Genomic DNA, 114,447 nt, shown 5'->3' with positions numbered 1-114,447 from the left:
ACCTGGATTTCTGCATAAATTGGTCATAAAATTTGATCTGATCTTCATCTAAGTCAAAACAATAGACAAACACATTCTGCTTAAACTAATAACACACACAATTATACATGTTCATGTCTTTATTGAACACACTGTGTAAATATTCACAGTGCAGGGTGGAAAAGTATGCGAACCCTTGGATTTAATAACAGGTTGACCCTCCTTTGGCAGTAATAACCTCAACCAAATGTTTTCTGTGGTTGCGGATCAGACCTGCACAGCGGTCAGGAGGAATTTTGGACCATTCCTCTTTACAAAACTGTTTCAGTTCAGCAATATTCTTGGAATGTCTGGTGTGAACTGCTCTCGAGGTCATGTTATAACATCTCAATCGGATTGAGGTCAGGACTCTTGACTGGGCAGCTCTAACCAACACCTCCAATCTCGTGTCATTGATTGGACTCCAGGTTAGCTGACTCCTGACTCCAATTAGCTTTTGGAGAAGTCATTAGCCTAGGGGTTCACATACTTTTTCCAACCTACATTGTGAATGTTTAAATTATGTATTCAATATAGACAAGAAAAATACAATAATTTGTGTGTTATTAGTTCAAGCAGACTGTTTGTCTATTGCTGTGACTTTGTTGAAGATCAGATCACATTTTATTACTCTCGCTGTCAACTGCATTTATTTTCAAACGTGTAAATATTTGTATGAACGTAACAAGATTCAACAACTGAGACAAACTGAACAAGTTCCACAGACATAACAGAAATGGAATAATGTGTCCCTGAACAAAGGGGGGGGGGGGGTCAAAATCAAAAGCAACAGTCAGTATCTGGTGTGGCCACCAGCTGCATCTCCTCCTCATGGACTGGAATAGAGATCCGGGCTCTTCGCTGGCCATGGCAGAACACTGACATTCCTGGCTTGCAGGAAATCACGCATAGAACGAGCAGTATGGCTGGTGGCATTGTCACGCTGGAGGGTCATGTCAGGATGAGCCTGCAGGAAGGGTATCACATGAGGGAGGAGGATGTTTTCCCTGTAACGCACAGCGTTGAGATTGCCTGCAATGATAACAAGCTCAGTCTGATGATGTTGTGACACACCCCCCACCTCCAAATCAATCCCGCTCCAGAGTACAGGCCTCAGTGTAACGCTCATTCCTTCGACGATAAACGCGAATCCGACCATCACCCCTGGTGAGACAAAACCGCGACTCGTCAGTGAAGAGCACCTTTTGCCAGTCCTGTCTGGTCCAGCGACGGTGGGTTTGTGCCCATAGGCGACGTGGTTGCCGGTGATGTCTGGTAGGGACCTACCTTACTACAACAGGTCTACAAGCCCTCAGTCCAGCCTCTCTCAGCCTATTGCGGACAGTCTGAGCACTGATTGAGGGATTGTGCGTTCCTGGTGTAACTCGGGCAGTTGTTGTTGCCATCCTGTACCTGTCCCTCAGGTGTGATGTTCGGATGTACCGATCTTGTGCAGGTGTTGTTACACATTGTCTGCCACTGTGAGGACAATCAGCTGTCCATCCTGTCTCCCTGTAGCGCTGCCTTAGGCGTCTCCCAGTACGGACATTGCAATTTATTGCCCTGGCCACATCTGCAGTCCTCATGCCTCCTTGCAGCATGCCTAAGGCACATTCACGCAGATGAGCAGGGACCCTGGGCATCTTTCTTTTGGTGTTTTTCAGAGTCAGAAGAAAGGCCTCTGTGTCCTAAGTTGTCATAACTTAGGACACAGGTGCATGTTCATCAATGAACATGCACCTGTAGAACAGTTAAGTCACTAACAGCTTACAGACGGTAGGCAATTAAGGTCACAGTTATGACAACTTAGGACACAGAAGCCTTTCTTCTGACTCTGAAAAACACCAAAAGAAAGATGCCCAGGGTCCTTGCTCATCTGCGTGAATGTGCCTTAGGCATGCTGCAAGGAGGCATGAGGACTACAGATGTGGCCACTGATGATCGTCCTCGCAGTGGCAGACAATGTTCATTGAACAAGCATGGGAAAGTGTTTTAAACCCTTTACAATGAAGATCTGTGAAGTTATATGGATTTTTACAAATATCTTTGAAAGACAGGGTCCTGAAAAGGGACGTTTAGATAAATAAATATATATATATATATATATAAATAATATATATACTGCTCAAAAAAATAAAGGGAACACTAAAATAACACATCCTAGATCTGAATGAATGAAATGATCTTTACATAGTTGAATGTGCTGACAACAAAATCACACAAAAATAAATCAATGGAAATCCAATTTATCAACCCATGGAGGTCTGGATTTGGAGTCACACTCAAAATTAAAGTGGAAAACCACACTACAGGCTGATCCAACTTTGATGTAATGTCCTTAAAACAAGTCAGAATGAGGCTCAGTAGTGTGTGTGGCCTCCACGTGCCTGTATGACCTCCCTACAACGCCTGGGCATGCTCCTGATGAGGTGGCGGATGGTCTCCTGAGGGATCTCCTCCCAGACCTGGACTAAAGCATCCACTAACTCCTGGACAGTCTGTAGTGCAACGTGGTGTTGGTGGATGGAGCGAGACATGATGTCCCAGATGTGCTCAATTGGATTCAGGTCTGGGGAACGGGCGGGCCAGTCCATAGCATCAATGCCTTCCTCTTGCAGGAACTGCTGACACACCCCAGCCACATGAGGTCTAGCATTGTCTTGCATTAGGAGGAACCCAGGGCCAACCGCACCAGCATATGGTCTCACAAGGGGTCTGAGGATCTCATCTCGGTACCTAATGGCAGTCAGGCTACCTCTGGCGAGCACATGGAGGGCTGTGCAGCCCCCCAAAGAAATGCCACCCCACACCATGACTGACCCACCGCCAAACCGGTCATGCTGGAGGATGTTGCAGGCAGCAGAACGTTCTCCACGGCGTCTCCAGACTCTGTCACGTGCTCAGTGTGAACCTGCTTTCATCTGTGAAGAGCACAGGGCGCCAGTGGCGAATTTGCCAATCTTGGTGTTCTCTGGCAAATGCCAAACGTCCTGCACGGTGTTGGGCTGTAAGCACAACCCCCACCTGTGGACGTCGGGCCCTCATACCACCCTCATGGAGTCTGTTTCTGACCGTTTGAGCAGACACATGCACATTTGTGGCCTGCTGGAGGTCATTTTGCAGGGATCTGGCAGTGCTCCGCCTGCTCCTCCTTGCACAAAGGCGGAGGTAGCGGTCCTGCTGCTGGGTTGTTGCCCTCCTACGGCCTCCTCCACATCTCCTGATGTACTGGCCTGTCTCCTGGTAGCGCCTCCATGCTCTGGACACTACGCTGACAGACACAGCAAACCTTCTTGCCCCAGCTCGCATTGATGTGCCATCCTGGATGAGCTGCACTACCTGAGCCACTTGTGTGGGTTGTAGACTCCGTCTCATGCTACCACTAGAGTGAAAGCACCGCCAGCATTCAAAAGTGACCAAAACATCAGCCAGGAAGCATAGGAACTGAGAAGTGGTCTTTGGTCCCCACCTGCAGAACCACTCCTTTATTGGGGGTGTCTTGCTAATTGCCTATAATTTCCACCTGTTGTCTATTCCATTTGCACAACAGCATGTGAAATGTATTTGTCAATCAGTGTTGCTTCCTAAGTGGACAGTTTGATTTCACAGAAGTGTGATTGACTTGGAGTTACATTGTGTTGTTTAAGTGTTCCCTTTATTTTTTTGAGCAGTATATAACATTATATTGGTTGCAATAATTTTGTATAATAATTAAATTGTATAATAATAAATAGAAAAATTCTGTCTTTTGAATACAGTGTTGTTTTGTGTATCAGATCATAAACCATCTGCCATGGAATCGGTACAATTGTCTTTAACCAATTGGTCTTTACAGTTTTTGCCGATTGCTTACACACCGGAAGTGAATGCTTTGACAAAGGCACCAAAAGTACACACACATTTTCTGCTTTCCACTTTGTTTGCAATTAAGCAACACCCTGTTTCTTACATTAGACACTTCGTTCAAGAATGAAATCTCTTGCAATCATTGGGAAAACATGAAAAACATACCTGAAATAGGCAATACCCACACACAAAAACACTTATACTGTAATTGAACACCAATTAGTCTGAGCCTTAGCACTACAAATAGACCTCAGGTAAGATCACCTGTTTGGTGAGAACTTTGCAAACATGGAGGCAATGAGAGCGAGAGGAAGAGGTAGAGAGAGGAGTAGGATGAGGACAAGAACAAAAGAAGGGGACCAGGCAATAGACGGAGACATATTTCCGACGACATTAGGGCCACTTTGGTGGACCATGTCATAAATCATGGCCTGACGATGAGGGAGCCTGAGTCGCTACGCGGTAGCATCCATAATACAGACATTTAAACTGGAGAACAGGTATGTCTTCAACTTTCTACACTAGACTGTACATATGTAATTGTTGCACATCATTCTGCATCACAGCACAATACAATGTAGTCCTACAATATTAGGTCTATGATCCTCAGTGAACAAAAAAAAAAAAAGTAGTGCTGTGAAGTACATGTAATACAGTTTTGATGTTACTGTGTACAGTATGTAAAAACAACCTAACCAATGACGACATATTCTTGTATTTTCTACACAACTGCCAGACGACCTCCTGAGGGTGGAAGGCAACGGCTGTTCACCCATCAACAGGAACTGGCCATTGTCAATCTAGTGTTGGCAAACAACACCATCCGCCTACATCAACTACGAGGGTAAATCATTGCCGATCCCACAACATTCCATATTATCATCCATCTCAGTATGTCGACACACTGCCGCATCTTGCGTCAACACCAACTTACGACGAAGCAGCTGTACAGGGTTCCATTTGAGAGGAACAGTTTCATTTTGACATAGAAGTGAGATGTTTATCTCCAAGTGTTGTGTCTTATTTGACTTGTGTGTAGAGTTAACACAATGAGACAAATTCCGCAACAAGTGTGTAAGCAATCGCAAAAAACTAATGCAGGGCCAACAGACAAGTTCCTTACTTTTTCCCCCTTCCACTTGCCTCTTCCATTTCTGCGGTAATGCTGCCCATTAGTTGTGTGTGTTTGTAGAAATACAAATGACAGCTAATAAAACATCAGTTTCACAATATTATTTAATTACAGTCCCTGCCAGTAAAGAATCACTGTTGCACATAAGTTACATTTACTTCAAACTTCCAGTTAGTTTTCCCCCTAGTACTCCCCCCCACCCCCAAAAGCAATTGTATTATACAAAAATGCAATCCAATTTTCACACAGTGAATTCTTTAACAAAAGAAAAATGGTATAACAGCTACATCCACATTGGAAAAATATTCTAAAACATTCCTTAAGGGAGTATAATATAAAAACAAACATTTTCTTCATCATGTTGAAGTTAAACATGTACCTTAATTTAATTAAGCAAATTCTTACAAGAAAACTTGGGTAGTAGTAATCAAAAGCAATTACATATCCCAAAGCAATTACATGTCCCAATTACAGTTCCCAAACCAATGAGTGTGTTCAGCGTGAACAAGAGAAAGAGAAAAAGAAAGGAAGCGGTCTCTCCCATTGGGACACGGCCGCTCACATGGGAATCAACTCCCAATAATACCCGTTGCCTGTCACTGTGTGAGGTGTTACAATGTGGGTTAATGTTCCGTTTCATATTCACTTAAAAAGTTAAGTGATCCTGTGCTACTTGCTTGCAGCGGTGGCAACAATTAAGCAGAGGTGGGCCACCGCTTTGTAATGAATATAGGGGGAACACTGATAGGATTGCTAACAAGGACAACTAAGTCCAAAATAAGTAATTCATTCCGCAGTATTTAGTAAAAACTCAATGAATAACTGAAGATATTTCCTGGACAAGAAAGTAACATTCTTGGAAAATAATGAAGTTACTCGTGTTGTCTTGGTGTATGGCTATCCTACTATCAAATGTTTCTGCGTTTACCCAATACGAGTCAATCATCACACACACACACTTCATTTAAATTAGGAAGCATAAAACAAGACTACCGGGATCTTCTCTCCACAACTTCAAAAAAAGCGGACAACCTTCTAGAAGGGTTGGAAAAATAAAAGCCCATTGGAAACGGCGGATGTCTTTCCTCTAATCAAACACAGACCAGACGATGCTACGACAGCCCAAACTATTTTCTTGGTTTGTATGAAAGACACAAAATGGCTATGTAAACAAACAGGTGAGTTTCCCGGTATCAATGGATCTTTAATATTAACTTGCGTTGCAGTTTTACAAAGTGTAGATTCTGGCACTGAACTCCTTTGTCTCAAAGGATAAGCGGTTCCTCGGCTCTGCATTGGCAATCAGCTGATTGACTCATCTTTGCACAGCTGATTTTTGTAGAGACCATTTAATATAAATGCTGACTCTTGAAGGAGTTTAATTAACAGCTGCAAGTTGATGGATGTACTGTATAGACAAGCCTGTAGATATGCTTCTTAAACTTTGAAATAGTCATCCTGCTGGAAAGCTCGTCACATTTCTTTAGCCTCAATCAGTGCGCTCAACAATAGAACGACTGAGAACAGACAGTATTCAAAATATAGCAGTGAAGGTACGGAGTGAAGAGAATTCCCATGCAGACACATTAAAAAGGATACATTTTCCCACCAATTTTTTTCTAAAGAAGTGAATACTTCAAAATGAAAACGTACATTTATAAGGACATATTTAAACATACATGTTTAAGTTTTAATATTATATTAATTTGCACTGGCGCAAAATGTTCACCTTTTTTCAAACACTTAAATATGAAAAAAATTTTAGCAACAGACAGGGCTTTGAACCACAGTAGTTAACTTAAGAGGTAATTCACTTTCCCAGTGCGGGCAATGGCAGTTTCTTCTGGTTAATACCTCTGATCGAAAGCAGTTCTTAGAAACCACAGCATGTTAAAATGGACAACTCCACCACTTTTCAACCTCATTTTCATTATCTCCAGCACGATACCATTGTCAACATATGTGTAAACGATGCATTTCTACGTTTTGTTGAAAAAATAATACATTTAAAAAAGTTACATTCTACCCGATGACATCAAAAGCTACATTTTTAAAAACAGTGATTTTCAAACACTATGCGATTCGCGGTGACACGGGGACCATGGGCTATAAACTCATTGCAGGTTTTGAAAATCAATGTTTATTTTTGACTTTTAATCCTACTCTGTGATGTCCCAGAGAATAATTTTTTTAGGACCTTTCTTGTCATTTTAAACACAGGTCATAGAAACGTGCTGTTTTCACATATGTAGACACTGGTTTGGTGATGATCAATGAGGTTGAAAAGTGGTGGAATTGCCCTTTAAGAAGTAGCCTAACCCATGAAGCATGGCAATATAACAAACCATTTCAAAGTGTTACATTCTTTTGAACCTTCCCCAAATTCTGTCTCTACAATGCATTACAGCAAGGCTTTTGTATCCAATCTTTACGATTGTTCAAATGTCAACAGCGCTTTCCCAAGCAATAGTAACACCAAAAACAACAATAGTATAATAATGTTACATAGCGATTATACATAAAAATAAAAAAAAGAGGTCCCACCAAAATTGGTGCTTTTAAGATGTCTCGAGAGACCAGTTTATATTGGTCTACAAAATAGTAACAAACACATCAAATAAAAGAGGTGAATAACTGAATAAATGTACAAAGAACGTACATTATTAGTCCAATTCCTCAATACGGAGTCAAGTCATGGTAAAGCTGTACGTTGACCCACGTTCAGAGTGATCCCACAAGTTGGTAAATTAGCATCCCCTAGCGGCTAACCCACCGACAACTCTCAACCAGGTCCTCAGAGGACTTTGACGTTCTCTGTAAAAAGGTGTCTGCACACCTTCAAAGACAAAAGTGTGCATTATTAATCCACGTTCAGAGAGCAATGACTCAGCCTTTTATGAGGAGACATGTTGTCTTGATGATGACGCTGATGGAGGAACATACACTGTGTCCAAATACATCAAGCCGTCTGATACAGCCGTAAGTCCAAATGCAATTGGAAGGATTGTTGGAGTTGATTTTTACTGAATGGTTTGGCAGATATTTGTAAGCACTGCTCTTCAGATAACAGAAGTGACGCTCCTGGCATTTATTCAGGCTTAGTAGTACCAGTGTATTCTTGGTACGTCTCAGCGCTGTCAAAGCCACAGAGGTCAAACAGGTCAGTATGATTTAGACCTCATGAATCACATACATGATCAGTGTTTGCCCTATGATTTTTTTTTAGCAGTTTTGCCAAAGTTGGGGACAATGGTATGGGACGGTCTCCGACCAAATGTTTCAGGCCGTCCTCTTGGTCACAGAGATAACATTTTTATGTTTTAACGCAAATTTCCTGCAATTTTACACATTTTACCAAGGGCAGAGGGGGGGGGGGGGGAGAAAAATCATACTATTTTAAAGCTAGTTGCCTGCAATTCTACCCATTTTGCCATGGCTTATGCTGTGTTAAATGAATATAGGGGAAACACTGCATGATACATATATAATAATCTTGTGATTACACCAATGGTTGTCACTGACCACAATTTCCCCAGACATTAAAATATTTCTGTCTGTGTATGCACACAGCATAGTTGACTGCAGTTCTGTTCAGCCCCCAAACTACAGGTGCACATTTTGCACAATGATACATACTTTCTCTTTTCCTATGAACTTCTATAACTACTACAACAACCACCATAATTTAGCCACCACAATGGCTCTACACTACAACGCAATTCATTTCCCACTATGACAATAGTTTGAAGTCACATTCGTGCCAAAACCCCGATGACGCAGAGGTGACTAAAGCGAGATAACGTAGTTATTAATAACAAACATGCACGATGCCATGCCAATTTATCATAACGATTCACAAAGGGATTGTGTCACCATATCCTTGAAAATCTGTTTTAATTAATACGATGAGGTATGAAGGGACCATTGGTTATGGTTAGCATGAACGGTAACGCAAACCGCATTATGGTCTGATTAACAGTCATTTTCCATAATATTGCTAGCTAGAATGCTAACAAACAAATCTAATGCTCTGAAATGAGTACAGAAAACGGTTAAACGAGTGAATGCTCAAAAAGACAGCAACCTTTGAGGTCCAATGAATATTTCAATGTCATGTGCACAGAACTTCGATGGGAGAAAAATGGCCTTATGTCAATGTCATTGTCTGGCTTTGCAAAAAACCAATGCCGTATAGGTTATGCACATACAGTGTAAGCTGTTTCACATCTCAAATAAAAATCTCAAAAGTGAGATGTAACTAAAAACATGTATAACATACTTAAACATTTCCATGAAGACAAAGACTTGATTAAAACAAGTGTGACTATTCCAGGCGTTGGATATCTTGTGAATTCAAAATGGAATATCCCAGCCATCATTTCACAATGAAACTTAAATACATTTCGGGTGAATTCATTTGACCTAGAAGGTAAGCAAACTTGTTGTTCTTAATTTCATAGTCTGCGTGTATCTGATAGTAACATTATCCGTGTGACTATTGTTAGTTAAGTTTTTTTTGGGGGGGGGGTGGGATACATTAGCGGTGAATACCATTCAGTACCAAGTAGTTATCTAAAGATGTTGAATTACTTGAAATAAATGCAATAACTGGTTAGCACTATTTAATATATTTCTACTGCCGAAATAGGATTAAAAGAGAAGTGTAACCGACAACACAAAAAGGTGACGCTAGTGTCAAACGTGACTGCACTATTCCAAATACAGAAATATTTAGAAATATCAATTCAAATTGCAACATCAATGCAAGGGGTGCAACATAATGCACATTATCCAACTGCAAAACTGCTGCACTTTGAATTTGTTCATATTTTGGAAAAAAAACACTTATTTGGCAGCGTCAAAATGTCACTGTCTCCTCCCACCCTTTTGAGGTGGTTCTGCGGTTGTTTATCCAGTGATACTAACTGCTTAGCTAACTCTAGCTCTGCCATAGCCCAGTTCAGTGGCCTGTCCCTACCTACGCACTGACCCCCATCCAGAAATCATTAACCCCTCCAGGAAAACAACAGAAACCCTTTTACTAGAGCAACTTCTTGGAAGTTAAAATATAAAACGACACAAACGTTCGCTGCGGTTGGTGAAAAAGGTGATCAGAGTGGAGATGAGGAGGAACTGAAATAGGAATTTCACCTTTCCTGTCATTCACCGTGTTATGGGTATGTGAGATAGCATACCATGTCACAATGGTGGAAGTGAACCTCCACCCAATTATTATTATTTAACTAGGAAGTATACAGTAGATTGTTTTTATTCATCAGAGTGGCTGTTTTAACCCTGCTCTGTACATGGTCAACTCTATTATGGCCTTAGGGAGCAGCCATGGCCATCTTCGACTACACATTCTTAAAACAGAATGCGGGTTGTAAGTTTTACCTTTCAATGTTATATCCATCCTCAGGATGAAAATACATATGAATAAATACATATCCTCAGTACAAACAATCCTTAAAGCTATGAAAGTGCAAAATATACACTTTGTAGATCAAGGTCTCAAATTCTAGCCATGGTTAACGTCTGGCTTCGTTCCTATGTTTCTTTTTACTCCATCTTCCCATCTCTGGCCACCCAATCAACAGCAGACGAATGCTTGACACGTGACTCCCTCCCACCCAATCCCTCGCCGCATTTAAATTACCCCCCAAAAAGAATAGAAAAACCGCTTGAATGCCAAGTCTAAATGTACACTGAGTATACCAAACATTTGGAACACCTTCCTGATACTGAGTTGCACTCGGTTAAGCCCTCAGAACAGCCTCAATTCGTCGGGACATAGACTCTTCAAGGTGTCGAACGCGTTCCACGGGGATGCTGGCCCATGTTGACTCCAATGCTACCCACAGTTATTTCAAGTTGGCTGGATGTCCTTTGGGTGTTGGACCATTCTTGATACACACGGGAAAATGTTGAGTGTGAAAAACCCAGCAGCGGTGCAGTTTTTTGACACAAACCGGTGCGCCTGGCACCTACTACCATACCCTGTTCAAAGGCACATATTTTGTCTTGACCATTCACCCTCTGAATGGTACACATACACAATCCATGTCTCAATTGTCTCAAGGCTTAAAAATCCTTCTTTAACCCGCCTCCTCCCCTTCAGCTAAACTGATTGAAGTGGATTTAAGAAGTGACATCAATAAGGGATCATGGCTTGTCATGATCATGTCATGGAAAGAGCAGGTGTTCTTAATGTTTGTGTACTCAGTGCATATCCTTTTCACATCAGCCCCATCCCAAAGCATGGGTGGCAGAGGCTGTAGTAAATCTCCTTTTCCAGAGTCTGAAGGCGGTTGTGGTGGTGGTGAGGGGGATACCAAAAGAGGTCCAGGCCACTGAACTAACAACTGGACGCAGGGGACGCCTTTGCCTCGTCTAGTTTGTTACAGTTTCAACAACATCTCAATACTTCCCAGTTGAAAAGTGATAACTCTACGCCTTCAAGAGGCCAAAGTCATCTTCAATTTGTAGTGTCTTGGCTTTATAAAACTTATTCACAGCCAGTTGCCAACAAGTATTGTTCCTATGAAATGGAGAGCTTTTGACCAGATGTAAAAGTGCTCCTTCAACAGAGCACCAAGTATGAAATCCTCAAGTGGCAAGAGTGAAACTTAACGAAACGCTCTACAAAACTCGGTCTGCGAATAACATTGCAACTCAGCTACAAGAACTTACAATTAATTCCAAATACAAAGTCTGCATTTTAGAACGTGTATGTATGCTAAGCACGAAGATTGTTGTAGGGATGCTACTAAAAATGTAGCACATTGTGAAGCTAACGACAGATGTTATGTCAATGCGATTATGGGGGCCTTGTCTATTTGAAACCAAGGAACTGGCCTCGTCTTTATATTCTTCTTCTAATCAGTATTGGGTTCACCTCGGCGTTCATGGAGCATAAATCTCAAAACCCTTGGTTTCCAAGGCAGTGAGAGATTGTATATGACAAAACAACATTCATCCACAGAATAACAAAAATGAAAAAAATGAGAAAAAAAAGATATGAAATTCACGGCAGATACTGCTTAGTTGTAGACAAACTAAAGTTGCGAGTGTGCAATTTGTGTTGTATCAAATGAAGCGCCGTTGTCTATGCGGGCACTACGTCCACATTTGCATATCAGTGGCTTTTTCAGTTACTTAAGTTATTAATAGCCCTTATATCCCAAATCCCTGTAAGAAGCCTAGAACGGTCTCTCACCATTGTAAGCGAGGAGAGAGACTGCGCCTCTTTGCACATGTATCATGATGGGAGTTAAAATGCTCTTAGTGGCTTCAACCAGATCTTGCAAATGTGGATTTAGGTAGGGCATACCAGACAGTTTGGAGGACCTGGATGTGTGTTCCACTCAAAAATGGTGGAAATGTTTAAGCGTTCAGAGGATGAGGGGTTCCCCCAAGGCTCTGTGTGGTTAACTGACTGGTTGGTTGTAGCAGTGGTTGTAGTACCAGACTCCAGTGGTGTGGCTAGGAACACGGGTGGACCGCGATGTTCTCCTGTTAGTCAGTTCCCCCGGTGGTGGGGCGATCTGATGACAGGCTGAGGGACGAGGTCTTGCTGGTCAGGCAGGACAAAACGCTGCTGGCCGCACTGCCGTCCAGCAGCACACAACTGGAACCGTTACAGCCCTCACTGCAGGGAATAAAAGGTCAGAGAGAGAGAGAGAAAGAAACAGAACATTATGAGCCAAACATTTTGTATTATTGTACGGTACCAGTCAAAGGTTTGGACACACCTACTCACTCAAAAGGTTTTTCTTTATTTTTTACTATTTTCTACATTGTAGAATAATAGTGAAGACATCAAAACTATGAAATAACACACATGGAATCATGTAGTAACCAAAAAAATGTGTTAAATCTAAATATTTTATATTTGAGATTCTTCAAAGTAGCCACCCTTTAGCTTGATGACAGCTTTGCACACTCTTGGCGTTCTCTCAACCAGCTTCATGAACGGAATGCATTTCAATTAACAGGTGTGCCTTGTTAAAGTTAATTTGTGGGATTTCTTTCCTTAAAGTGTTTGAGACAATCAGTTGTGTTGTGACAAGGTAGGGGTGGTATACAGAAGATAGCCCTATTTGGTAAAATACCATATAGCAAGAACAGCTCAAATAAGCAAAGAGAAACGACATCACTTGAAGACATGAAGGTCAGTCAATCTGGAAAATGTCAATAACTTTGAACGTTTCTTCAAGTGAAGTCGCAAAAACCATCAAGCACTATGATGAAACTGGCTCTCATGAGGACCGCCACAGGAAAGGAAGAACCAGAGTAACCTCTGCTGCAGAGGATAATTTCATTAGAGTTAACTGCACCTACGATTGCAGCCCAAATAAATGCTTCACAGAGTTCAAGTAACAGACATCTCAACATCAACTGTTCAGAGGAGACTGTGTGAATCAGGTCGAATTGCTGCAAAGAAACCACTACTAAAGGACAACAATAAGAAGAAGAGACTTGCTTGTGCCAAGAAACTCGAGCAATGGACATTGCTCGAGTTAGGTTAGGTGGAAAATTAGGTGGAAAATCTGTCCTTTGGTCTGACGAGTGATCCCTGCATGTGTGGTTCCCACCGTGAAGCATGGAGGAGGAGGTGTGATAGTGTGGGGGTGCTTTGCTGGTGACACTGTCACTGATTTATTTAGAATTCAAGGCACACTCAACCAGCATGGCTACCACAGCATTCTGCAGCAATACGCCATCCCATCTGGTTTGGGCTTAGTGGGACTATCATTTGTTTTTTCACAGGACAATGACCCAAAACACACCTCCAGGCTGTGTAAGGGCTATTTTACCAAGGAGAGTGATGAGTGCTGCATCAGTTGACCTGGCCTCCACAATCACCCGACCTCAACCAAATTGAGAGGGTTTTGGATGAGTTGGACCACAGAGAGCAGCCAACAAGTGCTCAGCATATGTGGTTACTCCTTCAAGACTGTTGGAAAAGCATTCCAGGTGAAGCTGGGTGAGAGAATGCCAAGAGTGTGCAAAGATGTCATCAAGGCAAAGGGTGGCTACTTTGAAGAAATTAAAACATATTTTGATTTGTTTAACACTTTTTTGGTTACTACATGATTCCATGTGTTATTTCATAGTTTTGATGTCTTCACTATTATTCTACAATGTAGAAAATAGCCAAAATAAAGAAAAACCCTTGAATGAGTAGGCTAAAACTTTTGACTGGTAGTGTTTGTGCAGCAAAGCTCCCCAACCTGACAGAGCTTGAGAGGATCTGCAGAGAAGAATCTCCCCAAATACAGGTGTGCCAAACTTGTCATACCCCAAATAAAAAAAATAAAAACAGTTTTTGCCTTGTCATTATGGGGTATTGTGTGTAGATTGATGAGGGGGGAAAAAAACTATTTAAACCATTTTAGAATAAGGCTGTAACCTAACAAAATGAGCGGGGAAAAAATCAAGGGGTCTGAATACTTTCTGAATGCACTGTATACTTCCATTCATTTTTGGTAACAGGGACCTTCAGACGAGTCTTGTGGGAGTCCTAGAGCAAAACAACCGACATGTACTGTACGTGTTTGTGAGAGACTCACTTTTCCACAGAGGGGTCATATATTCGTGTGTAGCCCAAATTGTTCCGACGCTACAGACAGAAGTTGGCAGACCGGCAGAGAACACCATTGTGTTTGTGAGTCTCACCTTTCCACAGATTGGTCATAATAGTTTCTAGGCCAAACCGTTCAGATGCTACAGACGTTTTTTGTGAGAATAACGGACTTTTGGAATGTCTCATGGTCCGACAGACACCGCTCTAGCTCTGCCACCTTTCCACTGCAGATGCGGAAGTGCGACATTGGCGGATGCGATGGGTTGAGACACATCCGATGCAAAAAACTGGTTCTAGCTTAAACTGACGGATTTCGATGAGAATTTTTTATTATTATGCTAATTACATTTAAGTGGGGCCCTGGAAATCCACTCTAGCGGGTTAAGGGAGATTTATGGGGCAAACTAAACGGTTCCTTACGGCACAGCAGTTGAAATAAACTACTACTAGTCTCCCAATGTGCGGTTTTACCTGAGAACCAACGAGTGCTCCTCTCTCTGCATTTTGTTCTCAGTGGGCTTCAGCTTGTATGCCCCGCTCCCATCATGAGACACATGGTTCTCCTGCAAGGGGACAATGGCACCACTGTCAGTTCACCACAATAGTGACTGAGGGACTGAAAGCTTGTACGTTTTGGAGTCTACATCAATATCGTCTTGGTAGAAAAGCTTTCAGGCTGCACCTGTTCGGCTCGCTTGTGTTTCACCCTTTGTCTTATAAGTGGGATAGCAGTAGGTGACATTAGCCCTGCTCCTGTTCGCAAACCCTTTTTAGAGATCAAAGCAGGCTGTGTGTCTCCGTCTTCTGCTTCAGTCTGTCGCTCTTTCTATCTATATTTGGCCATCTCTGTGCCCCCTACTCTCTCTCACCAGGGCTATCTGGCGGGTCCTCTTGCCGATCTCCCTCTCCACATGGTGGAGCTCCAGGCTCAGCTGTTGGCTGGAGACGCTCCCCGAAGACCACTCCCCCGGGCTGGGTTGGGCCGCCTGGGCAGTCTGCTTGTTGATCTGCCGATTGACCTGCTGGAGCTCCATTGTCAGCTGCTCCCTCTCCTGGACTGGCCTTTCACTGAGGTGGGCCTGAGGGGGCTGGGTGTACGGGGCAACACCCCATCCTGCACCGTTCCCATAGGGGTAGTCCGCTGTGGTGGATAACAAGAGCAGGTCAGACTCTGACGAAATGGAGTAAACAGAGCAAAAACCCTAAAAGGCGTGTATGTGTTCTCCCTGTACCTGTTGCGGCGGTGTGTTTGGGGCTGTTGGTCCCCTGTGAGGGGGTCACGGCATGCCCTGGCCCGGCCATCTGGTAACCCGTCTTGGGGGTGCGGGAGATCACCCCGAAGCGCGACACAGTGGGCAGGGAGCCGAAGGGGATGATAGGGTCGTCGTCTCTGGCCTCGGCCGACCTGCGCTGGCCCTCTGCACCTTTCCCCTCAGTGTTCTACAACACCCAGAGAGTTATTAGGAACGAAGAGTGCAGGCAGACCCACTCCACTGAAACTGGAAAAGCTGTAGTTGAAAGACTTTTGTGAGCTTAACCGTATTCTGAAAAAGTCACAGCACTATTTCTATAAGTGACCTTTGATCAGTCAACGAGGACAACCAATAGAATAGTAAACGCAAGATAACCATCTGTCCAACAACAAAAATGAAACAGACATTTTGGCCCCATTACAAGAGATGAGCTTTTGGAAACTGTTTTGAGCTTGGTCGATCTTAAGATATTCAGATTTGGATCTTTAAAAAGTGGTCAAGCTTTACACCACAACAAACAGAAAATAGAATGAGATTAGATATTGATTGATGACTCACCATCCTCTCCATGCTGTCTTTAGACTTCCCCTCCTTGCTGCCAATGTAGGAGCCAATGGTGTCACATGACCAAGGAGAGTACTGGCTAGCGTAGTCTGGCTCACGGTACTTTGCAAACACTTGGGAGTTCTCCATGTACTGCTGTTGCTGACACACACAAACGCACAATATTATTATCTCTTCCTTTAAGTGACTAACTGCTGCGGTAGTACGCGGGGCGAGATGCCACTGCGTTCTACCATAGAAACACTAGACGAGTGTAGCCTCTTACCTCCTGTGTGTAGTTGGACTCGTAGGTGTGTGGCTGCGTGGGCGAGGGGGCAAAGGGTGGGGGAGTGACCTGCTTCCTGTCCTCCAACTGGGCCATGATCTCCTGGCGTCGGCGGTGCAGGTAGTCCAGAGTGGGAGTGGGCTGGGGCCGACTGTAATCCTCCTGTACAACAGTACATGTGGACACCTTTACTGTAGTGCACTTTTTGCAGCGTTGGAAATACATTTTTTGCAGTGGATTTATCCTGGACTCGTATGATACATTCTTGACACTCCCGATATGTAAAATATATAAATATGTGTTTTTATTACGCACGCAAGACTGTGTGCTAAATGGCATATCTTGTGATAATCGGCTGAGTAATGTCACTACTCAATCTGGATAACGCTGATGACTAAACTCCTGAAGATTAATAGGTGTTTAGAGTTATGGATATTGTGATTTATAAAGAGCCTAGTACTCCAGACGTGTGCTTACCCGTGTGGCGTAGGGCCTCATGTGGCCGGGGTGGGGGCCAGCGGGCTGGTAACCCTCGGGAGGGTATCTTTCTCTGGAAGCCTCGTCCGCAGGCATGGAGGAGGGTTCCTCCCGGTGGGGATAGGTTTGTGGTGGTGGCGGCGGATAGGAGGGATGTCGACGGCCGTCGTAATGAGGGGGAGGTGGGTACCCATGGGGGTTGGCGTTGGAGAAGTGGGGACCTGAGGGCTGGGGACACTCGTGCTCCTGTGGGTAGGTGCCGGGGTAGGGGGACTCCGGGTAGGTGGGCGTGGCCGGGTCGTTAGGGGGAGGGAGGTTCCGAACGTAGCGGGGCTGGGGTAGGTACTGGGAGGACTGGTAGGGGTAGGGGGGGTTACCTGAGAGGACACGGAAGAGCGTGACAACAGGATTGGTATTAGATAAGCACAATAGAACCACACTGGGAGATTTACAAGTCTAATTGATCCCAGAGAGAAACACTTTCTTTCATCAGCAGACGCATCCATAAGCTTGAGATACATAGGAAATCACAGGAAAAAGAGTGGTCTGTTCTGCCTTACCTGGGGGGTACTGGGTGGACTCGTACTGCATGGTTGATGGTGGTGCCCTGGGCTCAGGGGGGTAGAAATGTTCACCCTGCTGTGAGGGGTACATGGGGGGCCCCCTGGGCACTGGCTTGTGCATGGCCAGGTGGTCCACCGCCATCCTGGGGTGGGTCATGGGCCGATTGGGCACGGGATCCAGTCTGGAAAAGACAGAGGATTTCAGTGTGAGTGTGAGTATGTATGTGTAACAGATGCTATGTGTGTCCATCTACTCACAAGTCAGGGGGAGAGCCGGGGGCACTGTGGCTTCCCTGGGACTGGGGCTTCCGCATAATGGGCTCGTAGGAGGGGTCGGCACCGCGGGAGATGAGCTGGGGCAGGGCGGAGCTTGTGACTGATGCCACCATGCCATTGGTCAGGCCCTTGTGGGCCAGCCCCTCCATCATCCCCACCTCCTCGGGCAATAGGCCCACCTCGTTGAGCTGCGTCAAGGACAGGCTGAGGGGCCGTCGGGCGGCCAGACGCTTGTTCATCTTACGATACCTTCAGAAAGAAGGAGAAATATGTGGTTAGTGAAAGAGGTTGACACCTGTGTGTGGCCTAATGATCGTTGTCACACTATCAGAGCGGATCTGTGCAATGAACAGTCAACGTCCCATTGACATCAATACACAATTCACTGTTAAGCAAAGTTGGGAATGTGCCCAACGATCCCCATTGGGTGTGGCTCACTGTGGAATACTCACTTCTCTAGCTCGTCCTGAGAGTGGGCGAAGGTGCAGCTGGCTCCTCGAGGACAGCCTCCCTTCTGCTTCATGTCCCGACACATGTACGTCTTGTATTTACTGTGCTGGGGAGGCTGGGGAGGAGCCACCACAAGGGCATGTTAATAATGGAAAATACAAAAGGTGTTATTACTGTTAAGATCACCAACCAGCAGACAGTCATTGACTGCTATTATCAGCTTTAACAAGTATCAATCAAGATTCAAACATTGGTCATATGCATTAGGCACCAAACAAAAGAAAACTGACAAACAGGAAGGGACTACCTGGACTTGTCTAATAAGAAAAACACTCCTTACGTTTTATGTCGCAAAACATTTCCCGTTGCGTGCCCTAATGAACGACCCTGGTATTATCAATCATTTCCGCCCTATTCTACTGATATGCTTTGGGGGATTGAGCATCTAGATTCAGACCTGTTGCGTGTCGCTCCCCTTCTTGCTGTGGTTCTGGATGAAGTCCACCAGGCCGTGCACAACCGTTTTCACCGCCACCAAGCCTGTGTCCAGCAGCTCCCACGTGGGGGGAGGGGAGTCTAAGATGGAGGACAAGACGGGGTATTTTTTGGGGTCAAATGCATTATACTTGGAAGAGCACTGGGGACCTTGTCTAATAGGCCCTGTGAAAGTGATGACGACTTGCTTGCACGGCAAAGTCGCTTACATTTTAAAAAACGCATACAATTTGGATTCCTTTTACTGATACATAACTTTTAAAGTGAGCGCGTTGAGGGCTTTTCACACTGCCGAACCAAGCCAAACAAAACTGTACTGAGCGGACAGTGTGTACAGAAAATATCCGGGCCACCACAGTTTGGTACGGGGTCGGAACGATAGTTTGAAAAGGGTATTGATGTACTGTGAATGGACCAACCTGGGCTGGGGTCGATGTTGGCAAGCAGCTCCAGGTGTGGTCGCAGACGGTTCAGGTTGGCCGGGTCGCCTGTCCTCTGCAGGGCGATGGTCAGCTCCTGAACGCTCTGAGCAAACGACGCTGGCGTCTGCAACTGACACACACACACACAAAATCTCTGTTCAAATACACAGCAACACCACTAGGGCTCACATTTAAGTTACATCAAAATACACATACACGCACACACACACCCTACGTACCTTGTCGATGATGGACTGCATGTGGGACTTGTGCGACTGGTCCCCGTAGAGCAGAGAGGACCACTGGTCAGGGGCGATGCGGAGGCCACCCTCCATGGCGATCTGGACAATCTGGGAGTCATGTTCGCGCCGCAGTGCCTCGTATGTCCGGAACTCCTCCTTCAGCTGCATCAGGGACGAGTCCTCGTCTCGCTTGGTCACCTGAAGACACAGGGTGACAGACAGGACGGTTTCAGTCGTGTGCCCTAAAGCAGTAGGCCCTGTAGAGGAGCTGCACCACGTGGCCTATGTTGGTCTTAGAACCGTGTTTAGGTGTATGTTTGTAGGTAGTCGGACCTACCTTAAAGCAGGAGGCCCTGTAGAGGAGCTGCACCACGTGGCCTATGCTGGTTTTGGAGGCCTGGGGGAAGCGTGGCTCTAACCTTTGGACCACAAACAGCACCAAGACCTTCCTGGACAGAGCGGAGCCGTCCTCTAGAGCCAGCAGCACCAGCTTCAGAGCCTCCTCCTGCATCGCTACAACAACACATGGAAAATATTTTCACATGCTTCCGATAGCATTCATTTTCTCAGTCGTTCAGGGCGGATGCAATTGAAACATTTGTCATTTGGGCCATGTGTGTATGTATATGTGAATGAGTGGCTTGCTCGCTATTTTGCACGCCTGTGCTTGCGTTTGTCCGTTTGTATGTTACCTGGGCCGAGAAACTGGCAGCCCCTTGCCCTGACTGCAGCCCACAGGTTGGAAGAGAGCTGCTGGGGGTTCTGGTGCTGCAGAATGAGCTCAGTGACTGTGCGCTCCCCCAGGGACCTGGCCGCCCGCGTGGCCCTCACCCGGCCCTCCTCTTCCACCAGCTGACAGTGCACCAGGGTCACCAGCTTCCTCTGCATGGGCCGACTCAGAGAGCTTTGTGCACCGCTGGTGCTCAACCCTACACCCGGAGAGAGAAGAAGAGGGGTGGAGTGTGAGAGAGAGGCTGGGGTTGTATCCATAGCAACTTACAACCAGTGCAACAGTAAGGGAGGAATTGTGAAACAACTAAATACACGAGGATCAAAGCAAATGGATAAGGATGAGAGGAAAGTGTGAGGCTGTGAGGAGGGGGAGAGAGAAGCACCACCATTCAATAGACTGTTTATACCGTATGCCAAGCTATTCCGAAATACAGTGCTGTGAAAAATTATTCTCTAGTTTTGCATATTTTTTTATACTGAATGCTATCAGATCTTCAACCAAAACCTAATATTAGATAAAGGGAACAAATAACAACAATTATATACTATATATTTATTTCATAAACAAAAGTAACGCAACACCCAATTCCCCTGTGTGAAAAAGTAACTGCCCCCTTACACTCAATAACTGGCTGTGCCACCTTTAGCTGCAATGACCGCAACCAAACGCTTCCTGTAGTTGTTAATCAGGCTCTCACGTCTCTTCCATGCAGAACTGCTTTAACTCAGCGACATTTGTGGGTTTTCAAGCATGAACTGCTCGTTTCAAGTCCTGCCACAACATCTCAACTGGGATTAGGTCTGGGCTTTGACTAGGCGGTTCTGCATGCAAGAGTGGGCCTTAATTTCTCCACAGCGATGTGAGAGACTGATCAACAACTACCGGAAATATTTTGTTGCAGTCATTGTAGATACATGTGGCACAACCAGTTAGAGTGTAACGGGGAAATTACTTTTTCCACACAGGGGGATTGGGTGTTGCATAACTTTGTTAATGAAATAAATAAAATAAGTATCCATTTTTCTGTTATTTGTAAACTCAGGTTCCCTTTATCTAAATGTTAGGTTTTAGTTGAAGATCTGATAGTATCAAAAACATGCAAAAATAGAGAACCAGAAAGGAGGCAAATACTTCTTCACGGCACTGAACACTAGTGCACTAGAATAAAATGTGGATTGTCATGAGTGGATACAAAGGGAGAGTGGGTGAATCTGATGCTATTAAATATGATATCTTGAGAAATTAATGCAGGGTGAATAGAAACTTTTCCCATAATTAATGAGCCATGGTTGTGACGGTGAGGTGGTGTCTGACTGACCTCTGCTGTTGCTCAGTGGTTTCAGGTACAGAGCCAGCTCCTCCACACAATCACTGGCTTCCTCATAGTGGGCTATGTCCTCTGGCCCCGTCAGCAAGGTGGTAGGCTGCCGTTTGGACACCTGGGGAGACAAAACAGACACACCATGGTCACAACACACACGTTTAAATATAGTTTCCATTTCCATTGTGTGTGTGTGTGTGTGTGCGACACTGCATATAAACGGACTGAATTTAAGGGACAAAAAAATGATACGCTATATTAATGTTTTGATTAATAATAGGGTAAAGTGTACAACCATTTCAATGTGTGTATCCTAGTAGGCAGTAAGAACAAATCATCTGATCAACCACTTGGTAGATGCAAGGAGGAGCATGTCTTGTCACAGGGCAAACCACACCAGTAATGGTGGTGCAGGGGTCAGACGTGATGAAAAAAAATCTAAATGGAGGATAGATGGTGTGACGGTGCCAAACCCTCCTTCAGACCATTAAACAATCCGGAAGAGAAGCACTATCCTGCATACTTGCCTTCACAAACATCTGACACATGATCGAAAGAACAGTCTCTTTCAACTTGACACACAAGTGCAAATTACCACTGTCAAAAGAGTGGAGAGATGGAGGAATAGGGAGACTTTCAACTAGAGGTCGACCGATTAATCGGCATTTTTGGATGCCGATTATGGCCGATTACATTGCACTCCACGAGGAGACTGCGTGGCAGGATGACCACCTGTTACGCGAGTGCAGCAAGGAGCCAAGTTAAGTTGCTAGCTAGCATTAAACTTATCTTATAAAAACAATCAATCTTAACATAATCACCATTTAGCTACACATGGTTGATGATATTATTAGGTTAACTAGCTTGTCCTGCGTTGCATATTATCAATGCGGTGCCTGTTAATTTATCATCGAATCACAGCCTACTTCGCCAAACGGGGGATGATTTAACAAAAGCGCATTCGCGAAGAAAGCACAATTGTTTCACGAATGTACCTAACCATAAACATCAATGCCTTTCTTAAAATCAATACACAGAAGTATCTTTTTTATCAACGTGCATATTTAGTTAAAAGAAATTCATGTTAGCGGGAAATATTAACTAGGGAAATTGTGTCACTTCTCTTGCGTTCATTGCATGCAGAGTCAGGGTCTATGCAACAGTTTGAGCCACCTGGCTCGTTGTGAACTAATTTGCCAGAATTGTACATAATTATGACATAACATTGAAGGTTGTGCAAAGTAACAGCAATATTTAGACTTAGGGTTGCCACCCGTTCGATAAAATACGGAACGGTTCCGTATTTCACTGAAATAAACATTTTGTTTTCGAAATGATAGTTTCTGGATTTGACCATATTAATGACCAAAGGCTCGTATTTCTTTTTTTATTATATTATAATTACCTCTAGTTTCAACCTGGTCTCAGAGTATTTTGTAATATTCTGTACGAAAATCTGATACATTCCATTTAGTATGATGTTACATTTCGTATAGTATGTATTCATTTGTGTATGCCCATCACCAATTTCAAATATGTTAAATTACAAATCATATTATATGTTACAAATTTGCAAAACGTATGATATGTTATGAATTCTAGCTAGTCGAATAGCATTAGCTTGCTTGTTAACGTTAGCTAGGGTAGGGGTTAGGGTTAAGTTTAGGAGTTTGGTTAAAGGATTAAGGTTAGGGTTCGGTGAAGGGTAAGCTAAAAGGGTTAAGGTTAGGGGAAGGGTTAGCTAAAAGGGTTAAGGTTAGGGAAAGGGTTAGCTAAAAGGGTTAAGGTTAGGGAAAGGGTTAGCTAAATGGGTTAGGGGAAGGGTTAGCTAAACGGGTTAAGATTAGGGGAAGGGTTAGCTAAAAGGGTTAAGATTAGGGGAAGGGTTAGCTAACATGCTAAGTAGTTGCAAAGTACCTAAAAAGTAGTAAGTAGTTAAAAAGTTGATAACTAGGTAATAGATCTCTCGCCAGAGAGTGAAGTGCGCTCCTCCTTGACCCTAGTGCCGGTGGAGAGATGGGTTCATGCCAGAGTATGACAGCGGTTGGAAATCCTGCTCGTCACTTGTGGCGTGGTGCTTGTGCACCGCTCCACATCCTTTCCAACCGCTCTGCTAAGAACCGCTCCATGCACACAGGACAAGAAATGCCGCTCCGAATTCGCTCCATTCATTAAAATCACAATTTAACCAACACCCATCTATTTTTGTGACTATCTGGACCTAACTTTTGGTTTTGAAGTATTGAAACCAATCACATGATTTGAATGAAACGTATTTGAATAAACATGGAAAGGTAAATGTAAGAACTGCACATAATTTAAAACAAGTTAAATGTCATTATAACAGCATATAAACACAAAATAGGTCAGGAGCCAGACAGGGAGCCTAAGAAAATTATTTTGGCTATATTATTTCAAGGCTATAGCCTACTAAGAAATGCATTGTGAAGCATTTGCGGGTGAAACACTAGGCTGGTACAACATTTCGCTGTATTAAATCATTAGTCTAAATTGCGCATATAGGCTGTGACTTACTTAAAATGAAATACAAATTAAACGAAAGACGCCTTATTAGGCTCAGTGACTTTGAATTCATCTTTAGAAACCTGAGTAAGACCAGAGTCTGTGGCTTCATGTGATGGAGAGAATATCCTCTCAGCACTTACAGAGCCACTGGGGATGCTAAACACCCTTCGGGCCACTCTTGCCAGGATGAGATAAATAACATTTTTTATATTAGGTAGGTTTTTAAGCAAAATAACCCAATCCAAGCTCCTTGAAAGTGAGGAATATTCCAAGCCTATTGGGCCAAAGTCTATTATATACGGTTGAAGTCAGAAGTTTACATACAGTTAGGTTGGAGTCATTAAAACTTGTTTTTCAACCACTACACAAATTTCTTGTTAACAAACTATAGCGTTGACAAGTCGGTTAGGACATCTACTTTGTGCATGACACAATACATTTTTCCAACAATTGTTAAGAGACATTATTTCACTTACAATTCACTGTATCACAATTCCAGTGGGTCAGAAGTTTACATACACTAAGTTGACTGAGCCTTTAAAGAGCTTGGGAAATTCCAGAAACTGATGTCATGGCTTTAAAAGGTTCAGAGAGACTAATTGACATCATTTCAGTCAATTGAGGGTGTACCTGTGGATGTATTTCAAGGCCTACCTTCAAACTCAGTGCCTCTTTGCTTGACATCATGGGAAAATCAAAAGAAATCAGCCAAGACCTCAGAAAATAAATTGCAGACTTCCACAAGTCTGGTTCATCCTTGGGAGCAATTTCCAAATGCCTGAAGGTACCACGTTCATCTGTACAAACAATAGTACGCAAGTATAAACACCATGGGACCACGGAGCCGTCATACCGCTCAGGAAGGAGACGCGTTCTGTTCCCTAGAGATAAACGTACTTTGGTGCAAAAAGTGCAAATCAATCCCAGAACAACAGCAAAGGACCTTGTGAAGATGCTGGAGGAAACAGGTACAAAAGTATCTATATCCACAGTAAAACAAGTCCTATATCGACATAACCTGAAAGGCCACTCAGCAAGGAAGAAGCCACTGCTTCAAAACCGCCATAAAAAAAGCCAGACTACGGTTTGCAACTGCACATGGCGACAAAGATCGTACTTTTTGGAGAAATGTCCTCTGGTCTGATGAAACAAAAATAGAACTTTCTGGCCATAATGGCCATCATTATGTTTGGAGAAAAAGGGGGGAGGCTTGCAAGCCGAAGAACACCATCCCAACCGTGAAGCACGGGGGTGGCAGCATCATGTTGTGGAGGTGCTTTGCTGCAGAAGGAACTGGTGCACTTCACACAATAAATGGCATCACGAGGGAGGAAAATTAGGTGGATATATTGAAGCAACATCTAAAGACATCAGTCAGGAAGTTAAAGCTTGGTCGCAAATGGGTCTTCCAAATGGACAATGACCCCAAGCATACTTCCAAAGTTGTGGCAAAATGACTTAAGGACAACAAAGTCAAGGTATTGGAGTGGCCATCGCAAAGCCCTGACCTCAATCCCATAGAACATTTGTGGGCAGAACTGAAAAAGTGTGTGCGAGCATGGAGGCCTACAAACCTGACTCAGTTACACCAGCTCTGTCAGGAGGAATGAGCCAAAATTCACCCAACGTATTGTGGGAAGCTTGTGGAAGGCTATCTGAAATGTTTGACCCAAGTTAAACAATTTAAAAGCAATGCTACCAAATGCTAATTGAGTGTATGTAAACATCTGACCAACTGGGAATGTGATGAAAGAAATAAAAGCTGAAATAAATCATTCTCTCTACTATTATTCTGACATTTCACATTCTTAAAATAATGTGGTGATCCTAACTGACCTAAGACAGGGAATTTTTACTAGCATTAAATGTCAGGAATTGTGAAAAACTGAGTTTAACTTCACTAGGGTAGGGGGCAGCATTCGGAATTCTAGATGAAAAGCGTGCCCAAATTAAACTGCCTGGTACTCGGGCCCAGAAGGTAGGATATGCATATTATTAGTAGATTTGGATAGAAAACACTCTGAAGTTTCTAAAACTGTTTGAATGATGTCTGTGAGTATAACAGAACTCATATGGCAGGCAAAAACCTGAGAAAAATCCAACCAGGAAGTGGGAAATCTGAGGCTTGTAGTTTTTTCAAGTGATTGCCTTTACAGTATACAGTGACTTAGGGTTCATTTTGCACTTCCTAAGGCTTCCACTAGATGTCAACAGTCTTTAGAACGTTGTTTCAGGCTTCTACAGTTAACAGAGTGTGAACGAGAAGGGCGGGAAGTTGGTGACTCAGAAAATAATATGACTTCAGTGGCGCACATTCACGTGAGAGGTAGATGTGTTCCATTACATTATTGAAGACATTGGAATCGTCCGGTTGGAATATTATTGAAGATTTATGTTAAAAAGGCCCTAAAGATTGATGCTATACATCGTTTGACATGTTTCTTCGAACGTAAATAGAATTCTTTTGACTTTGTCGTGAAATCTTCGGCTCGCTTCCTACATTTGGAGTAGCTTACTGAACACGCTAATAAAAAGGAGGTATTTGGACATAAATGATGGACTTTATCGAACAAAACAACATTTATTGTGGACCTGGGATTCCTGGGAGTGCATTCTGATGAAGATCATCAAAAGGTAAGTGAATATTTATAATGCTATTTATGATTTTAGATGACTCCAAAATGGAGGGTATCTGTATTGCCTGATGTTTTCTGAGCGCCGTACTCAGATTATTGCAAAGTGTGCTTTCCCCATGAAGCTTTTTGAAATCTGTCACAGCGGTTGCATTAAGGAGATGTTTATCTATAATTCTTTGAATAACAGTTTAATATTTTATAAACGTTTATGATGAGTATTTCTATAAATTGATGTGCTCATTCACCGGAAGTTTTTGAAGGAAAAACATTTCTGAACATTACGGGCCAATGTAAAATGGGGTTTTTGGATATAAATATGAACTTTATCAAGCAAAACATACATGTATTGTGTAACATGAAGTCCTATGAGTGCCATCTGATGAAGATCAAAGGTTAGTGCTTCATTTTAGCTGTATTTCTGGTTTTTGTGACGCCTCTCCTTGCTTGGAAAATGGCTGTGTGGTTTTTCTTGTCAAGGTGATGTGCTAACAATCTAATGCTATGCTTTCTCCATAAAGCCTTTTTGCAATCAGACAATGTGGTTGGATTAACGAGAATCTTATCTTTAAAATGGGATATAATAGTTCTATGTTTGAGAAATTTGAATTATGAGATTTTTGTCGTTTTGAATTTGGCGCCCTGCTATTTCACTGGCTGTTGAATAGTGTGTCCCGCAGGTGGGACGGTCACGTCCCACATACCCAAGAGAGGTTAAATGTATTTGGCTAAGGTGTATGTAAACCTCCCACTTCAACTGTATGTGTGGAATTATTTGTTGATTCAGAATGTCCCTCCCAAAAAACAACATCCGTAGCTTGCTCTCAAATAGCAAATAGAGGTTACGTGCGGTTATATTTATAAATATGCCTGGTAGGCTACACCGGTTGTAAAGCGGATTAATGTGCTTAAATTTAACAACTGAGCAATCAATAGCTGCACGAGACCTCTTTTTAAACTGTGGCCAGTCAAACTGTTTCCTCACGCGATGGTGCAATGACTGGGCTTATAAGAACACGTTTCACTAGGCTCTGTAGGCGTTGGGCTCTCCAACTCTGTTCTAGGAGCTCTAGGCCTTTAGGCTATGCTTAGAGTTATTTGGCCACTTTAGTTGTGATACAAACCTTATGAAAACACCTAGGCGTATGGGCTAGGCTACGTGATGCATTCCATTATTTAAACAGCATGCGCTGTTTCTTACCACACACTGGGCATCATTGATAATATTCTCACCCATCAGACTATTCTCAATTTAATCTTGTCAATAAATATACTAAATATTATGAGTGAAATTAATTTGGATTTAGAATGGGCCATTATCATGCACCTGTCAGAACAGGGGCAAAAAAAGACATGTAATCCGTATGCACTTGAATAGCGAATGGAGGACGCTTTCCCCGCGGGGAGTTTTCATGCCAGCTAGGTAGGCTACTCCAGTTGTAAGCAATGTGCTTAGTATTAGGAAAGTTTGGAAATAAATATAGTAGGCGTAGCCAATAGAATCTTCTTTTTAATAGAGGCCATCAACTCTGTTTTATCACACAATCGCATCGCTTAGCCTATAGAAATGTTGTGCAACATGGGCTTAGAGGAACACATTTCATTCCATGCATCAACCAGCTATGACGAGTTGGCTCTCGTTTTACAACAGGTGATCCTATCCCGCTCAAACTCAATGCTAGGGCTCTCATGAAGTGTTTGATTTGATTGCATTTGCATTGCCGTCAGAGTGATAAGAGGGACGATAGAGTGCTGAGTACCAGGCCATTAGTGACCGTCCGTTGGCAAGTTTGGTAGGCTACTAATGATGGTCATGACACGGGACTTGCCAGTGTGGCACACACCCGCCCTTTCCCTCTCCCTTTCTCCTTCCCCTCAATCCATCAGACCTCTGATGTTTGGCAGCTGTAAGAGGAGTCGTGCCGAGGGAGCAAATGAGTATCAGTGTTTGCTGAGTCATTGGGTTGGCCAAGGAAGAGGAGCTCTGACACACACACACGTACGTCATCCCTCCCAACATGACATGCAGGTCTCCACCAAGCACTCCCAGCTGCAGGAAAGTTCTAGATCATCATTTCAGCAAACCCTTAACCAGCCGCAGTTGCTGGCTGCGCCTGTAGCTGCTCCCATTTGAAATCCAAAAGCCCCCCCTTCTATTTATAGATATCTGTTAATGTGTACACATTGTGTAGGCCTACTTTTAGTGAATTCATTCATATCCCATGAGTACAAAGAGCAGGATCTGGACTGAGCATTGTGGAGAGTAGCAAAGGCAAGGAGTTGGCAGTAAGGCAGTGTTTTCTGTGTTACATAACATCTGTCACATACTACCTCTGCCAAAGCTATTTAGGCCATAATAACACGGTACTATACCTTCTCACATGGAGATGGTATGCTGAGTGCCTTCAACACAGGTCAAACCAGCACTTCACTTAAACACCCTATGGGAACTATTATCAACCGATGAGGAAGTGAGACCAACTAGCATGGTGGTTGATTTATGAAACATGGTGGCACACCCATTTACAGAGGTGAAGTTTTTTTTTTTTGTTGCTACATCTCTTTTTGAAAAGTAATTGGAGCCCAAACAAACAGCCTTCGAACTGGAGCTCAAAGGTTTGCTTTCAGTTTCTCTGCAAACTAGTGCAGTTTCATCCACACACACACACACTCCCATTCTAAAAGGCAAAATTTGCGTTAAAAGGGGAAGGGGGTAAAAAAAAAAATCCAGTTTACTGCTGAGGGTGTAAGACTGCCTGTGTATTTGTTTTAGTTGAAGGGTAATACTTTTTAGCGTGTGTGTCTGGGTCAGTGTGTGTGCGCGCACGACATGTACAAGTGTCATTTAGTTCTCTTTCAGTCGACATCTCACTATTGGATACGCCCCTTGTGTCCTATTTGCAGAAACCTTATTCAATCACTCCTAATAGGCCAATCAGAACTTTGTAGGCGTGAACCCCGCATATCTATATAGTATCCGCAATGCTCACGCAACCCGACTTCAACTGTATATTAGTAAGCTATGTGTAAAGACAAGATTAAATTAATAACATAATATCAAGTGCTTGTCAAATTGTGAATGAGAGACTGATGAACTGTGTGCAGCATGCGCAAGAAACAGAGCATGCCTTTCATGGAACTTTTTTCAAATCATCATTAGTCGCATCATGCAGCCTTAGAATATATTAGAAATACAAACCTTAGGCTCTATGTTTCTATCACAACTAAAGTTGAATGAATAACTCTAAATTAAGCATATGTGAGGACCTGTTTCAAATAATCACTTCGTTAACTGCTCAACACAGAATAGCCGCATGTGCGCACTACTTTGGAAATCGTTTGGGGAAAATATACTTTCTATTTTATTCAGCTATGTTCAATTGTATTCTGCTTACTATAAAAAAAGCTAATATTGTCTGTTAAATGAACTAGTGCAGCCCAAAGCCATATGGCATAACCAGATCAGGGCCTAACATAAGGACGACTCAGACTTTGCTATTCAGTTCTTCTGAAATAGGCTACATTTTCTTTATATCATAATGTTTCTTTAGACCTGCCTAACATAAATAATGGATTTATTGTGATGGTGTAGACTATATTAAATGGATTCATTAGACTTTTTAGAATGTAGATGTTCCAAAAGGTCCGCATCAGTGGCTTGTAGGCTATGCTTGGAAGCACTTAATTAAGATAAACACGTTTAGCATTTAACGGTCAATTACCATGAGCCTGGCAGTTTTTTTGCATGACAATTACCGGATGATCAAAAGTCATGACAGCTATAGCCATAAAGTACCACAACTGAAACCTAGAGGAACCTTTGACCACAACATCGGTGGGCTGATATCTAAAAATCAGAATGGCTGCCTCACAGTGTGCCGAGTCCCAGCCACGCGCTACATTATCCTGCTTCAGGATCCATGCCAACCTCCCACCTTTCATGTGTGCACTTCTCTCCTTGCCCTTCCTTCTCGGTTGTGGTCTCTCGGGCCATCTCTCCTTCTCAGAGGTTAATCTTTGTGACATTGTGACTAACAGTAGTCCTTCCTGTATCCTTTCGAATGCGTCACAGTAGCTAAATAAAACAACCGCTGGGGACAGTAAACATCTCATGACGGTTATTGTCCCTCATGTGCAACATCGGTTGAGTTATGAAAACACAGCCACGTGTTTTTTTTTTGCCTAACCCAGCAGCAAGCTAGTATCATGTTTCTGATAAAATCTCACAAATATGAAAACAGTGGTATTGTAATGAGCAGTGGGGATTCACTGACTGTTTGATGTATCAATAGCTGTCACGCACAAACCGATATCATCTTGCAGAAACTGATAGATAGCATGTGACAGATACTTCCTTTTTGTGGCCCTGAAAGGCAAACTGATAAACGGTTTTGACAATGTTCGGCTTCAATTTGTACAGGAAAAAAACTGACACAGTGCATCCGGAAAGTATTCAGACCCCTTGACTTTTTCCCCATTTTGTTACGTTACAGCCTTATTCTGAAATTGATATATATTTTTTTTTAAATCCTCAAATCTACACACCATAGCCCATAATGGAAACTTTGGCCAAAAACCCCCAGAAATACCTAATTTACATAAGTATTCAGATCCTTTGCTATGAGAATCGAAATTGAGCTCACGTGCATCCTGGTACCATTGATCATTCTTGAGCTGTTTCTACAAGTTGATTGGAGACTACCTGTGGTAAATACAATTGATTGGACATGATTTGGAAAGGCACACACGTCTATACAAAAGGGCCCACAGCTGACAGTGCATGGCAGAGCAAAAACCAAGCCATGAGGTCGAAGGAATTGTCCGTAGAGCTCAGAGACAGGATTGTGACGAGGCACAGATCTGGGAAGGGTAACAAAACATTTCTCCAGCATCGAAGGTCCCCAAGAACACAGTGGCCTCCATCTTTCTTAAATGGAAGAAGTTTGGAACCACCAAGACTCTTCCTAGAGCTGGCGGCCCGGCCAAACTGAGCAATCGGGGGAGAAGGGCCTTGGTCAGGGAGGTAACCAAAAACCAGATGGTCACTAACCGAGCTCCAGAGTTCCTCTGTGGGGATGGGAGGACCTTCCAGAAGGACAACCATCTCTGCAACACTCCATCAATCTGGCCTTTATGGTAGAACGGGCAGACGGAAGCCACTCCTCAGTAAAAAGGCATATGACAACCCGCTACGAGTTTACCAAAAGGCACCAAAAGGACTATCAGACCATGAGAAACAATATTCTCTGGTCTGATGAAACCAAGATTGAAATCTTTGGCCTGAATGCCATGCGTCACGTCTGGAGGAAACCTGGCACCATCCCTACGGGGAAGCATGGTGGTGGCAGCATCATGCTGTGGGGATGTTTTTCAGAGGCAGGGACTGGGAGTCTAGTCAGGATCGATGGAAAGATGAAAGGAGCGAAGTACAGAGAAATCCTTGACGAAAACCTGCTCCAGAGCGCTCAGGACCTGACTGGGGCGAAGGTTCACCTTCCAACAGGACAACAACCCTAAGCACACAGCCAAGACAACACAGGAGTGGCTTCAGGACAAGTCTCTAAATGTCCTTGAATGGCCCAGAGACCTGAAACTAGCTGTGCAGCGATGCTCCCCATCCAACCTGACAGAGCTTGAGAGGATCTGCAGAGAAGAATGGGAGAAACTCTCCAAATACAGGTTTGCCAACCTTGTAGCGTCATACTCAAGAAGACTCAAGTCTGTAATCGCTGCCAAAGCTGCTTCAAAGTGCTGAGTAAAGGGTCTGAATACTTAAGTAAATGTTATATCAGTTCAGTTTTTGCAAAAAAATCTGAAAACCTGTTTTTGCTTTGTCATTATGGGGTATTGTGTGTAGATTGATGAGGGGGAAAAAAATATTTCATCAATTTTAGAATAAGGCTGTAATGTAACAACATGTGGAAAAAGTCGAGGTCTGAATACTTTCCGAATGCACTGTAGCTCTCTCACAAGAAGACTCAAAATATGAATCCTTTAAGACTTCGGTACAACAGCCAGAATAAGATAAAGACAAGTGAAAGTTATTTTGTCTCTAAATGTAATGGGAAAATCACATTGACTGGCAGAATAAATCTGTCCCAATCCAGATTTGGGTAAACTGCTCCTACACAACACTGCTATACCTGACGCAAGACAAATGAAAGACACCAAATTCCCAAAGCAGATATTTTGTTTGTCAGTCATCACCAGTCCACGTATGAGCATAAACAATTGAGTTCCGTTCCCATGCTACATTAACATAACCTACATTCACCTCACCAAGTGATACACAAACTGGCATTAGGAGAATAGGGGAGAGAATAAGGGGAGCAATTGTCCAATGCAAATGTGGGGTACTGTCCCAACAATAACAATATTCATAATCTTATGAATGTGAACGTCACATTGATGAGTACCTAGCCTAGCATCTCACCCGAGTAGCACCTACCTAGCCTGTCTCACCTGATTAGTACCCGAGTAGTACCTACCTAGCCTAGCATCTCATCTAAGTAGCACATACCTAGCCTAGACTATGTCTCACCTGTCCTCCCACCAGCTGCAGTAGGGCAGTGTTGACAGGCAGCAGCTCAATGTCGGAAGCGATGGCCGTCTGGTCGAAGGGGCAGGCCTTGCGGTGCAGCTTGTTCAGGCACATCTTGCAGACGGTGTGTCCACAGCCCAGGCTGATGGGCTTGCGGACGCTCTCCTCGAACAGCTGGGTGCAGATGGGACACAGCAGGAATTCCGTCCATTGCGGCGCTTGTACAGGCATTGTAACCCTAAGAGGTCACTAGGGGAAGCACGATGGCTTCGACAAACGCCTTCCCTTTCAAATAAAAAGGTAGATCCTTCGGTATGTTGGTGCGTTGCCACGTAGGGTGCGTTCTCTTTTCGAAAACAAAGTGACGCAAAAGACCAGGACAAATTCCACTGGAATCAAAAACTCTTCTGAACATCAATTTTCTTCTAAATGTTCAGACATCATGAACATTCAGTACGTGGTATGACCTGAAAAGACAAACGAGAAAAAACAGTCAACTGCATACACCAAACCCAAAGAGTGAACAGATTAATCCTGTGGGAAGAAAAAAAAACATCCAAATTTGCTTAACTACCTAACTATGCTATGACCAGCTGAAAGCAGCAATGGTGCAGCAGATTCACCTGTCTGCCCTTTCAGTGAAGGACAAAAGCAGCAGGACGTCAATGAGACTCCCCTGTTGTCTTCACTGAGGTCTGGAAGCGTTGGGGTATCCCCCAGCAGCAGTCGTGTTCACTAAATGCCAGCAGGCTGATGAGTTACTTACAGTGGCTATTTTAAGACCCTTCCTATGTCCAATAAAAAGCGCTCATCTGTAAACAGGACGTTTGGGGCTTCAATGGGGAGAGACTGCTTCTTGTTGCTGTATACGAACAGTTTACCGTAAGTGAATAGCCACATTTCAGCAGCAAAAGTGAAACCCTAGGCTAGATGTTATACCATTATTGATGCATAACGAGTGGAAAGAAACATAATTTCGACTGTCTCATCACATACCAAAGGGAGTTTCACATGATTAATATTAGGCAAACCTTATGCAACGTGAGCATGACTATCAGGAAACAACCAAACGGTTCACTCCAATAAATCATTGTCTTCATGTAATCACGTGCAGAACTATGATTCACTTCACAAGCATGTCTGAGCCTGTAGACAAAAACAAACTTCTGCTGCTATGTTGCTGTGACCCATTAGTGCGTATAAACTCCCCTTTTCCACTAGAAATGATTTGAATATCAAGATGGATGCCAATACAAAAGTCTGCTCTCTTATACAAGCAGTGCTCTCAAACGCACCGAAACAAGACAACCCAACCAACAACAAAAAAAGACTCACCACAAGAAGGTATGGATGATATGACGAAGAAGCATCTGTTGCAACATGAGTGGACAGACACAGAGGCTAATCACTTCTTAGTTTGTTGCGGATTTCCAGAGTATAAGATAGTCTGCTCCATGATGCTGGTACTGGTTAGCTAGTCTGCAGAGATAGAAACACTACACGCCTAGTGTTGCCACTTTCTCACCTGACATGTGACTACAACGAGGAAGAGGTTCTCAGTTGATTTATGCTCCCGGAAGCAAAAACCAACCTAACAAAATAGTCATTAGAATTTGCCTAAATCCTGCACTTATCCTTGTATCTGATTCAAGATGGACGTGTGTAACATTCAAATGATCTCTTTTGTTCACATACGTGCCCGTGCCACCGCCGGCCCGTCACTAAGGCATAATTTGGTCTTGTGGCCCGTGTCAAAAAAAGTCACAACCGATGTCTTCGACCTGAACAAGGATTTCACAGGATGAAAATAGCCAGAGGGGTGTACTCAGTGGGTGAGTTACCAATCAGAGTAGGGCTGTGGCGAATGCAGCAACATACGCCACATGAAATAGGAGCAGGAAACACCCTCACAGCGATGCTGAGGTGAGTGGCCCAGGATGTGAGAGTGTGTTAAGCCTGGGAATTGGCTGTAACAGGTGACAACGGAACAGGGGCTTTTCCTCAGTCAGTGTTTGACAGACAGCGGGAAAATACCCTTTTAGAAATTTAACTATATACTAACCTACACCGAGAAGAGAAATATTCCTATGTGTTTCTGGGAAGGCTGATAGACATTGAGGTCACTGCCTGGGACTGCTCTGGTTCCACTCAAAATGCAGTAGCAAAAGGCCATCTTATTTCCTTTAATACTTCTGGACAAAACAAAATGGTGAAATAGGTAGCTATGTCTGCATGTGATCTAACAACACAAGACCTAATAGATAAGTGAATGCAGTGCAGCCGTGTCCATAAACTACAACTACTTGAAATAGGGCAATTGAGGGAAAGGGGATGCCTAGTCAGTTGCACAACCGAATCCATTCAACCGAAATGTGTCTTCTGCATTTAACCCAACCTGAATCAGAGAGGTGTGGGGGGGCTGCCTTAATATATACGTCCTCGGCGCACAGGGAGCAGTTGTTGTTGGGGGGTTAACTGCCTTGCTCAAGTGCAGAACGGCAGATTTGTCCACCTTTTCTTAACCGCAAGGCTACCTGCCGCCCTTTGAGGCCAACTTCCACACAAATCTTCCATTGACATCAATAGTTAGGTTTCCATTCTATATGCAACAGATTATCATGCAAATATTATAAAGTCCACTTTAATTTTTAATATGCACATTTTCCCACTAGAGGTTTGTTTCCACCAAGCTGACTTGCTGCGGATACAAGGCTGTGTGTGATGACGTAAGGTTAGAACACCTAAAAAACACTTCTGAGCTGAAGTTCTTATGTACCGAATAAAAAACAAATTCAATGCGATTCTATAGCATTTTTCACTATATCGCTGGTTTTGTCACACAAACTATTGCAATAAATGGCAAACTTGTCCAATCTGATTTTCACGTATGCACTCTAGACAACAGTTCGCTGATAAAGTGGACACTGGATAGGTTAGGTTATATGATGAGTTGGATAAGAGCAAGATCATGTGTATTTGTTAACTGGCAGCTAAGCACTGATCATCATGTTACTAGCATACAAATTAACACCCTTGATATTTATTGGAAAAGAGCATCAAGCTCATCACTGTGCACTTTCACCACCCTGTGAAGTTCATTATTATTTGTTGCATCTGTAGCCTAATAAACTGGGCATGCTTTTTCAAGTCGTAGTGGGAGGACCACACAACATTGCACCGCGTGACTGCAAATTTACCTCAACATGGTTATTCTATCAGCAATTGCGCAGGAAATCGCTTCCACCGCAATTTGTCACATAATTCAGTTTACCCACACAAAAAGATCCCACCATGTCGAACGAACAAATTGTCTGTCAACATTAATAAAATTGTATCGACACTTCCTGATTCCATCACCGTGGGCATGATTTTTTGTTGTTGGAATGACTTTACTCCCATAAAAACTGGACATTGGAAACGTTGTTACTGTAAGATCAGGCACAATAGTTTGAATTACGTGGACCTCAAATCAAGTCTACGTTTTCATCTTTCACCCTCATCGCAGACTGATGCGACACATCCTGCAGTGACTTTTAGCCTAGACAAAATACAGCCTCTGTCTTAGCTATGACTCCTTTACCAAAGTGAGGTTACAATTACATGACTAAATTTACAGCCAACTCCCCCTGACCGTCTGGCTGTTATAGCCTGGCCTACATACTGTGTGGTTACATTTCCCACAGTATTTAGGCCAGACCCTTTTACTCACATCTAAGTTACGCAATTGTCCATATTCAAAATGCCATGTAAATCATGATGTGACACTGACAGATTAATGTTGACTTGACTAGCTATCCTAATTGCCGGTCCCTTTATAACGTTCCCTTTATAGCCAATTTCAACTAGACAGGCTACCGGTGTAGAACTCTGATTTGTTATCCGGCTGACTGTATTCTATCAGTCCCAAACAAAGTCAAGTAAGGCCTAAATCATAGTGGAAACTGTGGCCACAGCAAACATACAGTCATGATGAGGATGCAGATGCAAACACTCACAGCTAGCAAACCATTTTTTTGCCATGACTCATAATAGCTAACACTAAGGAACTGCATATACAGTCTTACACAACCACTACTCACAGGCCTATTAATTACCCTACACTAAACCAATTCAATCCAGACCAGTATCTGTGATGCATTTTACAATTTTATCATCAAAGCGACAATTTTTCCTGAATATTTAAAAAGCACTATAAGTAACAAGTAGTTGCATTCTTGTTTTGTTTCACTGTTCACTGGTTATGCTGTTGGATATATGAATACAACAACCTGGGAACTCAGTTTGAATAACACGGGCACTTCCTCTGTTTTCCACTATCACAGCAGTGAGATCAAATGTTGTTAAGCCTCTGAAAAGGTATTAGTTAAAAGCATTTAAACATAGCATGCAAATATATCACTACGGTGCAATGGAAACAATGCACGAGTAGCTAGCTACTAAGTTACTTCAAAGTACGCTAGTTAACGTTAATAGCTAGCTAAAAAGGTCCCCACCGCAACATTTGGCAAAAGCCCATATGACCTAACTATTTGACTAGTTATAACGGTGTTTCGATCTAGCTAGTTACTGGTGATTTAGTTAGCTTTAGCAGGAATACTAGCTTCAGAGAGCTTGCTAAGGGTAGGTAGTAATGCAAATTAAGTGGACACATGTAAACGTTAGCTAGGATAGCTAACTAACGTAGCTAAGTTACGAGCAAGCTAACGTTAACGTATTGACACAGCCAACCAGTTAGGTAGCTAGCTAGTAATCACAAATACACATTTAATTTTTCTTTCATGTACTTCATGCAACTAAGGTCCTCAATTAACCATGAAAAATATCTAGCTCGACAGCTAGATTGGACGGCTAGTCCGGTTAATTAGCTAACGTTAGCTTAGCTGCTAGCATAGCTAGACGTAAATTTGCCGCAAAAATAAACATGTCGAAAATAAACCTTAGTTAGCTGTTTATAGCTAATGTAGTCCCACCGGCAGAGTATACTTACAGTTTCCAATAAAATGCCATCAATCTTCAGCTGTTTCTATGATAATATTGTTGTATTTCCTCGGTGTAGCCGGAGCCTGGCGGTAACGAGCAAGCTAGTTACTATCTTTTAGGTAGGGTGTGTGTCAGACAGCGCACAGAACAGTAAGGAAAGGTGCAAGACCTGAGAAAAAAAATTGTAACACATAGGCAGGTTACTATAACACAATTTCTAAAAGGAAAAGGTTGCAAATTTGCTTTACTTTAATTTACGTAATTAAAAAAATAGCACATGCATATCACTTTTGTTGTACAGAATATTTTGCTGTAAGTTGCACTGATTGGTTATTGGAAGAGCCATGTATATAGTCCATCCCAGCCTCCACAAAGCATATCACTTGTTGAACAGGATATTTTGCTGGAAGGTGCACTGATTGGTTATTGGAAGAGCCATGTATAGTTCATCCCAGCCTCCACAAAGCATAGGCATATGTTGGCATATGACTGTTAGACTGCACTGTTACATGCTCAACGTTATTAAAATGTATCAAATCCAATGATTTGACTGTTTAACCAATTGGAGAGAACATGCTTTGTGCATAGGCCTACCCTGTTCACAATGTTTATGTTGACCATCTGCAGCACATACAACAGCTACTGCTTTTTTATTGTTGCTCCTTAATTACTTGTTATTTTTCAATTTTTCTTATTTATTTTAGTAAATACTTTAACACGTATTTTTCTTAACTGCGTTGTTGGTTAAGGGCGTGTAAGTAAGCGTTTCACTGTAAGTTGTTTTCAGCACATGTGACAAATACAATTTTATCTGATTTGACAACTGAGAGGAATGTCATTCAAGACATCAAACAACTGCCTCTAGACTATTGCAGTGTTGACCATAGAGATAGATAGAGGACTCATCTTTATATCTGTGCCATATAGCACCTGTGACAGCATGGGCAGCACCATTGAGGCTACAACCCATAGGAGCCCCAACTAGTGGACTACATTGAATACTTTAAAATCCGGGTTAGGGAGGGTTTGGCAAGGGTAGGCCGTCATTGTAAATAAGAATTTGTTCTTAATTAACTGACTTTCCTAGTTAAAATATTTGTTTTCAATATACACAGTGCATTCGGAACGTATTCAGACCCCTTGACTTTTTCCACATTGTTACGTTAACCTTATTCTTAAAATGGATGAAATTTTTTTTTTTCCCTCAATCTACACACAATAAACCGTAACGACAAAGCAAAAACAGTTTTTTATTTATTTTCGCAACAAAAAAAAGAAGAAAAGAAAAAACACATTTACATAAGTATTTAGACGCTTTACTCAGTAATTTTTTGAAGCACCTTTTTGCGAGTCATTACAGCCTCGAGTCTTTCTTGGGTATGACGCTCCAGTGTTGGCACACTCCCATTCTTCTCTGCAGATCCTGTCAAGCTCTGTCAGGTTGGATGGGGAGCATCACTGCACAGCTATTTTCTCCAGAGATGTTAGATTGGGTTCAAGTCCGGGCTCTGGCTGGGTCACTGAAGGGACATTCAGAGACTTGTCCCGAAGCCACTTCTGTGTGGTCTTGGCTGTGTGCTTAGCGTCGTTGTCCTGTTTGGAGGTGAATTCTCCCAGCCCCTGCCGCTGAAAAACATTGATTTGACCATGCCTCACTGTAGGGATGGTGCCAGGTTTCGTCCAGACGTGACGCTTTGCATTCAGGCCAAAGAGTTCAATCTTGGTTTCATCAGACCAGTGAATCTTGTTGCTCATGGTCTGAGAGTCCTTTAGGTGCCTTTTGGCAAACTCCAAGCGGGGTGTCATGTGCCTTTTACTGATGGGTGGCTTCCGTCTAGCCAGTCTACCATAAAGGCCTGATTGGTGGAATGCTGCAGAGATGGTTGTCCTTCTGGAAGGTCCTCCCATCTCCACAGAGGAACTCTGGAGCTCTGTCAGTGACCATCTGGTTTTTGGTAACCTCCCTGACCAAGGCCCTTCTCCCCCGATTGCTCAGTTTGGCCGGGCCGCCAGCTCTAGGAAGAGTCTTGGTGGTTCCAAACTTCTTCCATTTAAGAAAGATGGAGGCCACTGTGTTCTTGGGCACCTTCAATGCTGCAGAAATGTTTTGTTACCCTTCCCCAGATCTATGCCTCGACACAATCCTGTGGGACCTTATATAGACATGCGTGTGCCTTTCCAAATAATGTCCAATCAATCGAATTTACCACAGGTGGACTCCAATCAAGTTGTAGAAACATCTCAAGGATGATCAATGGAACCATGCACCTGAGCTCAATTTCGATTCTCATAGCAAAAGGTCTGAATACTTCTGTAAACTAGGCCTTTATTTTCATGTTCGAATTGCTGCAAAGAAACCATTACTAAAGGACAACAATAAGAAGAAGAGACTTGTGTGGGCCAAGAAGCACGAGCAATGGACATTAGACAAATGGAAATCTGTCCTTTGGTCTGATGAGTCCAAATTAGAGATTTTTGGTTGTAACCGCCGTGTCTTTGTGAGACACAGAGTAGGTAAACGGATGATCTCCGCATGTGTGGTTCCCACCGTGAAGCATGGAGGAGGAGGTGTGATGGTGTGAGGGTGCTTTGCTGGTGATACTGTCTGTGATTTATTTAGAATTCAAGGCACACTTAACCAGCATGGCTACCACAGCATTCTGCAGCAATACGCCATCCCATCTGGTTTGAGCTTAGTGGGACTATCATTTGTTTTTTAAACAGGACAATGACCCAACACACCTCCAGGCTGTGTAAGGGCTATTTTACCAAGAAGGACAGTGATGGAGTGCTGCATCAGATGACCTGGCCTTCACGATCACCCGACATTAACCCAATTGAGATGGTTTGGGATGACTTGGACCACAGAATGAAGGAAAAGCAGCCAACGAGTTCTCAGCATATGTGGGAACTACTTCAAGACTGTTGGAAAAGCAACACACTAACGCTTCTTCTAAAAACAAAAGGTGATGCAGTCAGTCTCTCCTTTACTTTAGCCAAGAGAGACTGGCATACATATATTGATATTAGCACTCTGATTACAGTGAAGAGCAACACCGCTCAAACCAAATAACTGCATAAAATGAAATACATTTTCATTTGTCACATGAGCCGAAAACAATTGGTGTAGACTGAAATGCTTGCTTACGAGCCCTTCCCAACGACGTAGAGTTTAAAAAAATACACAAGAATGGAGCTATATACAGGGAGTACCATACAGCCTAGGCCTGTTTTTGCAACCATTTTGATCAGTTATGGGTCTATTCTCTACAGTTTACAAGGTCCAGAAAAGTACATTAACAGGCTCCTTTCAAATTCCCAGCCAGGGGCGTATTCATTACGGAAACCGTTTATTGTTTATAACCAATTGGAAGCAAACAGAGCAAAACGAGAGTTTCTATTGAACAAATTCAGATAGGTCCCTGCCTGTTTTGTTCTGTTTGCTTCCGTTTAAGAAAAATTTTGCAACATAAGGAATACGCCCCAGTTCTTTTGGTTTCTGTTTTTATATTCAGGAAGCAAGAGCAGGCTGTAGGAGTAAATAAAAGGCTTGAAATATGTGCACAACAAGCTATTGTGGGCCTAGACTAGTTTTTCCTGGGACTCCAAGAGCTAAAGAGGAACTGTTAGGAATAATACTGCAGTGAATAGGCCTACCCATTGAATTTACACAGTGAACTAAAAATTAAAAAAATTATTTATATGAAATGACAAGCAGCCTAAGATAAATATATCGCTCAAAAACAGAAGAGAACAACTCATAGGCATACAGATAGTCCAGCCATCCACATGGACTGTTGTCCTCCCCCTTCCATAGCAACTCCTCCAACACCTGATTTAATCCATTCATTTTTTTCCGCATTGAGGAACCATCTCCTTCCGACTCCAAAATTACATGGAACTTTTCTAGACTCTCTTCAGCAGACAGAGACTGCAAACCCTTAAATTATTGTGAAGATAACTTTTTACACGAGCTGTGATCCTCACTTAATTGTGTGACGCCATGCTTGTTGTTGTGATCAACCACAGAGCTTGTTGGTTCATTCAAAACCAAAAAAAACAAGGTCAAATCATGCATTCAGCGATCTTCTGGTCGGAAAGTCGGAGCTCTAGAAAGAGTTTCCGACTTTGAATTCCGAGTTTGATGACTGTAAAAAAAAAAGTCAGAGCAAGTTTTTTTCTGAGTTTCCAATTGTCTTGAATGTGCTGAAGTCAGAGATTTACGAGTTCTTTCTGCACTAGCTCCCTACATGCGTTCTTTGATTTGCCAGACCACGTTCTGGATACGCCAAGCACAAAGAGGGACTCATCGAACAGCCAATAGAAAGGTAAAAGCTAAATGCCCACCCTGCTGGGCTCAGCGAGGAGAATGCGAGCGAGAGAGCGAGAGAGAGAGAGAGAGAGAGAGAGAGAGAGAGAGAGAGTTGGGTTGTACACCAAAGTTACACATAGTAGAATTCAATACGTAAATTCCAAAATGCTGACAAATACTGACATTTAAAAAAATACTAAACCCTCTGCCTGAATGAAATTGAAAAAGCATGACTCTCCCCCCTATTCCTATGGGTAACAATTGCGTAAATGTCGACCGGTCCCTAAAATATATTTTATAATGTCTACCTAATATACACAAGCACAATCATGACCAAAACCTCCAGCTATCTGAATAGTTTCTTTCCCCGTGCTGTGGCCCTCACCAAACGGCCACTTTCCCCGTGCTGTGGCCCTCACCAAACGGCCACTTTCCCCGTGCTGTGGCCCTCACCAAACGGACTATGCACTGTATGCTGCACACCACGTCAAGCCATCTCTGAAGGGCTGACAAAATATTTGCACTATGCTGCATTTGCACTCTGTTCATCTCTCTGCTTTTAGATATATTCATACTGATACTGTAAAATTGCACATCCACCGTACACTATTAGAAAAAAAGAGTTCCAGAAGTGTTCTTCACCTGGAACCAAAAAGGACAACCCTTTTTAGTTCCAGTTAGGACTATTTTTATGGTTCCAGGTTGAACCCTTTTGGGTTCCATGTAGATCCCTCTGTGGTAAGGGTTAAACATGGAACTAAATAGGGTTCTTTTAGGATCTAGATAGCACCTTTATTTCTAAGAGTGTATACCCACTGTATATTTCTATATCCACATCCTCTTATAGTTCTATGCTCACTCTACGTATTTGTATATAATGTTCGTAAACTTTGTTTAAACTCCGCTGTCTGTATTCTGTCTCTAAATGTTGTCAGTCACTAGCAGCACCATATCAACAAGTCAAATTCTGAGTATGTGTAAATGTACTTGGTGAATAAAGGTGATTCTGATATCCTCAACAACACGTTCCTTTCAATTTTACTGAAAGAGGTGTGATTGGCAATACAGTTTGACAGTAGGACCAGTTCTATGTTGAATGAAAAACTAGATTTACAAAATGATCCGAAAAATAAATGTGAATAGTGATTAGGGAAATTGTCTGCTAAGTTTTGGCAGCTTGAATTAAATACAGCTACCAAGACTTGAGACTTCTCGGGGCTCCGCATCCACCTGCTGCGGGAGGTCACTTATTTGTGAATAACTGGTTTGTGGAGCTACTGAAATAACAAGAGCAGATAAGAGAGTATAACTTTACAACTGTTAACTCAAAATAAGAGCTTGTCAGGCTGTTTATAATGATGGATAGATACTAGGTGGTGTTAGGGGGAAGACATAATAGAGGAAGAGGTAGAAGGCAAAGAATAAGAGTCCCTGATGAAATCAGAGCCACAATTGTAGACCATGTCATAAAACACGGTCTTACAATGGAAGAGGCTGGTCGGAGAGTACAGCCTAATGTAAACAGGTCCACAGTGTCATAAACCATGGTCTTACAATGGAAGAGGCTGGTCGGGGGGAGTACAGCCTAATGTAAACAGGTCCACAGTGTCATAAACCATGGTCTTACAATGGAAGAGGCTGGTCGGGGGGAGTACAGCCTAATGTAAACAGGTCCACAGTGTCATAAACCATGGTCTTACAATGGAAGAGGCTGGTCGGGGGGAGTACAGCCTAATGTAAAACAGGTCCACAGTGTCATCAATTGTGCAAACATTCTGTAGGGAAAACAGGTAAATATGTACTCGTCCTTTAATTTTGTTACAGCATTTCATTCACAACAATACATCAACTATTGTAAAGGTAAATGCAAGTCTGAAAATCACAATGTACCGTAAGATATGTATGCGGAATATACAGTAATACAGCTCAATTTGAATACAATATACCAACTGTAACATGATCTATTTGTGAATTCTACATGTCATATATAGGACTGCACAATGACCTCATGCTGGTGGCAGAGCAGCAGTATTCAGCCATCAGCAAGAACACGAAATTTGCAACATGGTCATAGCCAACAATTCCATCAGGCTAAGAGAGATCCAAAGTACGATCATAAATGACAACAATATCTTCATAAATATCAATTCTGTCAGCATTTCCACTATAGACAGAGTTTTTTTGTTTTAAAAAAAATCAAATGACTATGAAACAACTCCACAAGGTGCCATATGAAAGGAATAGTGACAGAGTGAAGGAGCTGCTTTACCAGTATGTCCAGGTAAACCATTGGAGTGCTTACTGTACTTCAATGATGCCTGTATATACTTCTTGAAGTTGTAGATACCCATAAGAACAGAAAACATTTCTACTTCACTAAACTGTCTGATTCTAGAATAGGCTGTAAAACGACCTTTATATTTTGTTTCTGTGTTACTATACAGAGAATAATGGAGCTGGAAGGACATGAAATGGTCCACATTCTTTTTTTTGTGTGGAAGAGACTGGGTTCAATCTGGCCAAATTGCAGGAGACGTGGCCGCAATCTCATTGGACACTAAGCCACAATTGACACACCAGGCCAACGTGGGGGCAATATTACAACGTGTGCTGCCATTTCTGAGAATGCTGTGAGCACACATATTCCACACATTGGGCTCTATAACACCCAACTTCTCCTGTCCTTCCTAAATGCACTTTACAGAGACCTAATACCAGAACACCAAAGAGGTTTAGTTAGACCAGATTTGCCAAATGATGTAATTGTGTGGGATAATGTCAGCTTCCACCGAACCAACATTGTTAGGGAATGGTTTGCTGCGCTTGAAAGGATAACAATGGACTTCCTTCCACCATCCTCCCAATTCCTGTATCGGACAGAATCGTTTTTTTCAGCACGGAGGTGGAAAGTATATGACTATCGGGCACAAGATCAGATGTCTCTGTTAGAGACAGTATTGTACAGTGTTGACTTTTCCCAGTAAACTTTACCCTACTGTTGAAATCGGTATCTACAAAGCTCAGTGTGATACACAACATCATTCAGCAAGACACAACTGACATTCTGGTATAGTACAGTAAGCAGTCAGTGTCAACAAAAAAACTAGAATAAAACTGAAATTTGTATATACATTTCCAGGGTTGACTGCCATGGTGAAAAAACATCTAAACATTTTGACCAGTACGGGGCACACGATGACAAAAAAAACATTTCATTTTGTTGGCATTGGCCAATTTACAGACACAATAACTAGGTTTTGAAGCATGAATGAAATGTTTTGGGTGAGTTACTACATTTTGCAGACATGCACTAGAGTTGTGATGTTCCATAAAACAGTTGTGACAATTGCACTTACAGTTTAGTTAAGACTGTTTCAAAAAATGAGCCAAAGCGATTGAGAAACTGTAACACTACCTACATGTACATGCTACATATTACCTCAATTACCTTGACACCGATACAGCCGGTACTTTTATCTCTTACTTTTTGGGGGGTATTTTCTTAAAACTGAATACACAAAATCTAAACATAATATGCAGCACACTGCGTAAGCATACACTGAGGGAAATAACATAAAAAAACAGATATATCAAGCCCCAATAAGGGGATTTTGTGTACAATCTTTATAGAAAATAATGTTTTCACTTACATGGCGGCAGTAGGTATGTGGCCAGTTGAAACAAACAGACAGATAGACAGATAGACAGATAGATAGATAGATAGATAGATAGATAGATAGATAGATAGATAGATAGATAGATAGATAGATAGATAGATAGATAGATAGATAGATAGATAGATAGATAGATAGATAGATAGATAGATAGATAGATAGATAGATAGATAGATAGATAGATAGATAGATAGATAGATAGATAGATAGATAGATAGATAGATAGATAGATAGATAGATAGATAGATAGATAGATAGATAGATAGATAGATAGATAGATAGATAGATAGATTTGGCTGGTAAAATATGGGGGGCGATCAGTGACAGATCGAAAATGCTTAAATGTAAAAAATGTGCATTTTTCTTTTCACATCAGTTAAAATTCTATTAGAAAATGGATAATTGAAAATTACCAATGGTAAACAGAAATTCTAAGTAAAAATGATAAATGGTAAACCAAAAAAGCCAAATGGTAAACAGAAAATCTGTAAATGCAATGTGCATAATCAAATTGAAAGTTATGTTTTTTATTTCCCAACCACCCAATCAAGAATTTTCTTTTTTCAATTTCCATTTCCATTTTCTACGTGTATTCAAATTGCTTCTTGGATGTGTGAAACATGAGAGAAACACCACACCCCAGTAGTAGGACATTCTAGCCATGTCAAACTCTCTGTACATTTTAGACTTGTGTAACTAGTGCTTCGGCGACCACGTGCATGTGATGAGTAACTTTATCTAGTGTTAAGTAACTTTGCCTGGAAAGAGAAAAATATAATTGCCTAGGCTGCTTAGCAGGCTAAAATGTTTTTCTGGTGTTCAGGACACCAGGTACGAACCCCATCTGTAAAAATAGTCTAAAATCAAGGCATAGAGAGTGTGATATGACTATGATGTAACACTGCATGGTGGTGCTTTTTTTTCTTCAGGTTCACGCCTCCAGGAAACCATTTGCATAAACTTTGAAAATGAAAAGCGAAAATAGAAAAGGCTAAATTGGGCAGTTGGAAAATTCCAAATCACTTTACACATTGCCTTGACCATTTTCTATCAACCATTTGCCATTTTCTGTTTACCATTTATCATTTTCATTTCAAATTTCCATTTACCGTTTCCAATTTTCAATTAGCCATTTTGGATTTTAATTGTAACTATTTAATTTCATTGTGGCATGAATCATGGATTTATTTTATCAAAGTTTTATCTGTTTTTTGTAGAACCATCTGCAACAATCCCTCAATAGCTTTAAACACCAGCTGTCAGAGCAGCTCACAGATCACTGCACCTGTACATAGCCCATCTATAATTTAGCCCAAACAACTACCGCTTCCCCTACTGTATTTATTTATTTATTTATTTTGCTCCTTTGTACCCCAGTATTTCTACTTTGCACACTCATCTACTGTCAAATCTACCATTCCAGTGTTTTAATTGCTATGTTGTATTTACTTCGCCACCATGGCCTATTTATTGCTTTTACCTCCCTTATCTCACCTTATTTTCTCACATTGTATATAGACTTATTTTTCTACTGTATTATTGACTGTATGTTTGTTTTACTCCATGTGTAACTCTGTGTTATGACCTATCAATGTTGATAGTAAAATGCTATGTTTGAATCAACGCCATTGTTTGAAAGTCATGCTATCAACCTAAATAAAGAGGCATATTGAAATAAAATGTGAAGCCACAGAAAAATGAGTTCTGCATGAATAGTGACACCTACTGGTATATGAGGGGTTGTGCATTACCGTGAGAACACGTCGACCACTCAAATGCCTACCTTGATGTAGCCTGCTTACCTTTGAAAAGAAGCCGCGTTCTTTTCAGCCGAGCTATCATGACAACGCAGTTCGACGTTGATCAGCTTCAATACTCATTTGCGTAGACTACCTAAATAACGTTGAATAGTTGAAAGTAAGTCTTACACAAGCTGTATGTGAAAGTAAATTCATAGTGAGGTTGGTTTGATGAAGGCTATTTTAACATCTGATTTGCCCGAAAAAAAAGGACACCATCATTTAAACGTGTAGCTAGATATACATACTGTCGTTCATCCATGGTTGACTGGATCGTTGGAAGTTAAGAAGTAGTTACCATTAGCTCTATAAAAAGGATGCTAAATTCATGATACTAATAATACACTTTTATCTTTGGATATTGTCTTGTATATGAAGGATGGTTAGTTGATTTCAAATGTAATCTACAAGTTATTAATATGTTGGATTCACATCTGCATCTCAACCAAAAATCTAAGTTGGAGAATAGGACTAAATCAAATCAAACTTTATTTAAAGTGCATTTAAAGTTTGTTTTGATTTAGTCCTATTCTTTAACTTAGATTTTTATTTGAGATGGAGCTGTGAATCCAACATATCAATAATTTATTTGTAAACAAACTGCTTGGATAGGATATATACTCAATATTATGAATAACATATATCCAAACGTTAAAGTTTATTATTAACAAAATGAATTTGGCATCCTAATTATAGGGCTAGTGGTAACTACTTCTAAACTTCCAAAGATCCAATCAACCATGCTTCATGTTGAAATGATGGTGTCCTTTGGGCAAATCAGATGTCCATGTAGCCTACATAAACCCAACCTTACTTTGAATTTACTTTCACATACAGCTTGTACCAAGAACAGTTAGAGGAGTTACTTTCAACTAGTCAATGTTTTGGTAATCTACCCAAATGAATATGGAAGCTGATTAATGTCAAAATGTGTTGACATGATAGCTCGGCTGAATGAAGCACTGCTTGTTTCCAGTGGTAGGCATCTGGATGGTAGACTTGTTATGACTGAAGTGCATTACCCCTCATAAACCAGTAGGAGTCAATGTTGGCTTCTAATTTTATTTCAATATACATCTTTATTTAGGTTGATGGCACGACATTGAAACAATGACATTGATTCAAACGTACCATCTTACTATCAACATTGAAACATGGTCAAATAAAATGTCTTATTAAATATGAAATTCAACATAACATCAACCACCCAATATATATTGCTGCTAAAAAAAATAAAGGGAACACTTAAACAACACAATGTAACTCCAAGTCAATCACACTTCTGTGAAATCAAACTGTCCACTTAGGAAGCAACACTGATTGACAATACATTTCACATGCTGTTGTGCAAATGGAATAGACAACAGGTGGAAATTATAGGCAATTAGCAAGACACCCCCAATAAAGGAGTGGTTCTGCAGGTGGTGACCACAGACCACTTCTCAGGTCCTATGCTTCCTGGCTGATGTTTTGGTCACTTTTGAATGCTGGCGGTGCTTTCACTCTAGTGGTAGCATGAGACGGAGTCTACAACCCACACAAGTGGCTCAGGTAGTGCAGCTCATCCAGGATGGCACATCAATGCGAGCTGTGGCAAGAAGCTTTGCTGTGTCTGTCAGCGTAGTGTCCAGAGCATGGAGGCGCTACCAGGAGACAGGCCAGTACATCAGGAGACGTGGAGGAGGCCGTAGGAGGGCAACAACCCAGCAGCAGGACCGCTACCTCCGCCTTTGTGCAAGGAGGAGCAGGAGGAGCACTGCCAGAGCCCTGCAAAATGGCCTTCAGCAGGCCACAAATGTGCATGTGTCTGCTCAAATGGTCAGAAACAGACTCCATGAGGGTGGTATGAGGGCCCGACGTCCACAGGTGGGGGTTGTGCTTACAGCCCAACACCGTGCAGGACGTTTGGCATTTGCCAGAGAACACCAAGATTGGCAAATTCGCCACTGGCGCCCTGTGCTCTTCACAGATGAAAGCAGGTTCACACTGAGCACATGTGACAGACGTGACAGAGTCTGGAGACGCCGTGGAGAACGTTCTGCTGGCTGCAACATCCTCCAGCATGACCGGTTTGGCAGTGGGTCAGTCATAGTGTGGGGTGGCATTTCTTTGGGGGGCCGCACAGCCCTCCATGTGCTCGCCAGAGGTAGCCTGACTGCCATTAGGTACCGAGATGAGATCCTCAGACCCCTTGTGAGACCATATGCTGGTGCGGTTGGCCCTGGGTTCCTCCTAATGCAAGACAATGCTAGACCTCATGTGGCTGGAGTGTGTCAGCAGTTCCTGCAAGAGGAAGGCATTGATGCTATGGACTGGCCCGCTCGTTCCCCAGACCTGAATCCAATTGAGTACATCTGGGACATCATGTCTCGCTCCATCCACCAACACCACGTTGCACCACAGACTGTCCAGGAGTTGGCGGATGCTTTAGTCCAGGTCTGGGAGGAGATCCCTCAGGAGACCATCCGCCACCTCGTCAGGAGCATGCCCAGGCGTTGTAGGGAGGTCATACAGGCACGTGGAGGCCACACACACTACTGAGCCTCATTTTGACTTGTTTTAAGGACATTACATCAAAGTTGGATCAGCCTGTAGTGTGGTTTTCCACTTTAATTTTGAGTGTGACTCCAAATCCAGACCTCCATGGGTTGATAAATTAGATATCCATTGATTATTTTTGTGTGATTTTGTTGTCAGCACATTCAACTATGTAAAGAAAAAAGTATTTAATAAGATTATTTCATTCATTCAGATCTAGGATGTGTTATTTTAGTGTTCCCTTTATTTTTTTGAGCAGTGTATATATATATGTATGTAGAGTGGCTCCGAAAAGTATTCAGACCCCTTGACTTTTTCCACATTTTGTTACGTTATAGCCACACAATACCCCATAATGACAAAGCGAAAACAGGATTATAGAAACGTCTGCAAATGTATTACAAATAAAAAACAAGAATACCTTATTTACATAAGTATTCGGAACCATTGCTATGAGACTCAAAATTGAGCTCAGGTGCATCCTGTTTCCATTGATAATTCTTGAGATGTTTCTACAAATTGATTGGAGTCCACCTGTGGTAAATTCAATTGATTGGACATGATTTGGAAAGGCACACACTTCTATATAAGGTCCCACAGTTGACAGTGCATGTCAGAGCAAAAATCAAGCCGTAGAGATTCTCTGGTCTGATGAAACCAAGACTGAACTCTGGCCTGAATATCAAGTGTCACGTATGAAGGAAACCTGGGACCATCCCTACGGTGAAGCACGGTGAATGGCAACATCATGCAGGGTGGATGTTTCCCACAATTGGAATTTTCAACAAAATGTCAACATAAACATAGTTCTGATGATTATGTTGAAATTAGATTGTAACAACCTGTTAGCAGTGATGGAAAAAGTACCCAATTGTCATACTTGAGTAAAAGTATAGATACCTTAATAGAAAGCTACTCAAGTAAAAGTCACCCAGTAAAATACTACTTGAGTAAAAGTTGAAGTATTTAGTTGTAAATATACTTAAGTATCAAAAGTAAATGTAATTGCTAAAATATACTTAAGTATCAAAAGTAAAAGCATAAATCATTTAAAATTCCTTCTATTAAGCAAAGCAGGCGGCACCATTTTCTTGTTTTTAAAATGTGTCGATAGCAAGGGGCGCACTCCAACACTCAGACATCATTTACAGAAGATGTATTTGTGTTCAGTGAGTCCGCCAGATCAGAGGCAGAAGGGATGACCATGTGTTGTCTCGATAAGTGTGTGTGTGAATTGGACCCTTTTACTGTCCTGCTAAGCATTCAAAATGTAATGAGTACTTTTGGGTGTCAGGTAAAATGTATGGAGTAAAAAGTACATTATTTTCATTAGGAATGTTGCGAAGTAAAAGTTGTTAAAAATATAAATAGTAAAGTAAAGTACAGTACAGATACCCAAGAAAGATATTTAAGTAGTACTTTAAAGTAATTTTTCTTAAGTACTTTACACCACTGCATGTTAGTCAGGCTAAATCAATGTAATTAAGTTTAAGTTTTAGCCATAACTTCAAAGTTTACAAAGCTGGTTGAAATGAGATGAAAACAGTACCGGTTGATGATTTTTTTTCAAATCCAATGTATTGATTTGTTGACAAATTATGTATTTCTTTTAAGTGTTCTGGAGTTGAGAATATTAGAGGCATATCCAGAGACCAAAAAGCTGAACAGATAACCTTTTTGATTTGCAGGAGGGGGAATTGCATTGAATCAAAAGATTTATTTACAATTATTTAACACCAGTAAGCGAGGGGTGCCCTAGTGATGTTGATTATGTCATGATGTCAATTATGCCTCGACATCAGATGTGGGGTATCACCTTTGGGGTCTGAATTCATTGGTACAATATTCAAACAAAACTGCAAGAGGAGAATTATTTTATTAGAACTTAATGTCAATATATAATTCTAAATCTTATCATATCGATGTCACAAAGGTTAAATGATTTGGAATGTTTACCGTTACCATGCAAACCTGTTTGTTAGTTCCAATTCTAAATTTTTAATGTAAAATTCTCATTATCCTTTTTGAAAATGAAGAAGGCAATTAAGAAATGGTTTCGAGGTTGGTGTTTTTTTTGCTTTGTGTGCTGCTGTAGCACCAATGAGACCAAAACCAGGACAAGAAATGGAAGAAAACAACGAAAGAACAAAGAGACTGAATTTATTGAATTGACTGACCTTGGGAAAAACACTTCAGTCAATGGATCATGCAAACGATCAAGCACAACAAAGAATGAAGCACCTGAGACATTGAAAAATGACACTCCAACATCAACAAGCAGCAAGATCTCAAATAATACCTTGAACAAAGAGTCACCTGGTCACCTTTCTGTTGAGGAATGTAAGGCCCAGCCTTTTTACCCAACCAACCATTCTCCGCAAAAGGAGAACCCACTTATTCTCCAGTCTGGTCCATTGTTAGATTGCACAGCTGATCATTGGCCATACTTCCCTCCAAACCTCCTGCCCCCACCACCCCTGGAGCAAAAAACAACCATGACCGAGATCTTTGGAGATCTCGCCCTGCTCCAGCCTGGTCAGTCCATGGGAGATGCCTGGAAGACTTCAGACATTAGGTAAATATCATTATGGTACTTGTATGATCTTTTAATTTAATGACCCAACAGAATTCAATAGCTCTGATTTCCCTTGATGACTAGAAACAAGGTAGGTTCCATACTGTACAATGACAGAAGAGTTAGCTACAGCACATAGTTTAGAACCAGACCAGGAACAAGGTGTTATGTCATGCTGTGTGTATCCTATAGAGCGGAAGAACCTCGTTGTCTGGAGGTTATGAAGAACTTGACAGGCCAGTTGGGCAGCAGTGTGCAACGCCAGCCTCATCCAACTTCACCAGCCAATCACCTCAGCCCCGCCCTGAGCCAGTATCTGGACTCCACCACCACACCGATGATCTTTGACCTCCAGAAACTGGGCCTGACCTCTGATTTCATGGAGGTGCCTGAGGAGATGCTGTTTATGGAGGTGTGGGACCTCGGTGAGGGCGCAGGGGACCAGCGCTACAAGGCCAAGTGGGAAATTACCGGGGCGCATGGCATTGTGCTAGACAAGGGCACCTGGCTGCAGAACGATGACAACTGGTGAAACCACACATGAAAGACTTCCCTGTAGGGTGAACAATTATCTTCACCTCACGATTCATAAGTGTGTGAATACATTAAAAGACTATTCTTGCATTCCTTTTCTTCTTTAATCCCTCCAACATGCATTACTAAATGGAAGAGAAAAACGTAGATCTGGTAAAGAGACGTGATGGAGAAAGAGAAATCTGTGACAGGTGCAGGTATAGGATGACTATAGCTGAGCTATACCCTTACTCTGTGCCAACATGCTGTTAGCATGTGATTAACCACATTCTCCATTGAGCCCAGGATAGTCCATATCCCCCACAACATTATCTTTAACCAGGAACCCAGCTCTAGCACAGATTAGCAACATTTCACAATTGAAGTCACTAGTTTTTGTCTGTTTATTGTAGATATGCCTAGATCTTTTTTGAAGAGCGGTGATGCCAGGTTAACAGTGGGAAGTCTGTCAGATGGGTGTGAAATTACTTCAGGGATAGAAGGCTGGGTTGGGGTGGGACTGTAGAGGGCTTACTAAATAGAACACTAAAATGTAAAATCACAAAAGAAAGAAAACCATCTGTAGAAAAAGTACAAACTTATATGAATCAGGTACATATTTATTGAGGCAATTTTAAATAGAAAGTTCAAGTTGAGACACTTGAAATAATGCTTCAGGCATTTCATGTACAAACACACAAGAAAAACAATATAGCATGAAGGAAACAGATATTTACAACATAAAAAAACAGAAAAGTAAACATTTTTGGCATGAATGTAGCCTTTCTCACCATGTAATCAGACTTTAAAAAAATCCCAACATTGACTATAAATAGGTACACATCAATTACCAGGAGATTGGGTATAGTGGTTATCAATAAACAGCCAAAACGTAAATTAAATAGCTTTTACAATGGTTCAGACAATTGGCATCCATGGCATGTTGAAAATCAAAAGCACTTGAAATTAAAATAGATAAAATGACCTGGCTGCCACCATTGAAGAGCTAAATCATGACACTACACCCAAGTGGTAGTAGAAGACAAGAATTTTGCTCATAAGACAAAGAGCACTGTCGTGATTTGCTAACAGTCTCTGTACGTCAGTGGTCACAAACAAATGTATACATTACAATGAGCACCAGGAAGATTAAAATAAAGAGGCATTAAAAAAACGAAATGTGTAAACAAAAATGTATGGAAGTATTTAAAAACCTCTTACTAAGGAAACCAGCAAACTGACAAATCCCAATGGATTTCGACAATACATTTCATTTGTCATTTTGAGTTCCCTTTGCATTAGTTGCCGTGGTCCTTTAGAAGAGTTTCGGCAGCTGTCGAAGTCTACTTAGGTCCAAGAAATTTCCCATCGACCCTTCTGGTTGAGGACACTCCCTCTGCATTTCTCCTACAGATGGCCGTCGTTTGGCGCCATTCTCCTTCTCCAAACTGTGTTTGGCACTGCGGGCCAAAAGCTGCATTTTAGGACGCAAGTCTCTGAGTAGCTGGCTTTGAGAGTCTGCATGCAGCGCCTGGGGGTTGACAGGGTCAGATTGGGGCAACTCGTTGGTGATGTTTTTCAGAACCCTCACTCTTTGCCCTTCTTGTTCCTGTTGAACATGGAACTGTACAGTGTATCCCATCTCCAATAGCTCCTCCTCACTCCCACTCCCCTCCTCTATCAGCCCGTACCTCTTCATGTACTTGCGGGTGGCAAAGGACATGTTGTTCGGAGACAGAATACTGCTCAGTCCCATGGCGCTCTTCTCTGTTGGGGGCTTCTCTGAGAGCAGTGTGCAGGGGCTGAGCCTGGGAAGGGCCTTGGGGGGCTGTTGCCCTCCCCCTACAGAGAGCCTGGAGAGCTGCTGGTCGCTCAGGTATCGGAGGGCGATGGCGTTGGCCTCCAGGCTGAGATCCACGCTGCCGCCCCACATGCTGGTCCCCGTCGACTCTGGGAGGGTCAGTCTGCTGATGACCGCCTCTGGGTTGATGCCGGCCAGGGTACTGGGGAGAAGGAAACGGGAGCTGCATTTAAAATCAAAGTTACAGGAACAACTTCTGCATAAGATAATGATGTCGAACTTGCATGAGAATGAGCCAGAAAGTACGAGAATGAGCTACTGTAATAGCCCCTATTGTCATGTTAGAATGGCTGTAACCATAATAACTGATGGAAAAGTACCCAATTTTCATACTTGAGAGAAAGATACCTTAATAGAAAATTACAAGTGAAAGTCACCCAGTAAAATACTATGAGTAAAAGTTGAAGTATTTAGTTGTAAATATACTTAAGTATCACAAGTAAATGTAATTTCTAAAATATTCTTATCAAAAATAAAAAATAATTTTAAATTCCTTATATTAGGCAAACCAGATTGTGCCATTCTTGTTTTTTTTACATTTTATTCACAGAAAGCCAGGAGCACACTCCAACACTCAGACATAATTTACAAACGAAGCATGTGTTTAGTGAGCCGCCAGATTAGAGGCAGGGATGACCAGGGATATTCTCTTGATAAGTGTGAATTGGACCCTTTTCCTGTTCTGCTAAGCATTCAAAATGTAACGAGTACTTTTGGGTGTCATGGAAAATGTATGACGGAAAAATAAATTATTTTCTTTAGGAATGCAAACGGGACAGTTTTATCTCAATCTTCATTCAAAGACTCAATCACGGACACTCTTACTTACAGTTGCGGCTGCTTTGCGTGATGTATTGTTGTCTCTACCGTCTTGCCCTTTGTGCTGTTGTCTGTGCCCAATAATGTTTGTACCATGTTACGCTGCTGCCATGTGCTGCTATCATGCGGTGTTGTCATGTGCTGCTGCCTTGCCATGTTGTCTTCTTATGTCTCTTTATGTAGTGTTGTGGAGTCTCTTGTCGGGTTGTGTCCTATATTTTTTAATTATTTTATTTATTTTTAATTCCAGCCCCCATCCCCGCAGGAGGCCTTTTGGTAGGTCGTCATTGTAAATAAGAATTTGTTCTTATCTGGCCTAGTTAAATAAAATAAATAATTAGTGAAGTAAAAGTTGTCAAAAAATATAAATAGTAAAGTACATATACCCCAAACACTACTTAAGTAGTACTTTAAAGTACCGTAATTTCCGGACTATAAGCCGCAACTTTTTTCCCACGCTTTGAACGTCGCGGCTTAAACAATGACGCGGCTAATATATGGATTTTTCCCGCTTTCAAAAAAAATTTCTACAAAAAAACACATTGTGACGTGCTCAGTTTTTTGCCGGCATGAAGCTTTCATTAGACCAATGAAATTGCCGAACGGGTTAAGGTCAAACAACTATTTTGTTTACTGTTTAGATTAAATCGAGCGCTCTCAAACTTCCCATCATTCTGATTACGGTAGTCATTTTGTCACCCTGATTCCTGGGGGCACAACAAAGTATTTGCAGCCACTCGACATCAGTGTAAATCGTGCATTTAAGGTGGCGCGCCGTGTTCAGCGGGAGGCTTGGATGACAAGTGGGGAGAAATCCTTCACTAAAACGGGCCGCATGCGAAGAGCAACTTATGGTCAAGTCTGCCAGTGGGTCCTGACAGCGTGGAGCATTGTCAAAATCCACTATCATCAACGGGTTTCGAAAGGCTGGACTGCTGCGTGTTGAAGAGGGCTCAGCGGGGGATTTGCCTCCGGATGAAAGTGACAAGAGCGACAATGAAAACGATCCAATATCGGATGAAGCAATTCTGAGGCTATTCAACTCTGACACCGAAGGAGATGTTTTCAGTGCACAGGAGGAGGAAGATGGTGACCAATTACTTTCTTGGTAGGCTACTGTTTACTGCTAATTTTGTATTTTTTGTTACAAGCCGTGTTTCGTTAAAGCCTATTTATTTTTGTTACAAGCCATGTTTCGTTAAAGCCTATTTATTTTTGTTACAAGCCGTGTTTCGTTAAAGCCTATTTATTTTTGTTACAAGCCGTGTTTCGTTAAAGCCTATTTATTTTTGTTACAAGCCGTGCTTCGTTAATGCCGATTTATTTTTGTTACAAGCCGTGTTTCGTTAAAGCCTGTGTAAAGTTCATTTGTTTCAATGTACCGGTAGGCACCTGCGGCTTATAGACATGTGCGGCTTATTTATGTTCAAAATAATATTTTTTTTTTTAATTCAGTGGGTGCGGCTTATATTCAGGTGCGCTTAATAGTCCGGAAATTACTGTAATTTTACCTAAGTACTTTACACCGCTGAAAATAACAGGTCCATTTTCCGTGACTCAAACTTCCTTCCCAGTCCTACTGCTAGGTGGCACTATTGTTATACCATAAGACTACTACATCTATGACCTACGTGCAAAGATTGTCAAGTAAACCTGAAACATCAAGGCAAACATACCTGGCACTCTCTACAGAAGTGCGCCTGGTCTTGCCCTCAGGGTCAGCAGAGTCCAGGTCCACGTTGACCCCTAGCTGCTGCAGCTGGCGCAGCGTGGCGTGGAGCACCTGGTCCCTTCCTTTTGGCTGCTCCTCTCCTTTGGGCTCCGGCTGACGGGAGCTGACGTGAACAGGGCTAGGGGACGACTGCTGGGACTGACAGTGGGACACTTGTCTGGGGGACAAGCTGTGGCTCTCCCGCCGTGGGTACGAGGTCCTTTGGTCTTCTTCCCCTTCGACCTCCTCGTTCACTGATCCCTGGAGGCGGCTGTTCACTTGGCCCTGTGGAAGGATGAAGAACGTCAGATCTTTATTGGTAAAATAATTTTTCATACTTTTAGTTCCAAGCGACAGATAGTCAAAAAGGGACCTCACAGGACAGAGGCTGGCCACATAACATGTTGGATTAAGCGTTTCACTGCAATACTAGATTCTGTTGAAACATTCCCCAAAATAAAGCATAACAGAATGAAAGACGGAGCAAATACAAAACACATAGCCTAATCACTTGGGGCCGTGCTCATAAGTGTTTTCTGTTGACATACATGGAGAAAGTGCCTATAAAAGACGACTCTTACCAGTAGATCCTGATAAAACCGCTGGTCGTCCTCCACCGCCCTGGGCTCCTCACTCTTGGTGCCGTCCCTCTGTGGAGACTGGGACTGGTAGTACATGCTGGCACTCTCCCCCAACACTGGACTCTGGAAAGAACAGTCTCCAAATGCTGACTGAGTCCTGCAGGAAATGAACAAAAACACAATGCGGTTCATAGGACGGTAAAAATAAATGAACTGAAATGGCCACGAGGTGGCACCAGTGTTCAGATGGTGAGCCGTCACAGTTGGTGGGATCACACGTCTGACGCCAGTTGTGAAAATATCCACGATACGGTGAGCCCTCACATCAGCCATGTTCTCGTGGGTGGGTTTCAGATTGAAACTTTCTCTATTCCTTTCAACCATTAAAGCCTCATTCTTGTGAAATGGAGGGAGTAAAATGGTGTCAACTCCCCTTTCAGAGTTCAAGGTGGTGAACTACGACCTTTACTTTCTTGCATTCTTCCAGTCAATTCAAATTGAGGGCTGGGCCGATGTCAAAAAAGCAAGCCCTCAGTTTGAAATGCAGCCAATCGTTTGCTTACCTTTGGTGCATTGACTGGTTGGCTGGTGAGCCTGGCACCCGTCCCTCCCTGACTCCGCTCTCTTCTTCCGAGCCACCTATGTGCCTGCTGTGGGTAAGGTTGGCACTGCCAGAGCTCCAACTAGAGGAGGCCCTGCTGCCATCAGGAGCACCAGGCCCTCTGTGCCACTCTGGCTGTGGGCGGTCCTCGTCAATGTGAGCATCGACTGGGACGCCCCAGAACAGACTGGCACCTTCAGAGGGAGAGATGAAGTTAGTCAACTAAGGGTGCGTTCGTAAATTCACTCTGGCTATCTAGTCCAATTTCAGAGCACTCTCGTCTGAGTGTGCCAGAGGGCAGAATAATGAATTTACGAACGCGCAACACCTGCTGAATATTACCGGGGTCAGTAAACGTTGGTAAAAAAAAAAAGAAGAGTAATTTAATTGTTGCCAGCAGCACAGTTAGTCACTAACACTCTAGATCACCAGCTCTGCTAGGGCAAGTCAAATGGTCAGAGGGAGTTTCTCTCATTTGTGTCTGGCTAACGTTGGCTAGCTACTTCCAGTTAGCTTGGGTGCTTGACTGCCGTTGTGAGGAACGCTCGGATCAACCCTACTCCTTGGCAAGAGCGTCCAGTGGGTGCTCCGAACGCGAAACACTGAATTTACGAACAGACAATCTGACAACGCTCTGAATTTACGAACGCCCAGAATGCACTCTGGCACACCAGAGTGAATTTCCGAACACACCCTGTATGGTATAGTAAACAACAACAAAAAGTCCAAGACAGTTACACAACAAAAGAGTAATCATAGGTGTATTGATACTGGGTAATCTGAATTCACTTTCTCTTCAGGAGACTTGGAGAGAAAAAAAGGCCATGTTCTCAGTAGATCTCAAATGAACCATAAGTGAGAAATACGATTTTCACAGTGTTTCTGGAGACTAGAGCGTCACACTGTCACACAAAAACGAGTGACAGGCCTAGTATTGGATTAAAATGCAGTGGATAGACAAACTATGACTACCCACCATGTATAAGCAGTGATGAATGACTACAGTACCTGTGCCTACAGCGATGCTAACACTTCTCTTGGTCTGTTGTCCAGGGGAGGTCTGTGTCTGGATGACTGCCTGCTCAGTGGATGGAGATGAGCTCCCACTTTTCCCTTGGGCCTCAAGTAGCTTCTGGATCTGAAATCAACAGGGTAAGAAAGGTTGAGAACCCCTGTTCTAAAGCTTTAAGATTGTGGATATCAGACACTGTATAAAATGACACAATGACACCGTGGAGAACCTCACCTGGGCCTGCAGTAACTTGAGCTGCCGGTCTTGGTCCACCAGGATTCTGTAGGCGTCAGAGGCTAGGAGGTTCATAGGCCCGTCCAGGGGAGAGAGAGAGGGGGTTGCCTGGGCCTGGCAACACTGGTTCTGACAGGCGGGGGCTAGCAGCTCCAAGCGGCCCCTGGGAGAGCAGGGCCCCTGAGAGGGGAAGTGGTGTGTGGTGGGGGGGCCCCCAGTGAGGCACGCTGGGCTGAAGTGAAGGTTTGTTTGGTGAGAGGTGGGGGGGTTACTATCAGAGTTTGAGCAGAAGTGCCCACCCGGGGTCCCTGAAGCCTCCTGCCAGTGATTGGGGTGGTACAATGGGGTATGGTTGTGTGGATGGAAAGAGCAGCACCCGCAAGGCTGGTTCAAGTTAAGGTTGGGGGTGCTGTGGAAGTGCTTGGGATGGACTGGGGGCTGTTGGTGAGTGGGCATGGGGGTTGGGGGGGGACCGGGGCTGTGCCTGGGGATGGGTTGTGGAGAGTTTCCGACGGGGGAGGCCCCTCTCTGAGAGGGGCGTCCTGGAGCTGGGTGGAACTGCCTGGCCTGATGGACTGATCCATTAGGAGAGGAGACAGTCTTTGGAGAGGAGGAGGATGAAGTAGAGGCAGACGACGTCTTCCTGAACTGTGGAGGGGCTGATTTCCTGCTGGAGGAGGGGGGCCGGAACAGTGGTGGCTGCTGCCCGGGGGTGAGAGAAGCTCTTCTGCTGCCTTTGCCCTGGGGGGCCATGGCAGGGGTCAGGGGCCTTCTGATGGGAAGGGGGCCCCCGAGGATGGTGGGACCCTGGCCTGGGGGTCTGGCAGCCCAGGGGTGGAGCTGGTGGGAGGGAGGGGCGCTTCCTCTCTGCTGCAGAGCTGGGAGGTGAGGATGAGGGCGACCCATAGTCTTTCCATCCAGGAAGCTGCCGTCCATCACTAGAGAGAGCTCCGGCACAGAGGGGTGGACCTGCTTGGTCTGAAAAGTATAAATATGGTATATGCGTCAAATGACAAATAGAGCCATCTATGGTTACAGCATTCCAAAGAGGGAAAGAAAGAAATAAAAAGGAAGGAGACCAAAAGGAGACAGAGACAACGAGAGACAGAGACAACGAGAGACAGAGACAACGAGAGACAGAGACAACGAGAGACAGAGACAACGAGAGACAGAGACAACGAGAGACAGAGACAACGAGAGACAGAGACAACGAGAGACAGAGACAACGAGAGACAGAGACAACGAGAGACAGAGAGAGCTGACCTGCTGGGTGAGAGGGTGTGGGTTTGGGGAGGGCCTGGGGGAGAGGTCCTCATCCTCCACTCCAGAGTCATGGTCGCTGATTGACAGCCTGTCCTGCGGAGAGGCTGCCACTGACGCAGGGCTGAGGGAGAGAAGAGGACAGATACCGTCAAACACTGGTGAGCCCATTGTCTAATGATGTCTAATCTACCACAGCAATTCCTGTGAAGTCATAAAATCCTGTTAGAGGATCGTTCTCATGAGTTCAGTTAGTATTTAATAACAAAAGACCTATTGATTCTTGTGACCCAAAACACAGACAAAAAGCCACCACACAGACAGACACAGCATTGAGTCCCAATCCACTGCTCCAGTCGAAGTAATATTGTTACAGCAGATGCTTGAGAGAAGAGCTTGTATACCTTGTTAAGGAGACACGGGACACCAGTTCCCTGAAGAACTCAGCCTCACGGTTCTGGGTCTCGGCACTGAGCTCAAACTTCAGAGTACGGCCCTCGGACACCTCTACATTCTGCACAGACAAGGAACAAAAGAAAATCAAGTCTCATTTTGATGTGGATTATCCACCATGTATAAATTATGTAACCGACATCCTTAACACCTGCCAGCTTAACCCGGAAGCCAGCTGCACCAACGTGTCGGAGGAAACATCGTTCAACAGGCGACAGCCTGCAAGCACCCGGCCCGCCACAAGGAGTCGCTAGGGCGCGATGAGCCAAATAAAGCCCCCCTGGCCAAACCCTCCCCTAACCCGTACGATGGTGGGCCAATTGTGCGCAGTCTTATGGGAGTCCCGGCCACGGCCGATTGTGGCACAGCCCGGGAATGAACCGGGTCTTTAGTAACGCTTCTAGCATTGTGATGCAGTGCCTTAGATCGCTGCGCCACTCAGGAGGCCCATAAATGATGTATTCTGTTGTAATAGTGGGTAAAGGCCACTAGAGGGCTTTTCATACTACTAAGCTGAGCCAAAACAAGCTGAACTGCACCGACCTCCTTATGCATCGACAATAGTTGTTGGAACCATGTTGGTAAGCTCAATGTGAAAGGGAAATGTCCAAGCATGTTTCAGGTTGGAACGATAGAGTGAGTCAGGCATAAGTGTGCCTACCTTGTAGAGAGTGAGTGACTCGGTGCTGGTGAGCAGTTGAAAGGTCATGTCCTGCTGCCCACTGCAAGGCTGGACCTGGTAGAACTCTGGCTCCCTGTGGGTCAGCGAGTACAGCACCACAAGGAACGCACCGCCCTCAGACATCACCCTGGAACACAAATCAGGGCTGTGTTCATTAAAACATTTTGAAGTGAGAAGGTAGCCCAAATTAACCAATAATAACACTGATTGATGTATTCCATTGAAGTGCAACGGTGTGAAAATGTTGTGTAACGTTGCAGATAGTAATCTCATGAATAGAGCTGTCTGACAAATCCCTATTCTACACATGTACAATGCATTCGGAAAGTATTCAGACCCCTTGACTTTTCCACATTTTGTTACGTTACAGCCTTATTCTGAAATGGATTACATTGATGGGGGGGGGGGGGGGGGGGGGGGACGACGACAATATAAACAAAACCCCATAATGACAAAGCAAAGGCAAGTTTAGACATTTTTGCAAATGTATAACACAGAATTATTACATTTACGTAAGTATTCAGACCCTTCACATAGTACTTTGTTGAAGCACCTTTGGCAACGATTACAGCCTTGAGTCTTCTTGGATATGACACTACAAGCTTGGCACACCTGTATTTGGGGAGTTTCTCCCATTCTTCTTTGCAGATCCTCTCAAGCTGTCCAGTTGGATGGGGAGCATTGCTGCATAGCGGTTTTCAGGTCTCTCCAGAGATGTTCGATCAGGTTCAAGTCCGGGCTCTGGCTGGGCCATTCAAGGACATTCAGAGACTTGTCCCAAAGCCAATCCTGCGTGGTCTTGGCTGTGTGCTTAGGGTTGTTGTCCTGTTGGAAGATGAACCTTCACCCCAGTCGGAGGTCCTGAGCGCTCTGGAGCAGGTTTTCATCAAGGATCTTTCTGTACTTTGTTAATCTTTCCCCTCAATCCTGACTAGTCTCCCAGTCCCTGCCGCTGAAAAACACCCCCACAGCATGATGCTGCCCCCACCATGCTTCACCATAGAGGTGGTGTCAGGTTTCCTCCAGCTGTGACGCTTGGCATTCAGGCCAAAGAGATCAATCTTGGTTTCATCAGACAAGAGAATCTGGTTTCTCTCAGAGTAATTTAGGTGCCTTTTGGCAAACTCCAAGCGGGCTGTCATGTGCCTTTTACTGAGGAGTGGCTTCCATCTGGACACTACAATAAATGCCTGATTGATGAAGTGCTGCAGAGATGTATGCCCTTTTGGAAGAATCTCCCATCGTCTACAGAGAAACTCTGGAGCTCTTTCAGAGTGACCATAGGGTTCTTGTTCAACTCCCTGACCAAGGCCCTTCTCTCCCGATTGCTCAATTTTGCCGGGCAGCCAGCTCTAGGAAGAGTCGTTGCCTCGACATAATCCTGTCTCAGAGCTCTACGGACAATTTCTTCGATAAGGTATCCATTATTTATTTGTAATAAATTTGCAAAAAAACTGTTTTCGCTTTGTCATTATGGGGTATTGTGTGTAGATTGATGAGTAAAGAAAATGATATAATCCATTTTAGAATAAGGCTGTAATGTAACAAAATGTGGAAAATGTCAAGGGGTCTGAATACTTTGGCTGCACTGTACAGCTAACCTTCATGAATAAGCACTGATGAACTAAAAATAAATATTTCATGATTTGTAAAAAAAATTTAAAAAAATAATAAGCATTGAAACCATAACAATTCATAAACATTTGAAATAATTTATTAAGGCTTATTCATGAACGTTATTACAAAGTGCCTAGCCTGGTGGCCCACATCAGTTGTGCTTCAACCAACTTGTGTTCGTTGGTGTATGTATGGGATAACAACCATACAACAGTTGGCTACAGCACAGAGTATGGAGCCAGGCTACCTTGGGCCAAGTGAGAAATGACAGTCAGAGTGCTATTTGCAATATGTGAACAGATGGGCATCCCACTCACTTGTCATGGAGGGAGGAGCTGAACAGGTACCTCAGACACCACGCCCACACCTGGGGGTTGTAGATGTGGGTGACCCCACTCAACCATCTGCCACAGACAACACCACAAGCACGTCAACCAAACTGTACACTACTGCTAATGAGGTAGCACACACATACACCCCCCAACAGCTTGACTACTATCAGGAAGGATAAATCCTTTTGTGGATCAGATTATGTCCAATGAATGGAGTTGTCGTCGCCCCCCCCCCGCCTGCCCCACCCGCACATCCAAAATAATAACATATGTTGGCCGAAAAATATAATGTCAATGGAGGGCATTCTCACACTCCGACCAGTGGAAGAGTGTAGGCCTTCGGGTCAGACTCCAGTAGTAGCAGCAGTTTCCGGGTTTGATCCATGGTCAGAAAGCTGAACAAAATGTAGACCAGAGGCATTCATTATCCAATAACATAAATGATTGGCATGACTTGTTTTATAATGTTATTCCATGTTATGTCCTTAATCCTTACCCTTGTTTGCGGCTGGCGCTGCTCTGTAGCGGCTGGGTGAGGCTGGCCGGGCTGCTCAGGTTCCTGGCCAAGGCGGTGGGGATGATGGGCACGGGCCGGACGGGCACAGCGTCCAGCGTGTTGCCGGGGGCGGTGGCGGCCCAGCGCAGGCAGAAGCCCAGGCTGTCACCTTGCTGGAAACAGCTGAGGTGGGCTCGCAGGGCCAGCAGCTTAGACAGGTCCAGGGACTCCCGGCTGCTGCAGCAGTGCTGGAGCATCTGAACAGGTAGGGTGGGAGGGAGGATGGCGACATGGTTTTAGGGGTGTTTAAGTTGGGCACATTCTATGGTCGCAGTTCCAGGGCTTTGGACTAACGGTTACCCCTAGTGGCACTGGTGCCACTAACTTTCTCAGTTCTACTGGTGGCACCAGCCCATGATTTGGTCGCATAGAAAAAAAGATGTATATATGACGGCACCACAGAATAGGAAAATGAGTAGTGATCTTATAAAGTCATACACAATGCTTTATTAAAAAGTGTAATAGATTACTGAGATGTTAGAAGTAATAACTTATTTATTGAATACCATGTCCAAACAGGAACGCACGATTCAAGATATTTTGATATGCAACCTAATCCAGTGATTGTCAACTAGGCTAATATTGTTGTACTTTACTGTCAAAAATAGGGCTCCAGAATATTCTTTTTTGTTCAATAGAGGTGAATTTGCCTTCATCTTTACGTGCACTAATATTATATACAGGCCTAATTCAATTGGTGCCAATTCACCAGCTGCAGAAGTGGGACCTCAAAACACATTAGCTAGATTGCTCATTTTAAAGTGGGTCGTTCGAGCCCTGAATACTGATTGGCTGATATAACGATATACCACCGGTATGACGCAAAACAACTTGTTCTAATTACTAGGGCTGACCCCATTTAGTCGACTGGTCGATTGTTTGGTTCATATGCTGTTGTCCGACAAAGATTTATTTTGCCGAGCAAAAAATAATAATCATGGTGTACAAGACACCGGTCTGATTCGCACATGGGGATGGCACCTTCCATCACTAAAACATGTGCTACTGAAATTGTACATGGTTATACTACATAAGAACAATAATTACAATTATAACAAATGCACTTTCTCCCGCGTTGGATTGTGGTCGCTGTCCACAGTTCTGAAACATCAGTGAATTGCCGCTTTTTACTAGACCATGTTGCTATGTGCATAATAGCAAAGTTACCCAGCATATTGGTGTTGAGAACAAATGTGGCAGAGGCAGCAGTGGAGTTAGATGAAAAAACAGCCCTTGCCTTAATTGTTTAAGAACAGCAAGGAGGGGAAACCAACTTACATACACTGAACAAAAACATAAAACGCAACATGTAAAGTGTTGGTCCCATGTTTCATGAGCTATAATAAAAAATCCCAGAAATTGTCCATCTATTCCTTGTAGGGTAAGAGTTGAATACCCCTGCACTGGAGTATCTTTTCAATAGAATGGATAATCTGTGGAATAATACACTTTACGGTTTGACCAAAGCATGGCTTTATCTGCCCCAAGAAATTGGTTGTTTTGATTGAGGTGACCAGGTAAAAAGTGCAGCTTGCACCAATTTGACCAATTAAAAGTTCAACGAGCAATAGGCAAATCAAGCAAAACGTGACTAAATGGTCACAGTCTGGAGCCCTGGGTTCAGTAATTAGCAACACCTGTTGCCGACAGGTTGCAATAACTGCCAATTTAGGAGTAGAGGGAGTATGCTCCTTCTGTTATCCAGGCAACGGAAAAGGTGGGCCATCTCGTTAGGCAGTTAAGAGGGTGGGTTGAACTTAACGTACAGTTGGGACCAATGTAAATTCCAGTTAGAAAACACAGCATTAGGTAAGAAAATACGGTAAGTATTTCGGCTAGTGGTTAGAGCGTTGGGCCAGTAACCGAAAGGTTGCTAGATCGAATCCCCGAGCTGACAAGGTAAAAATCTGTCGTTCTGCCCCTGAACAAGGCAGTTAACCCACTGTTCCTAGGCCGTCATTGTAAATAAGTATTTGTATGTTATTGCTTGTATTCTGGAAAGCATAACCTTCATTTCATAACATCCTCAAAACCTTCAACTTCTTCACACAATACATGTTGTATGAGTGATAAGAGGACATTTACTTTCAGTGCAGACATTAACATATTCATGTTACCTTAAAAGATATGTGGAAGCCTTCTGCCGAGTGAACCATGGTGTCTGTGGCAGAGACCCCCTGGGCTTCCAGCACACAGGGCACCAGGACGTCCCCGGGCATCAGGGCAGTGGGCACCTTTCCAGAGGAGCCAGGCTGACCCCGGCCCGGATCGAACCGGTCCAGTGTCAAAGTCACACCCTCTTCATCTTGGAGAAAGAGTGGAGAGAGAGAGAACAGAGGTACAAAGGGCAGTTTAAATATAAACTAGTCAAACCTAAGACCACTTACTCAGCAAGCATATCCAATAAATCATCATGAGTATAAAAAAAATAATTCCCATCTAAAAACGTGTGTTTGCTCTTGAACTACCATTTTTTTTTTTATATATATATTTGTCATGAAAAAATGAATACTTCTCACCAGAATCCACAGCAATAGTCCCCAGCAAGTAACAGCTGAACTCAGGCTTGTTACTCTGTCGAGCATGGCGGTGGGCCAAGCGAAGAGTTTTCTCCACAAGAAGCAGCCGGGGATTTCTGTTCAATAGAAAACAGGTTTTCAAGCAGTGAAGGCAGAGCATGATCTAATAACAATCACAGGTTGTTTTCTCCCTTGTTCCCTTTCTTTCAACTGAACTGATTGGAGAGAATTAAGCAGATGAAAGCAAGACCGACATATTGCTTACACGGCCAAGATTTCTCAAATCAGTACAGACGATGGGATGGCGATGAGAAAGGATGCAGCACAGTAGTACAGTGGCTAAGTAGTCACTGTCAAAAAGAACCCAGTAGACTACCTGTAATAGGAGAGGTGGAGGCTAACCACATCCCCATTAGGTGTGGGGTCCCATAGGGCCACATTGGATTTGGGGAAGGTGAGGGCAGCAAGCGCATTCTCTGGTGACCTGTGGTATGGTTAACATTGTCAAATACTGTCAGACAAACTTCCCAGTGGGAATTGTTATTGTATTGGAATTATTAGTAAATAAATGACAAATGTACCAGGGTTGATATATGCAAAGGAAACATGTACATACCTTGTTGCCATCTTCAGATTATCTGGTTTGTAAACATTGTCCAAGACGTGATATGGCAAGCCTTTCAAATTCACCTGAGCACTCTTCTGTGGACAGGAAAGGCGTTGTTCCGTCAACAAGAATTGGCTATGACTTTGAGGCCAACACTTTGACAGTTATGTCAAGGCCAAACACCGGGTAAAATCTAAATGTGTGTGCATGACACCATGCACAATTTCATGCAATTCAACAACACCAAAAGACTAGCGTTACTAGCTGGCAACGTAACATTAGCTAGCTACTGCAGCTAGCTAGTTAAAGGACTTTAGCCACCTGGCAAGTTTAGAAAATGGCATAGCTAGCTAACGTTACTGTAACTACCTAGCTAACGTTAGCTCTAACACCCCGTTACCTGTGTCAGTCCAATTTGTGACCATAGCACATACAGTAATATTCTTCACCAAACGTAGCCAGTTAACTAACTAGCTATCTTATGGGTTCGCGTGCCACCGAGTCGTGATGGCCGGCTGAAATGTTCGGAGAACTGTCTTCAAGCCGCTGTCCTCAACTAAAACTTCCTCGGCAACAACATCAAAGCAGTCACATCCGCGGTAAGTCCACACTTTCTCGGTCTTTGTTTCGTTAATATTTTTTTACTTCACCTGGCAGCAACCTAGCGTCGCATTGAATTAATCACTTCCCGCATTGCTAGCTAAACGCATAACACAAACGTTCCTTGCGATAAATCAAATGTAATTGATTATGGCGCTGTTTCCAGGTTCCAATGGCGGGGCATAAAATCCAGCCAATAGAAAGCTCCGTTTCATGGCTGCCATGGCTCCTATCAGAGGAGCTGACAATATCACCCGCTCAGCCCATCCAGTCCTTTTATCGTAATGGCGATGCAGTACACGAGTCTTGTTGAGGTTGCAAAGAATATGAAATAGCGATAATGCTATGCTACACTGTATATCAAGTTTTGCAACGATGAGCTACGTTTTGATACTGACAGCCATTTGAATTAAACAAAAACAAAAACACAAGGGGGCGCAATTTTACCAGATTATACAGTAATACATACAGGCATTTTGCTATGCCACAGACATCCCATCTTTATTGACAGAAGCACAGCAGGCAAACAAAATGACTATGCCACATCAAATCAACCACAAACATCAGTATCATTTTCAAACCCAATCTTTCACATTGTACTTTTAATTTGTAGATATTACAAGTCACAGAAGGGCTTTTCCAACATGACCACCATTCACAGATGCACAATGATGATATTCAGGAAAGAGCAATGTAATATTTACTTTGCACTAGAGCTTGGTCTGACAGGATTTAGGCTATTACAGAACTGGTTGTAAGTAATCCTGCTCCCCTGTACACCCAATCATCAGCTGGGATCAGCAAGGGGTTTGACATGACATCATCACACATTTGACTCAGTAGAACTCATTTTGACTCTGATAGAAATAATCTCTAGTCCGTCCATGCCTCATTCGCGCATGTTGGCTGAGACCAATGGGTTCCAGGTTGAAGTGATTGCAACAGCGTCTAGCCAATGGCCGGCCGTCATGGATTCATTTTGCCCTAATCCATTTCAGTTCAGAGGAGATTAACAATCCAAACCAATTGTTGATATGCAGAGAGAGACTGTGTGACAGAGAGCGGGGGACAGAAAGGAGTACTGTGAGGAATGTCACATATGAAGATGATGGAGGTACCCCATTCTGTTTAGTGAGACATTGGGGAATTTAGACAGTCATGGAGCCTGAGGATTTGAACCTGCATCTCATCAGGGAAATCAGCGCACTGAAGAAATGCATAAAGAGGTAACTTCTCACTTTTTCACATTATTAACTGGATGTACAGTATGTATTGCCTCATCCTTTTCTAAAGCTATTTTATGTTTCATTTTAATATATTTGTCTAGCATTTGGCCTAAATTGCTCAGTGAGTATAAAGAGTATAGTTGATGATTGTTGGGATCCATGTGTAATGAAAAAGTAAGGATTTGAGAGGTCAGGTTAGGTTTGGAGCAATGTAAGTGGATCCTAGATCTGTGCTCAGGGTCAATCACTTCTTCAATCTTGATGAAAAGCTCAGATATCAGAGCATCCTCGACTGTCTACTCCCATAGTCATTTTAAGGCTGTCAGATGCATACAGTTATGTCTGGCTAGCAAGGCTTTTAATATCATCTCTGCAAGGCACTGCAATTCTGCTTTTCCTTGAAACCCCCACAATCTGAAAAGCAGTGTTTCAACATTAATGCTTCACATGCTGTCGACTACTTTTTCTCTGGCTAAACTGGACTATTGCTCCAGCCCACTGGCAGAAATTAGCTCATAGTCTTGCGTTACTCAGAGAACCCTGTCAACTGAGGAAGTACAGGCATAAACTGTTGCTTTAAAAAAATACTTAGATAGTCGCCATTACACTACCAGTCCGGTACTCAGACTGCCAGTGTGTAAACAAACACCAGACACATATGTTGGCTTTATCCCAAGGTGGAGATTCGTCTTTGGGCCATACTTACAGTACTTATGAGGCATAGACATAGTCCTGGGCCAATTCATGGTGGTCCTAGATGTGTATGTTACAAATGGGAGTTACAGCACAATAGAGGTCTTGTTCAAAAGGAGGAAGGGGTGGATTGAGCAAATCACATTTCAGCTCTGAAAATAGGGTAACTTATTTGGGGGGGAAGGAGAGACATTTTTCATAAGGCTGTGAGTTTGTGATATATTCCTCAGTTTCCGAGCTTGACTTTTTCAGGTCTGGGTACTTGGATCTAGCTTGGCTGACGCGACCCACTTGACTGCTCAGCGAGGGCAGAGCTGTGACTCAGTAATCTGGACAGGAGGTTGTTTGTAATGCAATATTCGATTAGAAATTGAGCAGACTCATTGATTGGTTCTCTCAAATGTTTTTTTTCCCCTGGGGGGGGGGGTTGACACCTCTTGTTGTTTTGATTTGAAAATCCAACCGTTGTAATGGAAGGTGGCATCACTCTGGGGCTGTGTGTGGATGTGCCTGTGGGTGTTTGAGCAGTGGAGGCTGCTGAGGGGAGGACAGCTCATAATAATGGCTGAAATGGAGTGTAATGGCTGGAGTGGAGTGAATGGAATGATATCAACCAACGCATCGTAAAGACAACATCAAAACAGTCTTTCCGGACTCTGAAGCCAGGAGGACTTCCAGTTAGACTAACTTGGATCTAGCAGTGTATGAAGTTAAATATCTTCCCCAATGTTTCCGATTATTAAGGCCCTGTTTCAAAACAGGCCTGGGAGACCTTGGGGATTCAAAAATTCCCCCTGAAAGAAAAATAAACATGAGAACGCAATTATTATCTAGTGAACCTTTTTGCACATTAAAAGATATCTTTAAATGTCAAAGTATTCCTTTATTATTTTTATCTGACAATCAGTAACATATGAGGTGGAGGGCAGAGAGTGACGAATCAACCGAGTCCAAATCGAGAATCAACAAAGAAAATTCCTGAGCCAGCTGGAATATGAGCCTGGAGACTAGTGCATTTCCTCTGCTCTCTGCATTTAAGATTCCTTTGCTACTACCTTTCTTTTTCTCTTTTTCTCTCTCTTGCTCTCTCTCTCTCAAATTCAAGGGTAAAGTTACTAGTCTCCACCCACAGCGGGAGGAGTTTCAGCCCCTCCACCAATAGAGCTACCCTTGTGTTGCATTTAAGAACTTCTATGGCCAATCCTCTACCAGCTGCTCAAGACTGTCTCCCGAAGCAATTCTGAGTCTTCCACACATGTGGATCACCTTTTACAGTCAGTTGCTGCCCACTGCCTGCTGTAGATGTTTTACCAGAGGAAGGAGGGGAGAGGAACTGGATACTTGGCAGCAGGGACTGTTGAGGGGAGGAGAAGGTTGGTGAAACTCCCAGATTTGTGTACTTAAAGGGAGCGTGAGTGCTCAGTGGAGACGAGACCCACACTTGAACTGCCCCAACACAGCTGGAGAAAGACAGAGAGGGAGGGAGGGAGGGAAGGGGAAGGTTGTTTCAAAATAGAAGGCGTCGCTGAAATAACAGTGAGAAGATTTGGGGCTGAGATTTTGCAGATTTTAGGATGGCATTTGGGAGAGGAGGCCAGAGCAGGCAGAGCTACCTCAGTCTCTGAACACCAATGGAGGGAGAGAGGTAAGACCCCACAACTTTTTCCTCTTCACACTCTCAGGGACTATTCTCTCTCTCATCTAAACAAAGGAAGAAACCAACTATAATTATTTCAATGATAATTGGAACTTAAGTATTCAATGTATTTTATTGATCATGGCATCTGGGGTGTCATCTATTGTCCGAGTTCAAATACAGGCAGGAGAGGCCAAAATCTATTACATCCTTTGTGGCCACCATATTTGCATGTGAATTAGAAACCTAGTAGCATTTCAGTAGAGGTGAGGTCGGCAGAGGAAGTTCAGATAAATTACCGTAGACTAAAACAGTTCCTTTTAGAACAAACCCAGTCTCGCAGAAGCAATTGGTTTCCTTCTCCCCTTAGTCTCCCATGTTGACCTTGTTGCAGTGCGGTTCAGTGACTGCAGGCATTTCAACACAAGCGCAGTGGTTGTGAAGTGCAATGTTGGTGTGGAAGTGTAGCCTATTACCTCTAACATGCTCTCTGCGTCCCCTAGTCACTCCCTGGAATTTGGAGACAGCAGCTGCATTCCTGACTGAATCTGTGATGATTAAAACCCTACGGCGTTGTATCCATTTCATGAAGTGTCTCAGAGTGCTGATCTAGGATCATGTCTCCCCCCCCCCCTGTCCGTGTAATATTATTAATTATGATCAAAAGGGGAAAACTGATTCTAGATCAGCACTCGGAGACAATTTGTGAATATGGGCTCTGGTCTTTCTTGAGAGGCAGTAGAGAGAGTTGAATGAGTTTAAGACCGGTCTGACAAGACACCTTTAATAAGTTACTATTTTTAAATACTTTCAACACAATCCCAATCAAAGCTGTGTGTGACTTTTGATGTCAGGTTCCAGTTAAACAAGTGCATGAGGGCATTTCCATGTAAAAAGCCCCATGAGCATTTACATGTGAAGTTCGTAGGAGCACAACAAATTTGGGGTCAAATATAGATTATCTTTTTTTAAATTCACTGCTTCGGGATCGGTGTCCTGTCCACGGGACGGTTGAGCTAACGTAGGCTAATGCGATTAGCATGAGGTTGTAAGTAACAAGAACATTTCCATGGACAGAGACATATCTGATATTGGCAGAAAGCTTAAATTCTTGTTATTCTAACTGCACTGTCCATTGTACAGTAGCGATTACAGTGAAAGAATACCATGCTATTGTTTGAGGAGAGTGCACAATTTTGAACATGAAACGTTATTAATAAACAAATTAGGCACATTTGGGAAGTCTTTGAACAGAAATGCAATGGTTCCTTGGATCAGTCTAAAGCTTTGCACATACACTGCTGTCATCTGGTGGCTAAAATCTCAATTGCACCTGGGCTGGAATAATACATTATGGCCTTTCTCTTGCATTTCAAAGATGATGGTACAAAAAAATACAAACTTCAAAGGGTTTCCATTCAAATGGCACCAAGAATATGCATATCCTTGCTTCAGGGCCTGAGCTACAGGCAGATAGATTGGGGTATGTTATTTTAGGTGAAAATTGAAAAAAAAAGGGGTGGATCCATAAGAGGTTTTAAGGCATATTGTATATATATTTCCCAACCATTTTCCATCCAAAAAAATTGGAATAAGCAGAGGCCTTGATTTCTGGTCAAACAGATGGAAAAGGGGTCTTAAACATGTAGCAGAAAAAGTCTTAAAAGGTATTATAAATACATAAAAACACAATAATGTTGAAGTAAAGACCCCTGCCAACTAATATTAACACTTTTATATTTAGTTTTGCAGAAATTATTGGCCTTCTGTATAGTTTTAAAAGGGCAATCAGCAGTTGCTACGTCTTTTTTTTTTTTACCCATTTGATTCTTGAAGAATATAACTTATAAATGCCTCATGAGCTTAGTTCAACTTTCATACCCCATCAGAACCCCAAATATAAGCTTGTTTTACTCCAATACATGTAAACAAATACCCTCTAAACATGGTTAAAACACTATACCCTCTAAACATGGTTAAAATTATCATTTTGATATCATGGATGGTCAGTCATTGCATTAATGGCTCTGTCTTTGAATTTGAGTGGTTACATTTCTCCAGTCCCATCCCTCAGCTTTGTTCAGAAGCAGAGGCTGGTACAACGCTTTGTTATTGTTTCTACTGCTGATTGCCGCTTTAAGAAATATTACTGCAGATATATACAGAAATTCTAAAAATCCTATGTGTAGCACCTTTAAGATATATACGTGTATCACCTTTTACAGTCAATTGCAGCTTTAATAAATCTTGCCTAGTGTCTTGTCATTCTGTTACCAAAAGCCGACACATCTTTAAAGGCGCTACACCTAGAATTTCTCTCCTATGCGGAAGCTAGATGAATTGCAACAGCACTAGGCTGCATTCAAACAAATTTCCCGTTCCCCTGCATCCTATTTCCTCGTAACATGACGAAGACTCGCGCTTGAGCCTTTTACTTTCGGTTTAGGTCCACCAGCTTCAAACTGCTTGAAAAAACTATTTTTTTGTTATTGAAAATATATTTCACATCGATTTAGATGGTACAATGATATCCTACACTTTTCAGTGCTTGTTTTCTCATATAACTGAAATTGAGCGAACAGTGTAGAATTTTAGCAGCCATGAAATGACAGAGCAATTTCTACATTGGCTGCTTGACCCAATTTCCAGTAGATAACACAGCCACAAAGTCAAAATAGCTTTCCCATATCAAGAGGATAATATCACAGCCAAACACAACACTGGTGGGTAAGTAATATTGTGAAACACTATCATTACAGGAGATATATTATTGACATTTTCTGAAATTACAATACAAAAATTCAATGTGTAGCACCTTTAACATATTTTTGAATTTCTCTCCATCATGAGGAGGGAGGATAATCAAAGTTCACAGAAGTAACAAGTAAAGGTAGACCAACCAAGTTGTTATATTTTTATTAATAACAATTTGGTTTATGATTTATTAAGTGATTAAAACGTGTCATTCTGTTAAATCGGTAACAGAAGGACCAAAACAAATCTAACAGAATGACTGCAACCGAATTTGCTACAATGGGAATTTATAGTATTCACAAACCACAGTTGGGTCTCCCGCTACTGTCCTCCCTTCCACTGGCATAATGTTATGTTCAACTCATAACTGTTTTCTTTCTGTCGTCTGGTGGTTAAAGCAAGAGTGTTTAAACAGTCTGGACAACCCCTCCCTCTCTCTCCCTGTCTCTCTTCTCTCGCTCTCCAGTTAATATCACCTCTCCCGGCTCTTACTGACACCTACCCATGAGCCCCCTCTCTTTCCATTTCCTGTAACCAGCCCTCTCACCCACTGAGCACCAACCGACACTGGATATCCATGGATGTTGAAATTTGGTCAGTCCAAATCTGAACCAATCATAGACGTCTGTTTCACAAGTTTGGACAGCACCATACAGTAGAGCATGGTACAGTAGAGCACACTAGAGTATAGTATAATTTACTCTATTGTACTGAACTCTACTCTATTGTACTGTACTAAACTATACTCTACTCTGCTGTACTGTACATAGTTGTATTGTTTGTATAACTTTGCAATCAATGGTTTTTGTTTGGCGTACTTTTGTGAAAAATCAGAGTCAGCATTGATCTGTTACCATGGAATTGCCGATAACAAATATTTTCCTGGTGGTGTTGTACTGTACTATGTAGTATCCAACAGTATAGCCTTGTGGCTTTGTGTAGGGTCCTTCTGTCAAGCTTCCCTAATTCTTCCCTTTCCCTTGATGACTCTCTCTCTCTACACTATATTAAATTAAATGGGTAAATAGTAGTGAGTGTGGTTAAGTATGGGGATGTTTGTGGGTACTTGACAGTTGAGGCTTGTGGGTGGTGTTAACTTGGCAGGGAGCCTTCCTTATTAAGCACACACTAATTTAAATCAAATGAGTTTCTCTGCAAAGCCCCTCACGAGGAAGCCTTTTACATCTGTGTAAACCTCCTTCCCCTGGTTTCTCAGTCCTAGGGGTAATACAGTGAACTCCAAAAGTTGTTTTGGCTCTGTTCTCCAGTACTTTGGATTTGAAATGATAGAAAAGTATTGGGACAAATTCACTTATGTGTATTAAAGCTTGTGACTGCAAACTTGTTGGATGCATTTGCTGTTTGCTTTGGTGGTTTCAGATTATTTTGTGCCCAATAGTAAATAATGTATTGTGTCGTTTTGGAGTCACTTTTATTGTAAATAAGAATAGAATATGTTTCTAAACGCTTCTACATTAATGTGGATGCTACCATGATTACGGATAGTCCTGAATAAATCGGGAATAATGATGAGTGAGAAAGTTACAGATGCACAAACAAACAGAAAATGCATCCAACAAGTTTGTAGTCAAAAGCTTGATGTAATCATTGTGTGCTAGGAATATAAACTTTTGACTACTTTAATACACATACTGTATAAGTGAATTTGTCCCAGTACTTATGGTCCCCTAAAATGGGGGGACTATGCACAAAAAGTGCAGTAATTTCTAAATTGTTGGATGAAAATACCCTCAAATTAAAGCTGACAGTCTGCACGTTTAACCTCGTTGTAATTCAATCAAATCAATAACATTTATTTATAAAGCCCTTCTTACATCAGCTGATATCTCAAAGTGCGGTACAGAAACCCAGCCTTAAACCCCAAACAGCAAGCAATGCAGATGTAGAAGCAAGGTGGCTAGTAAAAACTCCCTAGAAAAGCCAGAACCTAGGAAGAAACCTAGAGAGGAACCAGGCTATGAGGGGGGGCCAGTCCTCTTCTGGCTATGCTGGGTGGAGATTATAACAGAACATGGTCAAGATGTTCATAGATGACCAGCAGGGTCTAATAATAATAATAATAATAATCACAGTGGTTGTAGAGGGTGCAACAGGTCAGCACCTTAGGAGTAATTGTCAGTTGGCTTTTCATAGCCGATCATTCAGAGTATCTCTACCGTGCCTGCTGTCTCTACAGAGTTGAAAACAGCAGGTCTGGGACAGGTAACACGTCTGGTGAACAGGTCAGGGTTCCATAGCCGCAGGCAGAACAGTTGAAACTGGAGCAGCAGCACGAACAGGTGGACTGGGGACAGCAAGGAGTCATCAGGCCAGGTAGTCCTGGGGCATGGTCCTAGGGCTCAGGTCCTCTTCCGAGAGAGAGAATTAGAGATGGCATACTTAAATTCACACAGGACACCGGATAAGACAGGAGAAATACTCCAGATATAACAGACTGACCCCAGCCCCCCCGGACACAAACTATTGCAGCATAAATACTGGAGGCTGAGACAGGAGGAGTAATTGTATCATTTCACAACCAAAGTGCTGGAGTTCAGAGCCAAAACAACAAAAAATGTGTCACTGTCCCAATACTTTTGGAGCTCACTGTATATCTTGTCAGGTAACAGGACTGTGTTTTTCTCTAATGTGAGCACACTGTCTCGTGAGCTGTCAGTGTTTGCAGGCTACCTGCATCTTGAGAAGCACAGTACTGTTAAGGGTTGTTCGGTGAAGCTGGATTGAATTTCATGAAGTCACCTCGCTAACATTAATAAACACTCCTGAGTGCACAAATCATTATGAACACCTGCTCTTTCCATGACATAGACCACGTGTCCAACTCATTCCACGAAGGGCCGAGTGTCTTCGGGTTTTCGTTCCTCCCTTGTACTTGATTGATTAATTAAGGGCACTAATTAGTAAGGAACTCTGCTGACCTCGATGTCTAAGGCTGAATTGAAAGGAAAAAACAAAAACCAGCAGACACTAGACCCATCCACGGAATGTTTGACACCCCTGACATAGACTGACCAGGTGAATCCACGTGAACGCTATGATCCTTTATTTTTGTCACTTGTTAAATCAGTGTAGATGAATGGGAGGAAACAGGTTAAAGAAGGATTGTTAAGCTCTGAGACAATTGAAACGTGGATTGTGTATGTGTGCGATTCAGAGGGTAAATGGGCAACACAAAAGATTTAAGTGCCTTTGAACGGGGTATGGTGGTAGGTGCCAGGCGCACCGGTTTGTGTCAAGAACTGCAACGCTGCTGTGTTTTTCACACTCAACAGTTTCCCCTGTGTATCAAGAATGATCCACCACTCAATAACTCAATATTAGGAAGGTGTTCTTAATGTTTTGTACACGCAGTGTATGGTTACTGAGAAAGGTAGCTGAATATGGGTATGGTGAAGAGCAAGTCATTTATGGGCCCAGAAAATTTGACATGCCTCTCAGTCCCTTTTCTCATTGGATAAACTAACCCAAGTTGTTATTAAAAGCTAACACAGCAACAAACACTGTATTTATCAGAACCCTTGAGGATGATATCAGAACATAAGGATGAAATGTTCTGTACAAGTGGCCCCAGCCATTGAGGCTCTCATACTGTTGAGAAATCCTGCCTAGTGTTTTATCAAATATTACTGCAGAAAATTATTTAAAAAATGTAGTGGTTGCAACACCGTTGACCTCTACCCAGTAATAATAGGATTGAGATGTTTGTTGATGTGTATCTAATTCTGTTTGGCTTTGAGTTAGAGTTAGAGGTCTCCTGTGGATTTGAGGCTGCATAGTAAGTGAGAAAAACAAGCTGTGAATGCCAATAGAGAACACTCCTCGAGTTGAGAGAAAATTAGTCAATCTCTTTTGGAAAGGGGTACTGTAAAACGTTTGTTTCCATCGTTTTCTATAGCTTTGCGTGCTACATAATTTATCTCAATATGACACATTACTCTATTTTCTTTTCCCCAAAACCTTTCCACAGTTTCTGGGATGGCAGTCACAATTCACACTGTTAATGTAGTCTAGGTGGTAGTTATCCTTTGCTCTTGTCTTTGTTATATCCTTTATTGGTTTCAGGAGAACCTCTTTTAAAGATGTTAGCTAGCCTTTGTGCCGCCATTGTTTTACCTCTTTGCGACAAAGTGGTGTCCTCAATGTGAATATCAGAGAGGGTTGCCAAAGTAATTAGCTGCCAGGCAATGTTGTACATCTGCCCACCATGTTACTTAACAGAAAGGCCCGGTCTTAATTAACCTCTAACAAACCTTGTACAAATACAGCAAAAAGAGAAGTAATTTGTGGCTATCTCCCTTTTAATGAGGGACAAGTAGGTTTCTCTCAGGTTGTATGCCTTTTTGGATTCTAACTTGATTTAACATTTATTTGTAATGTGAAAGTACAAGTATGATTTTGAAAGGCATTTAGAGAAACTGCCATTTCATGCGTCCTTAAAATGACAATTATTGTTCATGAAATATTTATTTGCTCGCTAAAGCAACCGCAATACTCTTAGTCCTCTCTTTTAAGTGAGGAAAAAAAGGAAAATAACACCAAAATCCCTTGCATCTCTTCTCTTGTCTCCACAGCTCTGACGCTCCCCTGACTGTGTGATGTGGCCATGGAGAAAGTAGCCATGGCAGACTCCTTTCTCCCCATGCCCTACGTGCCACAGAGGGCCAAGCCCCAGACCCTGCAACCTGACATGGAAGACCAACCCTCCTCCAGCCCCAGCCCGGAGCCTGCCACCTCAACCCCTACCCCCACCTCGCCCTCCCCTTGCCCCCTTAGCCAGCTCTTGTTCCAGCAGCAGCCCGGGCCCCCGGGCTCAGCTGTGTCGGCCCTGCAGTCGAAGGTCAAGGCCCTGTCTGAACGCAACAAGGCTGCAGAGAGGGAGGCTTTCAAGGCAGGCATGGATAAGAAGGCCTTTCCTGTGTCCTCTTCCCTATTCGGTTCTGTCCTGGTGAGCTGGGGCTCAAGTAGTAGCGACAACGATGCAGAGTCCCAGGGTTCCACACTCCACCCAGCGGTGCCAGACAGCCTGATGGAGGGGGTGGGGACGGGTGGGTTGGACTTCAGCCTGCTTGCGCTCCCACATGCGCTGGGTGAGGGCTCCAGCCTGGAGAACCTGTCAGATGTTAGCGCCAACTCTAGCCCCCTGGCGGATAATGTTAGCGCCGCTAATGCGGCTAAACCCTGCGTCCCTCCCAAGGGGTTCTGGAAGGCCACCAGGCCCGAAACGCTACTGCTGAACGGAGACGCGCCTCTGGCCCCAGACAGGCCTTTAGCCGGGGCCCCTGGGGGCCAGCAGAGGAAAGCCAGGGCCCACAGCAGGGTGGGCAGGGAGCTGCTACGCCGTGACAGCCTGGAGGGTCTGAGGCGGTGTATGGGCGAACTGGGGCCCCAGGGGCCAATGGGGGGCCTGTGGAGGGCTGACAGCCTGGAGAGTCTGTGCAGCAGTGGGAGTGCCATGTCTCTAGCAGAGAGAGTGGAGATGAATCGGGGCGTCCTCAAGCAGATGCTGAACAAGAGCCAAGGGCCAGAGCCAGGGAGCCTCAGCCCTCTGCTCTCTGGAGCCTCGGGCCTCTGCTCTCTGGAGAGGGAGCAGAGGGCCGAGGAGGTGACCCAGTGCAATGGTAGAGGTACAGTAAAGAACTAAAAGTGTGAGAAAAACTTGTCAATAATCAACTGACTGGCAATCTTGATGTCTATAGTATTCTCTCTGGTATGCAATCTGGTTTTCGCTCAGCTTATGGATGTGTCACTGCAACCTTAAAGGTCCTAAATGATGTCACCATTTCCCTTGATTCTAAGCAATGTTGTTCTGCTATTTTTATTGGCATGGCCAAAGCTTTTGATACGGTAGACCATTCTTGTGGGCCGGCTAAGGAGTATTGGTGTCTCTGAGGGGTCTTTGGCCTGGTTTGCTAACTACCTCTCTAAAAGAGTGCAGTGTTTAAAGTCAGAACATCTGCTGTCTCAGCCACTGCCTGTCACCAAGTGAGTACCCCCAAGGCTCAATCCTAGGCCCCACGCTCTTATCAATTTACATCAACAACATAGCTCAGGCAGTAGGAAGCTCTCCCCACAGGAGCCCTTTTTGCTTTTTGGTAGGCTTCATTGTAAGTAAGAATTTGTTCTTAACTGACTTGCCTACGCCACCCACTAGACCTAAAACCATGGATTATTTTAGTGAATGTGTGGTGCAGCTCAGGGTTAGGGTGATAACCGTAGTAAAATCACAGTTTGTAGACCCCTTAATCCTCAATGATGTAAAAGGGGTTTACCTGAGAAGGACCTGTTATATTAGAGTGCATTTCCCCAACACTCAGTTCACATTCAACACCGTCAACATAATGTGATAAAGTAAAAAAAATTACAATGGAAAGTAGAGAATCTTGAGAGGAAAAGGAGGGCGGGAGGTAATAGGCTGACTGTTGACCAGATGTTTAATGAATGTAATGCCTGTCTAATTGCAACTGTCACAAACAGAAGTTGTCTTCCGCCTGTGGGTTGCTCTGTCCCTCACTCTCATGGCCTCAAATATCCACAATGCTAAATGAATCATGCTTTGTATATACAAAGGGAAAAGTAAATAAATAGTTAAACTTAATACGGTTCTTCCATATTTCTTGCTAATAATTGTTTTATTGTAGTTTACAGAGAAATAAGGAAATCAACGCCATTTCAATACTGGAGGGAAATTATACTTAAGTCTGCCTGGTTACAGTGTCTATTTATGTCCCTATAGGTTTCATTGCACTGAATGACAGTGACTGGGATTCAGGAATCTCCCTCCAAGACAGCGAGCACAGCCAAAGGTACAGTAGAACCTCCTGGAGAGCTACTGGGTATGCTGCTTTAAAACACCTGATTATTGTGTTAGAGTAAAGCTGGAACAAAACCCGCGCACCCAGTGGCTATCCAGGGGGAGGGTTTACCACCTACGCCTCTACACCATAGCTTAAATATGAACGTATCACAAACAAATGTCATTTGGGTACCCAAACCCCCAACCTAAATACTGTCGCTCTAATACATCTAGAAGATACAGCAGATGCTTTCACGACACTAGCAAACACCAGTGACTCTACTGCTTTGCTCTTGTATCTCTCCGTGTTAGAGCCCCAAGCTGCAATTAGTGACAGGGACACAGTGTTTATAACAGCTGTTACTAAAAGCCCCACCCTCATCACCAAAGAGGATTATGATCATATCTCTCTTCTCTGTAACCAGTTACAGACTTACACAAGAGAAACACAAGAGAAAGGCTTTCCGGTGAAGCACCTAGTATTTGAAACACACTCATTTGTTTTCCCATTGAGTGCCTGTTAAGCAGGTGTTGTGTTGAAATTGAATGGGCAGCTGTGTGGTTAAAGCTCTGAGCACTGTGGGTAATTGTGTTTTTGGTGTTGGGAAAATGTTCACATGTCTGTAACCCCGCTCACACACGGGTCTACAGGCAAAGGGACTGCTTCACAGTCCCTCGTTCCCACATTCACAAATACACACACACACACACACATAAACACAAGCAAAGGCAAACAAGATAAAAGCTTATGAAAAGATACACACACACACACACACACACACACACACACACAAAAGCTCATTGATACACACACACCCCTTGTCAGCCTAATTAGTAGTGACTGCCTGCTCGGCCTAATCCCCTTCTCTATGAGCGTCTCTCCCGCACAGGCGCTGACGTGTGCCTCTCTACCATCTCTCCTCCTCCTCCCCCTAACCCCCCCTGCCTGTGTGTGTGTGTGTGTGTGGACGTGTGTGCGGCCGACAGGGCCTTTGTGTCCAGCGAGGACCTGCCGCTGAGTCCGCGCCATGAGCAGGCCAAGCGGCTCCTGGAGAGAGCCCGCATGAAGGCCCGGTCCTTCCCACTCAAGGCTGACCACACCATCCTACCCGTCCAGAGGGACAACCCGTAAGTCTGCTGCTCCGCAAGTGGGTGTGTTTATGTGTGTGGGTTTGAGGGTCGTCTGTGTGTGTGTGTGTGTGTGGCTGTTTACCAGCAGAGCTTAGCTGTAGCAGACACCTGTAGCATCATAGCCAACCAAACGAGACCAAAGAAGAAAGCGTTTTTCCTCATTTTTCTCTCTCCTTTTCTTCCCTTCTGTTTTGTGGGGCCCAGCAGGGCCTGTGAATCTCTGTAGGCTTTTGTGCCGGAGCAACCGGACGGCTGTCTTGTGTTTGGCCGGTTAAAGTGTGCTGCGGCTCTCTCACGGTCTGTTTACTGATAGTGTTCAGCGTAGCAAGCTGCGACAGGTGGTAGTGATATGACACATATTGGATTTACTGCTTTAAATGTAGCATTGCTCACGCATGTTCTATTTACAGTGCCCTCTATTCATTTTTAAATGCCGATATGTCACATATCTATTATGGGTCACACTTTAGTTACACAGATGCTACATTATGTAGTACTATGTATGTAATATTTACATTTATCTAACTAGTAACTACACAATAACTATACAATATGTAGTTGCAGTTTCCATGTACAGCTGGGTAAATAGTTCTAGCAAAAGTAGTTATAGAGCATGTGTATGGCATTGTCCTGTATCTCAAATAGTAGTTTCCGGAAAACTATAGTAGTAATTATGGTGGTGTTACAGTTATAATAGTAGTAATTATGGTGGTGTTACAGTTATAATAGTAGGAGCAATGGTTGTGGTCGACGTCAATATGTAAATACACACTTTTCTATTGTTCTAATTTCAAGGCTTTTTAATTAAGTGTAATAATAATAATAATGGTTTAGGGCAGGCGCGGGCGGATTCAGCTGTGAGCTGATTTTTTTGTTGTTGTTGTTAAGCAGATTGTCATGCCCTGACCTTAGAGATCCCTTTTATTCTCTATTTGGTTAGGTCAGGGTGTGACTAGGGTGGGCAATCTATGTTTTCTATTTCTTTGTTGGCCGGGTATGGTTCCCAATCAGAGGCAGCTGTCTATCGTTGTCTTTGATTGGGGATCATACTTAGGCAACACTTTTCCCCACATTTAGTTTGTGGGATCTTGTTTTTGTATAGTTGCTGTGTAGCCTGCAGAACTTAACGTTCGTTTTGTATTTTGTTGTTTTGTCGGTGTTCATTTGAAATAAAAGTAAAATGTTCGCCTACCACGCTGCACCTTGGTCCAATCTTTACGACGAGCGTAACACAGATGGTGGGGGAGCCAGAACATACAGTACCAGTCAAGTTTGGACACCTTTTTCTTTATTTTGACTATTTTCTACATTTTAGAATAATACATGATTCCATATGTGTTATTTCATAGTTTTGATGTCCTCACTATTATTCTACAATGTAGAAAATAGTAAAAATAAAGAAATCCCTTGAATGAGTAGGTGTGTCCAAAGTTTTGACTGGTACTGTAGTTATAAATAATTTGTACACTGCAAATTGACTGCAAGAAGCCCATATATATATTGACTGCAAGAAGCCCATATATACTCAAGGCTTGAAATGATTCTGTTTTTGTCCAAAAAAATAAATAATTTTATATATATAAAATTACTTATTTTTTTGGACAAAAACAGAATCATTTCAAGCCTTGAGTACATCTATTTATGCGTGGGAACAGATTGGTAACAGATTTCCTAAATTAAAATCACTTTCAGCTGCTTTGCTGGTGATTTTACAGTCTTATGTCCAACAACCCTAATTATATAAAAGCAATTCTAAAAGGAAAATGGGGGGGGGGGCACATACATTTAACCACAAGCAGAATTTGGCCCACGGGCCACCGACTGGGGAATTGGTTTAGGGCATTGGGTTATCTTGGTTGCTATATCAGGTTCTCTCTCTCTCTCCCTCCTCTCTCGCTCATACACACACGTCTATTTCCACATTACGCAATCCAGCTGGAATTATACACCTCCCTAATCTCAATCCTAATATCATGGTCCGGGAGCAGTGATTAGTGATTACCTCAGCACATTCACTCTGACCAAGGCAGGATGTTCCCTCATACAGCTGTCAATCACCAGAAAGCATCAACATTCGCTCCAGATTAGAGTGATTGGATGGGACTTTTTGGATACCGGCCAATCACTAGGTGATATGACAGAAATTATGTAATAATGGCCCCTCAATGACAACCAACTATTATCAAAATCCTTCCAAATGAAAGCAATTTGGATTGAGGTGCCATAAATTGTCTTGTTTATTCATTGGATAAGAACAATTCATTTGGTGTTTTCTGTGTTGGGTCTGATTTAATTTAGAAATATCTCTGGTTTGGAGGGAGCTTCCTGGTTGTGATTTGACGCTTGATAAGACTGATTCCCTCTAATGCTTCGCTACACATCTTCCAGCTGTTACCCTCAGCCCCCCCCCCCCCCCCACACACACAATCCCAGGGGTAGAAACCCAGTGTGTGAGGAGTACATACAAGGAAAGCACAGTACAATACTCCCCTCAACTCCCCAGAGAAATCTTAGCCAGCCATGCAGTATCGTGTTCCCCACCATCCAACAGTGTGGGCTCACAACTGTCAATCACTTTATTTCCATGGACATTTTTCCAAATGCATTTCTCATTTACATTTATAGATGAAGTTGTATATGAACAATAGCGTAAATAAATACACTCTCTCCTGGATATGACTCAAGATACAGTGAGGGGAAAAAAGTATTTTATCCCCTGCTGATTTTGTCCGTTTGCCCACTGACAAAGAAATGATCAGTCTATAATTTTAATGGTAGGTTTATTTGAACAGTGAGAGACAGAATTACAAAAAAAAATCCATAAAAACGCATGTCAAAAATGTTAGAAATTGATTAGCATTTTAATGAGGGAAATAAGTATTTGACCCCCTCTCAATCAGAAAGATTTCTGGCTCCCAGGTGTCTTTTATACAGGTAACGAGCTGAGATTAGGAGCACACTCTTAAAGGGAGTGCTCCTAATCTCAGCTTGTTACCTGTATAAAAGACACCGATCCACAGAAGCAATCAATCAAACAGATTCCAAACTCTCCACCATGGCCAAGACCAAAGAGCTCTCCAAGGATGTCAGGGACAAGATTGTAGACCTACACAAGGCTGGAATGGGCTACAAGACCATCGCCAAGCAGCTTGGTGAGAAGGTGACAACAGTTGGTGCGATTATTCGCAAATGGAAGAAACACAAAAGAACTGTCAATCTCCCTCGGCCTGGGGCTCCATACAAGATCTCACCTCGTGGAGTTGCAATGATCATGAGAACGGTGAGGAATCAGCCCAGAACTACACGGGAGGATCTTGTCAATGATCTCAAGGCAGCTGGGACCATAGTCACCAAGAAAACAATTGGTAACACACTACGCCGTGAAGGACTGAAATCCTGCAGCACCCGCAAGGTCCCCCTGCTCAAGAAAGCATATATACATGCCCGTCTGAAGTTTGCCAATGAACATCTGAATGATTCAGAGGACAACTGGGTGAAAGTGTTGTGGTCAGATGAGACCAAAATGGAGCTCTTTGGCATCAACTCAACTCGCCGTGTTTGGAGGAGGAGGAATGCTGCCTATGACCCCCAAGAACACCATCCCCACCGTCAAACATGGAGGTGGAAACATTATGCTTTGGGGGTGTTTTTCTGCTAAGGGGACAGGACAACTTCACAGCATCAAAGTGACAATGGATGGGGCCATGTACCGTCAAATCTTGGGTGAGAACCTCCTTCCCTCAGCCAGGGCATTGAAAATGGGTCGTGGATGGGTATTCCAGCATGACAATGACCCAAAACACACAGCCAAGGCAACAAAGGAGTGGCTCAAGAAGAAGCACATTAAGGTCCTGGAGTGGCCTAGCCAGTCTCCAGACCTTAATCCCATAGAAAATCTGTGGAGGGAGCTGAAGGTTCGAGTTGCCAAACGTCAGCCTCAAAACCTTAATGACTTGGAGAAGATCTGCAAAGAGGAGTGGGACAAAATCCCTCCTGAGATGTGTGTAAACCTGGTGGCCAACTACAAGAAACGTCTGACCTCTGTGATTTCCAACAAGGGTTTTGCCACCAAGTACTAAGTCATGTTTTGCAGAGGGGTCAAATACTTATTTCCCTCATTAAAATGCTAATAATTTTATAACATTTTTGACATGCGTTTTTCAGGATTTGTTTTGTTGTTATTCTGTCTCTCACTGTTCAAATAAACCTACCATTAAAATTATAGACTGATCATTTCTTTGTCAGTGGGAAAACGTACAAAATCAGCAGGGTATCAAATACTTTTTTCCCTCACTGTAGCCTCTGCTACCACGATAATGGACAGCTATGTGATTGGATACAGACAGAAAGGACGTCCATACTGGGGATGACCTTCCCCTTAGCGAGAGTTGGGAATGTAGCGGCTGGGACAGAGAGGGGCCAGAACATAGATAAGAATCGCACAGGCATCCAACCAATCCTCTGTGTTAAGAGGAAAAATGCTGAATGCTTCTTTATGGGGTTTCAGTCTTTTTTGGGGGTTAGGGTTTGTGTGTGTGTGTGTGTGTGTGTTACCTTACCACAGTGGTGCCAGTGTGTGTTTGTGTGTCCTTCTGGATGTGTGTGTGCATCCATACACAGGGAGCAGCTGTCGACGGCTGGAGCTTCCTTGCACCGGGCTCCGCTGGCGGGGAAGGACGGCCAGTCGGTGTCGTCAGCGACGGTTTCTGCAGTTACCTCGTTCTCGGGAAACCTCAGTGACTCCTCCAGCAGCGACTCGGCCTGTGGCCCCCGCCGACGTCCCGGCCAATCACCGACGCGGGTCCGCTTCGAGGACGAATCGGAGAAAGACGCAGAGGTGCGCTACTTGGAGAGGCTTCGTCAGAGGAGGAGGGCGGGTGAGAGGGCCCAAGGGCTGCTTATATCCAAGCCCAATCTCTCTTCCTATGTCAACGGGCGGAGGGACACTGATCCAGGAACTGGAATAGTGGTTGAGCGAGGGCACAAGAAGGCCCACAGGGCACAGGAAGGCCACTTAAACGGTGGCAGCCATTTCAAATCCCTGGTGGCACAAGAGGAGGCGCTTAACAGGCAGTGCAACTCATGCGGGACGTTCCTTGAAGGAGGGGTCCTGAACCCAAACCACCATCCGAACCTTTCACCCCTGAACCTCCATCAGAACCCTTCACCCGCAATAGGGCAGAACTTCCCGGTGAACAGAGAGGGGGAGGAGAAGGTGCTGATGCCTTGCTGGGTGGCTCCCAGCGAGCCCAGCCGGACAGTTCGTACCGAGCTGATCAAGGAGACGTACATTGGCAAGGTAACCCCTGGCGATGTGGCAGATGGCGAAAGGACGGGCCACGGCTCGGCGGGAGAGACGGATAGCAGCAGTGGTGGTGGTGGAGGGAGTGTTCGAGTGTCAACCATGAAGGTGAAGAGGAGGAGTAGGAGAGGTGAGCTTTTGGGCACCAATGGGCAAGGAGCACCCATCACGATGCCACCAACGCCACCAGCACCCAGGCCCAATCACAGCTTAGCGCCGATGAGCTCAACCAATGGTATTGTGCTGGTGCCACCCAACCCGTACCCCATTGAGCAACCAGAGTCAAAGGTGGTGGGTTTCCCCACTCACTCCCCTGCACCCCCAGATGAACCCACAAACAGTCCCCCGTGCCTCAACGGCGCCCCCTTTCCCCCTTCCCCAACGCCCATCAAATCAGCTCTGAAATCAGGACCCAAGAGCCGGCTCAATGGCCAGCGAGTGGTCAAACTCATGCCTTCACCACAGTACCGCCTTTTGCCCCAGAACTCCTTGGAGGAACAAGGGAGAGGGGCTGCGCCTAGCCCCCAGAACAAGCACTCTGTCGGTGGGAACTTCGTGGAGTATGGTTCTTCTTTGGGGCTGACTTCCAGCACCGACACAATGATGCCCTGTATCAGGCCTGCCTCCCTGCTGAAGACCTCCTCATCGCCAGCTAGGACAGCAGTAGAGAAGATGGGGGACCCTGCGGCACCAGGTCAGCTTCAAATACACACATAACACTAATTCTACCCTTAACCCTAAATCCCCTAGAAATAACATTTATCCTTGTGAAGACTAACAAAATGTTCCCAGTTGGTCAACATTTTTGGTTTACTAGAAGTCCCCACAAGTATAGTTTAACACGTCCATTGCAATGTACAAGCACACACACACACACTATAAAGTAGAGAGCCTTACACTCCCACACACACACACACACACACCCCCTAACTTCTGTGCTCTGGGATCAGGGCCCCAGGTTTCCACTCTAGAAACACACTTTCCACTGTGCTCAGAAGAACCAAAGTGCGGCCCGGAAAGACAAGACGGCCCCATAGAGAAGTTAAATTTAAAAAAAATCATTAGACACTTTAGTCATCACCTTTTGAATTATTACATGTTTTATTTGATTTCCTATCACTCACGTCCCAAGATATTAACATTTTATGTTCGTCCTCTGACGTTACGAGTCCAGCTGGCCAGGGGAAGTGCCGGTTGGTATATTTAGCTGTCCATATGCATGGCACACTCTGGCAGAGTTCCCGGAGCATGTTCGCGCGATACTGCTGTCCAGTGTGCACTGAGCGCTAGTGGGCAGGCGTAGTAAAACCGGATATAGAAAGATGGCAGCAACCACGAAACAGAGTACGCAAATTTGAGTAGATTACGTTGAAAACAATGGGTGTCCATCTTGGACGCTGTCGCTAGTTAAATTATAAATAATAATATCTATTGCATTTAGCAGATGCTTTTGTCTAAAGCGATTTACAGTAATGCGTGAATACATTTTACGTATGGGTGGTCCCGGGAATCGAACCAACAACTCTGGCGGGGCAAGCGCCATGCTCTACCAACTGAGTCATACAGGCATAGTTCATATCTTTTTTTTTACTGTTATTTAACTAGGCAAGTCAGTTAAGAACAAATTGTTATTTACGATGACAGCCTACCCCGGCCAAACCCAGACAACGCTGGGCCAATTGTCCGCCGCCCTATGGGACTCCAAATCACGGCAGGTTGTGATGCAGCCTGGAATCCAACTAGGGTCTGTAGTGACGCCTCTAGCACTGAGATGCAGTGCCTTAGACCACTGTGACACTCAGGAGCCCTAATATACTGTACCTATATATACTGTACCTCAGTGTGTGGGACAGCGGATTAGTGAGAACGACATCATGTGCTGCTAATATTCACAGCTCATCTGAATGGCAGAAGTCTTAGGTGACGGCGTGATCTACATATCAATGGGCGGTGATGGTAAATGCCTTGTTGAGAGCAAAGGAGGTGAATTCCAATGCAGTGGATTTATTCACTACCATCAGACAACCTTTAAGAACAGCTGTTAAAGGGATACAAATGGGATTAAAAAAAAGGATTGAAATGGTATCCACGAGTTCATCTGACTCTGGGGAGGTATATAAAGGGCCTCACTGCCAAAATCTCAAAGTATTCCTTTAAAAATAAAGATTAGATGTTATGTTACAAATGGGGTTAGGTGGATTACCTGAACTGTAGCTGAATACTGACACAGATTCTGATCACAGTCACCATTGACTAAAATAGTCTAAACCGTATTAGGTATGGGCATCTCAGAGGAAAATTACATGAAAAAAATATATATACAATTTAATATGTTTTCAGTCTTACTCTAGTTCCCTAGTGGCCATTGGTAAATGCACAGCCTCGTGGGTAATTAAGTCCATGCTGCTTGTGTCAGTGATGTGTCAGCGTGCATCCATACGTGTGTGTGTGTATCCGTACGTGCATCTGTGCGTGTGTACACATGCCTCTGTGTGTGTGTGTTTGTGTGTGTGCTGCACCCAGGTCCCAGCAGGGATTTTGCAGTCAGCACATACACACATCCCCTAGCCTCAGCCCTGTAATCCCACCGAGGCCTGTTCGCCCCGTTTCCACCGGCTGCATGATTGGATATGTGAAGCATCTGATTGTTCCCACTGTGGCCTCTGTCTCTCTCATTCTCCCTGTCTCTGTCTATTTCTCTGTTTATGTCTCTCTCTTTGTCTCTTTCTCTGTATCTCTGACACTTTCTCCCCTCCTGTCTCTAATTCTCTGTCTCTATGCATGAGAAATACTCAACATTCCCCCCCAAAAAATATATGTAGCTAGAAATTCATGTTTCATAAACGACGTTCTACAAAAATGTATCATATCACATACAAACGTCTCAGTCATAACAAGGCTCTAACTCATGAGTGTCAAACTCATTTTGACCCACAGGCCGCATTTGGTCTTCCTTGAGGTCTGGAAGGCTGCACTTAAAATTCATTCTATTTTCTAGCGGTCAATTATTTAGTGCTCTATCCATCACTTTTGGAATTTCCGATGCTCCCTGACTGTCAGCTTTCCTTTCGCTGACTGTAAGCAAATGACAGAGTGGAAAAACTAGAAATGTACACTGACTATACCAAGCATTAGGAACACCTTCCTAATATCGAAGTCTCTTCACTCTCTCCTCTAGAAGTGGAGCAGCATCATCCAGAGATGGGAGAGCTCTGTCTTGAAGGAACCAGCATCATTACCCCACCCCTGTACCGCTCTGGGGGTGATGTACGGGTCAGGGGACCAATGAGAGCAGAGCATCAAAGGGAGGACAGCCCTAGTCCAACTCAGTGAGTATTGGTACCTCTCTCCACCACACTCTTAGTTCTAATTCTAAACTGATCCGAAGCCTGTATGATTAGGTTCTTCATGAAGATCGTAAAGGATTACCTTGTCCTCTCGTAGACTTGGTGGAATTCTTTGAGCATTATTTCAGATCAAGGTTAAATCGAGAGTTCGGAGCTGGGCTAGAACTCATAGCTGAGTCACTAATATCACTCTTTGTATATGGCAGAATTTGGCATGAAAGCACTTCAGGCCTGCTCATCACAGTACCTTGATTAGTTGAATTACTGTAGAAGTGTTAGGCTGGAACAAAGCACACTCTTAAGAGTTGCCCACACCTGCCCCAGGTGGAGGTTTGACCCAAAATGAACATCTGTCCTTCTCCCTAATACCTTTCCGAGAGAGATTCCCAGATTATGTTCCATTTTACCAAGCTATCATCTAATTTGGAGCTCTGCCTGCCTGCCAGCCTGCCTGCCTGCCAGCCTGCCTTCCTGCCAGCCTGCCTGCCAGCCTTAGCCCATAGCCATTATTAGTCTTCCACAGACTGTTTTTATAGAAACTAGGTCAAACAAGGTGGTTTTAGAGTGGTGGTGCAGACATAAATAGAGCACTTCGTCAGTTGAAGCCTTTTTAACTCAACACTGACCTCTTCTGACCAAATAGTAGTAAGTGAATGGATACACGTTGCTCATATATGGCTCCTGTGTCAGAGGCGTTACACTTAGTTCTTTCCATTTTCCTGTATTATTTCATTCGGACAGAATTTCTAAAAGGTTTTTCCAATCAAATTAAATTAAGTATTTATAATGGAAAAGTATAATGGAAATGAACCAACCTTTGACCTGACCAGAGTGCTTTCATGATGTCCAGGCTGCACCTTTCTTTTGTTTACGGACTGACTGCGGGTGTGAATTTTCTGGAACCCTCTTGCCAATAGCTAAAGGGCTGAAGGTTCTGCGCATGTCTGAGATTCTCTACTTTACGCACAGTCTCTGCTCTACTCGTTCGGCTGCCCAGAGAACAGGCTACAGTATTTAGGTGATGACTGGAGAATGGTGCTCATTTAATAAAGCTATATCAAAGCTGAATCAATGTCTGCAAGATCACATAATGACAGTATTCTACATAATAGAACCGAATATAATAGTATAAGGTTACTGTAAGACAAACACCACCTCATTTCTTATGAGATTTTAGGATGATTGGGCAAATGGCCCAATTCTTCTCTCATGCGGCCACAACTTAACAGCGTGCGCCACCTGGCAAAATATGATTTAAAAAAAAAATTGAAACAAAACACTGGTATGCTACAGTTTAACACCCTCTTCTCTACAATTCACTCACTGTACATAACTCAAAACAACACTACATAACTAAGAAGACCTACAGTGGGTATAGAAAGTCACCACCCCCTTTCAAAATGTTCACCTTTTTGTTTCCTTACAGCCTGAAATAAAAACACATGGAATTGGACCATTCCGGCATTATTTACACAGAGTAACCCACAGTATCCAAGTGAGATTTTTTATTTTTATTTTTTAAAGCTCTGAAAATGAATTAAGTAAAACAGTAAAATACCATATTTGGGTAAGTGAACCCCCCACCTTAGAAATGCCAACTTGCTGAGATATAACCAACCACCTTCCAGATCACAAATCAAGCTAATTAGCTTCCATCTGTGATCAATTGTAGTGACTTTGATTAGTTCCGAATAAAAGCAGTTGTTCATAGAGGACTCCACTATTTAATAGTGCAATTCAAAGCAAATAATCCACTGTGGAAAGGCACAAGTCAGGGGCTGGATATAAAAAGATTCCAAAGGCTTTGTCTATCCCTCGGAGCACAGTTAAGACCATTATTAAGTGGTTAAGGCGTATGGCACCACCCAGACCCTGCATAGATCAGGCCGTCCTTCCAAACTGGATGAGCGGGAAAGGAGGAGACTGATCAGAGAGGCTACCAAGAGGCCAATGACGACTTTGAAGGAGCGTCAAGCCTTTATGGCAAAGACTGGTCAATGTGTGCGACCACAATATCACAAGCGGTCCACAAATCTGGCCTCTATGGGAGGGTGGCAAGGGGAAAAAACACTTTACATCTTCCCACCCAAAGAACACCATGTCTACAGGAAAGCACGGCGGTGGCAGCATCCTGTTGCGGGGGTGTTTCTCTTCAGCAGGGACTGGAGCACTTGTCAGGATAGAGGGGAAAATGGACAGTGCAAAATACCGACTGATTCTTGAGGAGAACCTGCAGCCCTCTGCCAGGAAGTTGAAGATTGTCATGTTGAAACGTGAACCATGGCCCAAAGCACACCGCCAAAGCAACTGTACAGTGGCTGAAAGACAAGAAGGTGAATGTCCTTGAGCGGCCTAGTCGGAGCCTCGACCTAAATCCCATCGAGAATCTGTGGAATGACTTGATTGCAGTCCATGAGCGGTCCCCAAGCAATTTGACTGAGCTTGAACAATTCCGCAAGGAAGAATGTGCGACTATTGCACAGTCTAGGTGTGCAAAGTTAGTAGAGATGTATTCAAAGAGACTCATGGCTGTAATTCAAGCAAAAGGTGGTTCCACCAAGTATTAACTCAGGAGGGGTGTCCACTTATCCAAATAGGGTATTTTACTGTTTTAATTGTAATTATTTTTCAGATATTTCTTTTTTTCACTTTGATATTGTGAATTACTCTGTGTAAATAAATAAAGCTGTGAAAAAGTCAGATTTAATGTGTTTTCATTTCAGGCTGTAAGGCAACTACAGATGAATGTTTTGAAAGGGGACGGTGACTTTCTATACCCAGTGTAAATGCATATTACCATAACTGATTGACATCAAACGGTTAGCATGCAGATGCTGCATGGATGTTTCACCGGTAAAACTGTAAGAACTGACTGTAAGAACTGAATTTACTTTCACGATTGACAGTGAGGGTGACCACAAATGTGTCCGTAAAGTAGAGGGAAAGAAACATGCGCAGAATGTGATATGGATCTTTAGCTCTGGGGAAGAGGGTTCCAGGGGGAAGGGACGGGGCCGGAACACGGTGGTTACATTCGGATCCACAGCCTCTGCCTTTTAGTTTTTTTGTGGCGTTGCTCATGTCTCTCTCTCTCTTTTCAAAGGAGGGTAAGGGCAGAGACAGAGCAGCGGGAGGGCAGGTCCAAGCTCTCTCTGCGTCGTTTCTTCTCCGCCATCGGCCTAAACGGAGTGGGGAAGCTGGGTAAAGGGCGCTCCAGTAGCATGGAGCAGCTTAGCTTCCAGCCCCGTGGCCTCCCCCCGGCCTCTCCTGGCCCCACCTCCACCCCCGGTCCCAGCCTCGGCACCCCCAAGTGCCCAGACCCCAGCCAGCTGAGGAAAGCACCTTCGCTCCAATCCCTACGCATGGTGAGAGAAGACCTTCCTTTGTCATGTCAAACTTATCTTTTGAATTATAGGGAATTCTATGGATTTGAACCGTTCTTGTAGTCTGAGAGAGTGCCACTTTGTCTGTCAAACACTGCTTAATCTATAAGAATATTGAGAGTTTAGTTGATTGTAACATGATGAATAGAAAAGTGTGTAATAAGTATAAATGTACATGATTTCACACATAACTATGCTATAAAGAGTATATTTGGTAACATTATGCTTTATGAAGAAATCTAAATGCGCCAGTATTGTGGAAGCTGACAGGGTTACTGTCGTGTTCATTTCTCACCACCAGGGGTCACCCTTTATGCAGCTGAGGAAATCGTCATCAGTCCAGAATTTACAGTCGTCAAAGAAGAAAGATCGCTCCAGTGCATACACACCTGGAGACCAACCCAGCAGCCCTGCTCTCAGGTACAACATAAACAGACATGCACACACACAACATTAGAGCTATGGCATCAGCAACAATCCAATAGGCAACTGTTACAGTAGTGTAAGGCCATCAAACATCCAACTATCTGTCACGGTTTAAAGTTTGCACACTGATTTAATATTATGAATGAAGTCAACGTCGATCCTTCCTGATAGGAGATTACAATGCTGGCATGTGCTCAAGTCTCCGTTGATATCATATCTCTGGTATGCATGGACGGCTGCCGTGTGTGTTGTGTAACCGAATAGTTTCCATTTACTGGGTCTGAGGGGGTGTCCGGAGTGGAGAGATAAAAATAGAGCGAATGTAGTGGTGCTGCCAATAAAAAGACATGGAATCCAGTAGACTATCGCAACATCACATCATGATGGACTTGGAAAGGTGGCTGGGAGCAGTGGTGAAATTGAACACGGACTGTTCGGGTGACGTTGTTGACACTGCCTGTGTGTGTGTGTGTGTGTGTGTGTGTGTGTGTGTGTGTGTGTGTGTGTGTGTGTGTGTGTGTGTGTGTGTGTGTGTGTGTGTGTGGTGTGTGTGTGTGTGCACGTCTACATGAGTGCACCGGCAACTGATCCAGGAGAGACGAGGACATTCCAGCCTCAGCCTTGCGCTTAGATAGCCTTCCTCGATAGGCAGTCAGAAACCTGATAGGCTAGGGACATGACAGCCGTGCTATATATGGACCGAGCTACGTGGCTCTCTGGGAAGTGGGCTGGGGAGTGGCTTCTGCCATAAAGACCTTAATGTAGGGAGCAGACCATCTCTCGCCCCCCCTCCCCCCCACCTGCATGCAATGACTTCATTATGTACATTATAAAACGGGAAATGGCACAAGGCAGCACACTTTCCTTTGTCTCTCCATTGACCTTCATTGCTTATTACTGAAATAAAATTGCATGTTTGCCATAGGATGACATCATGTGGAAATGCGTCAGTATACCTTGATTGAAACCCTAATGGCCATACTGAGTGTGATGAATCTATACAACAAGATTACATGCGTACATCCAGTGCTATTGCAGAGGTGGTCTCAGGTCTTAGGTCAAAGAAATCGTAATGAAGATCTAAGGGTTGACCTAATTATTCAGGAAACCACCTGGGAGCGTAGATTGCAATGTCCGTTCTCCAAAACTCTGCATGGCGACATCTGAGCCTGTGTCAAAGAATGCAATGTTTGTATTTTGTGGTAATGAATGAATATTTATTCCATGCTACAAATGGTGCCCCATATGTGTCACCGCAACGCTGCTGTCCTGTCTTTCCAGTAGGGGATTTCAGAGGGCTCTGAGTGTGGAGGATGTGGGCTGCCCCAGCGGGGTGCGCTCTGTGGGGAGGGTGGCCCAAGCCTTCCCTGATGGGACCCTCCTGCTGGAGCTTAGCAGACCCCCCAACGGACCATTCGGCTTCCTCATCTCCCGGGGCAAAGGACGACCAGACTCGGGTACATAAGGACAGGAGAGCTTGGATCTGCCTGGCCTCAGATCTGTTTGTGCTGTTACCAACTCCTATGGTCATTGTCTCGTCATTGGTCTGGACCAGGCTAGACCATGATCAGAAACAGTTTGGTACCAGGCTAGGATTTGCCCTGTTGTGTTGGTTGTCTTTTCTGATGTAGTCTTCTGTAATCGTGTGCTGTTTATTAGAATGCCCCAATCTGTGTGCTCAAGGTGTTTTTCATCTTCTTACTTCTCTCCTGTCCTGCAGTTGAATGTGTGTTTAGTGTTGTATTCCTTTGCTGTTTGTGTGTTAGTAATGTATGTGCCGTGTGTGTGTTAGGACACAGGAGAGGAAAACATGACCTAAGGTTGTGTTTTATATTAGGGGTGTGTGTGTGTGTGTGTGAGATCCCTAAGGTGTACATGTGTGTAACCAGTAAGGTGTATGTGTTGGTAGTGATACTCCTCTCCTGTGGTATCACTACTATTACCTGTCCGTGTGTTATAACGAAGGTGTGTGTAGCCTTACCAGCAACACGCTCCTGTACTTTATCCTGTCTGCCTTGTAGGTGTGTACGTGGAGGAGATGGGCGACAGCAGCACAGAGAAGCTGTATGCGGGGCTGTTGGGGGTGGGAGACGAGCTGCTGGAGGTGAACGGTGAGAAGGTGGCTGGTCTCAGTCTGGACCTGGTGACATGCCTAATGACCCAGGACAACATAGCCTCTATCCGCGTGCTCCGACACAGGAGACTCCCCCCTCCTCGCTAGGCAACCTGAGGACCGCCGGTTACAGTGGAGACACCATGGCAACCGGCAATGCCATGGAAACCGGCAATGTCATGGCAACCACAGACGCCATGGCAACCATCGACGCCACAGCAACCACAAATCCCCATGGAAACCTGGGGTGTTGGGGGTATGACAGAGGGACAGTGTGTGTGATCGGCTTTATGACTGTGGCTATTTCTATGCCTGCTTGCTTTGACAGTAGTAATAATGTCCTCTCTCTAAATAGAGCATTATTCTTCTGAAGACACATCAAGATGTTTGACACGATTGGCTCTCCTATATGGGTCACATGGAGTTGCTATAAGAGCAGTAGCTGTCTCATGTTCCCTCATGTCCTGTTGTGTTTTCCTCATGTTGTGTTTTCCTCATGTTGTGTTATGTTTCCTTGAGTTCTTTGGCGTTAGGTGCTCCTTACCTTACCTCTTTTTAAAACACAGCAGTACAAAAAAATGTTTTTATCATTACAGGAAATGCACAAAGGTTTCAGCAGCTCACACATCAATAATACAGTCTGGTAGGAGATCCTCTGTTAAATACCTCATAACAATCTCCTACAGTATTATTCCATGCATCTTTATGCAATTAAATCATGTTTTTATTGTGGTTATTGGTTTAGTCAGAAACCAGATCTGGATTTGTGTGGGTTAGCAACAGAGACGACATGAAGCATCTCAAAAGTGATACCATTTAAACGAACCTAGCAGTTTGCAGTCTCTTCGAGTCCAAGATGCTATTTTTGCCTAGCCAGCCTTGTGGAGTGAATGGAACGATGGGACATAATCCTAACTGAAAAAGAAGACCACGTTTTTTTAGTCTTGGACTAGTAATAAACGTACGTCTTGGATATGAACTGAAGCACTATGGCGATGAAGTACTCTGGATAGCACAGAGTAGATGAAGTCTTACAAGAAATGAAGGAGTCAATGTCTTGAGTTTCGGAAGTGTAGTCAAGAATAAGTCACATTTCTCTATAGTCTCTTCCAATGGTGTGTCCTGTTTACTGCAATAGCTACAAGGAACTAGCCCGGGTGCCAGTCTGGTTGTGCTTTAACCAACTTGTCTTTGACCATGTTTGTGTTGTTGAATGCAGAAAAAGTCAAGCACGCAGGCTAAAAAAGGTACGACTTACTCCAAAGAATGGGATGAGAATAAGGTGTCACAACTATCTACATTTTGTCAATTGTCACAGTAATGACGAACTTGAAAATGACAGCGTTTCAAAACCCAACACGCATAGTCTCAAACTTACATTTTGTTTGTCTTCCTCGGTCCAAGTGGATCAACAACACTATCCATGCCGTCTTGATTGTACCGAAGGATCATCCACTTTCCTCTCTGCTTGTGTGCGTTTGCCAAACAAAGTAGAATCAATATTTGTTTACATTTTACCATATAAATGCACAGTACCCAAATCTGATTAAGTTCCCCTATCAATCAGAAGGTCACGGTTGTGACTGAAAAGCATCCACTTTTTTATCAGTAGCCTGGTCCCAGATCTGTTTATACTGTCTTGCCAACTCATACGGTCATTGTCACGCCTGATCTGGGACCAGGCTATCTTATCATCAGTCCTTTTATTAGGTCATTTCCTGGTTGGTTTTCAGTCACCCTGATGTTGTCAGTCAGGGTTCTGAATTTAGGATTTGTCCATCAATAGACAAAGTCCTTTCCAATGCTGCTGATAGTTTTTTTTGTTAATGCCATTACAAGAATACATTGTACACAAAGCAATAACTGCCAAAGTGTTTGGTTGACTGTCTAAAGAAAGACATTGTAAAACCATAAGGTTGTAAACAATGAGAAAGTAGAGCAGAGAAGTTGATGATGAGAATTCAGACAGACCCATTCGGAAAATGTGTAGTAAATTATTTGGACCTTTCAACAGTAAACACGTGGTACTAGAGGTCAGGTGCGTGTGACCGTGACGATAGGAAAGTATCGACATTTTGAGGAGTCATTCCACATCCTTCATCAGTATTAAAGTGCGCAAAGAACAGACTTTTCACTGTCATTCAATATATGTATTTTCTTATTTATTTATATCTATGGTTCAAATAAAAGAATGTGAACTACCCGCGTTCTTTCATGCCTTGAATCGGAACATACAATCACTTCGCATTTAATATTGCCCTATTCAAATTACACACAATCTGATATATCAGCATGGTCTGACATGAAGTGTCTTCCTCGATGCAAATGATATCAGTTTCAGTTCAAGAACAAGCAGCTTTTAATTTTTTTCACCTTTTATTTAACTAGGCAAGTCAGTTAAGAACAAATTCTCATTTACAATGACGGCCTACACCATCCAAACGCTGGCCCAATTGTGCGCCGCCCTATGGGCCTCCCAATCACAGCCGGTTGTGCTACAGCCTGGATTTGAACCAGGGTGTCTGTAGTGACTCCTTGCGCTGAGATGCAGTGCCTTAGACCGCTGCGCCACTCGGGAGCATCTTCACAGCATCTACAAATCTCATGACCGTATAGATTTCTCAATGGCGTCATCTTTCACCGCTTGAGTCAGTGGCCTCTTTGCCTTTTAGAAGGAGAGGTGAAAGAGGGATGAATGGAGGAAGAGGAGACAGGTGTGTACAGTAGCCAGGGCTTCATGTGGTCTGAAGAAAGGTGTTAGAGTGGTCAGTACCTTGCCCCGAAAATCCCTCTGATAACATGGAGTTAGTATATCACCACCATCACTCACCCTGTCAGACCTCTAACCGTTAAGTGTATATATATTTATATATATATATATGACCTAAAGTATGTGGACACCTGCTCGTCAAACATCTCATTCCAAAATAATTTGCTTCTCTAACAGCCTCCACTATTCTGGGAAGGCTTTCCACTAGATGTTGGAACATTGCTACGGGGACTTGATTCCATTCAGCCACAAGAGCATTCGTGAGGTAAAGCACTGATTTTGGATGATTAGGCGCGGCTTGCAGTCAGCGTTCCAATTCATCCCAAAGGTGTTCGATGGGGTTGAGGTCAGGGCTCTGTGCAGGCCACTCAAGTTCTTCCACGCCGATCTCGACAAACCATTTCTGTATGGACCTCGCTTTGTGCACACGGGCATTGTTATACTGAAACAGGAAAGGGGCTTCCCTAAACTGTTGCCACAAAGTTGGAAGCACAGAATTGTCTAGAATGTTGTATGCTATTGCATTAAAATTTCCCTTCATTGGAACTAAGGGGCCTAGTCCAAACCATGAAAAACAGCCCCAGATCATTATTCCCCCTCCATCAAACTGTACAGTTGGCACTATGCATTTAGGCAGGTAGCGTTCTTCTGGCATCCGTTGGACTGCCAGATGGTGAAGTGTGCTTCATTACTCCAGAGATTTCAGGGCAGAAATTTGATTAACTAACTTGTTGGAACGGTGGTATCCTATGACGGTGCCACGTTGAAAGTTGCTGAGCTCTTCAGTGAAGCCACTCTACTGCCAATGTTTTTTCTATGGAGATTGCATGGCTGTGTGCTCTAAATTATACACCTATCAGCAACGGATGTTGCTGAAATAGCCGAATCCACTAATTTGAAAGGGTTTCCTCATACTTCTGTATATACAGTGTAAATAGAATGCTGACTTATTGTGACTCAATGGATTTGTCCATTTAGAATTCAGCAAAGAAACAACTCAACTGCCTCTCTCTTGTATGTCAATATTCACAATGTCAGAGCCCCCAGCCTGCCTTGCAAAGCTACTGACACCAGCTGTCTAGAGGGGCTGGGTGAAACCCATCCTCCTTCTCCTCTCTATGGGAGCGTGTTCTCAGCTGGCCCCTATCTCCATCTTTTGGGGAACCTGCACCATGCACCTGCGCTCCACCAAGTACACCAACCCCCTCCAGTCTTTTGGACACCCCCTACCTGTGTGCTCCTACCAGAAGGGGGACCAAGTAACTATTATTCGAGTCACAAGCAAGTCTCAAGTCACAAGTCCCAAGTCTCAAGGTTCGAATCTCAAGTTACAAGGTCCAAGTCGACTCCAAAGTAGAACGGGTCTAGTCTTGAGTCAAGTCCAAGTCGTGCATTCTAAGAGCAAGTCAAGTCAATAAAAAAAATAATCTATACATGCAATGACTTGTTCAACAACAAATCGAGACCTTGGCACTAGAAGGTTCTATTTGACATTTTCGTCAAAAATGAGTTAGTCACATGTATCTTTAGATGGTTCTTCATATGTCTGTAAAGTTCTATTTTTGAAAAAGTAAATTTTAAGTAAAAAAAATTGAACAACTATAAAGTTCTTTCTGCATAAACCCATTTGAACTTGGCATTATAAGGTTCTATCTGTAATCCAATCACAAGCCTGAACAAATACAGACGGCCCAATCAGAACACGTCTTTTCCATCTCCCTCTAAGTATGGTCTAGGCTAGTCTAGCCAGCAATAATGGCAGGCAAGCAACAACAAACACTGTCAGAAATCTTAAAGTAAATGATGTCACATCGTTGTTCAGTGATGACCATAATGACATGACCATAATGACCATAATCCATTTCTTAATGTATTTGATGATGTGTTCTAACTCTATTTTGGTAAAATAGTGTTATTCTATCATGTATGTATTCAAATAGCTACAGTCTTCTTAAAAACTGAACATGTCTAATTGAGAAGTGCCAAATAAAACCCTATGACTGAACCTAGATTGACATTTCAGAGCCATACGGTTCAATCTGCAATTGCACCCCCTTAAAAAACGAATTTACAAATGTCTCAAGATTGGAAGCACAGGTACCTTTAAGCTGAGGACCTTAATGGGTTATGAACAAACAATTCACTACAAAAGAGTTCTGAGATCTGGGATGTGAAAATTGATGCTCAATATCTCAGAACTATGCTTAGTGCAGATAGAGCCTTATAGTCTCAAGGTCCCGAAATGTGTCTATTTATTGAGACTACCAGACAGACCCTTTCATTATTTTGTCTACAACACATGTTGATTATGTAATAATTTATTTTGACAACAAATTCCAAATGCAAGCTTTATAACTCCATTATCAACTTCCAAAAGACCAGTAGGCCTATGCTAGTAATTGTTGCGTGATGCCCCATTGCTGGTGAGCATGCAAAATAAACAGTTCAATTTCTTGATCACCAAACTATTTTTGGAGCTGCATACAGTGCATTCGGAAAGTATTCAAACCCTTTGACTTTTTCCACATTTTATTACGTTACAGTCTTATTTTACAATTGATTACATACATTTTTTTCTTAATCATTCTACACACATTCTACACCCATGATGACAAAGAAAAATAGGTTTTTAGACATTTTTGCAAATTTAATTAAAAAAAAGTAAAAAATTGAAATACCTTATTTCAGACTCGAAATTGAGCTCAGGTACATCCTGTTTCCATTGATCATCCTTGAGATGTTTCTGTCTATATAAGGTCCCACAGTTGACTGCATGTCAGAGCAAAAACCAAGCCAGGAGGTCGAAGGAATTGTCCGTAGAGCGCCGAGACAAGATGAGTCCGTAGCAGATTGCCACACTGAATGTCATATCGATAATATTAACGTAGGTAGGCTACTCTGTTTTTTGCTTGGCAAAACAGGAGAAAATTAAACAAGTGTTATTTTTGTTCACTAATCTGGACACGTGCGCACACCTTTGCGCGCCAATGCTGATGACTGGTCATTGTTCACGTGTCAAGACGCGCAATTTTTGCGGTTCTGAAGCACAGATTACAATAATTTGGTGCAATACAGTAGGCCTATGTCAGTAAACAGATCGAATAAACAAAGGTATAAATATAAAATACAAATGGTTGGCTATATCGAGCCAATTAAAATGTTGTTTTTTTTGTTAATTGAGAAGAGTTGTGTTTTTTTTTTAATGTTTTTTTTCCCCCATTCAGTTTGACACTCACGACCCACCCAAAACTTTCTCACTGCGCTACTGTAGGTAAACGAACCTGTTTTGATTGAGTTTGCTGGTCCAATCAAAGGCCGAGGCTGCGTTTTACTAGCCAATCTGTTGTCCCGTGGCAAAATGTTACAAAATCTGTCCAGATAATTTGAAGTCATCGGTCTCAAGTCTAAATCGAGTCCCGAGGCTCCAAGTCCAAGGCAAGTCTCAAACTTTTATTTTCTATCAAGTCATCAAATTTGTGACTTGTCCACACCTCCGACTCCTACTGTACACACACACACACAACACATGTTCACATAGCCAGGCACATATGAATGCACACACATATTCAGCAATTTCCCTCTTCTTTTTATATGGAGATTTGCACATCATATTAGTGACTTCTAAACATCCCCTCATAGCAGTCTCCATCCCTTCCTGGATCCTATGAAGCTCCTTGCCCTTAGTGGTACATGGGGGTGTAAACATCACAATATCAGGAGGAAAAACATATGGCGTCAGCGTTATATTATACTTGTCTGGCTTCATGAAAACCATTGTCTTTCCAAAAGATACTGAGTGTTGTATTCAGGGTTGAGGGCTGTGTTTGTGTAGGGTACCCAGGTGTAGATGACTAATCATTTCCTCTCCGGACAAAGGGAAAACCGGGAGGGAGGGGAAACATGAGAGGAAAGGGCCATCTGTCATTTGACCTGAGTTCAACCACTGCTCAGTGGTGTTCAACGAGAAGCTCTCTGCTGGCTCTGAATCAATAGACAACGTCTCAAACTCAAACTGCCACTGCCGGCCGACAGCTGGCCCCACTGACATTAACCCCAGCTCCCATTTTCCTCTTTCAACCATAACATACCTCCTATTCAACCAAGATATCCCAGGAAAATATGGAGCCACTTGGAGTAGAAGGGTTGTGATCGGGACACCATCGTATATCTAGAAATCAGGATTTGATTCATCAGGAAGAATCACATTCCTGAGTAGGAACAAGGTATGAATTTATTATCCCTCTAAATGGTTAAGATCAGGTAAGGTTATTCTGATTCTAGATCTGTGACTAGTACCAATTTACATCTTGAGCTAGGCCTATATACCCTTAAAAAAAGTAAAATCAAGCAAATTGAGCACATCATTTTATTGGAATGAGCTGAAACAGAGTGAATCTTTGCAGCATCCTGCTTGTCAGTTTTATTTTCAGGAGTCTTCAGCTACATACACTCAGCCATGATGACATGGAGGTCAAGGGGAACAGTTCAAGGGTAAAAAGTATTTTCATACACTCCAGGAGCATGAACACACAGTTGTTTCACGCAAACAAAAACACACCATGACTTACAATGCCATGGACTGTACCCATTCTCCGCAAACATCTCGTCCACCCATCACTGTCACCAGTGACTTGGTTGTGCAATAAGTACAGTATTTAATGCTAAAAGTACTTTGTATCATAATACAGCATTGCAAAAGGATTCGCAAAGTTTACACACACTTTGCTTTTGTGACAAGTGATTTTGAGATGGTACATAATTGTCTAGGTCACCATCATGCTTCAAATTGTCCATAATCTGAAATAAATGCAAATATTGTAAACTCCAAGTCAAACTCTTCCTACCAGACATAACACTTCTGATAAGTGAAAAAATGAAAACATTTAAGTAAACTGAGAAACAAATTGTTAAAATGTTTTCTACCTTTAATGACACTAAATTAAATACTGTATTTCTAGGACAGTGAACATGTAGTGTTAACTCAAAAGACAAACCATACACATACAATATATTTTGCTAACTTTATAAGACCTTTGAAAGGAGTGTTTTCAGAACTTTTGAGACTCACAGGTTGCGTTTACACAGGCAGTCCAATCAGGACTTTTTAGCTCTAACAATTGGTATTTGACCACTCGCATTAGATCCTTTCCCAAAAATCATCTAATCAGTCAAGACCAATTAGTGAAAAACGATCAGAATTGGGCTGCCTGTGTAGACTGCCATAGAGAAAACCTTGATCACTAGTGTCCATTATATTTCATTCAGTAGTACAATCACTGTGCATCACAATACCCTTATTCTTATGTATGGTTTTACTGTCTTAATTTCCCATAAAGACTTCAGGGTCTGTGGATTGATATGTCATTCAACCTAAAATACAGTGAATGAATGTATTACGTTCACATTAAGTCCTCAAATGAGTGGAGGCCTATTGAATCCAACTCTGTAACCAGGTTTCTACGATAATTAACATAACACCAATCTGTTTGGCCATTTTTCCACTCCTGTCATGCTAAACATACACTTTTGGCATATGAGACAGAGTACAAGGGGTGGAACGTTAGCTAAACAGACTGGTAACCAGGCTAACACAAGAGTATCATTCTCTTTGAACTGTATAGGAACATTCAAAACAGATGAAGAAAAAAAACATGCCTGCATATTCAGTCAACCCTTGACTTACGACTCATCCTGGAACTCTGGTTACCGTTTTGAAATGTAATTTCCAGGTAGGGGGTAGGAACTGGGAAGCAAGACCAAAATGAACCATTCTCGACCCAGCATAACATACATACAGTATCAGCCTAAGGCATTGGCTATGCAGAGCACAGCAACTACCAGGGCCATATTTGTTAGGCAACAAACAGAACAAAACAGAAAAACTGACTTAAACAGGGACTACCTTGAACATATCCAATAAGAAACACTTTTTGCTAAATGTTTTGCTACAGTGTGCCCTAATGAATACAGCCCAGGTGGGACCCAGTCAGTCCCTTCCCCTTATTAATCCTTATTACAACATCATGTTCCTGTAACACTGATAAACCTTAACACTAATTCCTGGCAGGGGAAAGCAGGTAAGGCTTCTCAATTAGCATTTCATTTGAACACTTAGGTATAAGGGCCTTGTAAAAACTGCATAACACATTCAAAAATAAATGCATGACGCTTAGTAGCTTAGATAAGTTGTTTAAGGTCTGTTGACATACTAGCTTGCCAATTGAATTGTACCTACAAGTATTTATGAAGTGCCTGGGGGCATATCATATACTGATTATAAGCATGTTATGAAGTCTTTAGAAGGGCCCTCATGGTGAAGTGTTGTCGTTTTTGAGAACACTGACTGAAAGACACCAGACATATGAAGACATGCACGCAAAGGACATCTTGATGAAAACACTTTGCGCACAAAATTAAAGTGCTCACATTGAGACATTAAAATCAAGCTTGAGCCCTGTTCGAGATACAAAAGTATATGGTTTTGCTCCTTTCCATTCAGTATTGCAGGAAGTGACTTGATTTCACAGGCAGGTGTTAAACACCTGTTGATAGTGTATAAGCAAATACCAAAAACAGATGAAGTACAAAATGAAAGAACATAAATTAATTAAAAACAAGAACATTAAGTTCATCCATTTTAGTGTGGTTAGTGATACGTCTACCCGCTTAGCAATATATATAATTTTCCTTGTTACGTCACTGTTTTGTTTTAACTATGACCAACTACGATTATATATATATATACACAGTTTAATATACTTGTATAAACCTGTTACACAGTCAGTGCACAACAAAAGAAAATATATTTTAAAAAACTATGACCATGGTAGCCGTAGGGGTTTTCAGTGAGAAACGACAGACAAGGCCCTCTAAATACACTAATGATTAGTCTTCTTCATACATCATTTTCGGAATATTAACACTAAAATGCCACAAGGAGTTTGAACTACCCTGGTTTACCTCAAACAGGTTTCTGTAAAACATTTTGAGGATTAGTATTCACATCCTACCTAAAATTGCGCATGCACAGAAACTAAATCTTTCACGCCAAGGGAGGTTTAAGTTGAATGCAGGTATCTGAAACGACGATTGAGAACGTTGCTTGAGAGGAAACTGCAGCAGCCACAGAAGCATCACTGTATATACAGCGTATTAAGTAAAAAGGGGGTCGGGGTCAGATAGGGAGATGGCTATGTCAATGGAAACCTTGGATGTTTCCCCAACACCATGTAAAGTCCATCCCTATGGTCAAACGGAGACAGGGGTGAGAGGGGTCAGTGGGGGTGTGTCGTGGTGAACAGTCTGGTCATCACAGGATGAAGAAGAGAATGACGACCACAAACAGAATGGCCAGTAGAATACCAATAGCACACCACTGTCGCCGGTCTGCAAGAGAGAAAAACAGAGAGAGTGGAAAAGAATGCGGGTGAACTGTATCAAACAACGAGAGGAGCAATTGACCTTTTTCTTGCTTTCAGACATGTTCAGGCATGAGAGGTCCAACTACTAGGAATTCATGTTCTATGGAAAATACCATGTCTTTCAACCTGAAATATTCAACTTCAAAGTTGCAACTGGAATGTCGCAAAGAAAACTAGCAAAAAGCAGCAGGAAAAAAAATAATACAATAAAGTACAAATATAAAACCCTAAGCGCAGGTAGCGCTAATGGGGCGGCAGGTAGCCTAGTGGTTAGAGCGTTGGGCCAGTAACTGAAAGGTTGCTAGATCGACTCCCCGGGCTGACAAGGTAAAAATCTGTCGTTCTGCCCCTGAACAAGGCAGTTAACCCACTGTTCCTAGGCTGTCATTGTAAATAAGAATTTGTTCTTAACCGACTTGCCTAGTTAAATAAAGGTTAAATAAAATTACATTGTCTAGGGCAGTGTTTCCCAACTCCATGCCCTCGAGTACCCCCAACAGTACATATTTTTGTTGTGGCCCGGACAAGCACACCTAATTCTACTTGTCAACTAATCATCAAGCCCTTGACAAGTTGAATCAGGTGTTTTTGTATGGGCCCACAAGATACATGTGTGCTGTTGGGGGTACTTGAGGACCGGAGTCTAGGGGCCAGGGAAAAGTATCGACTGGATATCCTGACATAAAAAAAAAATGACCCGATTTCATTTGACTCCTGAGTTCTTCCTGTTGGAAGCTTCCTGAGAGGGTTTCCTTATAAGGAGGTGCCACCATTTTTTGTAGGTGGGTGGGTGGGCGGGGGTCCTTTCCTTCCTCTTCAGCTGCTGATTCAGGCTGAATCCAAGTTGTCTTGCACAGATATTCCCTTAAACAGGAAGTTAATGACTGGGCCTTCTCTCTCAAGTCAAGCATATATCATCTTTAATGACCACCCATACATAAGCGGCCTGACATATCAGGGAACATCAAAAGACATCCACAACAATACTCCAAAAGTTGCAGACTTTGATAACTTGCAGTAGTGGAGATGGTTCCTGAATTTTGAAGTGTATTTTTAACCAAGGTAGAATGGTGGTGAATAAAGAGACTATGCTGCGTTACTTACCAGTGGTCATGTTGGAGACCTTGGCCAGCTTCTTCATGACGTTGTCCAGTCTGGAGTGGGTACTTTCCATCTCATGGGAGAAGTCATCCAGCATACTACAAGAGAGAAGACATGCTGCTTTGTAGATACCAGGAAAGATATAAACCCGTATTGACAAAGTGTCTCAGAGTAGGAATGCTGATCTAGAATCAGGTACCCCTGTCCATATAATCTTATTCATTATCATCCACAAGTCTAAACTGATCCTAAATCAGCACTCCTAGTCTGAGACGCTTGATACATATGGCACCTGATGATCTGTGCAGACCTGAAACTCTAATACTCATGTCATTGATTAATGTTGCTGTGGTTGTGTATCAGTGGATGTTTACGTACACTGTCTGTTCATCCAACTCCATGCCAATCCTCTCAGACATGTTCTTCAGCACCCCGATGGTCCCAGACACCAGCTCCAGCTGGTCATCCTGCTGCTCTGCCATGAGCTGACACACACACACGTCAACGCCACTGACTTATGTCACGTTATTCATTTCATACAAAGTATGTTGCAACTGATACAACTGTAAAAATATAAATACAATTATTCCTTTTCAATATAAATGTATAATACAGCACCTAGTAAGTACAGCAATCAACATAGGTGTGTACATAAGCATGAAACATTTTTATTAGCTATACCTGCTGTTGGGTTTGCTGCTCCTCGATGAACTGGGAGTTGGCCGTCCGTAGCTCTTGGTCCAGGCGGGTGTATTTGTCGGGTCCTGGTTGCCAGATTGGGCCTTGAGACACACTGTCCCCTAACAGAGCCTGAGGGAGAAGTGGAGCAGCAATGATTACATAGGAGATCTGCTGAAGTATGTGGACATGGTCACTCAACTGAAATGGTGAGGAGGATCCTGCCAATACGAATTGCACTTACTCTCTGACAAATGCTAACTGAGGCTGTTTGCAGTGTCAACGATCAGATAAAGTAGTACGCAACCTGCTGATTTAAAATGTGCTTCACGTTTGAGAAGTGCATTCCGTCATACTGCATCATTACATGCACAGTGACAAACAGTAAAAAAAATAAAAAATAGCTTCAGTAAGATCTCAGCCCAATAGTTACATAGAGCTACACACCTGTCTGTTTTTCTTGTCTGACATGGCTAAGGCTGTTGGACTGGACATGTGGTCTTTCATTTCCTGAAATAGAACACAGCATTGACCATAAAACACAGTATGTTCAATAACAGGATGTAATAATAAAGGCATGCACCAGCCATCATATCCAGATTGGCTGATAATGGCTATAAAGAAAATACAACATCTCTAATTATTAGGGGTCCTAGCACTGAAGGTTCAGGAACCCTATTCTTTTTGATAGGGTTACTGCTGCTTCCAAGTATATGTGTGTGATGGCTACTGCAAGTTAAACTAGAATCCTTCCGGGCCTGTCTCACCTTAACAGTTTGTCTGGTGCTTGTGATGAAGCCTTTCCGTTTGGTCAGCTCCACTGCGTCCAGATTGAACTTCTTAGGGTTCGATTCAACAATACTTGCATTTACTGTTAAGGAATAGCCTATTCAACAAAGACATGAAAAACAATCAAGCCGTTTTACTCTCTATGAAGATTAAACTACTATACTTGCAGGATGCTGTACTCTTTAAAGTACTGTATTCTATTCACAGATGAAGCACAGTTCACAATGTTTTGATAAACCAGTATATATTAAACTAAGAGTAATTTTATGTTGAAAGGATATTGATGGTCTCATCGAGATCTTCCAGGTCCCAGTCGATGGACCGCAGACTGTTTCTCAACTCATTGGTGGTCCAATCCACCTCCTCCTTGGAAGCACCACTGGGATCCAGCAGCAACTCGCTCCATCTATGGTACAGCCCTTGAGCAGTGTTCACTGCCTTCTGGACCTCACTGGAGATTTGTTGAATAGAAAAAGTCTAGAATAAAAGTACATCTACAGTATCGAGCTACCTAAAGCACATAGAAATGCAATACTAAGAGGTAGGCTCCTTTAGTCCATTATTGGGCTAACGTTATTCCTTATAGTCCAAGGACCTGACATGGTCGGTTTAGAACCAAATTTGCTTGGGCAGACAAAATAGCCAAATACACTAATCTTTATTTTTTTTAATTGAACCTTTATTTAACTAGGCATGTCAGTGAAGAACTCATTCTTATCTACAATGACGGTCTATTCTCAATTGCGGTAATGTTCTAGAAACATAAAGGCATTTACTTTAATATAACAAATGCAAAATATACACTTACTATATACACTGTTTTAACACAGTTGCAGCCGACAGTATTTGTCAGTGACAACGTTAGTGGCGTCCATCTTCCGTTTACACACAGGTGTTAGGAGACGCAGATAGACTACTACCTGTGTTAATTAGCTGTCTTCCGTAAACACGTGGCGATATGGCCGTGTGGGAACACTAACCTTAGGACAGTGTCTATCAATTTAACCGTTTTATTTCATTATCACCGATATGAAAGACACGGTCCTTATGCTTCCAAACCCGTAGCGCAATCGATCTGTTTTAATGTTAAGACCAAGCGTCATGGCTCTTAATGTTTAGTTATGTAGGTACTGTATTTTGTTTTCGTCCAATGATTTAAGTTAGTTAATTTGGCTACTGTATGTGTAATGTATTGGAACTGAGATTCATGATCAAGGCGGGATAGCTAAGCAGTAGCTGGCAAGACATTAAAGTTGACATAACGTTAGTCACAAAGGCACATTAATATAACCACACATGCACTATTACATCAACCCATATATATCTTTAAAAAAAAAAAGTAAATTAGAATATTTGCCATAGCTGTCGATCGTATATTAATCATCCAACATTGTAACGTTAACTAGCTAACGTTACCTCAGTGAGTCGGGCAAGTTAAACGTTAGTTAAACATGACAATAAACAACAAGCGCCACAAAAATGCAAATTGCTATCCATGCTTCTCACCATTGTGACAGCTGGGCTGTGAAACACGAACGTAATTTGCTAACTGACTAAACAGATAGCTAAGCTTGGTAGCGACAAAGCTAACTACAACAATTCCCCTTTGTTCCAAGCTAACGTTAGCCATCCTTGCTAAAGCCAGACTTGATGGCAAACTTGATACTAGTAACAAGCTAACGTTATCTGATGAAGCCTTAGCTACTTACCCTTTGACGACGAAGAACGGATCTTCCATAGACATATTGCTAAATAATTTACTGCAATACTAATGTTTCAAACTCCTATACACCTTCGAGAGACATGCCTGACTTGTTGACTGTCCAAAACGAGGAGCCCTGTGTTCTGTTTACATAGACGTTAAAGCCATGTTTACATGCGGGCAATCCGACTGCAAGTGAGGGAGTTCTATTAACCTGAGCCGTGGTGCACCGTTCTATGACCCGTGACGTGCAAAAGCGGCGAGGGAGGAGCGCCATTCTCAAATCGAACAGTCCTAGCTATGGCTTGAGTGGTAAGGCTAAAGCAAAGCAACCAACTGCAGACGAAAGTGGAGGAGTGAAGTCTTTTTTTTGGAGGAGTGAAGTCTGGGGAGTTGCATCAGCTACAGCCGAAAGTCAGACACTGATGTGGTTTTCCAACAGCAAGACTCAGTGCAACATGGCAGTGTTGCCATAGTTTGTACAGTTGGGATCCTTCCGTGAAGTGTTTGTTGTCATTCAAGGAGAGATGAATAGTTTTCATGCACATTTTTTCACTTGAGAAATACTGCACCAAACATCTTAGTTAGATGTACAATTGCGTGACTAAGTTCTCCTTGGCAAAAACGTCAAAATGAATGACCAATTTTTTTGTTGTTCTAATTTTCAAGTGAAGGTCTTTTAAGAACGTATACAAGCACACTCTTTCGGTTCAGTAAGGCGCCAGCCAAACTGAAGCATGCTGATGCCTTAAGCGCATTGAAGCATAAGGCTCAACTTCTCCACCGTTTTGGTGCCCTGGCTACCACGCTATAACAGTGTGAAGCGAACCCATGCATATATGCAGATACTGTGCGTGACTGTGTGAGAGTGTTGCATCTTGATCATCTCAATGGGCACGTTCGACATTGCAGCCGGCTTTATAGGCGAGTCGAGACTGACTGATCTAGAAATCACCTTACATCATAAATCACTTCTCAATATTATTTGTAGATCAGCCAGTCAGTCAACATTTACCCATACAACACGGTGCTGCTCGTAGGAACGTCATTTAACTGAGTCTAACTTTAATCTAGCCTGGGCTGTGAGCTGACTTCACAGTGTGTTGTGAAGGTCAGTTTGCAAGGGACTGGCACCTAAAATATTTAGATATGTAATGTTAGCTAGAAGTATTTATCTTTAAAGCCTAGCTATCAAATCACTCATTACACTTGACATTGCAGATGAGAAATCACCTTCAACAGGTAGCAAGCTATCAACCAGACGGTCGCTAGTTCGTATCCCAGGTAATGGGATAATCTGGTGGGGCACTGACAACTGAAAGATTCTATCTCCAGACATTGTGCACTTGAGCAAGACACTTAACCCTTATAACAACTTATGTGCACTTAAAGATGCTTTAAAGAGGTTTAGTTTGTTTATCTCTATCTTCAGGTTTTGCCTGAATGGTTCACATTATGATAGCCTAAAACATCAATCAATTTCTTAACTCATGAAACCATACAATCTTTAGTTTTAGGCTAACCATACAGTATAGGCTTTTTCTCATGGTCGTGGGGAGGTGTGCCTCATTTTTGCTTTAAGGCCTCATTCATTCAAAAACATGGATTTCCTGTGTTTTATATATATTTCCACACTGAGGTTGGAATTACATTGTGAAAATTATGATGATGTCCTTTTAGTGTAAGAGCTGTTAGAAAAGACCGCCTGAAATTTCAGCCTGTTTTGGTGGGATGGACTTTTGGCCTTCCATGGTGACGTCACCATGTGTTAAATTAGTTAATAGACCAATGAGAAAGACTATTCCAAACCTCTCTGCCGATAACAGCTAGTCTTCAGTTTCCCCCTCCCCACTCAGACCACTCCCAGCAAAATTCTTACTTGAGAAATTGCCCTTTGCTAAGAATATATTTTAGTTAATTTTTTATTATTTTCATTGAAAACAACCACAATACGGTTCTTCATTGTTACCCAGAAATTATGA

At 43.0% G+C, this 114,447-nt stretch overlaps 4 protein-coding genes across 8 annotated transcripts; 1 reads left to right on the top strand and 3 right to left on the bottom strand.

Moving 5' to 3' along the window:
- Window positions 1-5,082: 5,082 nt before the first annotated feature.
- LOC106613585 (roquin-1) lies at window positions 5,083-38,633 on the bottom strand. Of its 3 annotated transcripts, none has more exons than XM_014216001.3 (18): window positions 38,331-38,633; window positions 33,344-33,810; window positions 21,641-21,761; window positions 20,282-20,518; window positions 19,927-20,102; window positions 19,587-19,787; window positions 19,345-19,477; window positions 18,888-19,006; window positions 18,433-18,545; window positions 17,963-18,229; window positions 17,702-17,886; window positions 17,142-17,518; window positions 16,665-16,826; window positions 16,394-16,534; window positions 15,815-16,022; window positions 15,452-15,723; window positions 15,054-15,145; window positions 5,083-12,644 (listed from the first exon to the last, which is right to left on the bottom strand). In XM_014216001.3, exons 2-18 carry the CDS (start codon window positions 33,572-33,574, stop codon window positions 12,512-12,514), a joined length of 3,168 nt encoding a protein of 1,055 aa, XP_014071476.1. In that variant the 5' UTR covers window positions 33,575-33,810; window positions 38,331-38,633; the 3' UTR covers window positions 5,083-12,511. The 3 variants fall into 3 exon arrangements, with proteins under 3 accessions (XP_014071476.1, XP_014071474.1, XP_045543334.1); XM_014215999.3 differs by having other exon boundaries at window positions 16,394-16,540; window positions 38,331-38,632; XM_045687378.2 differs by lacking the exon at window positions 15,054-15,145 and having other exon boundaries at window positions 16,394-16,540; window positions 38,331-38,631.
- A 15,700-nt stretch (window positions 38,634-54,333) lies between these two features.
- On the bottom strand, window positions 54,334-69,445 carry stil (STIL centriolar assembly protein). Its single transcript, XM_014215997.3, has 17 exons — window positions 68,980-69,445; window positions 68,589-68,674; window positions 68,349-68,456; window positions 67,973-68,088; window positions 67,571-67,758; window positions 65,394-65,650; window positions 65,209-65,292; window positions 64,883-64,969; window positions 62,928-63,075; window positions 62,218-62,327; window positions 61,817-61,937; window positions 60,554-61,531; window positions 60,316-60,445; window positions 59,270-59,501; window positions 58,707-58,863; window positions 58,091-58,410; window positions 54,334-55,737 (listed from the first exon to the last, which is right to left on the bottom strand). The coding sequence occupies exons 2-17, from the start codon at window positions 68,597-68,599 to the stop codon at window positions 55,050-55,052; spliced, it is 3,735 nt and encodes a 1,244-aa protein (XP_014071472.3). The 5' UTR covers window positions 68,600-68,674; window positions 68,980-69,445; the 3' UTR covers window positions 54,334-55,049.
- A 2,852-nt stretch (window positions 69,446-72,297) lies between these two features.
- On the top strand, window positions 72,298-100,205 carry si:dkey-121a11.3 (uncharacterized protein KIAA1614). Of its 3 annotated transcripts, none has more exons than XM_014215995.3 (10): window positions 72,298-72,743; window positions 80,081-81,133; window positions 82,243-82,312; window positions 83,290-83,430; window positions 88,054-89,429; window positions 91,914-92,064; window positions 95,186-95,447; window positions 95,767-95,885; window positions 97,176-97,348; window positions 97,913-100,205. In XM_014215995.3, the coding sequence occupies exons 2-10, from the start codon at window positions 80,113-80,115 to the stop codon at window positions 98,110-98,112; spliced, it is 3,513 nt and encodes a 1,170-aa protein (XP_014071470.3). In that variant the 5' UTR covers window positions 72,298-72,743; window positions 80,081-80,112; the 3' UTR covers window positions 98,113-100,205. The 3 variants fall into 3 exon arrangements, with proteins under 3 accessions (XP_014071470.3, XP_014071467.3, XP_014071466.3); XM_014215992.3 differs by having other exon boundaries at window positions 72,299-72,471; window positions 97,173-97,348; XM_014215991.3 differs by having other exon boundaries at window positions 72,299-72,743; window positions 97,173-97,348.
- Window positions 100,206-105,126: 4,921 nt separating this feature from the next.
- LOC106613581 (syntaxin-6) lies at window positions 105,127-112,680 on the bottom strand. The gene is made up of 8 exons (XM_082956746.1): window positions 112,473-112,680; window positions 111,046-111,214; window positions 110,742-110,837; window positions 110,422-110,484; window positions 109,978-110,106; window positions 109,675-109,781; window positions 109,300-109,394; window positions 105,127-108,160 (listed from the first exon to the last, which is right to left on the bottom strand). The coding sequence occupies exons 1-8, from the start codon at window positions 112,505-112,507 to the stop codon at window positions 108,084-108,086; spliced, it is 771 nt and encodes a 256-aa protein (XP_082812872.1). The 5' UTR covers window positions 112,508-112,680; the 3' UTR covers window positions 105,127-108,083.
- Between the last annotated feature and the right edge of the window lie 1,767 nt (window positions 112,681-114,447).

This window comes from Salmo salar, chromosome 10, assembly GCF_965601325.2.
Source record: "Salmo salar chromosome 10, fSalSal1, whole genome shotgun sequence".
Lineage (NCBI taxonomy): Eukaryota > Metazoa > Chordata > Actinopteri > Salmoniformes > Salmonidae > Salmo > Salmo salar.
The sequence above is the reverse complement of the archived record's forward strand: the minus strand, read 5'-3'. Positions and strand labels throughout refer to the sequence as shown.

Excerpts from the sequence above, each read along its gene's own strand:
- LOC106613585 (XM_014215999.3), bottom strand. The coding sequence starts at position 33,574 with ATGCCTGTACAAGCGCCGCAATGGACGGAATTCCTGCTGTGTCCCATC. Across the intron at positions 17,887-17,962 it reads CCCGGCTCTCCCCCTGACTT|ACTGGATCCCGTGCCCAATC; the intron begins GTGAGTAGATGG and ends TGTCTTTTCCAG. Across the intron at positions 12,645-15,053 it reads GAGCACTCGTTGGTTCTCAG|TGAGGGCTGTAACGGTTCCA; the intron begins GTAAAACCGCAC and ends TATTCCCTGCAG.
- stil (XM_014215997.3), bottom strand. Across the intron at positions 65,651-67,570 it reads GCTTCCACATATCTTTTAAG|ATGCTCCAGCACTGCTGCAG; the intron begins GTAACATGAATA and ends CTACCTGTTCAG. Across the intron at positions 61,532-61,816 it reads CACACCCTCTCACCCAGCAG|ACCAAGCAGGTCCACCCCTC; the intron begins GTCAGCTCTCTC and ends TATACTTTTCAG.
- si:dkey-121a11.3 (XM_014215992.3), top strand. The coding sequence starts at position 80,113 with ATGGAGAAAGTAGCCATGGCAGACTCCTTTCTCCCCATGCCCTACGTG. Across the intron at positions 89,430-91,913 it reads GGGGGACCCTGCGGCACCAG|AAGTGGAGCAGCATCATCCA; the intron begins GTCAGCTTCAAA and ends TCTCTCCTCTAG. Across the intron at positions 95,448-95,766 it reads CGCTCCAATCCCTACGCATG|GGGTCACCCTTTATGCAGCT; the intron begins GTGAGAGAAGAC and ends TCTCACCACCAG.
- LOC106613581 (XM_082956746.1), bottom strand. The coding sequence starts at position 112,507 with ATGTCTATGGAAGATCCGTTCTTCGTCGTCAAAGG. Across the intron at positions 111,215-112,472 it reads CCGTTCTTCGTCGTCAAAGG|TGAGGTCCAGAAGGCAGTGA; the intron begins GTAAGTAGCTAA and ends ACAAATCTCCAG. Across the intron at positions 110,485-110,741 it reads GCACCAGACAAACTGTTAAG|GAAATGAAAGACCACATGTC; the intron begins GTGAGACAGGCC and ends GTTCTATTTCAG.